General features: G+C 41.8%; 2 protein-coding genes and 1 long non-coding RNA gene across 11 annotated transcripts; 2 read left to right on the top strand and 1 right to left on the bottom strand.

The window, feature by feature from the left end:
* Window positions 1-43,298: 43,298 nt before the first annotated feature.
* LOC309843905 (UPF0538 protein C2orf76 homolog) lies at window positions 43,299-100,443 on the bottom strand. 9 transcript variants are annotated; one of them, XM_082689851.1, is made up of 7 exons: window positions 100,356-100,440; window positions 84,239-84,314; window positions 75,834-75,978; window positions 60,368-60,418; window positions 56,396-56,433; window positions 51,763-51,844; window positions 43,299-43,473 (listed from the first exon to the last, which is right to left on the bottom strand). In XM_082689851.1, exons 3-7 carry the CDS (start codon window positions 75,964-75,966, stop codon window positions 43,397-43,399), a joined length of 381 nt encoding a protein of 126 aa, XP_082545977.1. In that variant the 5' UTR covers window positions 75,967-75,978; window positions 84,239-84,314; window positions 100,356-100,440; the 3' UTR covers window positions 43,299-43,396. The 9 variants fall into 9 exon arrangements, with proteins under 9 accessions (XP_082545977.1, XP_082545978.1, XP_082545976.1 ...); XM_082689852.1 differs by lacking the exon at window positions 100,356-100,440 and adding an exon at window positions 100,257-100,280; XM_082689850.1 differs by lacking the exon at window positions 100,356-100,440 and adding an exon at window positions 88,425-88,627.
* DBI (diazepam binding inhibitor, acyl-CoA binding protein) lies at window positions 100,269-106,293 on the top strand. Its single transcript, XM_082689858.1, has 4 exons — window positions 100,269-100,629; window positions 101,682-101,799; window positions 104,503-104,565; window positions 105,995-106,293. Exons 1-4 carry the CDS (start codon window positions 100,621-100,623, stop codon window positions 106,066-106,068), a joined length of 264 nt encoding a protein of 87 aa, XP_082545984.1. The 5' UTR covers window positions 100,269-100,620; the 3' UTR covers window positions 106,069-106,293.
* A 1,528-nt stretch (window positions 106,294-107,821) lies between these two features.
* On the top strand, window positions 107,822-111,939 carry LOC309843904. The gene is made up of 2 exons (XR_014300408.1): window positions 107,822-108,394; window positions 111,287-111,939. It is a non-coding gene; the product is annotated as an uncharacterized lncRNA (long non-coding RNA).
* Window positions 111,940-112,636: the final 697 nt, after the last annotated feature.

Genomic DNA, 112,636 nt, shown 5'->3' with positions numbered 1-112,636 from the left:
GCAGAGCCTACTCATAAAAATCTAATTTATCCAACAGTTAAAACTGTTCCCTAACTAGAGAATTCATTTAAGGCTTTCACTTCCTGAGGAGTCTTCATGCTACAAAGCAACTAGTTCCTGGACAAAAGATATACTTTTTAATGTACTGCTAAGCTTTCAGGAGGTAAGAGAAACACTAGGGCAGAAAATAAATGGGGACGTGCATGTAAATACAAATAAACCAGACAATGCTGTCCCTGGCTCCTGGCAGAGGCAAATTTAAGTCCTTTCTGCCTCAATTCAGACCAATCAAGTGGGAGCTAAGTATCTAAGATCAATAAGCCACAGGTGAGAGTCAACAGAAACACAATGCCCAAAGACTTCAAAGAACAGAATTATGAAATAGAAAATGATGATATACTAAATGATTAAAAAATAGAGTCACAAAAATAAGTAAGAAATAAGGCACAATGAAAAATAGAAAATTCAGAAATGAGAGATTGTTGGAAACAAACCTATTTTGATGGATTTAATAGCTGACTGGAGAAAATCAGTGAATTTTGAAATGGAGCTGAATAAAATACCCAGGATGCAAAAAAAAAAAAAAAAAAAAAAGACAAATGGACAGAAAATATAAGAGAGGTTAAAGGGATAGAGGTTAAAAGGAAAAAGTCTAACATACAAGTAAGTGAAACTCAAATGGTATGAAATAATAGACTCTGGAAAAGCAGAAAGTACAATGTATACCTCTGAGCAGGAAAGAAAATCTGAAAAATGAAACCACACCTAGAAACACTAGGAAGCTCAAAATCATTTCACAGTTGTAACAAATTTAACAAATCAATGGAAATCAGAAAACAGTGATCTGACATCTTGAAAGTGCAGAGAGGAAATAATTCCCAACTTAGAATTTTAAATCTAGCAGAACTGATCTTTAAGAAAGAAGGCAAAATAAGAATATTTCAGATATGCGAAAATTGGAGAGTTTATCAATAGTTCTTATCTAAAGAACTTCTTTTTTTTTTTAAAGACTTTATTTATTTGACAGACAGAGATCACAAGCAGGCAGAGAGGCAGGCAGAGAGAGAGGAGGAAGCAGGCTCCCCACTGAGCAGAGAGCCCCATGTGGGGCTCTATCCCAGGACCCTGAGATCATGACCTGAGCCGAAGGCAGAGGCTCAACCCACTGAGCCACCCAGGCGCCCCTCTGAAGAACTTCTTAAAAGTATACTTCAGATAGAAGGAAAGTGGTCCCAGGGGAAGCCAAAAAACAAGAAGGAATGGTAAACAAAGAAATAGTAACTGTGAAGATAAATCTAAACAAGCCATGTCTATATAAAATAACAACAAGGTCTACTTATGTGATTTTTTTTTTTAAAGGGCATACTGAAAGACCAAACAACAATGACATGTAGGGTGACTGAGTTAAAATGTTCTGATACTCTTGGGTCACCTGGGTGGTTCAGTCATTAAGCATCTACCTTTAGCTCAGGTCATGATCCAGGGGATCGAGCCCTGTATTGGGCTCCCTGCTCAGCGGAATGTCTACTCCTTCCTCCCCCACTCCTCCTGCTTGTGTTCCCCTCTCTCCAGGTCTCTCTCTGCCAAATAAATAAATACAATCTTAAAAAAAAAAAAAAAAAGTTCTAAGACTCTTATATTTGGGGTGGAAAAAATTGTGGACTAATTTAGATTTTGTTAAGTAAGCCTGGAAAAATGCCAGGGGTGACCACTAAAAACCTAAAAATATAAAATCCAAATCCTTAGGAGAGGAAAAAATGAAATAAGAAAGCAAACAAAAATTTCAATTCTCAAAAAAGCAAGAAAAGAGAAAAATAACATAGAAAAAGCAGAAGACATCAAAAACAAAAAGGTAAAATGTTAGAAACAAATCCAAATGTATCAATAATCACAATAAATACAAATGGATTAAACTCTTGAATTAAAAGAAAGAGATTACCAGATTGGGATTTTTCTATATAGTTATATACTATTTAAAAGTGGCCTGATAAAGCAATAGTAAAAAATGTTAAGCAAAAAGAAACCAAATGAAAGTTGAGGTGGCTAGATAATTATACAAAGTATACTTTATGACAAAGGACATTATTAGGGATAGAGTCACTATATAATGATAAAGATTTAAATATTTTAGAATTGTATGCATATGCATTTAATAATGTAGCTTCAAAATATATAAAGCAAAAAAAAATGTAGATAAACTCATCATTATACTGGGAAATCGCAACAAACAAAAATGTGTTTGTTTATAACAATAAGCTTGGTATCATAAAGAATAAGGAAATGATGTTCTTCTCAAGAAAACAAATTGAGGGGCGCCTGAGTGGCTCAGTGGGTTAAAGCCTCTGCCTTCGGCTCAGGTCATGATCCCAGGGTCCTGGGATCCAGCCACACATCGGGCTCTCTGCTCGGCAGGGAGCCTGCTTCCTTCTCTCTCTCGGCCTGCCTTTCTGCCTACTTGTGATCTCTGTCAAATAAATAAATAAAATCTTTTAAAAAAAAAATTGAAAATATATTAGACCTGGGCAAATCTCAAAACTTTCAGAGAAAAAATGTCACACAAATATAAATTCCAAACTTGGTGCAAAAGAAGTTAAAAATCAAGAATACAAAGCTGTATTTCTTTATTAAGATTTTATTTATTTATTTGACAGAGAGAGATCACAAGCAGGCAGAGAGGCAGGCAGAGAGAGAGGAGGAAGCAGGCTCCCTGCTGAGCAGAGAGTCCGCTGTGTGGCTGGATCCCAGGACTCTGAGATCATGACCTGAGCCAAAGGCAGAGGCTTAAATTAACCCACTGACCCACCCAGGTGCCCCACAAAGCTGTATTTCAATACCCATACATTGTGAAATTTAAAATAAAGATTTCCAAATAAATCATTAATCAAAAAGGAAATGAGAATGAAAATTTTTTCAAAAATTTAAAATGGAATGGTAATATCTCATCAAAAATTCGAGGATGCAGCAAAAATATTTCTTAGAAGGAAATCAATAGTCTCAATTATGCACTAAGAATTAATACACTAAGAACCCAGAAAGAAAGTAAAAAGAAAGGCATAAAAAAATGTAAGAGCAGAAATTGATAAAATAGAAAGGTCAGTAGAAAGAAATGATGAAGTCAAAGTCTGGTTTTATGGTAAGATGAATCAAACGGATCCATCTTTGTAGGACCACTCATGGGGGAAAAAAATCTGAGGAATAATCTTAGGTATAAAAAGAAGGCAAAACTACAGATGAAACAAATTTAAAAGATAGTAAGAGAATACTACACATGAATTCATGTGATTAAATTGGACAAGTTAGAATGGATAAAAATATAACTTACCAAAACTGATTCAGAAAAAGAAGTCTGAATATTCCTCAGTCATTAAAGAAATTCTATCTATAGTTTAAAATTTTCCCACTTCCCCCCCCAAAAAAATTCCCACAAAAAAACCCAGGCCCAGATGGTTAAGCAGCAAAATTTTACTAAACTTTTAGAGGACAAATCATTCCATCTTACATAAACTCTTCCAAAAACTATAAAAAGATAAACTATTCTCCAACTTATTCTAGGAGGCAATGAGTGATAATAAAAATAGACAAGAACTATATGAGAAAGGAGAATTATAAGCCAATCTCACGCATAAACATAAATGCAAAAATCCCAAATAAAGATATCAGCAAATTTAATCTTGTGATATATAGAGATCGGATACCATGACTGCTTGACAGATTCCAAGAATACAAGTATAATTTAACATAAACTCTATAAATATTCACTAAATTAAATTTTTTTGAAGACTTATTTATTTAAGAGAGAGTAAGCACAAGCAGGAGCAGCAGAGGGAGAAAGAGAGGGAATCTCAAGTAGACTGCACTGAGTCCAGAGCCCGGCCCAGGGCTCAATCTCATGACTCTAAGATCACGACCTGAGCTGAAACCAAGAGTCTGATGCTTAACTCATTATGCCTCCCAGGGACCCCCCCAATTTTTCTATCATCTCAGTAGATACAGAAAAAGACAAGATAAAATTCAGTATCTATCCATGATTTAATTTTTTAAAAAAATCTCATAGCAAAATAGGAATAGAAGGGAATACCCTTAACCTGATAATCTATCTGAAATTTATAGAAAAATATTTACAGCACATATAATTCTTAATGGTGAAATGTTAGTAGCATTTCACTTAAAATGAAGAACAAAAATGCCCATGATCACCAGCTCTATTTAAGATTGTACCAGAGAGGGCTCCTGGGTGGCTCAGTTGGTTAAGCAGCTGGCTTTGGATCAGGTCACGATCCCAGGTTCCTTGGATCAACCCCCACAGTGGGCTCCCTGCTCAGCAGAGAGCATGCTTCTCTCTCTTGCTCTGCCTACTTGTGCCCTCTCTCTGTCAAATAAATAAATAAAATATTCAAAAAAAGAAAATGATTGTACCAGAGGTACTAGCCAATGCAAAAGAAGAAAATAACACATGAAATAAATGCTACATACATCTATAGATAGATATAGATGTATGGCATATATATATATATATATATATATATATATGGATAAATATAGATATCTATCTACATATAGAACAGGAGAGAAAAACTCTCTCTGATGATTTACAAATAATAATATTTGTAAATAATATTTGTAAAAACTGATGATTTACAAATAATAATAATTTCTTGGGATACCTGGTGGCTTAGTCAGTTAAGCATCTGCCTTCAGCTCAGGTCCTGATTAAATTCTACATCAGGCTCCTTGCTCAGCAGGGAGCCTGTTTTTCCCTCTGCCTGCTGCTCCCCCAACTTGTGCACATTCTCTCTCTCTGACAAATAAGTAAAATTTTTTGGGAAAAAAAAAAAAACGAATAATAGTAATTTCCTTTACTGGAACCCCAAAAGAATATAGAATTTTTTATAAGTAGTAAGAGAGTCTAGCTGTTATTAAACATATTCAAAGAACTAAAGGAGACCATCTCTAAATAACTACAGGAAAGCATGAAAATGATTCCTTACCAAATAGAGTATCAACAAAGAGACAGAAACTGACCACGCTGGACCTTGATCTTGAACTTTCCAGTGTCCAGAACTAAGAGGAAATTAATTTCTTATTTATGCCAACCCAGTCTATGGTATTTGTTATGGAAGCCTGAGCCAACAAGGACAACCATGGAGACCAGAAACAGAAAGATGACATATTTAAACTGCTGAAAGATAGTCAAGCAAGAACTCTAAATCCAGCAAAACTGTACTTGTAAAATGAGGGACAGGGAGATCCACTTCCAATATGACAGCGTGAGGCACTCCACTGACCACTCCCCAGTGAAACTGGTGAAAATTAATTTTGAAAACAAGCATTTAAAGCCTCTAAAAATGGTATTAAGAAAATTTACCCCCCAAAAATTGATAAGGCAAGAGTGTGTGGTATTTGAACTAAAACCATTCCTTTCCTCCCTCTTCCAGCTCAGAAGACTCGAGAATGCTACAGCCAAGGACCCAAGGCTCCCTCTTCCCAAGCCACCAGTTGAAGGGCTCTCTTCCTAGGAAAAGTAGAACTTCAGAATTAGCTGCTGAAGCTAATTCCAAGCAAGTATTGTTGAGAGCTGTGGGCTCCCTTCTTCTGCTTAGTTCCCCCTTGTACAACTGAGGCCCTACCTTGGGTGTGGCATGCTAAAAATAGTGGGGCCCCCATTACCCTTGTTCCGACTCATCAGGTAGAGGTTCCATGCAGGAGAGCCAAACCAAAAGGATGTCAGGCTGCTGCCAACATTCCACCACTCACCTGCTAGAGCAGGGATATGACTCAGAAGCTTGCCATTGTTTCCCCCTGCAGCTCTAGAGCCTTGGCTCAGAGATTAGCCTAAATGGATAAGCAGGCTATAAATAGATAGCTCCTAATCTCTTCCCAAGGAACTGACGTCATTTTTAACAGCACAGAGCATGGAGAAGTTCAAACTTAGGGGCACTGTCAAGAACACTACAGGTTTTGGACAAAGGCAATGGGGAGGTTCATGGATTTTTGAAAAACACAGCCTGGGATGTCAACTGGGTAGTTTACAAGAGAACCATGGAATAAGACGGCTGGAAAGAACTCTCCCTCCTAGGATCAAAACAAGGATCAAACACAGACTTAGGAAGCTATTCCTTCCAAGGAGCCACACGTTGACTGGATTACTCTGCAGAACAATTTATGCCCCAGGGCATTACTGGAAACAATAGCACAATCAGCTAGCAATTAGTGGAGTTTAACAACTAGGTGTGGTCAGGGAAAGAAAGAGAAGTCTACCAATACCACTGTCATCCCAAGGGGACTATGGGTATTTCCAAGTTGGATCTCCCTGAGGAGCAACATCAGAAGCTTAACACTGTATAAGAAGGAGGAAATAGATGTCATTAAAATAATCCAGTCACTAAAAAACAAACAAGCAAATAAAAATAACATACCCTGGTGGGGAGGGAGGTACCCAGAGTTGCTACAATATATTATCTAAAATGTGTACTTTCCAACAAAAATACATGAGGCACACAAGAAACTAGAAAATATCGCCCATACACTGAAAATGAAAAAATAAGGCAACAAAAACTGCCTGTGGAAATGACAAGATAAATGATTTCACAGAAAAAGCCTTCTAAATACCCATTATAAATATGTTCAAATATGAAAGAGAAATAAGGACATTCATAGGTAAACAAAAACTAATATGATTAGTTTATATATAATTACATATATTAATTATATGTAATATAATTAGAGATAATTCATCACTAGCAGACCTACTCTTACAAGATATACAAAAGGGAGTTCTCCAGGCTGAATTAATAGGACATTAGACAGTAACTCAAATTCCCATGAAGAAATAAAGAACATTGGTAAAGGTAACCACAGAGGTAAATATATAAATATATGTGTATTTTTTATTTATAACTCTTTCTCCCATCTTGTCACCAGCTAGACCCCAAGACCTGACTTACTGCTCACCTGCTTCCACCCAATGACCTGTTCCACATTTTTCCTCAAGTTATTCCTCCTAGCTTGTCTCTTAACTCAGGCAAAAGACCCTAAAGGTTTAATATCCCAGTGATGGAAACCAACAAAACTACCTCTCAGGCAATAACAGGGCTCAGAGGAAGAGTTCTAGTGGCTCAGACCACCCAGACCAGTTTGAACTTAACCCTCAACTCATGGCAGGGCGATTGGACCAAGGAGTGACCCATGGAGTGACCAACAGTCATCTTTACCTCATTATAATACTAAAATCCCCACCCAACAAGGAACACAAGCCTCATTTACATAATATACAATGTATGCATAGGTCTTAAAGTGCCTGCACGACTTAGGCCTACCTATACATATGAGAACAAGCTCCCCTATCTATATATTCACCATAACCCTAAATAAAAGTAACCCATTCACCCTTGCGCTAGGACTCATGGCTTTGGAAATCATTCCTCATCATCTCCTTATTCGCTGCAAATAAAATTTCCTTTGTGTAAAACTCACCTTGTGTAGTTTCTATCTATGACTCACCAATGAATGAACTCATGTCAGTTCAGTTACAATCTAAAAGAAAACACAAAGCAATAATTACACATCTGTGTGGATGGGCACAGTGTATAATGATGTAATTTGTACAATAACAGCACAAAGGAGGGAGGATGGAATAGAGTAAATAGGAGTAAAGTTACTGAAATTAAGTTACTACTGAAATTAAGTTGGTATTAAATCCAAACTAAATTGTTGTAAGTTAGTATATCAATTATAAGTCCCAACACAACAATAAGAAAATGAGTTAAAATATATAGTAAAAGAAATGACAAGGGAATTGAAATGGCACACTGGAAAATGCCTATTTAACACAAAAGAAAGAAAAAAAATGCAGAAACTGAGGAATGAAAAAGAAGACATAGGAACACATATGTGGCTCAGTTGGTTAAGGACCCAACTCTTGATTTCAGCTCTGGTCATGACCTCAGGGTTGTGAGATCACAACCTGTGTCCAGCTCTGCACTGGGTGTGGAACCTGCTTAAGATTCTCTCTCCCTCTGCCCCTCCCCCTTCCTCTCTTCAAAAAGAAAGAAAAGAAAAAGATATAGAAAACAAATAGCAAAATAGCAGTCATAAATCCTATGTTACCAGTAATTACATTAAATGTAAAAAGATTTAATACTCCAATTAAAAGGCAGAGATTGGCAGAATGGATTTTTTTTTAACAACCCAACTAAGTATTGGCTGCAGAGATACACTGTAGATTCAAAGTTACAAAAAGCCTGAAACTAAAAGGATGGGAAAAGATAAACTCTGCAAACAGTAACAAAAGAGAACTATATCATAAAAGGCTATATGATAAAAGACTAATAAACTGTAAGACAATATATGTTACTGGAGATAACATTTTATAACAATAAAAGTGTCAACCTATCAAGAATATATAACAGTTATAAACATATATGCACCTAACAACAAAAATACATGAAGTAAAAACTGTTGGGTTTGAAGAAAGAAATGGACCACTTGACAATAATAGTTGGAGACTTCAATAGTCCATTTTCAATGACAGGTAGAAAAGCTTGACAAAAGATCAACAAATCAAAGATTTGAACAACCTTATAAAACAACTAAACTAACACACATCTACAGAACACTCCATCCAACAACAGCAGAATATATATTCTCAAGTACAAATGGAACATTCTCCAGGACAGACCATACAGTAGGCTATAAAACCAGTCTCAATACATTTTAAAAGACTGAAATCATACCAAGTATGTTCTCCAACCACAGTGGACTAGAATTGGAAAACAACAGCAGAAATACATTTTAGGAATTCAGAAATATGTGGAAATTAAACAACACACCAGTTGGTCAAAGAAGAAATAACAAGGAACATTAGAAAATATTTTGAGATGAATGAAAACAAAAACACAATATACCAAAGCTTGTATGATACAGCTAAAGCAGTGCCTAGAGAAAAATTATAGCTGTAAATACTTATATTTAAAAAGAAGAAACTTCTCAAATCAATAACCTGAAAAAACTAAAAAAGCAAAAGCAATGAAACCCATAAAAAGCAGAAGAAAGGAAATAATGAAGACTAGAGTGGAAATTAGGGAAACAGAAAGAGAAAAACAATACAAAGAATTCACAAAACAAAAATTTGGCTCTTTGAAAATATCAACAGAATTGACAAACCTTGATTGATGAAGAAAAGCAGAAAGAAATTTTAAAGGAATAAAATCAGAAATGAAAACGGGCACTTTGGGGTGCCTGGGTGGCTCAGATGGTTAAGCATCTACCTTCAGCTCTGGTCATGATCCCAGTTGCCTGGGATGGAGCCCCACATCCAGGGGCTCCCTGCTTTGTGGAGAACCTGCTTCTCCCTCTTCCTCTGCCATCCCTGCCCCCTTGCTTGTGCTCTCTCTCTCTGTAAAATAAATAAATAAAATCTTAAAAAAAAAAAAAAAAGTGGGCACATTACTACCGACCTTCCAGAAATAAAATGGATTATAAGAGAATACAATGAGCAATTGTCTGCCAACAAATTAGATGCATTTCTAGGGCAAATTCCTAGAAAATCACAAACTACTGACACCAAGTCAATAAGAAAATCTGAACAGACCTATAACAAGCACAAAAGATTGAATTAGTGATGAAAAAAGACTTCCTACAAAGAAAAGCCCTAGACAAGGAGGCTTCACTGGTAAATTCTACCTAAGTTATAAACAAACAAAACAACAACAATCAATGATAGTCCTTCACGCACACTTTCAAGACATAGAAAATATAAGACATTTCTGTTATGGGTTGAATTGGATCTCCTCCACACACAACCACCCCCCCCCCCTGCCGCCCAAATTCACATGTTGAAGTTCTAATCCCCAGTACTTCAGAATGTGAGCAAAGGTCTTTACAAAGTAAGTAAGTTAAAGTGAGGTCATTTAGGTGGGCCCTAATCTAATATGACTTATGTCCTTACAAAAAGGGGGAATTTGGACAGATGTACGCACAGAAGGAAAATGATGTGAAGCCTCACAGGGAGAAGATGGTCATCTACAAGCCAAGGAGATAGGCCTGGAGCAGAGCCTTCCCTGGCAGGCTCAGAAGAAACCAACCTGCTGCCACCTTGACCCTAGACTTCTAAACCTATGAGAACTATGAGATAATATAAGTCAAGAACTATGGGGCAGTAAATTTTTATCGTTTAGGCCACTGAGATTGTAATACATTGTTACAGCAATGTACTACAAACAAATATACTTCCCAACTCCTTCTGTGCAATCATTAGCATCCTCATAATAAAACCAGACAAAGATGTCATAAGAAAACTATAGCTCAATATCCCTTATAGATATACATATACCAAAAAAAGCCCTTAATGAAATACTAGAAAATTGAACCCAGTAACATATTAAAAAATGTCACACCTCACAGCCAAGTGGAAAAATCTATTTAAAAAGCCATTTTAATAGAATAAAGGACAAAAATCACATAACCATTTCACTAGATGTGAAAAAAAAGAGCATGTGAAAAAACCCAACACCTTTTTGTGATAAAAATATATGATAAATTAAGTATAGAAGGAAACTTCTTCAACCTGATAAAGAGTTTGTATGAAATACTTCTAGTTTAACATCATAATTAATGGTGAAAGCTGGGTGCCTTTTTCCTGAACTCAAGAGGAAGACAAGGATGATCATTTTCACCAAACTGTATTGGAGTCCTACCCTGGGCAATTGGGTAAGAAAAGAAAAAAAAACCTGCTAAATTGGAAAGGAAGAAGTATTTCTGTTTACAGATGATGTGATCTTATATATAGAAAATCCTAAGGAATCTACTAAAAGATTAGAGCTAATAAGTGAATTCAGCAAGGTTTCAGGATACAAAATCAATATATCAGTTGGACTTCTATATCTAAGCAATAAACAATACAAAAATGAAATTAAGAAAATTCTATGGGGCGCTTGGTTGGCTCAGTCAGTTAACCGTCTGCCTTGGGCTCAGGTCATGATCCCAGGGCCTTGGGTTCAAGCCCGAATCAGGCTTCCTGCTCAGTGGGGAGTCTGCTTCCCCTCCCTCTGCCTCTCCCCTCCTCCTACACTTGTGCTCTCTCTCACTCTCTCTCAAATAAATAAAAAGATTTTTATTTATTTATTTGACGGAGATCACAAGTAGGCAGAAATGTAGGCAGAGAGAGGGGGGAAAGCAGGCTCCCCGCTGAGCAGACAGCTTGATTCCGGGCTTGATCCCAGGACCCTAAGATCACGACCCGAGCCAAAGGCAGAGGTTTAACCCACTTAGCCACCCAGGTGCCCCAATAAATAAAATCTTTAAAAACAAAAAACAATTTCATTAATAATATCATTGAAAATGCTAAAATACTTAAGAATAAATTTAACACACAGTGCCAGGGGAGTACAGTTGGTTAGACATCCAACTCTTGGTTTTGGCTCAGGTCAACCTTGGGGTTGTGCTATCAAGCCCCACGTTGGGCCTTGGGCTCAGCACGAAGTCTGCTTGAGATTCTCTCTCCCTCTCCCTTTGCCCCTCCCACTGTGCGCTCACGCACTCTCTCTCTCTCTCTTTCTCAAATAATAAATAAATAAATCTTTAAAAAAGAATAGATTTGGGACGCCTGGGTGGCTCAGTTGGTTAAGCGGCTGCCTTCTGCTCAGGTCATGATCCCAGCGTCCTGGGATCGAGTCCCACATTGGGCTCCTTGCTCAGCAAGGAGCCTACTTCTCCCTCTGCCTCTGCCTGCCACTCTGTCTGCCTGTGCTTGCTCTCGCTTCTCTCTCTATGACAAATAAATAAATAACATCTTTAAAAAAAATAAAATAAATAAAAAAGAATAGATTTAACTCAAGAAACAAGAAAAATCTCAAACAAACAATCTAACATGACACCTAAAGGAACTAGAAAAAGAAGAACAAAGAAACCCCAAAGTGAGAAGAAGGAAAGAAATAATAAAGATCAGAGAAGACATGGATTGGAAGAACAAACGTGGTTAAAATGTCTTTACTATCCAAAGCAATCTACACATTTAAAGCAATCCTTATCAAAATACCACCAGCATTTTCAGAGAACAAACAATCCTAAAATTTGTACCGAACCACAAAAGACCCCAAATAGCCACAGCAATCCTGAAAAAGAAAAGAAAAGCTGGTGGAATCACAATTCTGGACTTCAAGCTCTATTACAAAGCTGTAGTCATCAAAACAGTATGGTCCTGGCACAAAAACAGATACATAGATCATTGGAACAGAATAGAAAACCCAGAAATAGACCCACAGCTCTATGGTCAACTAATCCTGACAAAGCAGGAAAAAATATCCAATGGAAAATAGACTGTCTCTTTATCAATGGTGCTGGGAAAACTAGACAAGAACATGCAGAAGAATGAAACTGGACCACTTTCTTACGAATTCAACAAGGATGAAAGACCTAAATATGAGACAGGAATCCATCAAAATCCTAGAGGAGAATGCAGGCAGCAACCTCTTTGACCTTGGCTGTAGCAACTTCTTACAAGACGTGTTGCCAGAGGTCAGGGAAACAAAAGCAAAAATGAACTGTTGGGACTTTGTCAAGATAAAAAGCTTCTGCATAGCAAAGGAAATAGCCAACAAAACTAAAAGGCAGCCTACAGAATGAGAGAAGATATTTGCAAATGACCTATCTGATAAAGGGTTAGTATCCAAAATCTATACAGAACTTATCAAACTCATACCAAAAAAACCCAGTAATTCAGTTCAGAAGTGGACAGAAAAGATGAATAGACATTTTTCCAAAGAAGATATCCAGATGGCTAACAGACACATGGGAATATATTCAACATCACTCATTATCAGGGAAATAAAAATCCAAAGCACAATGGGATACCACCTCACACCTGTCAGGATAGCTAAAATTAAGACAGGAAACAACATATGTTGGTGAGGATGCAGAGAAAGGGGAACCCTCTTACAAAACTGTTGGTGGGAATGCAAACTTGTACAGCCTCTCTAGAAAACAGTATGGAGTTTCCTCAAAAAGTTAAAAATAGAACTGCCCTATGCTCCAGCAATAGTACTACTAGGATACACACACAAAAAAAGAAAAATAGCAAAGACTACAAAAATACAGGTTCAAAGGGGTGCATGTAGCCCAATGTTTATAGCAGCATTATCAACAATAGCCAAACTATGGAAAGAGCCCAGGTGTCCATCAACTGAGAATGGATAAAGACGAGTGGAGTGTACACACACACACACACACACACACACACACACAAGTGCACATGTGTGCACACTTGGGAATATTACGCAGTCACAAAAAATGATTGAGTTACCATCTACAACAATAGGGATGGACCTAAAGGGTATTATGCTTAGTGAAATACGTCAAGCTGAGAAAGACAAACACCATATGATTTCACGGATATGTAGAATCTAAAAAAGTAAATAAGTAAAGGAACAAAACGCAGAATTAGACCTACAAATACAGCCAACAAGCTGATGCCAAAGGTTACAGTAGGGGGATGGGCAAAATGGATGAAGGAGAGTGAGAGATTCAGTGATGGAATGAAGAAGTGATGGGATGAATGAAGAAGTCATGGGAATAATAGGTACAGCATAGGGAATATAGTCAATGATATAATAGTATTATATGGTGACAGATGGTAGCTACACTTGTGGTGAGCACAGAATAATGTATAGAGAGGCTGAATCACTGTGTAGCATGCCTGAAACTAATGTAACATTGTGTATCAGTTCTACTCAAATAAAAAAAATTTAAAAATAAGTAAAACAGAATAAATATAACAAGATATACATACATACATTGAAAACTATATAACATCATTGAAGAAATCAAAGAAGACATAAGCAACCAGAAAAACACTCTGTATTCATGGATTAGAAGATTTAATATTGTTAAGATGACATTCCCCAAATTGATCTATAGGTTCAGTGTAGTCTTTATCAAAATTCCTTCTGGCCTTTTTTTTTTTTTTTTGCAGAAATTAATAAGGAGATCCTAAAATTCATATGGAAATGCAAAGGGCAGAGAATAGCCAAAATAAGTTTGAAAAAGAACAAAGCTGGAAGACTCACATGTCCCAATTTCAAAACTTATACAAGCTATAAATAAACAAGACTGGCATAAATATAGCCATTTGCATCAATGAAATAGACCTTAGAATTTAGAAATAAACCCATACAACTATGATCACTTGATTTTCAACAAGGGTGCAGACCAAATGGCAAAAGAATGATTTTTTTCAACAAACGGTGCTGACACAACTGGTGGTCTCACACAAAAGAAAGAAGCTGGACCTCTACCTCACACCATATATAAAAATTAACTCAGATGGATACACAACTTAATTGTGAGAGCTAAAACTATAAAACTTGTAAAGCAAAACACAGATGTGAATTTTCATGACTATAGATTAGGCAATGACTTAGACATAGCATGTAAAGCACAGGAAACAAAAGATGAAATAGATGACAAGGACTTCATCAAAACTAAAATCATTTGTGCTTTAAAGGATACCACCAAGAAGCGAAAATACAATGCACAGAATGGGAAAAAGTATTTGAAATCCTTTATCTAATGAGGAACTTGTATCCAGAATATATAAAGAGCTCTTACAATCCAACAATAAAAAGACACTTGATTATATGTTAAATACCCCCAGATTATATTCTTCATAGGTAAGTTTTATGGTATATGAATTATATATCCCAATTAAAAGAAAGTGATTCAGAAGTAAATATGAAGAAACTTTAAGAATACCTTAACCAATTTAATTCACATATATTTTCCTGATGTGGATACAGAAGAGAGATTTATGATGAAAAGACGTTTCAAAGAAACACAAAATGTTAAATTATAAGAAAGCATTATATAAGTACTTTTTCTTTTATTGTTGCACCAAAATAATGTTACCTCTTACATAGATGGCTTCTTAGAGTCAACGAAATATGGTGTGACAGATGTGGCATTGCAGGTTACTGAGGAAAAGGATGTAATAATCAATAAATGGTTCTTGGACAATCAATTACATATGTGGGGGAAAAAACAAATATCACCTCACACCATTTATTGAAAACAATTCCAAATAAAGACACAAGTTTCAAAGGTAAAACACTAACACTTACAGAAGTAGAGAACATCTTTATGACAAAGTGGCAGAGATTCTTTAACAAGACACAAAAGGCACTAAGCATAATAGAAAAAATATACTCAACTATATTAAAACTCTTTAATGTGATTGAATGGTACATGTTAAAATGGCAAACTTGATGTTACATGAATTTCACCTCAGAAGAAATATTAAAAACTCTTGTTTACCAAAAGACACCTTAAATAATATGAAATACTAACTATACTGGAATTAAAATAAAAACTTAATTAAAGTCTCCTTAAAAAAAAAAAAACACAGAGAAAAATAATTTGCAAGAACTAAAGTCAATTAAAACAAAAACAATACCCCAAAAGTAAACTGGAAAAAAGACACAAATAGGCAATTCATGGAAAAGGATATATGAGAGGGAAAGTAAGCATATGAAGAGGAAAGGAAAATGCAATGAAGACTACAAATTATAACAAACTTTTCCACCAGGCAGATGTGGAAAATTCAAAAGTCTGACAAGTATCAGCACACCTGTGGATCTGTGAGGGCTTTCATAGTCGACTGAGGACACCATAAACTGATGCAACAACTTTATTTATTTTTAAAGATTTTATCTATTTACTTGAGAGAGAGAGACAGATAGCGACAGAAATAGTGAGAGAGAGCACACAAGCAGGGGGACAAGCAGAAGGAGAGGGAGACGCAGGCTCTCCACTGAGCAGGGACCCCGACAGGCTTGATCCCAGGTCCCTGGGATCATGACCTAAGCCGAAGACCTCCGCTAATGGACTGAGCCATCCAGAGGCTCCAAGATGCAACAACTTTAGAAAACAATTTAGTACTATCCTGCAATGCCAAATATTTGCCCTACGAATGTATCATTTCTTGCCCCCAGGGACACTTGAAACACTCCTGTAGGTGTACAACAGTCCATGTCTATCCAAGTATTCCTGGACATTCTGGGAAGACAACACTCTCGGTATTGTAGATGTGTAATCTCTCCAGATCTCCCACAAATATACAGAGTGGCCAAGATTGCAAAACTAAAATCCCATGGGTAGTACCTAGGACAGACTAACTCCACAGATCCCGTGACCCCTAAAACTTAACGGGTGGAAACAGACCTACAAGACCTTCATGGCAGAGAGGCTGAGTCAGAGGTAACGAGAGTTGGCAACAGATCTAAGAACTTCAAAATAAACAACAACGGGCAACCAAGGGAAAGCCAGCAGGCCAACTGGGGAGGGGACGTGACCCGGGCAGGGATCTGCTCACTCTGACAACAGGTGAGTTCAAGGGGAAAAGCCTAAAGCGACTGGGGAAGACAGGGCCCAGGAAACACTCAGAACTGACCAGGCCAGGCTCTCAACCAGGACAAATCCCAGCTGAGGAGTAATGGCCAAAAACAAAATCCAAAGGGAGCAGGTCAGGAACATAGAGAAAAGAAAAGGAAAAAAGAAAAAGAAAAAGAAGAGAAGAGAAGAGACAAGACAAGACGAGACGAGAAAGAAAAAGGACCCAGATAAAAGCAGGGGAGAGGCAAAGAGAGTCAGGGGATCTCAGGAAGGGAGGTGCCATAGTTCTTCATTGCTTAACAAAAATGACGGAAGAAGGGACTCTAAACTTGTGAAATTAGAACAATGCCTAGACCTCCTTTCTTAAAGTTAGGGAACCTAGTATTATGTAAACATAAGTCACAGTAAAAAAATTAAAGTGAAATCTCATACTGTTATTCAAGAAAAAAGTAAGGAGCTGAATAACATCCCTGTGGATAATGGAAGCATGATGGAGAAACACACAGATGCAAACTGTAGCCTAATACTTCAAAGATGTATTTATTTATTTGAGAGAGAGAGAGAAAGTGCATGAGAGGGGGGAGGGTGAGAGGGAGAGGCTGACTCCCCGCTGAGCACAGAGCCCCATTCGGGACTTGATCCCTTAGAATCTGGGATCCTGACCTGAGCCGGAGGCAGACGCTTCACCAACTGAGCCACCCAGGTGCCACTGGAGCCCTCCCTCTTCAAAATGGTAAGAGAAAGGAGATGAATGAGACCCTACAGGTCAAGAGAGATTTAAATGACACTTTAAAAAAAAAGAAAACACAGACAAAGCTAAACTGTTAGCATTTTGGACTGATGACAATACAGACACAACAGAGGTGATCGGCACAAAAACCAGGCTGGGGCGGGAGAGCACTGTGTTTGGAAAAGAAAGCAAGTCAGCCTGATGGGGTCAGAGCCAGTCTCCTTGCCATGGGGGTGTTTAAGGGCATTCCCTTGTTAAGTCATTAACTTTCATTTTGTTTTATGCTCTATATACGTGTGTATGTGTGAGCATATAATGCTATGTTAACAACGAAACTTCTTTTAGAAAAGAATGTTCGCAGAGTATTATTCATAATTGCTCCAAAATGGAAACAGCACCAATCCCACTGACAGGGGAACGCATGAATAAATTGTACTATTCAGACGATGGCCAATTATCCAGCAATGAAAATAAACCACCATTGCTCCAGTGAAACTTGGAAACAAAATATAGACTGAAAAAAGCCAATGGCAAAAAAAAAAAAAAAGAGGGAAAGAAAGAAATAAAAGAAATCAAGAAAAAGCTGTAGGATACCATTTTTATAAACTTCAGAAACTAAGCAAAAGCTATATTATACATTGTTAAGAGTCTACATACATATGTAATTTTAAAAACTATTTTAGGGAAGCAAGGGTGGTAAATACAAAATTTAGGAGGGAATACGTACATATGGGATTTTTAAAACTACAGGCTTAAAGGGAAGGGAATGAGAGATCCAAAATTCAGGATGGTTTTCATTCCCAGGGAAGCAACAAGGATGAGATAAGGAAGGTGCTCATGAACTTTCTTCTTAGGTGATAAGGTGGGTGGCAGTGTACTTCCCATTACTGTTTCATAATTGACAAACATGTTCTCCATAAGGAGCTTATCAGATCCGCACACAACGAGGGGTAGAAATGAACATGGAATTCTCCCTTTCGTCAGCCATCCATCCACTCCTTTCTCAGTGGCTCAACAGACCGTTGCTGTGTGGCCATTGTACACAAGGCACTGGGCAAGGCTCTAGAGCAAAGCAGTGAACAAAAGAGACCCAGTGCTACCCTCGGGGAGAGCACAAGCTCCCAGGACTGGAGATGGTGCCACGTGTCCATAGAAGGTGAGAGCCAGGAACATCCACGGTGAGCATGATCGGGGTCAGGATGAGTGGGAGATCCCTTCTCGGTATCCCCTGAAGGAGGCGATTTTAAAATTAAGGCAATTCAACAGGCAACAGGAAAGAGCAGAAAGGGCAGACCCACACTGCAACCCTGCCGATTCGGCTCCATGAAAAAAATTTAATTTTCTTAAAAATAGAATACATGTACACACATATACCTGCATATATACACATACAGGCACGCAAGCAGGTTATTCCGAGATTATGTCCTCCCCCTGCTGCTGAGTTAGGATCTCCTTTCAGTTACATATTCGCAGTGAGGATGGATGAAAACAGGGCTTCGTTTCTCTCTTGGAAAGTACTGTTTTGTTTTAAATGCCCTTACTCAGTAGAATAGAAAGCATCAGGGGCACCTGGGTGGCTCCGTGGGTTAAAGCCTCTGCCTTCGGCTCAGGTCATGATCCTAAGGTCCTGGGATGGAGCCCCACATTGGGCTCTCTGCCCAGCAGGGAGCGTGCCTCCCTGCTCTCTCTGCCTACCTCTCTGCCTACTTGTGATCTCTGTAAAATAAATAAATAAAATCTAAAAGGAAAAAAAAAGAAAGAAAGAAAGCTGATGAATCCAAATCAATCTCTAAGATTTAAACTATTTATTATTTAAACCTCAGAGTCTGAGAATCATTGTCCAGAGTCATATTTGAATCCCACACTTTCAGGAAAGAGAATGTGGGAAAGTGCAGTCATCCCTTAATCACACATAACTGGCAGTGTCACGTGCTGGGAGAGAACCGGCCTGGGTTCAGGAGCCACCTGGGCTGACCTCCCAGCACCGCTCACCAGAGTGGACAAGCTCAGCAGCTTCTCCTGGTCTTATGCTTGCATCCAGCCCCCAGGATGAAAGCCACCACCCAGGCTGTTGCGACAATTTAAGGGACTACTACATGGATGGGAAAGAAGAGACACATGTGATGAGAGCACTGGTTGGCTCGATTCCTGGCGCCCGAGAGAACCAGTGTGAGTGTATACACATGCTCCTGTACGCATGCGCGTACTATTACACATACAGCCAGTCCTGCGAGATGTCTCCATTACACAACCAGCCTGCCAGGAGTTGGATCTGAGGCTCCAGGGAGCCTCTGGGTGGAGTGTGCCCCGTCCAAGTTCAGGTGCTTAATTGGCTAGGCACTTCTTGACTCTGTTGGTCAAGGTAGCCCACGGCTTGCACTCATTTTAGTTCCCCTTTCCCTATTTCTGTCATTCCAGAGGGTGCAGGAGCCCTATTATCTTTATAGCAACGTTTCCTACAAATCGACTCACTTTTTTCCTTGAATGCATTAATTTTTAATGTGCTGCTGTGGAGAAACAGCATAGCACAGAGGTTAAGGACACAGAATCTAGAGCCAGACTGGCAGGTCTGGCTGCCTCCTCCCACTTCTGAACCTGATTTAACTCCCTCATGCTGCCTCCCTTGGCTGCCTCTCCCTACTTCTCAACCCAACTGAACTGCCTCGTGCCTCGGTTTCCCCATCTATGAGGGCAATTATAGTTCTTATCCTGGAGGTTTATTAGGTTATGAGAATTAGTTGATAAGAATCAGCAATCTGTCTTTATAAGCATTTAAAACGAGCCTACCACAGAGTAGGTGCTATGGAAGTTGACTGAGACCTCTAACATCAGTGGGAAACCTAGATCACTCACTTCTTAAATAAAACGTTAAAAAGAAAAACAAAATGGTGCAATTAAATTCTAGCGAGATAGTTACCTGCTAAAATACTTAGCTGAGTAGCCCTGGTCTCTTCTTAAAAATGTAAAAGACTAACTTTCTCCCTGAAATCATTCCCTGGTGCTAGGATTAGGCTGTACCGACTCTGGAAAGTTCTGTAAGGGTCAATCAGAGGTCGAAGTTTAGGAAAGGGAGATGTGTCCCAAGTAGCCCATATAAATGAAAAATGAAAGCAGGCACCCCTGTGTCAATCCGTTGATCACAAACATCCCCGAGTTGGGAGCAAAAGATCTTACACTGCACCAGGCTGGTTCCAAGGCAAAGAATCTGTTTTCACTTTGAATTGAAGTGTTGCTGTACAAGTCCGCCACCGCAGGTGGGACTGTCACTCACCTATCCTCCTCGCTGTCCTTCATCTGAGGGTGACTCAGCACTTCCCAGTAAGTGATTCCAGGTGACAGCTCCCAGCCGGCTTGCCTCCTATTCCCTTCCGTGGGCAGAGCCGGCTCAATTGCCTTGTATGTCTTCTCTTAACCACCGTCACCTGAGAGGGTAGCTGGAGGGGAGGGCAGGAGATATGGGGTCCCGGCACCTGGCGACCTCCTGTTCTGTGTGGCGGGCGTTCCCAGCGCCTGTCAAGCTCAGTCACTGTGGGCCCTGATGGATGGAGTGAGTACCTTACCCCCACATCCTCCCCCCAAGCCTGCCAATAAGAGGATTAAGAGTGATGTTTAGAAAGCAGAGCTCCATCCCCAGAGGGAAGGGGCCACAGAGCCATCCACACACAGTTCTGCATAATCAGTTCAACACCAGAACAATGGAAATGGGAAGGGAAGATTAAAAAATAATCCAAATTTCATAGCCCGGAGGGGTGTGATGGAATGGGAAATAGGGTGAAAGCATTAAGCCCAGAATCACAAAACCCTCTCATCTGAGTCTTTTAAAACCTCAAGGCTAAGGTAGGAAAGAACATCCTTGCTCTTGGGAGAATTATCTTAAGTCCCTCTGCAAGAGTGCCCACTTCTGAGGTCCTCTCTTTGTGGAGACACTGCAGAGGCTGGCCACTTGAGGGGACTGTCAGGACTAATTCACTGGGCCATTCACAGTGCGGCGAGAAGCTGTGGCCCCTCTCCCAACCCGGGAAATCTGTCCACGGGGCCCTTGGCGGGAGGCCCAGGGTTCCTGAAAGATGCTGGCAACCATCTCCCTCCAGGCTTTGGGTGGAGGCCAGTGGTGGCACCAAGGACAGCTTGGGCATGTGGGGGTCACGCGTGCACGGGGTTTCACGCCCAGCATGGTGCCAGCCCTCCTGTGCTCTGCTCTATGCGATGTGCTTGCCCAGCCCCGATGCCTGGGTGTGAGCCCCAGGTTCGCATAGGTTCCTTCTCCTCCCACTGTCCTTACAGGCCGCCCTCCTCTTCCTCTTGCTCCCATCTCTTCTCCAAGCCCCATTTCTTCTCTCTTTTTTTTCTTTGTAAGATTTTATTTATTTATTTGAGAGAGAGAGAGAGCACAAGCCAGGGGTAGAGGGAAAGGGAGAAGCAGACTCCCCGCTGAGTGGGGAGCCTACTTGGGGCTTGATCCCGGGACCCAGGGATCATGACCTGAGCTGAGGGTAGATGTTTAACTGGTTAAGCCACTCAGGTGTCCCCATACCTCATTTCTATTGTAGTGTTTAAAGACTGAAATTGGAGGTTTCTCCCATTTCTAGGTTCCATACTGCCAAATCTAAAAATCAGAAATTGGGCTTCGCCGCTGGAACTGAATCTTGGAAACTAAGACTTCCCAGAAAGTCCAGAATACGAGCTCTATGCGACTGCACGATGAAATGCCCACAGACATTCAAGGACACAGCTGAGACATTCAAAGTTGGCTACCTGGGAGAATCCGGATTTGTTCACCCGGCTCACAGAGATATGAAAACGGTTTCGGCCATTGTACTAACTCCTCCTCTGTGCCACATCCTTTTCTCCCTCCAAATACTGGGGTTCCTAGAAGCTTCCCAACATCAGCCTCCCCATGCCCTCTCAATATTCATGACCAGGAGAGTGCATCTCACTAATATCTTATTGGCTTTTCCAGAACTTTCCAGAGTATGTACAGCCCATTCCTGGTATGTATCCCAGGGCATGATTTCAGGTGGTGGCTAAGGAGAGTGTGTATCCAGCCAACGACAAGAGCTATCTACCCATCACTGAGCCATACTGTGAACAGGTCCCCACTGAGCACCTGACAGACATCCTGATAGTGAATCCCAATGACAGCCCTTGCAGTAGGCACTGCTGGCCTAATTTTACAGATGAGGACAATGGACCTCAAAGTAAACTGCCCTGAGTCCCACAGACCCCAGAAGCTGTGCTCTTAACCACAGTGTTGCTGTGCCCATAGGATCCCAAAGAGATTTCAATGAGTCACTGGGTTTGTGTGATACTGATTTAGGTATATTGTCAAATTACCGATATACTGAAAATACTATTCATGGTTTCCTCATGCTGTTACTACACGGAAATACTGAGATATATCAGCCCGTGTTCATTTCATATATTATGCATTTTTTTTTTTTTTGCAATCTAACAGCTAAGACCTTTCTCATGTTTAAAACTTAAATATGGGGCTCAGTGGGTTAAAACCTCTGCCTTCGGCTCAGGTCATGATCTCAGAGTCCTGGAATCGAGCCCCACATCCACCTCTCTGCTCAGCAGGGAGCCTGCTTCCCCCTCTTTCTCTGTCTGCCTCTCTGCCTACTTGTGATCTCTCTCTCTGTCAAATAAATAAATAAAATCTTTTAAAAAATAAAAAATAAAATAAAATAAAACTTAAATACATGTTCACATATAAGAAATAAATACACAAGGATGCCTGGGTTGGCTCAGTGAGTTAAGCACTGGTCTCTTTGATTTCAGCTCAGGTCACCATCCCACGGTCATAGGATTGAACCCCAAGTTGGGCTCCGTGCTCAGCAGAGAATCTGAGGATTGGCTGTCCCTCTTTCTCTGCCCCTCCCCCAACCCCCTTGGCAGATGCTTCGCTCCTGCACGTGTGTAAACACATGCGCACTTTCTCTCAATAAATAAGTAAATAAATAAATCATATGTATATGACTTATTATATATCTATATAATTTATTTTCTCTCTATATATCACAGTATCACAGGTAGTCACCAAGAGAATCTTATGGTTGACAATTTGCTAAAGGATTTAACCCAGAATTTCATGAGAATGAATTTAGATTTGAGTATCTTAGGGAGCATAATGTGAAAACCTCTAAAATTTCAAGCCTGTGCTCTATGATACTGGCTGTAGAGATCTGAGGCAAATGAGTATGTCTGAGCCTCCATCTTTTCATCCATAAGGAGGTGACGCAATATCTAGGGCCCAGTGTTGGGCACGAGATCAGATAAAGGCATTCATATGTAAAAAAAAAAAACCTGGGCAGGGGCACCTGGGTGGCTCAGTGGATTAAAGCCTCTGCTTTCAGCTCAGGTCATGATCCCAGGGTCTTGGGATCAAGCCCCGCACTGGGCTGTCTGCTCAGCAGGGAGTCTGCTTCCTCCTCTCTCTCTGCCTGCCTCTCTGCCTACTTGTGATCTCTGTCAAATGATTAAATTTAAAAAGTGTTAAAAAAAAAAAAAACCATGGCAGTCCTCACAACACATCAGTATCTTGTCATTTCCTTCTCAGGTTCCTTAAATAAGGGACATACATTTGTTTGCATATTCTTACTAAATTCTTAAAAATCAATAATTTAGTCAAATCCAATTCATGTATATAGATACCGATATATAATAAAATTATCCACTGTGCATAAAATCATGTGAAAAGAATGACACGGTAACTATCAACTGACATTTTATTTAACATGATCGAGAGCCACTGTCTTAGTACAAAGTGACCTTAACTGCTTCAAAATTCCTTCCTTATTTTTCCTGCAACAAATCATAGGGTGAAGGAAGACCTTCATCAGGGTCACGCAATTCGGAAAGGCTTCTCTGGGGATACTGCAGCCATCCTTGGGTACTTTGGAAGAAAGTCTCAGTAATTTTTTTTTTTTAAGATTTTTATTTACTTATTTGACAGAGAGAGATCACAAGTAGGCAGAGGGAAGGGAAAGCAGGCTCCCTGCTGGGCAGAGAGCCCAATACCAGCCTGGATCCCAGGACCCTGAGATCACGACCTGAGCAGAAGGCAGAGGCTTAACCCACTGAGCCACCCAGGAGCCCTCAGTAATTGGTTTTAATGAGGCTTTTTCCCCCCATAGGACCTGTCCTGTCTCCCTTTTGATGTGTCAGGTTCTCAATGGTCAGGACCACATTTTACCTGTCTTTCGTATCCCCTAGCCTAGCCAACTCAAATCAACAAATACATTTTAAACAGATAGTGCATATCCAGCACTGTGTCAGGACATGGAGAGAATATAAAAGCAACAGAAATTGTGGTCCTACCGGTGAGACACAGGTAATCTCGTCAGGCAATTTGGGCATAGGCTGAGTTATCTGCTTGTTATGGCTGGTATGTGAATTCCTTAATACAAGTTCCACAAAGCCCAGCAGCTTTCAGAAGAATATAGATGCAATAGGGAAAGTGAAACCCATTTGTTCATATGTAAATAAACAGACCTGTACATTTATTAAGCCCCAATATGTGCCAAGCAGTGGAGCTACAACTGTGAATAAGACTTGACCCCCAGACTTGGAGAGAGCCCCATCTTGTGGGGAAGATCCACATGTAAAAAAGCAAGGCAGCTGAGTATTCTAACTGCTACAGAAGACTGGCCACGACATGGTGAGGACCCAAAGGAGAGCATAATCGAAGTCTACTGGCTGTGAGATGGCGACAGAGGTGGGTCAGAAAAGATCTGAGTCTTCTAAGATGAATGGTAGTCTGGTGGAGAGGGGACAGAACATTCCAGAGAACAGGGTGAGAAACCTGAGCTATATGGAAGCCTGGGGTGTCCAGAGAGAACGCGTGGTAGGGACAGAAGACGGCTATGGGAGAGGGGAGGGGGTTGCCAAATCCCCAGCAGAAGGCTGGAGATGTAACTTGAGATTAAACCAAGAAGTCCCCAGGGCCATGCTAGAGTCTGCACTTTATCCTGAAGGAAATGAGGATGATCAGGTGGTTTTAAACAGGAGGGACACAGTCAGACTTGCATTTTTAAAGGATCACTCCAGCAGCAAGTGTGACAGGCGGACCCGATGGATGAGAGTCTGCAGGTAAGGACACCAGACAGGAGAGTGTCTCGATGGTCAAGATGAGAAATGATGAGCGCCCAAACCAGGGCAGGAGCCGTGGAAAGAGAAGGAAGGGCGTTCTGGTGCGGTGTTAATTCCCGAATTCTGAGCTGACTCATGCTGAGGAGGCATTAGAAAGTGCAAAGAAACAAAGAAGGTATCACTCACGGTAGATACAGTTAGGGATTTTTTTTTTTTCTAGCACATCCAGGGAGAGTAAAAGGAGCCTCCCTTTTACCCCTAGACTCCCTCCTGCCTTCCTTACAAAGATAGTGTGTAGTTGGTTGCACGCAGGCTCTCAATGCCCGCTCTGTATTTCCTGGCAGGATAACTGAGTGAGGAAACCTACAGAATGCGCTCTGGTGAGGCCCCGCATGGACCACACATTCACTAAACACCTCCTGTCCCTGCAGGACTGCGGGAGGTCTCCCTTCCCACGGCTTGGCTCTTCCTGCAGAGGTTGCTGAACTCGGCCGTAGGAAAGAAACTTAGACATGGCCTTTTAGAATACGACTCCTGCCATTCACGGGAGCTCTACATGAAGGGAGCTACTACCAGCCAGAAGCCAAGCAACTAGCACACCCCAGTTCTTTTTTTTTTTTTTTTTTTAAGATTTTATTTATTTGTTTGACAGGCAGAGAGGCAGGCAGAGAGAGAGGAAGGGAAGGAGGTTCCCTGCTGAGCAGAGAGCCGGATGCGGGGCTCGATCCCAGGACTCTGGGATCATGACCTGAGCTGAAGGCAGAGGCTTTAACCCACTGAGCCATCCGGGCACCCCCACACCCCAGTTATTTTTTTTAATGATTTTATTTATTTATTTGACAGACAGAGATCACAAGTAGGCAGAGACACAGGCAGAGAGAGAGGAGGAAGCAGGCTCCCTGCCGAGCAGAGAGCCCGATGTGGGGCTCGATCCCAGGACCCTGAGATCATGACCTGAGCCGAAGGCAGAGTCCTTAACCTACTGAGCCACCCAGGCGCCCCAGCACACCCCAGTAATTAACACAGCAATACCATAGTCTACCTCTATACACACGGCATCCCCCCAAGATCCACCCCTCACTGCCACCCCTGCTGTGAGAGCGCTAAGTCCATGAGTGTACACATTTCCGAAGGTACTAGAAGAGGGCGCTTGAGTGGCTCAGTCGTTAAGCATCTGCCTTTGGCTCAGGTCATGATCCCAGTGTGCTGGGATTGAGCCCCACATCAGGATCCCTGCGCAGCTAAGGGGTTTGCTTCTCCTTCTGTCCCTTCCCCCAGCTTTTGCACTCTCTCTCAATAAATAAATAAAATCTTAAAAAAAAAATAGAGAAGGTACTAGCATATATATATATCTATTTGTACAGATATACATTTTAAACCAGGGAGTCACTGGTCATCTTTGACACTCTCATCTTTTTTTTCTTTTTTTTTTAAGATTTTACTTATTAATTTGACAGTGAGAGAGAGAGCACAGGAGGGAGAGTAGCAGGCAGAGGGAGAAGGAGAAGCAGATTCTCTGTGGAACAGGGAGCCTGATGGGGGATCTGATCCCAGGATGCCAGGATCATGACCTGAGCCGAAGGCAGTCACTTAACCAACTGAGCCACCCAAGTATCCTAATCATGTATTTTTTGATAAGAGGTCAGATACACATTTGAAAACAAGGGAAATTTCACTTTTTGTTCAAAACAACAAAGAAGAGTATGACCTTGAAGATCTATAAAGGGGGCATGATGTTTGTTCCAAGACATTAAGGATCTTTTTTGATTACTGAATTTTTAACTAGATATGAGATATAAAATTCTATTGGTTATGGAGGAAACAGATTTCTCCATAACCCTATCTCCATAACCTTATCTAGGAGAGAATAAATCTCTCTTCACTCCTAAAAGATGAGGTTAGAGTTGGTCAGATTTTGTGCTTTTAAAAAAAATAAAAGGGGAGGGGGGCGCCTGGGTGGCTCAGTGGGTTAAAGCCATTGCCTTCAGCTTAAGTCATGATCCCAGGGTCCTGGGATCAAGCCCTGTATCGTGCTCTCTGCTCAGCAGGGAACCTGCTTCCCTTCCTCTCTCTCTGTCTGCCTCTCTGCCTACTTGTGATCTCTGTCTGTCAAATAAATAAGTAAAATCTTTTTTAAAACAGTAAAATGGCATTGTTCTCTCTTTGATTCCAATTTCTTCTTCGGTGAGTTCAGTTGGGAGAACAATTTAGACTGTGTACATATTTCCCTCAAACACCCAAAAATGAGGCCCCAAAACTAACCTATGGTGACAGAAATCTGCACAGTGGCTGCTGGTGGCAGAGAGTCAGGGAGGTGACTGGGAAGGGGTGCAAAGGAAACGTCCGGTCATGGGCGCGCTCTATGAAAATACCGACTGGGCTGTAGGGTGCCCATTTGTCACAACCCTTGAACTATATACACTTAAGATCTTTGCATATTAATGCATGTAAATGATACTTAATTTATTTTAAAGGAAGGAAGGAGGGAGGGAGATTTCTAGTTAAGTGTGATAGAATGACTATATGTACCATATCATCTCTGGAAACCCTACTAAAATGGAGTACAAGAATACAAGGATAATACAGGTATAATAAGCCCTTGAAGACAGAGAAATCAGAAGATAAAAGGAGAACAGAGTTCATCCCATTTTGGAGATGGAAAGTGGACAGAGAAGTAAGAGTTGCCACGGTAGAATTGAGTTGGAGGAGGGGGCCCCTGGGTGGCTCAGTGGGTTAAAGCCTCTGCCTTCGGCTGAGGTCATGATCCCAGGCTCCTCGGATCGAGCCCCACATTGGGCTCTCTGCTTGGCAGGGAGCCTGCTTCCCATTCTCTCTCTCTCTCTCTCTCTCTCTCTGCCTGCCTCTCTGCCTACTTGTGATCTCTCTGTCAAATAAATAAATAAAATATTAAAAAAAAAAAAAGAATTGAGTTGGAGGAAGTTCCAACTGGCGTGTTCACAGACAGGGACATCCCTAAGAACCTGGCTCACTCGCCCTTCCAAATCCTGGGAGCCCCAGGACAGTCTGGAGGTTTACTCTCTGGGCTCCAGGACCCAAAATGTCATAAGAAACAGGTCCCACCCAGACACAGAGCTCTACTATACAGCTTTTTAGCACCTCAAGTTTAAATAGAATTGGAGAGACATTTAGGGTATGCCTTTACCATCTGAGTAACAAAGAACCCAAACAAACCACTGGGAAAAGGAACACAGAGGAAAGGGAGACAATACAGGCAGCAGAATAAAATAGATAAAATGACAATTCATAATATCTTTAGAGAGAAAAGATATTACACCCATAAAAGAAGGAAATGATACTACAAAAAAGAAATAGAGAATTAGAAAAAAACCTGAAAATATGATAAAAGAAATATTTAATGATAGAAAAAAAATGGGAAGATAAAACTTAGGATACTTCCCAGGAAGGGAAACCAAAAGAAAAAAGATCAAGGCTCAGAGGAACAATCCCAGGAGTCTAATATCTGGCTAATAGAAATATCAGAGAGAAAAGAAGAAGAAAAAGAAGAAATCATCAGAGAACCTACACAAGAAAATTTCCCCAAACTGAAAGACAGGAGTTTCTAAGTTAAAACTGTCCACCAAATGCCCAGCCCTGCAAATTTAAAACACATCCTTCACCAAAGAGAGAGGAGTTAGATCAGGAAACCAGTAGAAGTCTTTTAGTATGAATGATATATATATTTTTTTAACTTGGTAAAAAGTTACACATATTTTTAAATTCTCAGTAAAGAAGAGAGGGTTCTTTTGATAATTTGGAAGTGGAATTTCATTCTGTTCTCCAGGCTACATTGTCCCTACCTTAAATACTAGGTTAGGCCAACCCTAGCATGCTGTATATAAATTTGTGATCAAAAATATGTAAGAAAGAAATTTCCTATTTTTTAAGTTTTTATTTAAATTTCAGTTAGTTAATATACAGTGCACTATTAGTTTCAGGTGAATAGCCACTTTCTTTCTTTTCTTAAGTCTGATTCCAGGTCCCCACCTACTTGAAATTCAGTCTCAGTCATTATTGAGCTTCTTTTCCTCTACTTCTAGGCTATGCAAAGGTCCTGGGGCAAAGTATTCAGGGAGAGTCTTTCAATCTTCAGTTCATACTGGCTTTCCCAGTGGTGCCTGCAGTCCCTATTCATCTTATTTTGGGAAGCTACGCAACCTGCTGGCTCCTATGCGGAGTGGAGGTCCAGAGTCTTGGGCAGATTGGGGGGCTCACCCCCTTGGGGGTAGCTATTTCCTCCCCAGAACAAAGACCCATGCCAGGAGTATAACCTGCCTTGTGGAATCATTCCAGCCCTCCAATGTGCTCCTCCTTCCCCTCCACCCCAAGCCTCGAAGCAAAATCTGCCTGACCAGCTAAGGCTCCAGGAAAGACTGAAAGAATCTGTCTTCAAGCTGCTTCTGCATTCAGTCTTCAAGTACCTTTGGGTTAAAACACCAAAGAGCCTTGGGGTACTTGTTTGGCTCAGTTGTTAAGCATCTGCCTTTGGCTCAGAGGGATTGAGCCCTAAATCGGGCTCCCTGCTCTCCAATGAGCCTGCTTCTCCCTCTCCAACTCCCCCTGCTTGTGTTCCCTCTTTTGCTGTCTCTCTCTCTCTCTCTCTCTCTGTCAAATAAATAATAAAATCTTAAAAACAAACAAAAATCACCAAAGAGCCTTGACTATCTTGGAATGAGAAGAGAAGAGAATACAGAGAATCCCACCAAGCCCCCATCTCAATAAATTACTCTGTCCGCTTGGTCTGGAGATCTGAGGAAGGCCAGATAACAGAACCTCTGCATACAGGTCTCAACCCATTTCCATCACATAGAGGAGACCTAAAACCACAGAATGCTCTCGAGGTCAGGGGACCCCCATTCTGCCCAGAGAAGAATGACAGTTTGGGAAAGGGAGAGCTGGGGAGGACTTTGGGGAGAAAAGCCTTCCTGTGCAAGCCTTCCTGGGACTGTCCTCTCTCCTTCCCAGCTCCTGCCTGTCAACACAAGGGTGACCAAGTCTCTCCCTGGCATCTTAAAGAGCAAGGTGGCACTGACAGGACTGGGGGCTGAAATTAAAGTCCCCAAAGCTGTACAGAGATCCTATCATCTTGGGCCATGGTTCTGGACCAAACCAGCCCTCTGCCCTACAATTTGCTTCCATCCGCCAGACTTGAGAGGAATCATGAAGAAAGCCTGAAGAGGCATTTCTGCACCCTGGTAGATTGGTTTTTTATTCCATTTATGACCTTAAAGCTATATTTCTTAACTTATTAAATAACCTAGAAATAAACACAAGGCTTTTTGTAATCTACTTGGAGAGTTAATGGGAAGTCACCTGTGAGCACTTCCAGCCTGCAGAAGGGAAACAGCACCCCATGCAATCAACTGCCATGCCCCTGAGGTGCACGTCACCCTGCTTCCCAGGCTCTGGTCTCTGTGGCCAACTCGCCTTTTCACGGGCAGAAGGATTACTTCCAGGCCCTTCCGCCGAGCAGGGTGTTATGTCTAATATCACTGGTTTGGAAAGGGATTTGGTTAACCATCTAAGCTCAGCTAAACAAAGGAAGTTGCACATAATGCAGTATCCTTGGTAGCTGTAACAAAGGACCTACCAAAACTTGCTTGTCACTTATCAATCGTGAGCTTTAAAAAAATAACGCTCGACAAATAAGCAGGGGCATTTTGCAAAAGCCAGGAAACATTAACAGTATTCTTTTTAGGAATAAGTAGGATGACTGAGGTCTGATTAAAGAAAGGCATCAGCTTTGAAATAATTAGGCACTGACTTTTGAAATAAATCTGAATTTAAGGCAGTAGCAGCCATATGATCACTTTTAAACAAAAGTACAAAACTCCATACCATATACAGGCTGAAGGCTTTGACTTTCAGCTAAAGGAGTCCGGCTAGACACTGACTGGACAGGTGGACAAACATACCCAACGAGCAGAGTCACTGACAAATGCCCGGCCCACTCGCCCTGGAGACTTTGAGGCCCAGGCGGACTCTGCTGACACCTGGTGGCAGAGAGCAGGCAGGCAGGGCTTAGTCCCCAGCAGATTTCCCTCCACTGGAACTGCCGCCTGGATTTCTAGTCTGTGTAATAAGAACTGGCCAGAACAGCAGGAAAGGTGTTCTGCTGGAGGAAGAGCTGTTCTACAAAATCTAAAGATTAATGGCCAGGCAGGAACACCACTGAGGAAGCCCGGGCAAATGTCGAGAAGACTCGTACTGCAAAGCCTGCCCTTGCCAGATTGTTCTTCCCAAAGATTGTATTTGTTTGAATAGCCTCTGAATCCATCTCCATATCCAATCATTCTACCACCCCATCCCACTCCTGGTAAGCAAGTTATATCCAGAAAATAGAGAAAGGAATGGCCTTACTCTTACAAAAAGGCAATCTGCAGTATTCTGCTGTTGTTAATGAACTCGGTCCTCATTGGGAAAAATTCCAACCCGGAGAAAGAGGACATGTATAGGAAACATTTGACAGGAAACACACTGAGGGTGAGCTGCATCCAAGGGCAAGGCACCCAAGGCAAGGGAATGGGGAGGGAGGATTTCTTAGACAATGAGAAGCGAGTCCTTCCCTGGGTCCCAGGAGCAGTGCTGAGCGGGGCTGTGGGGCTGACAGGTGCATGTAGACGGGAGAGAGCTGACAAGCGATGGGAAACACCTGACTCAGAGGAAAAGGTTTGGCTTTTGCTCCCCAGTGTTTGAGGTACCTTCCCAATGTCTCATTCTGTGCCTAAACCTTGCCCCTGTGCAATAGGGGTATCTCCTTTGTGCAACAGCCCCATGGTAACTGTCCCCAAAACAGAGTATGTGTGTACTCAGTACCGAGCCCGGTCATCTGACCAAAACCTCAGAGCACCTCTGTGAAGTCTGGGCTGTTACCCCCATTTGATGGGGAAAGAAACAGAGATGCAGAGAGACCAGGTGGATGGCCCAAGGTCACACCTGCAAACTAGTGACAGTGTGTGCATTCCTCCAACCCCGGGGCCATCTGACTTCAAAACCCAACCCTCTTCCTCCCCCTCACACTCGTGGAAACCAAACACCAAGGAGAAAAGAATGCCCAATACATGCAGAAGTGCACCATTTGCCTTTTTTCAGCTGGTGTAATTTTAAATGTCACAAGTTCACTTCTAGGTCATTTTTACAAGCAACTTTGCTTTAAGGCAGATGTTGGGGGGCGGGGGGGAACTGGCTGCAATTTGTACGGTTGCAGAATCCACTGCTTGGTCTTCTGCTTGGCTTTCCAGGGACAGTTCAAACAGAAACAAACGACAAACTAGGACACTTATCTTGTCTATTGTGAATAACCACCACGGTGCTTTTTCCACCTGGTAAAAAGCCCTCAGGAGGCACAGGCTCGCCTCCAGGCATACACAGCAAGAGCACCACCGGAAAGAGCTGCCTGCTCCATGAATACGCGGGTGCGGTAGCAATCAGCTTCAGACCAAGAACTGTGGATGAGCTCTTTAATCTCATTTCCTCAAGTCCATTTGAAACACATATGCACTCAGGACTGCTGACCAATTACTCCAGAGCCTAGTCTACAGCCGTGTATATAAATCTGAATGACCATTCTTCAAGGGAAGAAACTTCTAGAGTTCATCCAATCTGCACGGGTCTACTTTGCCCTAAAATGAGCTCCGAGAATCTGTAAGGTTTAAGATGCAAAGACAATCTCAAAGTCACTCACTCATTCAAGAAGAATTTATGCTGGCCTGTTCAGTGCCAGAGACTGTTCTATACCTTGGGAGCATTCAAATAGCAGGAGATCGGAAAAAGAATTTATTTTATTTTATTTTACAGTTAGAGGGGCAGGGAGTGCTGCAGAGGGCAGGCATTTGCTATTTTATATATAGTGTGACCAGGGAAGTCTTCCTAATGGCATTTATGCAGACACCTGACAGAAATGAGGGAAACTCACAAAAACAACTAGGAGAAAAGGCACTGCAGGCAGAGGGGAAAGCAAGCGCAAAGGCCCTGGGGTGTGAATGTGTTTGGCATGTACCAGGACGGGGAGCGAGGCCAAGGTGGCTACATAAAGAGAGAGGAGAGATGCTGGATGAAGTCACGGAGGTGGCAGAGGCTGATCATACAGGACCTTGCAAGACTCAGGAAGAGATTCGCTTTTGTCCAAAGTAAAGCAAGACAGAATTTATGTTCTAGAACAATCATTGTAGCTGCTGGGTGGAAAACAGTGGCAGAGCAGGAGCAGGAGCAGGGAGCACCGTTAGGCTATTGCAATAATCCCAGTGGGAGACGGTAGTGCCTCCGACCAGGTGGTAACAGTGATGAAAGTGAGTCGAGGCTGAATGCTGGATATACTTCAAAGACAGAACAAACAGAGCTGGCTCATGGACTGCATGCGGCGTGTAAGACACGACTCCAAATTTTTTGGCCTACACAAACAGGTGGGAGTCCTTTCCTTTGGTAGGGAAGACTGAGGAGTGACTAGGTGAGGGAAGACAGATCTGCAGCTTGTTTCCGGACATGTTAAAATCTGAGAGATCTATTACTTGATTAGCTACCTTAATGGAGATGAAGAGCGGCCAGTTAGATGAACGAGTGCTAGGTTCAGCAGGGAGATTGGGGCTGTGGGATAAAATCAGGAGTCCACAGCATAGCGTTGTCATTTAAAGCTGTGAGATGCACGAGCTCATCAAGGGGGTTCCATGCAATTAGAGAAGCCTGAGGACCCGGCCCTGGGTGTTCTGGTGTTGGAGGAGAAGAGGAAGGACCAGCAAAGGAAATGAGGATGAGTGGCCAGTGGAGCACAAGGAAAGCACATAAAGAAAGTATTTGCCCTCAGGGTCATGAGATTGAGCCCCCTGTCCGTCTCTGTGCTCAGCATGGAATCTGCTCAGGATTCTTTCTCCTTCTCCCTCTGCCCCTCCCGCTCATGCTTGTGCTCTGTCTCTCTCAAATAAATAAATCTTTAAAAAAAAGAAAAGAGAAGAAAAAATGTCTGCAAGAAGGAAGGTGTCCATTGGTTCATGGAAATTGTTCCTGACTGCTTCATTTGAAGATGGAGAATCATATTCCTTTGATGACAAGGAAACCACTGGTGACACAGACCAGAGTTGTTTCAGTCAACTGATGGGAACAGGAGCCCAACTGGAGGGAGTTCAAGAGAAAACAAGAAGGAAGCGGGAAAAGGAGGGTGTGGATAACTCTGTTAAGGGCTTGCTAAAAAGGGAAGAGGAGGCATCTGGTGCAGGGGTCAAGACGGTAGATGTCACTGGGAATGAAAGGCAAGAGATGGGGAGGACAGCCCCGCGGTGATGCTCTGGGCGTGATGCCCAGACGGAGGACAGACTTGGAAAGAAGCACTACTGGCTCACCACTGTCACAAGCGGGGGGACACAGGAGTGGAGCAGCGGCAAGTCATCTGCCAATGGCCTCTGTTTTCTCAGTGAAATAGGAAGCAAGGGCAGCAGCCCAGAATGAGGAAGAGAGGAGATGTCAGGGTCAATGGCCAAAGAGAACCTGGAGGACGAAGGAACCTAGGGAGTGCAGAGCTGCAGGGCAAGGTCAGGGACTTTCCCAAACCTGACAGTCATGAACCAGAGCTCCGTAGTCTGCATGCTTGTATGCAGCCGTGTGCAGTTCCTCCAGGCACAGAGTGGATTGAAACCCTGGGGCATGAGGGCAGTGAGGGGAGGAGAAGGAGGACCAGAGAATCTCAGGTTAGGGGAAGAGCTATGAAAAGGTAGCAGGGCTGTAAACGCCAGGTCTGATGAGGCTGAAGAACTGCTAGAGGGGCCACCAGACTGAGGGAGAGGGGAGGGCAGGCGGCATGGTAAGAAGATCCAGTTATAGACTGGGGTGTGGTTACTGGTGGTGACTCCAGCTAAGGTGTGACCGCAGGAGCAGGCGGCTGAGACCAAGTCCATGATCACAACATTGCAGTCGAGCTGGTCAGTGGCCTAAGAGCCCCAGTGGGACTGAAAGTCTTGTCTCTGCTGAACTGCAACAGAAGCATGGCTGGAGAGGTGAAAGTGGGCCAGGAGCTAACATGGTGAAGGAATAAGGGGGAGTGGCCTGGGGGCCTGCAGGTGTCTGCAACAGGGGGTCGGGAGGTAGCAGTGCATAGTCAGATGGCATAAGGAGCAAAGCTGGGGGGTATAGGGAGGAGGATGGGCAATGGTTAGGGAATGAAACGAGTTATTTTTGGCTAAAGAGAATTGAACAGCGAAAGGATAGGAAACAGCCCACCAGGTGAGAAATGGAGGGGGAAGAAGCCCTCACGATCCTCATCCTCCCCACTTGTCTTGGTCCTGTTGAGGAAATGGAAAAGTCAGAATACTCTGGTCACTGCTTTGACCCCAAGAACAGCGTCTCTGGCCGTGGTATCTTTCCCTATACATAAGGCTAGAACCAAAAAGCTTGAGTCTCTAAGGCAGCATTCCCCAAACCATCTGCCTTCGTTTATTTCCAGAGTTGTAGGGCATAACCTGGGACCCGCAGTGGATGTGCTCCATCGTAAATCTCACCACCCAGTGAAAGACATTACTTACTGCATACCACCGTGAAGCGCCAGAAACACCCAGCAGAGCGGGGTCACTGCTCTCTGAACACCACAAGGCAGACAGAGCTGCAGGACACTCATCCTGTATGTTTCCTTTAAATCATTACACACGCTATAGCCCTCTCCCTGACAAATGATCAGAAAACGAGTCTCCAAAGGCCCTTATCTAAAGTCAACGTTAGTATTATAACCCAAAATGTACCTTTGGGGGTGGGGGTGGGGACCGGAATAGTCTCAGGCCTAATTCAGTGAATAAATAGATCTCCTTTGATGGAAAGAAACGACAAAAGCTGCCCTCTCCTCTACCACCAGCCCCCCCTCACATGCAAGGGCTGGCCATGCCGAGTGAAACACGGAGAGTGGCAATGAGTTTTATGTTGTGGGTCCAATGTCAGAGATGGCAACTGCCTGAGTCTGCAGAACCCAGAGTCACTGTCTCGATAGTGGAGTTCAAAATACTGACCTCAAACTCATTAAGGAACTATTCTGCTGACTTCAATTACCTTTGCTAATCTGATGAATCCTAAGAGTTTTGAGTAAAATGAAGGGCAATTGCCAAGAACCAATAATCAGGGCCCTGCCCCCAATACACACACGAAGAAAAGATGACAAGAATGGGGGTCCTTGGACACCTTCATACTTGGACGTCTTCTCTTCCCACTAGGGAGGTGCCCTCAGACACGCCCTCCTTGCCTCTGCATGCAGCAAGAGTTTTTCAAAGGGGCCCAGGCAAGGCCACCTCTGTAGGTGTCCCAAGTAGGCATACAACTAGGCTTGGCTTGTTAGCGGGACTAGGGCCTGTATGTTCTTGTGGCGCAAGAAGAGAAAGTAAGTTCTCTTCAAATGAAAAGGGCAAAAGACATAGAAAGAGTGTCCACCACCAACCGTGGGACACTGTCTCTTGGCTTGTGGTTAACACCCCTCCTACCACATTTCTCCAAGGGCCTGACACCCCGTGTCTTCAAAGAGTGTCAGAATGTGGGATCTGAAGCCAAAAGAAAGCTACTCTCAGACTTAACCAAATTTTAGGTCTTGGCCAAGTGCCTTAATGTCCAACAGCGTCAAGGTTCTTGGCTCCAAAATGAAGTTGATGCTGCATCATAAGATACTTACTGAGCATGTTAAGTTCATGCAAGGCCCTGTCTACAAAGGGCTTTGTAGGCAGTCTGGCTTGATCCTCAAAACTTCAGGAGGGGGGCACTGTCTTCTCCTGTTTAAAGATGGGACTGCTCCCAGTTCTTCCAAAGAGACAACTTAAATGAGATAATACGTAAAGCACATAAAGTGTGTCCTGTACATAGTGATTTTTTTAAAAGATTTTATTTATTTGACACAGAGAGAGAGATAGAGAGAGCACAAGTAAACAGAGCAGCAAGCAGAGGGAGAGACAGAAGCAGCCTCTCTGCTGAGCAGTGAGACCAATGCAGGGCTCAATCCCAGGACTCTGGAATCACAACCTGAGCCGAAGGCAGCTCCTTAACAAAGGGAGCTACCTAGACACCCCATATAGTGAGATTCAAAAGGAAAATGAGATGGGTGCCTGGGTGGCTCAATGGGTTAAGCCGCTGCCTTCAGCTCCGATCATGATCTCAGGGTCCTGGGATCGAGTCCCACATCGGGCTCTCTGCTCTGCAGGGAGCCTGATTCCCCCTCTCTCTCTCTGCCTGTCTCTCTGTCTACTTCTGATCTCTCTCTGTCAAATAAATAAGTAAAATCTTTTAAAAAAAAAAAAAGGAAAATGAGACACCTCAACTATATTTAATGATACATTTTAAATATCAAAGGATAGTGCTTTAGAATGCTAAATAATTTTAAATAATGACATATGTGCATAAAAATGTATGGACTATCAGGCTATGCAAAACAGTTATCTTTGAAGAAGGGGATTTTCACGTCACCTTAGAGTTGGTTGTTTTTAAAAAGCAGAGGTGAGGGCGCCTGGGTGGCTCAGTCGGTTAAGCGGCTACCTTCCAGGGTCCTGGGATAGCATCCCACCCACATTGGACTCCCTGCTTGACGGGAAGCCTGCTTCTCCCTCTCCCATTCCCCCTTCTTATGTTCCCTCTGTCACTTCTTTCTCTCTGTCAAATAAATACATAAAAAAATCTTTAAAGGGGCACCTGGGTAGCTCAGTGGATTAAAGCCTCTGCCTTCAGCTCTGGTCATGATCCCTGGGTCCTGGGATTGAGCCCCATGTCAGGCTCTCTGCTCAGCAGGGAGCCTGCTCCTCCCCGAACCCCACCATCTGCCTCTCTGCCTACTTGTCATCTTTGTCTGTCAAATAAATAAAATCTTTAAAAATAAATACATAAATAAAAAGCACAGGTGACCTGTGTAACTTAAAACACACCAAAAAGACCAGAAACACTGAAAAACATATATAGAAGAAATAACCTAGATAGAATATGCCAAAATGGTAATGGCCATTGCCTAATTTTTTTTTCTTGCTTCTTTTAACTTCTATACAGGTATTAGTTTTCACTAATTCTTAACACAAGTAGTACATTTTCCTTATAAACACTACAGAGGAGGCTTTTCTTACTGTCACCTCCCAGTACTAGTCCCCTCCCCAGAGGTAACCAATGTGATCAATTTGGTGTATATGCTTTATTGCATATGTACAGATGTGTATACAATGTGTATATTCATATAGGTGTACACATATATACACATTACAGTTTTGTTTTTTTTTTTAAGTAGGCTCCAGACCCAGTATAGAGCCCAACATGGGGCTTGAACTCACAACCCTGAGATCAAGACTTGAGCTGAGATCAAGAGTCAAGATACTTAACCCACTAGGCCACCCAGGCACACCTATAGGTATTTTGTGCTTTTAAACAAAGATATCACAGTTTGTGTCTCTCTGCAATTCCATCCATCAGGATGTCTCAAAGATGGTCCCATGTCCACAAATAAGATATATGTCTCTCAGTGTTTCAGATTAATTAGTTGAAAACATAGATATCCCATCATCTGTTTGGCTACTCTGCTACTGACTTCAATTAGGACGTTTACAGTGCCTTTTTCTATTGTAAATAACACCGTGGTGGATTCCCTTATAAAATGCCTCCTCCTGTAGGTGAGAGGTTTCCTTGGGTCAGATTCTAAGAAGTGGAACTTCTGGGTCAATAGAATCTGCACATTTGTTATTTTAGTAGATCGCACGCCAAATTGCTTGCCTAAGTGACTGTACACGAATTTATATTCCCACTGGCAGTGTGGGCACACATCACTGCCAATACTTATTACCAAACCCTTTTTACTCTTTGCCAACTTGACAAATGAAAATGTATCCTGTTGTTTTGAATTTCCTTGAACAAGAGGATGTGCATCCTTTCACGTTTATAAGTCATATAGCTTTCCTTTCTTATAAACTACTTCTCTATAAAATGTGTCTTTTTCTGCTGCATGTTTATCCTTTTCTCATAGACTTATTATAAGAGTCATTCACAAATTCTGGAAACTAATCCTTTATCTCCTTTATGAGTGCAAGTAGTTCCCCCCCATCTTTGTCCTTCAACCTTTGATTTTTTGGGTGGGGGGAGCTAGATATTCATACAGATAAATCAAATTTAGTCAATTCAAGTATTTGCATTTTGTGTTTTAGGGAGGACTTCTTTATCCCATGGTCATAAATATAATCCACATTTTTTCTCTAATAAGCTCATCATCTAATTTTTCATGTTATTTAATCCATCTGAAATTTTAGTGAATGGTAGGAAGTAGGACCCTTAATCATTTTTTTAATGCCTAGCCAGGTGCTAAATATCTTTCTTTTCTTACAAATATCTTTATTATATAATGTCTCCATATACATTAGTCAGCTTACTTTGCTATTCGATCCCTTTGGGGGGGGGTTGTTGTTTTTTGTTTTTTGTTTTTTTTTTTTTTGGTCTATTTCTGTATCACTCCCCACTGTTTTAATTACTACACATTTAAGATCTAGTTTGACAATGTAGTACGCAATCCCCCTTCCTTCTTGCTTCTCCAAGTGATCTTGGTTCCTTTTGTATACTTACTTTTTCAAATGAATCTTTCAATCAGTTTGTCAAATTTCAGTATAAACCTTTTGGGATTTTGATGGAGGTCACACTAAATTACAGATGCAGTATAAATCTAGGTTTTTACTATACCAAAGCTTCCTTCTATAAGCACGGGAGGTCTCTTTATTTAGGTCTTTATATCCTCTAGTAACGTTTCTGTAGGTTTTATGCACATGTAGGTTCACTACCAAACCCTCTGGAAGTCTCTCAGTACTCCTCATAATGTGTCAGTTGATCCTCTTGCAATCCTATTGTCTGCAAATGAATGGCTTACATCCTCCTATCCAGGATCTGTGCTTTTTCCAGGATCTTATGACTTTTCTTATTGTATTGGCTACAATAAGACCTGTGGAACAATTTTAAATAGTCCTGGCAACAGTGGTCATCTTGGTCCCGTATCTTCCCTAATAGGTCTGCTTAAAACACGTCTCCATTAGGCAGTTTTTGTGGGTATCTTTCATCAAGTGAAGGGCATCCTCTTCTAGTTTTAGTTTTTATTCGTGTCATGGGTTGCAGATCATTAAATGCTTTTTTGGCATCTATTGAGATAACCATAATTTCTTTCTCCTTTTATCTGTAGGTTTTGAGAATTACTTTGATCAGTTTTCTATAAGTTTTGAACCAATCTTCCATTCCTTGTAATAGCCCTTTTTAGTCATAATATAAGTCTGTTTTTTATTTCCTGCCTGTGCTTAAAACTATATGTAACTGTCTAATAGGGAAAAGAGACAACAGAACAAAGGGTTATATATGCATATTTTTGTGTTTTTGTTAAAAAAGAAAATATACAGGTTAAGATAGACTTAATTTTTCTTAGAAAAGAAAACTGAAATGTGTGTAAACTGAATGTGTGCAAAATGGGCAAACGGTGTGTGCTTTAACCTGTTTTACTCACTAAATTCCCTATTTGGGTTAATGTCATCACCATCAGGCACTCACCCGAACAAGCATTACCAAAGTCCCCCAACCCCGCTATACCCTCTGCACACAGCATTCACCAGGTTCCAGGAACCCACCAGCCCCTCCACCCCATATCTCTAATTAGAGACCACAGGGCAGAAGCGGCAAGGTGAGGACATCGAGAAACACCCAGCTCCAATCCCACTACAATGCCTGCCCTGCTTTGGTGAACCACTTTATCTTTCTGGGCCCCATTTTTTTTTTTTTTTTTATCTATAAATAGATAGGATATTATCAAGACTAAAGAGCTGTGGTCAACATTAAATGAGATAATATATGTAGAACACCCAACACGATGCTTGCTATATAATGCTCAAATGTTGACACAATCTCACAAAAGTCTCATCCCCTGCCCTTCACCTGTGCCGGGCCCTAGGTCAGGCCTTCCAGTCTTCATCTGGCCCATGACAACTCTCTTTCTGCCATTGGGACATGGCTGTCAAAGCTCCCTTTCTAAAACACAAATCAACATGATTTTATCTGTTTCAATTTTTCCACTGGCTCCCCACTACCTAGATACTAGATAAATGTCTAACTCCTTAGCATGAGGGACAAGGCCCACCTCAACCTCCTCTCTGGCCTTCTCCTCCTCCTCTCTGGTCTAATGGCTTTCCAATGCCAGTACACCGAAAACTGTACTTTACAGAAAATCACAAGCTCTCTCACAGGGCTTTGCCTTTGCATATGCTGGTCCCTTTTCCTAAAAGCCTTTCCCTTATTTTCTACTAAGCAAACATTCCTATTGAACCTTTTTTTTTTTTTTTTAATTTATTTATTTGACAGAGAGACATCACAAGTATGCCGAGAGGCAGGCAGAGAGAAAGAGAGGAGGAAGCAGGCTGCCCGCCGAGCAGAGAGCCCAATGCAGGACTCGATCCCAGGACCCTGAGATCATGACCTGAGCCGAAGGCAGCGGCCCAACCCACTGAGCCAACCAGGCGCCCCCTATTGAACCTTTTAAGAAAAAGCTCAACTGATACCTCTTTTAAAATAAAAATTAACCCCACACAGAACTACCTACCCCATCATCAGTGCTCCCACAGCAGTTCTCACTGCCATTATAGCACTTGCTTAAATATCTTTCCCCACTCAGTGAGGCAAAAACTGTCTTATTTAATTCTTTAACTCCCCAGAAGACTCAGTCATTGGTCCTTTTTTAATAAATGAAATGAATAAAATAAATTTTCTGTTTTAAATAAGGCTCTACTACATCTTTTAACAAAGCAAAAGCAAAAAAAGCATATTCTGATTATGTTAACCAGACTTTCAAAGCTGATTTTTTTTTAAGCTAGCCTCTACCACAATGAAACCAATTCGCCCTACAAGCAATTTTAAGGGTTCTTAGAATAATTCTAGAGCCAACTAACCTTGTAGGAGTTCTGATTAGATATACACGCTGGCTGAGAGGCCCCTTTGAAATCACCAGTCTTCAGGTATTGGTCTTGGTCTTTATCAGGAATCAAGAGTATTGTATTATTTTGAAAGAATGTATCTTCCATGGCTTAGACTTATTCTCAATGAACAATTTTCTTCCAGAAGTACAAACATCCTGCTACCTTCCCTCTCCAAAGAAATGAGTTTGGTTCTATTATAGTGTGTTCCTGAAGTAAGGGAACAGAGCTCAGGGGAAAGAAAAAAAAAAAAATTCAGCCACATTATTTGTGTGGGCTGAAATATGAAAAGAAGAAAATCTCTTACATCAGAAAACCTCCCCAAAATATAAAACAATTCAATGCATGCATGGCAGCATATCACTGTGAGCAAAAAGATGGCACTTGTGGTCATCAGAGACTCAGAATCTCTGCTAACCACAGACAGTAAGAGTGCACAATGGCTTTAAGAGAAACTGTGAGAAAAAAATAAAATGAACAGAATGACCTTAGTCTTATAATCTTTTTAAAGAACCCGACATGTAAGCTACCCAAGAAACCCCTAATTTCAGAAAAGTAAGTTATGACTAAAGAACCAATCATCAGGGTGCCTGGGTGGCTCAGTGGGTTAAGCCGCTGCCTTCAGCTCAGGTCATGATCTCAGGGTCCTGGGATCGAGTCCCGCATCAGGCTCTCTGCTCAGCAGGGAGCCTGCTTCCTCCTCTCTCTCTCTCTGCCTGCCTCTCTGCCTACTTGTGATCTCTCTCTCTGTCAAATAAATAAATAAATAAATCTTTAAAAAAAAAAAAACTTAAAAAAAAAAAAAAGAACCAATCATCATTCCATGATGACTTTTTAAGATTTTTATGAGCGAGAGAGAGAGAGAGAGCGCATGAACAGGGGCTGGGAGGGGCAGAGGGAGAGAGAGAAGCAGACTCCCTGCTGAGCAGGGAGCCCAACTTGGGGTTCCACCCCAGGACCCTGGGATCATGATGAGTCGAAGGTAGACACTTAACCAACTGAGCCACCTAGGCACCCTCCATGATAATTTTTTAATAACTATTTCTATCATTTAAAAAAAATGTTTTTCTCATAAATATTATATTATTTTACAACAAGAAAGAAAGAAAAAAAGCAGACCTGCAGAAAGAGAAAACACCACAGACTTGAGCTCACATAGCAGAGCCTGAGATTAATTTTTAAGTTTATTTGTCAATTTCCAAAACTCACTAGTGGAATAAAGAGCTTAATACAGGTATGCAAAAAGAGAGCCCCCAAGAGGTTTTCACCAGGATGAAATGGGATTAGCTTTGTAGTTCTTATAATCTTCTTCACAGAAGAATGCAATTTCAGTTTCATGAGCTGTAAAAAAAAAAAAAAAAGAAGATGATAATGGAAAAAAATTTTAATGTAAAACTAGATTTTAAGCAAGCATTAAAATCCATATTACTCTGATTCAGTGTTTCAGATGCCTAAAGTGAGAAAGATGAACTACTTGTTTGGTTTCACATTTCACCAAATCAACAAGAAGTATCAGCTGTCGCTGTAAGAATTTAAAATTCAAATAATTTAAAAGTAAAAAGAAAAATACAAAAAGAAATTAAAAACAAGAATGAGTACAAGACTGGTTTCCAGGAAACCATAAAATTACTCATATCAGAGTCCTCTTAACAATCCAAGAAAATAAACGTTTATTTTTTTCCAAATGTGCTGCTCAGTTCTGAAGGAGGAGGGAAAAACGTTTTTTTTCCCTTTGAAATTAGCCTGTAGGTATAATAATTTAATACTTAGAGGATCAGTAGAATACTTTACAGATCACTTTACATTCTCCCTCATGACCCATCAAAATATGTGTCTGAAGAAGTTAATTTTTTGCCTGCTTATGACTAATTCATGAGGCTTCAACAATATGCAAAGTGAAAGACACAAATTGGCTTCTCCCGCAATACCTTCAAACACCTCTAATTATTCACAGGGGATACGGCACAGCTAAAGGACCCGCAAAGGAGCAGAGCAGTCACAATTCTTTCAACCTAGCAGGTCAAGGACTCCGTCTTCTAAAACAATAAGTCAGCAACATTATTAATTCAGACTGGAGACAAATCTGATGGAGAGCCTTCCAATTATTAAACATGCAGATCTTTAAGGTGTGTGCCAACAAGTTCCACGTTCAGTTTTTTTTTTTTAAATTAAACCAGAAGTTAATACAGTCTGCTTAGCTTTTACAGAAAGAGCAAAAGGGCCTGCAGACTCTCGACAGGAAAACAGATGAGATTATTTGTAATGAATACCGATCACTCAATTAACATATCCTCTAAAAACAGACAAGTAAAAACTCTTCACGCCAAATAAATAGGATAATAGGGAAAGATGCCAAGGATTACCCCTGGTCTCTTAGTTTACCGAACTCATCTCATCACTAGAATTTGTCACAAAAGAATGAAATTAAGGAGCTTAGCATGACATGTGAGCTAAAAAAAAAAAAAAAAAAAGGTTTTTGCTGGTTTTAAGAATATCAAATTTAGGGGCGCCTGGGTGGCTCAGTTGGTTGTGTGTCTGCCTCTGGCTGGGGTTGTGATCCCGGGGTCATGGGATCGAGTCCTGTGTAGTTCTCCCTGCTCCCCGGGGAGCCTGCTTCTCCCTTTCCTACTCCCCCTGCTTGTGCTCTCTCTCTCTCTGTCTCTCTCTGTCAAATAAATAAAATCTAAAAAAAATAAAAATAAAAAGATATTAAACTTCTTGTTTTTCAATTATGAGTTACCGTGCTCATTACAGAAAATACAGAAATGCTCAAATTATAAAATAAAGTGGCCCATAGTCTCAGATCCTGATTCCAGGACCACTGCATCTTCAAGATTAAATGAAGATTAATCTTGATGAAAATCAGATTGCAAACTCTCAGCACAATGAGCCTGGGGGTGGGTGGGTGGCAGACAGGGCTGTGACAAGCTGAGAATCGGTGGGGAGGGGCTGGAAACAAATGAACCCTGGGCAAACAGGAAGTTCATGTACAGCTGAATTTTACACAAAAATAGCATTTTAAAGAATGGCTAAGAGGCTCCACACTTGGAATGAGTAAAATGTTGAAAGGGGGGCTTCAGGAAACTCAATATTCAGAGAGAAGGTATCTTAAGATCTATTCCTTTATATATAAAAAGCTCCTGGGTTTCCTTTTTTGAAGGGAAGCAAGCCCAAAGGTAGACCTCTATCATATGCAAGTGATTCTAATCATCCTCCAAAGGGAGAGTGAGCTAAAAGCACCCTGTTCTTCAGAATCACAATGCAGGGTTTTATCCACGATGTGCTATTTACATACAGAACTTTACACAGTGCTTTGCCCACGCAGCACTTTGCTCAATACACACTAACTGTAATTACAATTTTCACTTACTGCTGTTGACATTTATCTGTACCCCTTTTGAGAAACGAATACATCGTATAGTTCCTCCGTATGGTAATAACAGGTTCAGAATAAGCTGAAGGAAAGAAACAACTGACAAAGCATTTTTGCTTTGCCACGCAGGTTTTCTTGGGTCTAATTAACTTATAAATCAATTCGTTACTTCTCAAGTATGTTTATACGCCATCTCTCATATACGCTCAAAATGAGATCCCCTAAGAGAAAGATTTTCAGATGAATACTTTTTTTCAAAAACAAGACAAGACTGACAAATGGGTTCCAGTCCCACTACTTTGTGAGGGCTGATAAAATTGACACCCTTCAAAAACTGGAAAATAGCATACAAGTTCAACATGGGTTACTATAAACATTCAAAAGTCAGACACAAAATGTACTTGAAACTTAAGTAATGTGGTCCTCGAAGAAACCAAACAGAATGCTTTTTAAAATCTGCAAAATTCTGTTGAAAATGTTTGAAAATGATTTCCTGTATTTATGCCACGCCTTTACTTGTCGATTGGAGTGAAAACAAATTACAGAAGATTTTCCAGAACCTCGGCATCCTCAACCTTTCGACCATTATCTCTTAAATTCTTGCTGCCCCAATTCTATTTAAAATGGCTCCAGAAGAACCCCGAGGACGTCTACTGCGTGCCAGTCCCCTAGGGCACCTGATTTTAAATTAAATGTGCTGCAGGCGCAGTGCACTCAGGTGCAGAGTGCCTCGGCGTGTGAATCCGAAATGAATGTAAAATCTAAAATCCAATAAATACACTGCCGGTTCATCCCTTTGTCTTACTAGCAAGTGAACTCAAGTGAGAACCCTCCAAATACGGTGCACCATTTTAATATTGACTTTCAAGTTTAATGCAATGAACACAAGCCAGGACCTTCAAACTCTGAAAATGAAATTAATAATTTTTTTTGAGATCTTACTTATTAGAGAGAGATAGCATGAGTCGGGGCCAGAGGCAGAGGGAGAGGAAGAAGCAGGGAGCCCCCATGTGGGGCTTGATCCCGGGACCCCGAGATTGTGACCCGAGCCAAAGGCAGATGCTTAACTAATTGAGCCACCCAGGCGCCCCTGAAATTAATAATTTTATAATGTGTCCAAACAGGTCAGCCACATATATACATACACCCCTTTAACAGGAAAATAATAATGCCTTTAAATAAAAGAATGTAAGAAAAACCAATTTTAAACGTAAAAGCTCAAGAAAAATTCAAGGCAATATACTTAAGCTCCTAACTAATTTATTCCAAAAAACTCTGAGGATTTTTGCAGTTTCAAAGTCCCTAGCCTATTTTAGGTTGCACCAAAGTAGTATACGGCACAGCAACTGTTGTCTGAGAAGAGAGACAGAGACATGTGCACGGACTCTATGGTACAGATAATTAATGATCAGGCAAGCTGTAATGTGATAAGTAGTACAGATTACTGGGGGGAAAAAATACAGGAACACTGAGTTCTGGTTTCTGCAGCAACCTGAGACCAAAAGGACAAAGTTTCACCTTCTCACCTGATCCAAGAGTATATTCTATCTTTCTAAGGTTCCTAAAATCTGAATTTATGAATCATTAAAACTGTGCTCACAGCTGAGTTATATTTCTAAGTTTGCACCAAAGTTATCTCCAGCCAAGAGTTCCGAAACACAGTGCTTTATTTCATATTTGCTTCAAGCATTTGTTTTTTAGATCAGCTGGCAGAGAGGACTTCAAGCTACAGTTTGAAGATAATAAAAAGTAAAATAAATCTGACCTTTGATGGACTGGACACAGGCCTATAATCCCCACGGTGGTAAGGGGAGGGTAAAAAAGGAAGAACAACCCATACCCCTGTTGTGGAATCCCAAATTCCCTGGGCCCCCCCACATACTTTCCTGAGCACCAGACCACCACGGCTTTGATGTTTAAGGTAAAGAACAGCCCCTGTAAGATGCCATTAAGGGAGGAGAGCATGTATGCCCTAAGATATTGCTACTCAAAAGAGAACGGGAAAGGCACCTGGAACATTCAGGAAACACAAATCAAACACAATCCTGATAAAGACAGGAGAGCCCAAGAATCCTGCAATATTAGCTGTACATCTGAGAGAATCAAAAGGTGCTGGGCACAAAGTCAGGGTTCTGGTTGTGGGCAGACAGCATGAGTTGACACATAAAATGAAAACCGACCACAGGGGAGCTTTGGACTGATTACAGGATCTGATTTGACACAAACTCTTCTCTCAGATAAGCACTTAGGGTTTGGTCTACTATATCTTGTTTTAAAATAGTTCCAGTAAAACACAATGGGCCTAAAGAGTTACCCTCCACCATTTTTTGCCTAAGGAAAGAGGATTCAAAAGATAATAGTAGTAGAATGTAGCTGAAGGAAAGACAGAAAAACAGCACCCTAAAATTACTGACATGCAAATTTACCACTTAGGGGAACGAGTCTGTAAAACTACAATTATTAATGACAAGATAAAAACCTTTGCATTTACAAATAATAATTCTAAGTAAAGCTTTCTTCTTCCTAAAAAAAAAAAAAAAAAAAAAAAAACACATCTTTTTCCTCAGGTCTTTTAGCTCAGAGTCCACAAGCGAACGTGTGCCCTGACGTCGGGCACAGAATATACAATTGGGATCTGCAAGGCAGTTAAAAGGCCAGGGCAGGAACTGGAGAATTTCTCTGTGAGAGAAGAGATCTTCAAACAAGTTTGTTCCCCTAATTTCCCTCCCCTCACAGTCCTTCTCTTCCTTTCATGAATTCTGCAGAAAAGTCATAATGATACATTTGTTACATTGGCGTTGTTCCCATGGCAACTGGCTGTGATGGCAGAGTGACAGCTCTAAGCAAGGTCAAGTGGGAAAAATGGAGCATGAGGACCTGGGAGTCTTCTCTTCAACCACTCAAAAACCTAACCAGACAAGGCACCGAGGGAGGGGAAATTCCCCAGAAAAATCACACACTGCAGGTGTCATTTTTACAACTCTACTCCCACTCCTAATTTCTTGGGGCTCACAGGGAGCACAGCTTCCTTCCCCATGCGGAAGTGAAGCTTCTCCAGGGCACAGCATGGTGGCTCCAGGTGACACGGAGAGGAAGCCACTCCAGCCGGGCCAAGAGTCACACCAGACCAGGGCTGTGGGCTTGCCAGGGCCCTGGGCAGGGGGTGGGTGTGCAGTGTGAGGTTCTGGGATCACCCTGAAACCAGTGGGGAACTCGGGACAAGAACGTGATGCTCATCAAAGACCCATGGCCTTACAACAAGAATGACAGAAAGATGGATTTGATTCTTACCTTTACAGATCATTCATTACACGAGTCTGAAAGTCACGACAGTTAAGCCAACAACTCACAGTATTTTAATAAATCCAAAACATTTGCCAGCTGCCTTCTCTAAAATGGTTTCCAAATACATATTTCTGAGGGTCTCCTCATGCATCGTTCCAGATGTTTTCATTACCTTTTTTCACTCAACTCTTAACACGCTGAAACAGGTTTAATGGTTTCTGTTTTGTTTTACAGAAATCAAAACAGAAGTTCAACAACACTAAATGGCTTATGAACAGTCACAAAATAAGTAAAATACACAGCCCTCATTCAAACCAATTTTCTCCAACTGTAGTAGGAGTATATTCTTTAAAAAAAAATTGGTTCCTTAATTTAGAGTACATGGGAACTATAGAAAAATTTTAAATTACAAGAACAATTAGATGATACCAAGAAAGAAAAAAGAAATCAATTGCTTGCAGTGCCACCAGCCAGAGAAACACTTCTATAATTTCATTATATGACCTTTTCTTCATATACACATATAGATGCACAAATATATACATTTATGAACAATAATGGTATCACATACTATATTCTATTTCCATGCAATAAAGAAAGCTCTACATCAGTGATTGACCAATGGGGAAGGTGAGAGACCCCTGTTACCCCTTTGAAGGCACATCTCAATCTTGGGGGAGTCACGGAGCTTGAGGAAGTATACTCCTGTTGGCCTGGTAATAGATGTGACAGGAAGTTAAGAGTGAGGAAGTCTTACTGGCCAAACTGACCGACAGGAAGTTAGAGGTAGTATACATTCCTGACAGTAAACCCAGAGGGTATCCACTTCCCAACACTCTCTTGGATACTACCACTTTTTTTTTTACATCTGTTAGTCTTCAAATGACTGCTTGTCCCAGGTCACCCAGCCTGTAAGAGGCAGAATCAAGCTTGAAAACCCACGCACTCTGGCTCTGGTCTCTAATGCTTAACCATTAGCCTAGTACACTATATAAAATAGCATCTACCTTCATAGTGCATTTCTCTCCGGACTTATAAGGCTGAACTATTTTTCATAGGTTAGCCATTTCTTTTATCAGTAAATTTTTTTTTACCTTTTTCCAAGCTAATTATGAGGGTTTTTTATAAATTCAGGCTAATAACTTTTTGTCATATATAAAGTATGTTTTTCATTGTTTAGTGCTTCTCCTTTAACTCTATTTACAGAATTAAATCTATCATTTCTCCCTGCTTTACGGCTCTGCCTTCAAGGTCACGCTTGAAGAGCTCTTCTCCCCAAGATTATGAAACTACTAAGCTACATTTTATTTAAAAAAGATTTTTCTTACACTATGACATATAATCAATCAACAATTTATTTTGGAATAAAGGTCGAGATAGGATTTAAATTTTATTTTCCCGAATGCTTTGGCAACGGGCCTAACATCATTTTCTGGCTAATTCATTCTTACCCCACTTATTTGAGAGGTCACAACTTTATCATATTGTGAGATCTTACTTTTTTTAGTTTCCTTCTGATCTTTTCCACAGAGGTTTTAATCCCTCCATCAATACAAAACCAGTCTGTTATAATAATTACAGCTTTATGTTTTAACAACAAGCGGGGCTAGCTTCTAGGTGCCCCATGCCTCAGTAACACAGGTGCCATTTGCCATAATAACAGAACAGCACGTGAAGAAATAAATGGCAAAATAAAAACTGTGTTTTCCAATAAGAGCAATAGTTACCTTACTTATTTATGCTATGAAAAGACACTAAAAATAGCCAATAGTGTAGACAAACAAGGAAAGCAAGCTTAAGATTTTGTAACATTGTTATTTAGGATCCTATTTAAATTAGAAGACCTGGGGCGCTTGGGTGTCTCACTCAGTGAAGCAGCTGCCTTGGGCTGGGGTCATGATCCCAGGGCCCTGGGACTGAGTGTGCATTGGGCTCCCCACTCAGCAGGGAGCCTGCTTCTTCCTCTCCCTCTGCCTGCTGCTCCCCCTACTAATGAGTGCATGCTCTCTGTCAAATAAATAAATAAAATCTTTAAAAATAAATAAATAAGACCTGTCAGGAACTCACTTTAGGCACACGTGTCACTCAAAACTGGATTCCTGATATATGTCACTAAAATAACTCAATAGAATACCTGTCAAAAAAAAAAAAAAAAAGACAAAACAAAAAAACCAGTCAAGCTTCCTAACATGGACCTCACTTGGAGTGCCCCTTAACCAGTGTGTCTGGATAATTACAAAGTAAGTGTGATTTGTGCTGTTTCCTTGGAGTCACGGACCACAGAGGTACGACAAAGGCACAGCACCTTCAACAGTCCCATCTCTCTGAAAAGCCTCGCTCCCAGCCGCCAGAGAATCTCCAGATGCACATACACAGAATTAGAGTGACATCTAATGGTCACAAAACACGCCACATGGCATTTCTTTAAAATAGAACTACCTGCACATTCTAGGCTGAAAAGCTAACTCGGGCCCCCTTTCAAGCGCACACACGAGGTTCCTGTTTGAAATCCCACAACGGGGCGGCCCTGAGTGGTCGGGAGGACATTAGAAACTGCGCTACACCTTCTACAAACAACATCTCAGTTCATTATTCCCCATTAGTTCTACCAGGTCCATTTTTCTCAAACCATCCATCCAAATGACGCTGATAAGAGTAAGTAGGTTATTAAGTGAGTAATAGCCTGTCAATCACTTAAAGCAACCCTCCGCAGAATTCTGAGCAGACCTGCAGGAAAGAACTATTTGCATTCTGTACATTTGGAGAGCAGCTATCTCCTGCCCTCAGTCAAATGATCTGAATGTACATCATTCTTGTCCTCCTCCTCTGAATAATTATCAGGGAGTGTAAAGGGCACCCAGGGTAGCATTTACTTTGCAGCAACTTATGCAAACACAATTAGCCAGGCGTTGGCGGTGGAGCGGCCGGGGACGTTGAGTGCCCCTCCAGCAGCGTGCGGCGCACTTTCTCACCAATTCCCGCAGCTCGCAGCATGCAGTCTTCTTCCAGCATGAGCGTGTCGTCGTCTTCCAGGCTCAACACAAGCTCGTTGGTCTGGGAGGAAAGAAAACCTGCATCTTATCAATACTCGTATGTGCTTCATATTTGGTTAAGACGTTTCAAAGACACAGAATTCTTACCCTGTGTGACAGCAGTAACCAAAGTCACATTCTCTTCCCATCATTGTTGGGACAGAAGCAAATGGATGTGAGCGCTGACCATGTATACATACTCCGTAAGTGCTGAGGGAACTGCGCCCTAGCACAAAGTTTTGGGACCAGGTCTGGATGGAAATTTGGGTTCCACTGATGTCCCGCTGTGTGTTCGCAACGAACCACACAGACTCTCCAAGACTCAGTTTCCTCCTCCGTTAAAAAAAACAAAAGCGGGTGCCTGGGTGGCTCAGTGGATTAAGCCGCTGCCTTCGGCTCAGGTCGTGATCTCAGTGTCCTGGGATCGAGCCCCGCATCGGGCTCTCTGCTCAGCAGGGAGCCTGCTTCCCCCTCTGTCTCTGCCTGCCTCTCTGCCTACTTGTGATCTCTCTCTCTCTGTCAAATAAAATAAAAATAAAATCTTAAAAAATAAATAAATAAATAAATAAATAAATAAATAAATAAAACAAAAGCGAGGGGGCATGTAGGTCACTCAGTCGGTTAAGCATCCAACTCTTGATTTCGGCTCAGGTCACGATCCCAGGGCTGTGTGATGGAGCTACATGGCAGGCTCTATGCTAGGTGTGGAGCCTGTTTAAGATTCTTTCTCTCCCTGTCCCTGTCACCATCCTGACACCCTGCTCCCTCAATCTCTCACTCTAAAAAAAGGGGAGAGGTATGAATCTTGTCTTTTGCCCTGTGGTGAGGATGAAATGAGATGAAGTACAGAAAACCATAACAGAGTGTCAGTCACAGAGCAAGGCCTCTCCATGTCAGCTGCTCTGCTGTGCCTGTTGCCCTCACCGTCATCGTCATTGTCTCTTCCTCACAATATTCCAAGAGTCAGAGAGGATAAGACACAGACCTAGACGGGGCACCTGGGTGGCTGAGTTGGTTAAACGTCTGCCTTCCACTCAGGTCATGATCCCAGGGTCCTGGGATCCAGCCCATGGCGGGCTCCCTGCTCAGCCGGGAGTCTGCTTCTCCCTCTACTACTCCCTCCTCCTTCCACCCCCATTCATGCTCTAAGTGCATGATAAATAAATAAATAAATAAGTGACACTTTAAAAAAAAAGGAAGGAAGGGAGGGAGGGAGGGAGGGAGGGAGGAAATAGAGAAAGAAAGAAAGCAAGCCAGCCAGCCAGCTAGCCCAGAGTACACAGAACTGAGGCCCCTGAGCTCTGACCAGCCTGACTTCGGAGAGAAGCAAGTTTACCTGAATGGCTGAAAGCCCATTTATCTAAAAACTTTGTCCTACCTACGTCATATTAACTTACTTGATCTCACGTCATATTAACTTAATCCCATGTCATACTGACTATAACCTTCCTCTATGAGGTTTGGGGTGGGAGTGGGTGAGTTGGCCCGCCAGTGAAATTTACAAATCTAGCTAAACACTGTAAGTATCGGAGAAAATTCTGAGTGGATATCTGCCCCTAAAAAGCACACAGAGGTAACCACTAGTTGGATACACAGTACCACCTGTCAACAGAATGCAGCTGCTCAGCAACATCATCTATTTCTAGAATATGGCTAAGAGAGAAAAGAAAGGCCACTTCAGTAGCTAAAATAGAAGGCCCAGAAGGCATGCTGCACAGTCCACAACTTCACCCACTAGAGAGTGCAGGGGCTTGACCTCTGGAGCACACAGATTAAAGGTGGGGAGAACGTTATTAAAAAAAATCATTTTAGGGGCTCCTGGGCGGCTCAATTGGTTGAGCATCTGCCTTCTATTTGGGTCATGATTCCAGAGTCCTGAGACTGAGTCCCACACCAGGGTCCCTGCTCAGCAGGGAGCCTGCTTCTCCCTCTCCCTCTGCCTGCTGCTCCTCCTGCTTGTACATTCTCTGTCAAATTAATAAATAAAATCTTTCAAAAAAATCATTTTGGAATAGGTAGCATGATACAAAATTCTCCAAGCACATAGGGAAGAGTGAAAAGTATGTCTCCTCACAAGCCCTATCTACCAGGTGGTCTAGTTCTCTCCCAGAGAAGTTAGGCTAATTCTGACGAATACTTCCAGTGGCTGTCTCTGTACACATTCATGTAGGCAGAAATGCGCAGGCAAACTTTTTCAAACACATAGCAGCCTATTGTACGCTATATTCTAACTCCTGACTTTTTCCTTTTAATATATAGCTTAAAATCTCACAAAATCAGTACACGAGCAGCCTCAATTTACCAAGGCTGTGGGCTGTTCCACTGAAGGGATACACACACACACACGCACACAAACACTCTGTCCCCGTGGATGGACATTCAGGTTGTTTCCGTTTCTTGCTACCATAAAAAAAACCCAGCAACAAACATGCTCATAACCGTACATTCTGCCTATGTACGAGTTTTCTACATAAGTTCTAGAAGAGGAATCGTTAGGTCAGAAAGCACGTGCAACTGTATTCTGGCAGATGTCACTAAACTATGCTCCCGAGTAGTCGTGTACCACTTTACAGGAAAGCTACTGATCGCTGAGAGTACCTGTTTCCCACAGTGTCGCTGACACCGTGTCTTATCAAAATCATCTGATCCCTGCCAACCTAACAGATGGAGATTAAGTGTGGTCTTAATCTGCATTTATTTTGAGTCAAGTTGTAAATATTTTGTTTTTTAATGAACCTGAAGGATCATTTTTTAAGTGGAATTATAAAATAGCATCATATACTAAGAAAATTAAGTCTTTTCTGTAATGTAAGCTAGAAAATTTCCCCTGTTTTCATTCATTCCTCAATTTTCCTTAGTGCTTTTTTTTCCTGGTAAAATTTGCTGAATGGCTGAATAAATAAGTAAAATTATCAATTTTTTATAGTTTCTGGGTTTTCTACCATACTTAGGATACTATGGTTTTCTACCATACTTAGGATCACTCTAAGATTACCTTAAAATTCTACTTTCTCTTCAAATGTTTTTGTCAATTTCATTTTTTTTTAAAAGCTTTTAATTATGGAGAATTTAAAACATACAGAACAGCACAATGAACCCTCCACACGCCCATCATCCGGCCTGAACAAATGATATACTCATGTTCAATCAGTTTCATCTCAGTCCTCACCTGTGGGCTTCATTTCCACATTTATGTCATTAATCCACGGGTATTTATTTTGGCATAAAGAAAAGAATATGGATTCAGCTCACTGTTTTCTGGATGTCTCACAATTGTCCCACTAATACTTACTGAATCCTCATGTTTTCTCCATAGCTTTAAAATGTTATACTTATTATAAACTAAATTCTGATATATATTTGGGTCAATTTTTGGAGTTTTAATTCTGCGCCATTGACCTAAGAGTTCATATAGCAGCACTACACGCTTTTATTTACTAGAGTTTAATGATTATGGCTAATACATGTCAGAGCTAGTCACTCTCCTTTCTCTTCCTTTTCCTAACTATTCTTATATATTTTTTGCATATTAGTGTTATAATCAGCTTCTTTCATTTATATATATGGGGTGGCATTAAATTCATAAACTAAGAAAAAATGGACATCCTCATGCTGGTGCATCTTTCCATCCAAATATCCTAAGCATTTCCATTTAAGTCTTATGTTGGCTCCCTTCTGGCACATCTACAGTCTTGTGAAATTAAGGTAGAATTTCACATAAACAAAATGCACAGATCCTAAGGGGAGTTCAGTTCAATGAGTCTGGACAACTGAATGACCCTCACTAGCATTTCGAAGAGTCCCACTGAGCAGGGAGCCCAAAGCGGGGCTCGATCCCAGAACCCTGAGATCATGACCTGAGCCAAAGACAGATGCTTAACCGGATGAGCCACCCAGGTACCCCAAGTAGTATTTATTTTTGAATTCACCTAATTTCCTTGTCTTCCCTAGTCTTAGATACCCACCATAAACTCAATCAGCTTTCAAGTAACTGTATACCAGAGATTACAAAGAAAATGCCATGAGAATATGGCTGTCGCCTGTGAATTAGTAACTTCAAAAAACATATTTTTGCATATATATTTTTACAGTAAATACTTGCTTGATATAGAAAATGCATGCTTTTTAAAAAATTAACACTTTTTTGGGGCGCCTGGGTTGCTCAGTGGGTTAAGCCGCTGCCTTTGGCTCGGGTCATGATCTCAGGGTCCTGGGATCGAGTCCCGCATCGGGCTCTCTGCTCAGCGGGGAGCCTGCTTCCCTCTCTCTCTCTCTCTGCCTGCCTCTCCATCTACTTGTGATTTCTCTCTGTCAAATGAATAAATAAAATCTTTAAAAAATAAAAAAAATTTTTTTAAATTAAAAATTAACACTTTTTAAAAGGATCTACCACTAATAGAGGCTTGGTGGGTTTTTTTCCCCTTAATGGCTGTAGAAAGGGTACTCACGAAATAAAAAATGCTAAAAAATAATGGGAAATATTTTAGAAGTATGTGTGTTCATTCATTTATTCACTGAGACAGCCAACAGTGATTATTTGTTATGTGCCAGATACTGTACATATGAAACATACCTTTGCTTTATGTGCCTGATGAACAATCTTTAATTTATCTGAAAGAAAAAAAGAAGTTTTTGTAAAAGATTATTTTAAAACTTCATTTGAGTAATCTGAAATAGGAGGTCACAGTAAGAAACTTAAGTCCTTGGGGCGCCTGGGTGGCTCAGTGGATTAAGCCGCTGCCTTCGGCTCAGGTCATGATCTCAGGGTCGTGGGATCGGGTCCCGCATCGAGCTCTCTGCTCGGCAGGGAGCTTGCTTCCCTCTCTCTCTCTCTCTGGCTGCCTCTCTGTCTACTTGTGATTTCTCTCTGTCAAATAAATAAATCTTTAAAAAAAAAAAAAGAAACTTAAGTCCTTGCCTTATGATCCATTTACTTAAAAATCCAGTGTACAGTAAATTAAAAAACTACTTATATATATCATCACCTTAAAAGTCACTGCTCTATAAAGTTATCTGAAAGCCTTGGTCTCTGACACACAAAACTGGGTGCTATAGCCTGCAATGAACTTGGCACATCTTCCCTTAGAACAGAAGACAGGTGGATATTACTCGATCCTGTTTTTTGGAGTCGCAGAAGGCTATAATTAGCAAATAATGTAAAACATGTCATATATTAACATGAGCAGTTCAAAAAGCCTAGTGATCTCTCAGAATACATGCAGTGACAGGAGGTCAAACCACCATCCTGACAAGTTGTTACCACGCTCCGAGCTCAGGCTCACTGGTAATATGAGCACTGCAGTTAAAGCCCAAAGAGTATCAGTATTTGCCTCCTGGTTTTCACATGCTGCACAGACTCACACCACCTCCTTCACTCCTTAATCTGTTTACCTTGATGTCAGGCTATGCTGTGCTTTTCCAATAAGCCATTTCTCCACATTGGGTGCAGTCCGACTCTGCAACAGTGAGCTCTTAATTATAGCAGAGGCTCAGCACTCAATGGGTTTCAAGTCAGAAAGCTTCCAATTCTTAACTCTAATTCTTAACTATTAATTAACATATTATGATATGTATTATTATATCTGGATAAACTCCTAACCTTAAATTAACGTTTCTTTCTATCAATTAGGCCATTCGATTCAATAAAGAGCTTCAATAGTAAAATGAAATGAAAGGATTACTTTAAAAATGGGCCTTGATTTAACTCTGTTCTAATACTACAAAAGAATAGGGTAGCTATTGAGTTAAGAACTGGCACTCTGAATTACCCACTATTTTAAACACAAGGTCAGCCTAATTCTAGGACTGCAACTATGTACTCTTAAGAACTAAAAATAAACCTAATTTAGGTGAAAAAATGCATCCTAGGGATGTAAATATACCACAATTATAAAAATAAGTTCAGAATGTACACAAGAAAATAAACAAATTGGCTTTGGATTATCTATTATTCTGAGTTATTATCTTTTTCTCATTATAGATAGATATTGGTTTATTACAAAAGGCAAGTTAGAAAAGCCAATAACAGTTTTTTAAGTAAAAGGATCCTGTTTAAAATCTGTTACAACTAACAAGCAAAACTGTGGTTTGACCTTACCAAATACCAGTCATGTTCTACATATTTTGGTAATGAGCCTTTATTAGAAATATCCTTGCTCTGATGGGCCCTGCAAACCCACAATAAGAAGGCTATATATATATATATATTTTTTTTAATTTTTTAGCAGCAGAAGAAATGATTTGAACAGAAATTTTCAGATTTTTCCCTCCAACAATAACCAGCAAGACTTGGTAAGAGGGTCAGGAAAACAACAAGCTAGCAAACAATATTGTACTAATAATGTCCTTTTCCTTATTGAATAATCTCTTTTACAGGAGTGTAACCTCATCAAAATAAAAAGAATAGGGGTGCCTGGGTGGCTCAGTCGGTTAAGCGTCTGCCTTCGGCTCAGGTCATGATTCCAGGGTCTTGGGATTGAGTCCTACACCAGGCTCCCTGCTCAGTGGGGAGCCTGTTTCTCCCTCTGCCTGCTGTTCTCCCTGCTTGTGCTCTGTCTCTCTCTTTCTCAAATGAATAAATGAAATCGTTAAAAATAAATAAATAGGGGTGCCTGGGTGGCTCAGTGGATTAATGCCTCTGCTTTCAGCTCAGGTCATGATCCCAGGGTCCTGGGATCAAGCCCTGCATTGGGCTCTCTGCTCAGCAGGGAGCCTGCTTCCCCCCTCTCTCTGCCTGCCTCTCTGCCTACTTGTGATCTCTGTCTGTCAAATGAATAAATAAAATCTTTTAAAAATATAATAAAATAAATAAACAAAAAAAGAATAAAAAGAACATTTGTGAGGCATTTGATGTGTTCACACAAGCGTGGTTTAGTCTCACCAGCCTTATGAAACAAATAGGATCAGCAGTCCACACTGCACAGCCATCAATATTTACTGCACACACGCACAGTGTCTAGGTGATAAGGATTTAAAAATAAGACCATATCCAGTGTGCTTTAGAACACAGTCTGGTCGGGATAAATCCATCATAGATGTAGATGCCAGTTAAACAGAAGGAAGGGCCCTGAGAAATCTCAGACTCTCTGTGTCCTGGCCAGCGAGCCAGCCCTTTGCCCAAGGGCACAGAGACCTCAACTAGCAAAGCTGAAATCTGATGCTGCAGCCTTTCCACTCCGCAGCACCCAGTGCATCTTGTTCCCACAGAGCAGGTAGCAATACCGGAGGACGAGAACAGATGAGAAACTAACATCTGGCCTTCCTTCTTGAACAAAGTGGCAGATTTTTCCAGAGCCAAGCCTAGACCGAGTCACTGAAAGTCTATCAAAAGCCCAGTGGTTCTCTGATTTCTCATCTCCCAGATAAATGTGTTCATTTCTCTTGCCAATTCACCCGAATAGTATGCAAATCCTAGGACAAAACAGTGTTAATTAGGTGGGGAAAATGTAAGAGGTACACTATCTACCACTATGATGATTAACAGTTAGATATTCTAACGCGTTCAGTACCTAAAACTTATCTTCCAAAATGACTTACAGGGAACACAAGTTAGAATGTGTATGCATACACACGCATGTGCACACGCACACACACACACTATGACGAAACAGAAATGGCATCTGTAGGTTGACTCAAGTTCAAGGTTTTATTGCGAGTCATTATACTCTGAAAGCCATGCAAGCCAAAATTGAGAAGATTCATATTTACTTAATCATGCTTTTTATTCCTTTCTCTTATTCAATATTTAGTATGTAAATTCTTTAAGCCCAATAAATCAAAGTACTTTCCACTCAGTGCCTTCAGCTTCTGCTTGACTACCCCTTATGACCTCACAATTAGTCTCTGGATATTAAAATGCATACACACGGTGAAGATTGTGATTTCAAAGTATTTTAGGTCATAAGTTGCTCTACCAAATGGGAACAGAATTAAAAGCCACTCCAAAAAATGATCTAAGGTAATAAAAAATTTATACTTCAAAAAATGTCTGTACCAATTAAAAGAAATATTTATTAGATGTGTCATAATTTTCAAGTGAGGTCTCAAACTCAAAGTTTGGTGAGTGTCACTAAGCTGAAGGTTAATAACTGTACCAACTATTACACCAAGTAATGGAACCCAACTTCCTGCCTCATTACTACATTGTTTAATCTACCACTGCAACATACAAAATTACTAAATACTATGCTCAAGTTACTGGTATTTAAAATGTTTAATCTCTTCTTTTAATTCCTAGTCTGAAATCATTTTTCCTTCCTGGTTACCTGACAAAGAAATTCATTTTAGACATCATTTCCCAAACATGTTATTTGTTCCTCACAAATAGGCCACTTTCATACACTATTACAATTTACTTCAATGATACACCATGATTCCTCTGGTTTTTTTAATTTTTATTTTTTCCTCTATTTCTAAGTAAATTTCCATACTGGTTTTTATTTAGATAGTAAAATCATTTTTGAAAACCAAATTCAAACTGCCATCAACACAAAACTAACAAAATAATATTAATATACATTTTTAAAGAATAAGTAAAATTAGTTACCATATTTATAATTTCTGAATGGTGGTGGCAGGCTGGTCCTTAAAGGAATATCTATAAGAGAAATATTATTTTTGTTATATTCAAATAGACACTTGTAGCATATGCATAGTCTTTCACTACATTCTCCTAGATCTCCAAACTAAGCTACTTTGGGAAATTTGATAGAACACAAAATGAAGCTAACATGCCATCAAAATCCAAAGGTCATCTAAAACAATGGGACCACTAAGGAAATGCTGAGCTAAGAATTCAATAACACTAGCTGAACTAAGAATTCAGTAACACTATTAAATGAATTGTCATTTTATTAAATATAATAGCATCTATGTACATCTGAAATACACAGCATTCATGTGTGAGATATTATTTTCTATACAGCTGATATTCATTTAGCATATGAACCTGAGAACTTGTTCAGGCCAGTAGTGGAAAGCAATGATCTAGATGAGTGTTATTACTCTTAGCAAAACTCACCCAACCTACAATAAAACTAACTAACTTAGCAGAGAAAACAAAAGAAGAACAAATTAAATACTGTTTTTAAAACAGAAATTCAAATGTCTGAGAGGGCATGTACCTCAGAGGGCAATTTGATATGTAACAAAATTACATATGCATAGACCTAGCAATTCCACTTCAAGACTCGATCATGTGTGTGTGTGCGCGTGCGTGCGTGTGTGTGTGTGTGTGTGTGTAATATGACATACAAAGTTGCTAACTGTAGCACTGTTTACAGTAGCAAATACTCAGAAAAATCCAAATGTCCTCCAGTAGGCAGACTTATTAAATAAATAACATGCCTCAAAAATGAAACATATTTTTCAACTGGGAAAAAAAAAAGAGGCAGTAGAAGTGCTCTACTGATACCTTCAAGATATGTTAAAGGTAAAGGGAAGCATAAGGCAGACCATTATTTTTAAAGCCAGCCACCTTTCAAGTAAAGCAGGGGAAAAGAAACAATGTATGTTTCCATTTGCTTGTATGTTCGTGAGTTGGGAGAGAGCACGGTACACTGGTGGGAGAACACAAGAGGGACAGAGAGCCCGGATCTCACTTATGAATTCTGGGCCGAAGAAGTGTTACCCAGAAAAGGGAGTTAGATCTGTTCATTTATTAGCACTTATAGTTCCCAAACAAGACAACGCAGCCCTGCAAAGGTGTGAGGTAAGACGCAGAGGGCCTGGAGAAACTGCTCACCGTCAGAGGTGCTTACATTGGAAGAAATCAAATCACTGTCTTCCGTTCAGTCTGGATTTCTGAGAGAAGAGACAGTGACAGGCAAATGAGGGCGCCTTCCCTTTTCCTCTAGGTGTCCGCTCAAGAGCCATACCATGGAGAGGCCCGCCCTCCCAGCCCTGCTAAGGGCAGGGGGGTGGGGGAAGGGGTTCTCCCCTCCAATAATTTCCTTCATAACATTCCTTACAACTATAGTTCAGTCTGTTCAGTGAAGTTGGTCTTCCTGCTCTCCTAATTCATAAATTCCTTGAGATTAAGACTCTAGGCCCTAGCTCCTGAAACTGAAGACAGTGTCCAGCCCATCAGAGGTTAACAGAGAACTGGTTCCGGGAGGGCAGGGACCATAGCCGATTTTCCTCATTGTGTTACCAGTACCCAGAAGAGTGTGGGGCCCGTGTCAGGTGCTCAAAAATATTCATGAATGAATAAATAAATAGAACTTAAGCCTTCCATTTGGCAGTTAAGAACTCTGAGGTCCCGGTGGGCCCAGGGTGGCTGAGATAAGGGCTTGAATCCAACCCCCCCATTCTGCAGCAAGAAGAAGGGGTTCTTTTCTGCAGTGGCAAAAAGAGACCAGCCATTCAACCCATTATGGTGAGAGGTAAGAGCTTTGGTGTACAAACATATAAAAAGGCCAGAGGAGGAAAAGAAAAAGAACAAACACCTTCCTTACGAAAGAGGCGGTTTCTCATTCTGCACTACAACAAATTAAGCTGTGGGTTCCCATGTGGACATGCCATTTCACCCAGAAGCAGAATGGCTGGGTTCTAATTAGCGGTGGGTTTACCCTTTTAAGAAAATTGCCAAGTCACCTCCTAAAGGGGTTCCTCTTTACATTGCTACTAACAGACCATCAGAGTTCTAGTCCTTCCACATCCTAGCCAACACTGGGTTTTAATTAATAAGCCCTTTCCACTCTAGCCATTTCAGTGAGAGTGTTGTGTTCTCATTGTGATTTAGACTTGCACTTCACTAGACTAACAATGGTGAGTACCATGTATCTTCTTTGCTCTCAAGTGTCTGTTCAGACCCTACTGTCTACTTTTTAATGGGGTTATGTCCTACCTACGGAGTTGGAAGAGTTTTGTTTTTTTTCCTAGGCACAAGTCCTTTGTTGGATGTTTTACAAATATTTTCTCCAAGTCCACAGCTTGTCTTTTCATTTTCCAGCTCAGTGTTGATTGAATAGAAGTGATCATGAGCCTGGTTCCTAATCTTAGGAGGAAAATACTCAGTCTTCCACCATTAAGTATGATGTTGGAGGTCCATTTTTCACAGATATCCTTAGTCAGGTAGAGTAAGTTCCCTTCTATTCCTACTTTGCTGAGAGTTTCTAACAGAAATGGATGCTGGATTTTGTCCTTACCTGCTGAAATAGTCCTCTGGTTTTCCTTCCTTCATTTATTCATATAATGAATTGCATTGATTGCCCTTTTTTGTTTTTCCACTGACTTTTTTATTCAAGATTTTATCTGACAGAGAGAGTAGAAGCAGGCAGAGCAGATGAAGGAGACTCCCCACAGAGCAGAGAGCTTGACATGGGGCTCGAACCCAGGACCCTGGGACTGTTGACCTGAGCTGAAGACAGACACTTCATCTGATCCATCCAGGCACCCACGGTGATTTCTGATAGTAAACCATTCTTGCATTCCTAAGATAAACTCCATATAGTCATATTATTCTTCTTTAAATATTGTTGATTTGCTAAAATTTGGTTATGAATTTTTTAAAAGATTTTATTTATTTATTTATTTGATAGAGAGACACAGAGAAAGAGGGAACACAAGCAGGGGAAGCAGAAGAGGGAGACTCCCCACTGAGCAGGAGGCCAGATGCAGGACTCAATCACAGGACACTGGGATCATGACTCCAGCCGAAAGCAGACACCTAATGACTGAGCCACCCAGGTGCCCCTTGGTTATGAATTTTTATCTCTGTGTGTGAAAGATGTTGGCAGCTATTTTTTTCTTCTAATTACATTCTCTGATTTTGATATCAAGCTAAGGATGGCCTCAGAAAATCAGGTGATGAATATTTCCATCCTCTTGAGTTTTATGGAAGAGTCTCTAAAGAACTGGGATTATTTCTTCCTCGAATATATGAGACTGGAGTTTTGTGTGTGGAAATGTATTTTAACTACTGTTTATTTTAAAATATAGAATTATTCAGGTTGTCTCTTTGTTAGTTGGCTTTGGTAGTCTGGGTCATTTTTGTTTGCTTTAAGATTTTATTTATTTATTTGACAAAGAGAGACACAGAGAGATTGGGAACACAACCAGGGGAACTAGGAGAGGGAAAGCAGGCTTCCTGCTGAGCAGGGAGCCCAATGTGGGGTTCAGTCCCAGGACGCTGGGATCATGACCTAAGCCAAAGGCAGATGCTTAATGACTGAACCACCCAGGCATCCTGGTAGTATGGGTCTTTTCAAGGAACTTGTCCACTATCCTGGGATAACATATTTATGGCATAAAGTTGCTTAATGTATTCCTTTGTTATTCATTTAGTGTCTATAAAGATTCTGTAGTAATGTAACAACTCTCAAAGCTGATACTGATGATTTGTGTCTTCTCTCTTTTGTTTTTTTCCAATCAGGCCAGCTAGAGCTTAATCAGTTTAATAGATTTCAAAGAATCGGCTTTGACTGATTTTGATTTTTCTCTGTGTTTTTCAATATTCTACTACAATCTTTATGATTTCTTTTATTCTGCTTACTTTGGATTTAATTTACTTTTCTTTTTCCACCTTCTTAACACAGAAGCTGAAATCAGTAATTTGAGACCTCTTCTCTTTTTTAATTTAGACATTTCTAATTCTGTAACTATTCCTCTCAGTACTGTTTCACCTGCTTTCCACAAATTTTGAAAAGTTGTATATTCATTTTTATTCAGTTCATAATACTCTGCTTTTTGATCTCTGCTTTTAGACACAGGTTTTTAGAAGTATGCTATTTGGTTTCCAAGTATTTCAGAATTTTCCAGAAATTCTTCTGTCACTGATTTCTAATCTAACTCCACTGTGGTCAGAAAACATGGATTGTAGGACTTTTTTTTTTTTTTTAAAGATTATTTATTTATTTATTTATTTATTTGAGAGAGAGACAGTGAGAAAGAGCAGGAGCAAGGAGAAGGTCAGAGGGAGAAGCAGACTCCCCATGGAGCATCGAGCCCGATGCTGGACTCGATCCTGAGACTCCGGGATCATGACCTGAGCCAAAGGCAGTCATCCAACCAACTGAGCCAACCAGGCATCCCGGATTGTAGGACTTTAATCCTTTTCCATTTGTCATGAATTGTATTATGGCTTGGAATATAGTCTCCTGGTAAATGTTCTGTGGGTACTTGAGAGGAATGGGTATTCTGTTGTTTGTGGAGTGTTCTATAAATGTCACTTTGGTCAAGTTAGTCTAATAGTGTTCAAATTTTTTGTATTCTTACCATCTACATGCTCCATCAATTATTAAGGGAGCGATGCTGAAATCTCCCAGTGATTGGAGATTCATTTATTTTTCTTTGCAGTTCTGTTAGTTTTGACCTCATATTTTTGAAGTTCTGTTGTGTCAGGTGCATAAGCATTTAGAATCATGTCATCTTGATTAATTGATGCCTTACCATCATAAAATGATAGTCTTTATCCCTAGTAATATACTTTACTCTGGAATCTACTTTATCTGATATTACTAGAGCCACTCCAGCTTTCTTTTGATTGGTATTAGCATGGTGTAATTTTTTCATCCTTTTACCTTTAACTGATTTTTATCTTTATATTTAAAGTGCATTTCTTATAGACAACATATAATTTAGGACTTCCTGTTATATATCTGTCTTTTAATTAAGCTGTTCAGATTATTTACATTTAATGTGATTATTAATATGCTTGGATATAAATCTACCACTTTGCTATTTGGGTTTTCTTTTGTTCTCTCCATGTGTTATTATTTTCTCTTCTATACCTTCTTTTGGATTAACCTATCTGACAATTTTTCATTATCCATTTTAACCTTTTTGGTGGCATATTATCTGTAACTCTTAGGTGATGTGTGTATGCGTGCATACGCAGTTGCTTCAAAGTCTGTAGTAATACATCTTTAATTATACTGTAACACTTTATAGTGAAAGAATCCTGTACTTCCATTTCTCCCCCTCAAGCCTTTGTGCTAGTTCGTGTATTTTCCATAAACCACAACACACTGTTACTGTTTTTCTTTACATGATGAAATCTATTTGAAGAAAAATTATAAAATAAGAAAAAAAAAAGCTTTCATATTTACCCATGTTTACCATTTCCTATACTCTTCATTTCTTTGTGTGCCTCCAAATTTCTATCTGGTATCATTTCCCTTCTGCTGGAAGAAGGTCCTTTAGCATTTCCTATAGTTCAGGTCTCCTGGTGATGGACTCTCAGTTTTTGCATGTCTGAAAGTCTTTCTTATGCCTCCATTTCTGAAAGACCAGAAGAGAATCCTAGACTGACTTTCTTTCATTATTTTAAAGATGTTGCTCCACTGTCTTCTGACATGGATTGATTCTGATGAGAAGCCTGATATCGTTCATCCTTGTTCCTCCTTATGCAATGTGGTTTTCTCCCCCAGCTGCTTTTAAGACTTTCTTTTAAGACTTTTAAGACTTTCTTTTCTTTATAACCAACTATACACAATTTGATTATATGCCTTGGTATAGCTTTCTTCATGTTTCTTTTGCTTTGGGATTCGTTGAACTGCAGGTGGGTCTATAGTTTTCATCACATTTGTAAAATTTCCAAGCACCATTTCTTCAAATATGTCTTCTGTCCCCCGTTCCGGCTCCCATCCTCATGGCCTCCAATTACATGTATATTTGGCTGGTGGAAGTTGCCCTGCCCCTCTCTACTGTTCGATTTATCTTTCTTTCAGTCCTTTGTCTATACTTTCAGATGGCTTCTGTTACTTTATTTTCAAGTTCACCAATCTCTTCCTCTGCCCCATCTGATCTACACATTCGTTAATCCTACTCAGTGCATAGCCATCTCAAATTCGTATTTTTCATCTCTAGCTCTTTGGGGTCTTTTTTTTTTTGTTCATAGCCTCCATCTCTAATGTGTTCAATGGTCCCTCTACCTTCTTGAACATTTGCAATGTAGTTATAACTTTCAATTGTCCTTGTCTCCTAATTCTGTCATCTGCAACATTTCTGGGCTAGCATCAACTGATTGATTTCTCTCTTAATTATGATTCATATTTTCCTGCTTCTCTGCATGCCTGGTAAGTTCTGATTTGATGCAGGTCAATGTGAATCTTATCTTGCTTGAGGGCTGGATATTTGTGTATTTCTATAAACACCCTGAGCTTTGTTAAATTACTTAGAAACTGTTAGATCCATTTGAGTCTTGCTTTCGAGCATTGTTAAATGACAGCAGGGTGGAATTTACTCTAAATTCTGCCTCACAATTTCAGCAATACCCTTCTAGATACCCCGCCTAATAACCTGTAAATTACAAGGTCTTCCACTCTGGCCAGGGTTGGGGGGTGGGGGTCAACTATTCCCAGGCCTGTATGAGCTCTGAGCATTTTCCCTTCTGCTCCCTTCAGGTTGTTCTTTACCTGGCCTCATACACTTGTGCTAACTGTATTCAACTAAAGATACACACTCTGCCCATCTTCAAAGATGCTCTGCAAATGTTCAGAGTAGTCCCTCTGAACAGCCCCTCCATGCCAGTTCTCTGTCCTATGAAGTCTCTAGGCTCCACTCCCGACTGCCAGCTCTGACTCCTGAACTCATGACACTAATAACCAAGTTCTACCTGCACTCCCCTTGCCCTGCTCTGTGGCCTAAAGACTCCCTCCAGGTGGTAAGGTGGCACAATCATAGGAACCACCTTGTTTCTCCTACCCCAGGGACCACTGTCTCATGCTCCCTCATGTCCAATATCTGAAAACCACTGCTTCATAAATTTTGCATAGTTTTTTCAGTTATTTCAGATGGAAGAGTAAGTTTTGTCCCTCTTGTTCATGTTGACTGAAAGGAAAAGTCTGTGACAAATCTATGACATTCTGGAAAATATTTCCCATTTTGCATAGAGTTTTCCTTTCATTTTCTTTCCCCAACTTTGAACTTAACTTTGAGACCTAATGAACTTTTATAGAAGATTTTGGGATTACAGGATGAATTCTGCAATAAATCAATTTAATATTTCATTATTGTAAAGTTCACAAGAAGGTAACTACTAGCTTAACTCATTCAGTTTGGTTACCATAAAAGGCATCTATAGAAAAATTAATTAGCAAAATAAGGCAACTTAATAAATACATTGCTGGCAGTTAGGATGCCACCAAAAAAGTCTGAAATGTGGGGCACCTGGGTGGCTCAGTGAGTTAAAGCCTCTGCCTTTGGCTCAGGTCATGATCCTGGGTCCTGGGATGGAGCCCCACATTGGGATCTCTGCTCATTGGGGAGTCTGCTTCCCCATCTGTCTTTCTGCCTGCCTCTCTGCCTACTTATGATCTCTCTCTCTGTGTCAAATAAATAAACAAAATCTTTTTTAAAAGTCTGAAATGTTATAACACACATTTCAATGTAAAAATCAATAAAGCTTTGAAAATTATTAAAATATTGATGGGCAATAAAATAATTCTTTACCTCATAGTAAAGCCTCTAAAAATAGAAGAGAAACAATTTCTAACTTATTTTTAGATCTATTCTACATTGTGAAGACTTTCAGGAAAGCATGAACACCTACAGGAAAAAAAGAAATTGACTACTTTAATGACAAATATGTACAAGCAAGAATACCAAATACCCACCATTAATCAGAACAATGTGCCAACATTAAAATCTAATAAGGGGTCCTGTGTGATATTATAGTAAGATTCCAAGGTTTTGCTCTATCAAGATCTTTCACTTTAAATACAAAATTATCTAAACATAAAAAGTGTGGAGAATAAGGAGCACCTGGGGCACTCAGTTAGGAGTCCAACTCTTGGTTTCGGCTCAGGTTGTGATTTCAGGATCGTGGGAGCGAGCCCCATGTCAGGCTCCACACTGGGCACGTGCAGAGCTTGCTTCAGATTCTCTCTCCCTCTCCTTTTGCCCCCAGCTTCCCTGCTTGCTCTATCTCAGTAAAAAAGTAAATCTTAAAAAAAAAAAAAAAAAAAAAGTGCAGAGAATAGAACAGAATTCATTTAACCCACCAACCACATTTAATATATCGTCATGACTGCTTCAGATTCTTTACTATTTTTTATTAAATAAAAACAATATGATACAGTTGAAACCTCTCTTTCTCTAATCCCTTTATCTCCCCCCATTACTATAGAGTGTTAGTTTGCGTTTTGAGTTTACAGAGTTAAATATTTAAACTAAGGAATCTACAGTGTATTTTATAGTACAAACAAGAGAACATTGCCTCAACACAACACTGGAGGAAGAGTCTCTTTGTGATAAGAGGATAAGGTGACTTAGCCACTGAAAAGTTAGCCTGTTCCTTTCTAAAAAAGAGGGGCACGGGAGGCCTGCTTCTTGACAGCAGAATGCAAAATAATAAATGTAGAAGGAATCACAGAGGAAGAAAAACCTTGATTTTTTTTTTTAAGATTTTATTTATTTGACAGAGAGAGATCACAAGTAGGCAAAGAGGCAGACAGAGAGAGAGGAGGAAGCAGGCTCCCTGCTGAGCAGAGAGCCCAATGTGGGACTCAATCCCAGGACCCTGAGACAAAGGCAGAGGCTTAACCCACTGAGCCACCCAGGCACCCAAAACGCTGATTTCTGTAAACATCAATGATTCAGAGGTAAGGCTCATCGAGAGACACTGAAACTACTGGAAACCAGATATGTAAATGTTTTCAATGTTTATCACTCCACACACTACTTATTAATCAGAAAGATACTTTTATAACGGAGCAATCCGATAGATGGAGCCTTAACCAAATGCCTGAAATCTGTATGACCAGTAACAAGGCAAAGCAACAGCAAACCCTTCCTGATGTGATGCAACAGCAAGGAATTACCTCCACCGATTCTAGCAAACTATTTATGTAAAGGCCTGCTAATCATCATTATAGGTTTTATAAGCCATAGAGTCTGGGTCACAACTGTGACTGTGGTCCAACGAACTTCATTTACAGAAACAGGTGTCAGATCAGTCTTAGCTTATCAAAGCTCATGGACATGCAACCCACAGAGTAATCTGGCCAAAAATGTTTAACCTGAATCTACTCATGAGAAAACAATCAAATAAATCCAGATCATAGGACATTCTATAAGAACACGGACCTGGATTAAAAAAAAAAAATCAATGCAATGACAGACAAAAGGCAGGGTGGGGAGGTGCTGTTCCAGGTTAAAGGAAATTAAGAAGACAGGATGTGCCATGAAAAGACACAGTGCAACCTTCATTACGTTTCCGAGTAAAAGAAACCAGTCTGCAAAGGCTACATATTGCTCAAATCCAAGCACATGGTATCTTGGAAAAATCAAAACTAGAGACAATAAAGAGATCAGCAGTTGCCTGGGGCTTGTGGGGGAGGATGAAGAGGTAAAGCATGGAGGATTTTATGGCCCTGAAACTCTTCTGTACCACAGGGTACTGTGACACAACATTACTCACTTGCCCACAGAACTTTACAGCACAAAGAGTGGACTTCAACGTATGCAAAGTAAAAAACAAAAACAAACAAACAAAAAAAACCCAACAGCATGTAGGAGGACAGAGGATCCCAGGCAAGAATGCAGAGAGCGACAAGAGAATCTAGGCATCCTGCAAATGTATGAAATGACCTTCCTAAGGGCAGTGGAAGCAAAGCTGCTGACCTTAGTAACTATGGCAATGAAGACATTTTTAAGTCTAAGGCAAAAGGAACTGCACAAGAGCACTGTGCTCTAGTTGATATCAAGTTGCTTCCCAGAGCGTACAGATGAAGGACTCTGTATACTGGAATTAAAGAATTAAGTAAATGGATGGCAGAGGATGGGAGCGAAACTTCTCATTCTTAGAATGAGACTACAAATACGCAAGGGGAGGAAGGAATGGATTGGAAAACATCAGGAAGGACTCAGGTTTAATATACAGATATAGATGACATGAAGATACTCACAGATATGTGTGTGTACACAGGGTGATCTGTTTCTTTGCTCTGTCAGCTGAGAGAGCTTTAAAAAACAACACCCTAGGAATGAGGGAGCACATCCAGCACCCAGATCTGGCTCTCAGGAACCAGGGCTGCTTTGAGAAATGGCTGATTCTGGGACTGGAGCAGGATACACACACGACGAGCCCGAAGCATCTTACAGCACCAGAAAGTGAGACAGTACTCAGCAGACACACAGAGAAGGCACACATCAAAGGGGCACAGAAGACAACTGAAAGTCCCCAAAGGCCAGAGCCAGAAGAGCTTGCACAACCAAACTACATCTCCCCTGCAGAATAATTCCAAATAAATGATGTAGATATTCCTCCCTAAAGAAGGGGGAACAATTACTGAACTGTATGCTTACAACGAATACAATCCATAAGTTGATTTAGGGAGAAAAAGAGAAAAGAAAGAAAGAAAGAAAGAAAGGAAGGAAAGAAGGAAGGAAGGAAGAAAGAGGAACAGAACTATCCACTCATGAACTGTGTGTGAGCTCTACACAGTGACTGCTTTCTAAAGAGCACGAGATGAGGAGAGAGAAGGCTAGCTCTCCAGTGGAGAAACCTAACACTGCCACAGCCAGGGGAGCTAACAGCAGTGATCACCATCACATAGAAAGATATAATGAGATAAAACTGTCAGCTGTATGATGAGATAAAACTGACACTTCATCTTCATGGCTTTCCTCCCCCAAACGCATAACCCCAGTTTAATCACGAGAAATGTAGCAGGCAAATTCCACTAGATGGCTATCCTCCAAGAGGCTTGACCAGTGCTCCTCAAAACTGAAAGCCATCAAGCGGGGAAGAGATCTGAGGAACCCACAGGACCCCAGAGGAATCTAGGGAGACGTGACAGCTAAATGTAGTATGGAATCCTAGAAGAGATTCTGGAACAGAATAAAGATACAAGGTAAAAACTACAGAAACCAGAAGAAACCATGGACTTTGGTTAATGATGCCTCACTATTTGCTCATTTCGTTGCAATAGGAGTAGCAGACTAAGGTAAGATATTAGTAACAGTGCAAAGTGTGGACATGAGGGAGCATGGGAAACAAGTAAACAAAGAAACTAACTCTTCTAGTATTCACCCAATGGAACAGCTGCTTTCCAGAGTAACATACCACCAGGGGTAAGGAGGGACAGGAAGGTTCCAAACTAGAAGGTCTGGCAAATCCTCTACAGCCTTTTTCTGTTTCATGGGTGGACTGACTTTACATTCAGAATCAAGACCTAAAGGACTACAAAATATTTAAATGCTTCCAAATCAAAGAATAATTAAAATGTCTTATATTATCTAGGTAATTGGTTTGTACACTATTCTGAATCTAAAAATTAGTCATCTCTGTAAAACGGTATACACAGTATGTCTGTGATCAGATTATGTAAGTAACACCTATTCCCCGTATGTTAATAATGGGTTTTATTTTATTATATTTACATGCCTATACATAATCTTATATATTTCTATTTATACTTATAGATGTATTTATACTTATTATAAATATTTATACAACTTAAGATTTTAATAGCATGATGTTGAGAAACTGATTCTCAATAAGTATGAATCCAGTTTAACCAAAGTTCCTTTGCTGAGGGAGAAACAGAGAACAATGAGAGGAGACTAGTTAGATTAAGGATGGCAAAAGGTGGAGCGCCTGGGTGGCTCAGTGGATTGGGCCACTGCCTTCGGCTCAGGTCATTATCTCAGTGTCCTGGGATCGAGCCCCGCATTGGGCTCTTTGCTCAGCGGGAGCCTGCTTCTCTCTCTCTCTCTCTCTCTGCCTGACTCTCCGCCGACTTGTGATCTCTCTCTCTGTTAAATAAATAAATAAAATCTTAAAAAAAAAAAAAAAGGATGGCAAAAGGTGAACAGTTAGAAAGGCAAGAAGGCATCTAAAACCTCCCTGCCCCCCACCCAAAGATGATTCATCACAATGCTCATTTCTGGCTGTATGCAAAATTCACTAGGGGTCACATCACTCTTCTAGCTTTCAGGGTTCAAAACACTAGAGCAAGAGGAACTCAATGCAAAGACTCTTGACACTGAGTGAACCCATTTACTTTAGAGACCCCACTCTACTAGTTAGGCAATAGAACAGAAGAGAGGCAACTTAGTGTGGTGTGTAGGATACGTATGCTACTGGAGAGGAGGGAATGGGAACATGGGGCAACTGGGTGATGGGCATTAAGGAGGCTGCATGATGGGATGAGCACTGGGTGTTATATGCAACCGATGAATTACTGAACCCTACAACTGAAACTAATGAGGTACTATGTGCTGGCTAATTGAATCTAAATTTTAAGAAAAGAGTACATATGCTAAGTGAAATCAGTCCAGAGAAAGACAAATACCATATGATTTCCTGCATATGTGGGATTTAAGAAACAAATGAACCTAGGGAAAGAGAAGGAAAAATAAAAGAAAAATAAAATAAGATAAAAACAGAGAGGGAGATAAACCATAAGAGACTACTAACCATAGGAAACAAACTAAGAGTTGCTGGACGGAAGGTGGGTAATGGGCATTAAGGAGGACACTTGAAGGAATGAGCACTGGGTGTTATATGCAAAGGATGAATCACTTAATTCTACCCCGAAACTAATAATACACTAAATATTAATTAACTGGATTTAAAATTTAAAAAAAATTTTAAAGAGAACATGTTGTACAGTTAAACTGCCTGGGTTGGATTGCAGCTTTGCCTTTTATTAGCCATGTAACCTCAGGCAAGTTTCTTAACTTCCTTGCTCCTTTGTTTCTTCACCTATAAATAAAATGGGATAAAATGGTTCTTACTTTAGAAGAATGAAATAAGGGCCATGTGGATGGTTCAGGTCATGATCCCAGAGTCTTGGGCTCCCTGCTCAATGGGGAGTCTCTTTCTCCCTCTCCCTCTAATACTTCCCTTATTTGTGTTCTTGCATTCTCCCTCTGTCTCTCTCAAATAAATAAATAAATAAAATCTGGGGGGGAAAAAAAGATGAAGTAAGATCATCTAGTTTAAGTTCTCAGCACAGTACCAGGCACACAGAAACATCTGCTGCTATTATTACTTTAAAAATTCCCCAGAAATAAACCCTTTGTTATGTACAAAATTATAAAAGGTAGATATGTGGCCCACCGACCTTTCAGAGAAGTTCCATAGTGCTTTAGTCAGATAGGCCTGAGCACAGAGTCCATATCTCAAAAGAGCCCGTATCCCCAAAGTTCACCTCTTACTCAGTGGGACACATTTCCTACATGTGTAACTTTAAAAAGCAGCAGTAATTTTATAACTAACACGGGTGAAAGATCTGGGCAGGCAGGGCTGAGCATCTAGCTGTGATCTATACCACTGCTCTGATGGGGAAGGCACCTATGGTACCTGGGAACAGAAGAACATAGTGACTGGGAGTGGGGAGAGGGGACGGTGAGGGGAAAGGTGGGTACATCTTCCCCTGCCCCTGCAGTAGCCTAAAGGTTACACCCCATTCTCAAGGGCTTTGAGAAGAACTTATCCTGCACTGTACCAAGAACATCATAGCATATTCTATGACATACCGAGAAACACTGTAATCCACAATATGCATAATGATTTCAAATTAAGAAAGAGGGATTTGTTTTTGTTTTGAAATCCAAATATGCTGCCAGTGTTATCTTTTCAAAAGCAAGACACTCTGTAATTGGCAATATCTTAGTACCAACTCTCAATTCCTCCCTAACAATTAAGAACACGATATATGCTCCATATGTCAGCCTACAGTTACTTTAAGGAGTAATTATGTTCTCCTTATGACATCTTTTATAGTCACTACAGGAGTGACTATAGTCACTAAAGGAGACTGGTCTGTCTTCTCTATAGGTCTCCTACCTTGCCTACTCCCTACTTAGGTAATACTGAGCAGTAAAACTGCCCAAAGTTGGAACTCCTTGTCTGATTTTTGCAACTTTTCTGTGTCTAAAATTATGTCAAAGAAAAAAAAATTAAGATAGGTATAAAGCAATACATTTGTCAAAACTCATGGAACTAGTACTCTATACGTAAATTACACTTCAATTAAAATAATAAAAGCTTATTCTAGATGTTTTATCAAATGCTGATGACTGGAACACTTCAATAATTGAGAACAGGGGTTAGAAACCCATTGAGGTCCTATCAAAATCCTTCACTTGGGATACCCAGTGGCTCAGTCTGTTAAGCCTCTGCTTTAGGCTTAGGTCATGATCCCTGGCTCCTGAGATCAAGTCCCACGTTAGGCTCCCTGCTCAGCGGGAAGCCTGCCTCTCCCACTGCCTGCTGCTCCCCCTATTTGTGTGCTTGCACACTCTCTCTCTCTACCCCCCACCCCAGTCCCCAAAAATAAATAAATAAAATCTTTGGGGAGGGGAAAAAAAGACTTCACTCACTTTATGCCTTTTGAATTTTAAGCTCGAAATGATAAAATAGCACCAGTTGGTCTGGTTGTGATCTCAATGACCAACAGCCCTAATGATTTTCTGGCTGTACAGAGGTCTGCCACCTTCCTACCTTGCCCTATTAGGCCTTCTGTGTGCTCAGCCAGGCCACACAATTAGCCACATTGCATTTCCTTGTTAATCAACCTCCAAATACAAAAACTCATTGTAAGAAAACCTAGATCTTAATTGTTTTTAATGAAGAAAAAAAAAAAAAAAAGGTGGGTGCCTGGGTGGCTCTGATGGTTAATCATCTGCCTTAGGCTGAGGTCACAATCCCAGAGTCCAGGGATCAAGTCCCACATTGGGTTGCCTGCTCAGTTCAGGGGGGGGGGGGCTACTTCTCCCTCTGTCCCTTTCCCCATGCTCGTGCTCTCCCTCTCACACTCTCAAATAAATACAATCTTAATAAATGGATAAATAATAAATAATTTAAAAATCAAAAAGGGAGAAACCAACCATGAGGGCGATTCCTGAGGGCAATGCCTGAGGTGGGCACACATAGGCTAAATGAGCCTCAGGAAGGTACTTCCTGCTGACGCCAAGGAACAGAACAGGAGCTGACCTAGTCCCTGGCTTAGAACCTAGATTAATAATTTCCAAAGTATTTTTAAAAGATTACCATCTATGTAATAGTCAGCTATTTTTTCAAAATGCTAATGAAGCAAAATGACTAAGACATCTCATACCTTGCTTTAGAAATACTATGAATTCCTTTGTAGTTTGGTCCAAATCAACTCCGTGATATACTATAGGCTTGAAATTGCGATGCTCGAATGAACGAATGAGGCGAACCGTAACGGTCACGTCTTTGGAAGCCATGTGGAGCTATTCCTGTGGCAAGGGACATGAGAACACTCTAAATAACATCAATTCACAATTACCTACAAGCTTGCTTTTCCATTATGAACTCCAGGGCACCCTGCCATCTCTCTCGCATCGTATAGTTAGTGACAGTCCCCAAACCCAGGCCAGATCTTGGGCACCCACAAGGGTCCCAAGGTTACTCCCACCTATCCACTATGACCCACGACAGCTTTGTCACAGTCGCTAATGTCCTGAATGACACAAATGGATAAATCTCTCTCCCTCTTCCTCTGTCCCTCCCTTCCCCTCTTAAAAACAAAAAACAATGCAGCGAGGATTCAAGCATCAGTTTAATTCCCAAGTTCATGCTCTCATATACTATCAGAAAATCATGCCACATTATTTCCTCCAAAAAAATCTGCAAAGTTGCCAATGTTCTAAAGATACAACCATGGTATATTTCTATCTAGTAGGAACTACTTCATGGTACTTCCAACTTTACATATAATTTTCTGCCATAACATACAATTACACCAGGAAAAAATACCTGTAATACTACTACACATAAGAAAGGATGTCGAACCTCACTAGTAATCAGAGGAATTCAAGATAATGAGACCTGTCACTCACCAAACTAACAAAATAAGAATAAATCTAATAATCCCTAGTGTTAGCAAGGAAGCATATAGAGCAATGAGAATTTAATCAAGGAAAGTGGGCATCCCCAACAGTAATCTTTTGATCCAGTAATTTCAGTCAAAGGCACCCTAGGGAATCTGTGAAATAGGTGCACAAAGAGAACACTGTTTATTAACTGCAAAGACTGGAAACACTTCCATCAACAGAAGAGATAAGGAAATTTTTTTATGGCATACAGTGCAAGAATACAAGCAGCAAAAATGAAGAGACCTATGCATCAGCATAAATGAATCTCAAAAATATTATGGCAAATGATAAAAAAGCAAGTTGCAGAAGAGTCAGGGTTACCCCACCACTTATACTAAAGTTCAAAAGCAGCTTCTATGACCTTTAAAAGGAGGTAATTGTTATTCCTGAGGCGAAGGAAGGATTATGCAATTAGAAGCACATGGGACAATTATATTGGTAGAATTTCGTATCTTAAGCAGGATATTAGGTACATGGATAGTGTGTTACTCTTTATGCCTTTTAGGGTGTCTGGACTATTTTATTTAATAATATACACAAACATGCCACACCGATTTGGCCTAGAAAGGGTCTCTCTATCATAGAATACTTAAACAAATATTTTACTAAAGTTGAGAGAATATATAGCTCATTATATGTGAAAAGCAAAGATTCAAGCTGTTTTAACACAAAAATTTATAATTGTAATTTGTATTGTTTATATTTAAATGAATGGTTCTTAATGAACTTAGTTATTTTTCCCCACTCTAAAACAAGGTAAGGGCTCACCTTATAATCTTGCTAAGTACTTAATGACCTCAAACTATCAACTGGAATGGATACTTCCAATATTAGTGATGACACTATTTCTTCTTAAATTTGGATTACAATGCTCCCCCAAAATTCTAATCCTAGAATCTATCTAGTAATAGCAGCTCAGCAGACACCTACATAATTATAATGTAAGATATACTGAAGTATTTGATAAAGCATACTTCTTGAAAAAGGGATACTGCACAGGATTTTTGTGAAAGATTTCAGAACAGGGTTACAGGTTTGCTAAAATCATGACTACTTCTTCCTCCTGTCACGGTGCTCCCACAACAACAAAGAAGTCCTCCAAAGCACACGCACACACATCCAGGCACACCTGTTATGAAGCCCTGTTGCATAGTCCTGGTCCCCAAAGAGTTCAGACATGGCCAGATCTACCTAGAAATCAACTACACCTGTGTGTGGCAACACACAATCGGATCTCACGTAATAGACTTTTAATGAATAGTAGCTGCCTTTAGCAATAGTCAACTTGGAATAAAACAGGTTTGGGCATAAGGGCAGCTCACGGAGACAGAAGATCCCAGATTCCCAGGTGCAATAAATAAATCATGTAAATGGTCTAAGGAGTCTGCGCAGACTAGCACATGCATGCCTTAGGAAACCTGTATAATTAGAGGTCTGTTCCTTCCACTTAATAAAAAGCTGACCAAATGTCATACTCAAATAGTTGAAATTTTGAATTTGCATTAATCTCTAATTTTGGCCAGCAATGCATTGTCATCTTCATTAGAAATTTGTTATACTTTGTACTCAGTCACTGAAGAATAACAGCTACAGGAGGCAACCATTATCTGATTTGTCTTAAGGACTATAGGAATTACAGCTTGTAGAGGTGCCTGGGTGGCTCTGTCTGTTAAGGGTCTGCTTTTGGCTCAGGTCATGATCCCAGAGTCCTGGAACCCAGCCCTGCATGGAGCGGGGGGTGGCAGCTTCTCTTTCTGGCTCTCTTCCTTTGCCCTTCCTGCCAACCTGTATCCCCCACTCCCACTCCCGCTCAATCTCTCTTATACTCTTTCTCTCTCAAATAAATAAATAAAAATCTTAAAAAAAAAAAAGGAATTACAGATTGTTAGTTCAGAGAGACAGGCATACTGAAGAGAGTTTTGAAAGCTCATATTACAGATTATGAAATGTGGTATTTCCCCAGAGGTTCAACCTACTTTAAAAAAAAAAAAAAGAAAGAAAAGCCAAAACCAATAAAAACTTTGGAATAAATTAATTAAAAAAATTCAAGGACAGACAAGAATTTTAATAAATGAACTGACCATGTTGTTAACTATGAAGGCTCAAAGTTGTAAAGAAATCAACTCTCCCCTACATTCATCTAGAACCTGAATAAAATCTCAGTCAAAATATAAAAGGGTGCCTTGGGAGACCTATCACAAATACTTTTAAAATCTAGCTGGAAGAATAAATTTGTGAGCTTAGTCAGCAAAGTTATTAAAAAAAAAAAGGCAGCATCAATTTTTAAAACACATTATTAAGCAATAATCAGACATGAAATAGTATACATGAATAAGCTGGTATGGCTCATATATTCACAAAAGTCAGTAATAAAAATTTTAAAGGACAATTAAGCTGTTGTAATTCAAGCAGTGATAATAAAGCACGAAAAACTGGCAAATCAGTGGAACACAACAGAAAACTCAGAAATAGACTCAAAATTAGAGATCTGAGTATAAAAGTGGTCTTTGACATTAGTGGGAAAAAGACAGTTTATTTAATAAATGGAATTGGGAAAAAATGGTCAGATATTCAGAGAAGAGTAATATTAGGTCCTTACCTCATCCCTTATACAAAAATCAATCATACATGGCACAAATATTTACATTTAACTGTAAAATCACAGAGAGGCATCAGAAAAGGGGGCACATATTTTTATAATCTTAAGGTAAGAAAGGCCTTCCTAAGTGAATAAAAATCAGCAACCATCCAGAAAAAGGCTGAAAGGCATAACAACAGAAATATGTAAGAAAAGACCAATACCTTAGTAGAAACATGAGTAAAGGTAATCGGGTATCTTTAGGGGCACTTGGGTGGCTCAGTCAGCATCTGCCTGTGGCTCAGGATCATCTCCCTCTCCCACTGCCTCTCACTCTGCATATTTGTGTTCTATCTAAATAAATAAATAAAATCTTAAAAAAAAAAAAAAAAAAAAGGAGGTCAGCACCCAACTTCAGACTAGAAAATTCTGCTCAATAAATGACTTGGTTTCTTTTCTTTTCTTTTCTTTTTTTCTGTCAGAGAGAGAGAGAGAGAAAGCACAAGTAGGAGGAACAGCAGGCAGAGGGAGAAGCAGGCTCCCTGCTAAGCAAGGAGCCTGATGTAGGACTCGATCCCAGAACCCTGGGATCATGACCTGAGCTGTAAGAAGATGTTTAATGGAGTGAGCCACTCAGGCAGGCATCCCTGACTTGGTTTCTTCATAAATAAATAACACAAGAAATAAAGAAGGAGAAGAAGATTAGAAATTAAAAGAGACTTAAAGAGATCAACCCATGCAACATTTTAGATGGGTTCTGATATGCATAAATGTTTTTATTGTGAGAAATTTTAAATATATAAAAAAAGAATGATGATATAAGGAATTAATGTTCTCTTTATTTGATATTATTGTGTTTTTGAGCTCTTATCTTAAGAGTAAGGTAATAAATAGGTGAAACAGTATGAATTATTTACTTTCAAATACCCTGGCAGAAGAAAAAGCAGCATGAGAAAATAGATTAAAGGAAAGAATGGCAGAACATTGTTAAGTGCTCAAGCTGGATATATATGGGAACTTGCCATGCTATCCTATTTTTTTAAAATGTTTAAAATTTCTCACAATAAAATCATTTTAAGAAAAGTACACAAAGATATACATTCAAGGAACTTGTTTTTCACTGAAGTGCTTCTAATACTTAAATAAAATTAGAATCTGTCTAGAGGCCCATCAACGAAGATCTGCTCAGGTAAACTCTGTCACACAGTTACCATAAGATAAAATCCCTGCAGTCACTAAAGGGAAATACAGTTCCACGGACACTACTTTGAAAGACGGCTAAGACACACCAGTGAATGAAAACACAAGCTAGAAAACCACAGGTAGGCAGTATTTCCATAAGCACACAGAGACATCCAGAGCGGCATTTACCAAAATGTTAACAGTGCCTATCTCTGAATGGTAGTAATATAAGAAACTTCTCGATTTTATGCACTTCTAATATCGCTTGATGTTTTAATGATTATGTACTTTTCAGTTAAGCTGTTTCACTGTATATGTGTGCTTCCCTGGTGTGATTTGCATGGACAAAAAGTTGTTTGTTTGTTTGTTTTAAGATTTATTTATTTATTTGACAGATCACAAGTAGGCAGAGAGGCAGGCAGAGAAAGAGGAGGAAGCAGGCTCCCTGCTGAGCAGAGAGCCCTATATGGGGCTTGATCCCAGTACCCTGGGATCATGACCTGAGCCGAAAGCAGAGGCTTTAACCCACTGAGCCACAGGCACCCCGACAAAAAGTTATTTTTCAAAACTAAGCCATTTCCAGGGCATCTGGGTGGCTCAGCTGATTAAGCCTCTGCCTTCAGCTCAGGTCATGAACGAAGAGTCCCGGGATCAAGTTCCACACCAGACTCCCTACTCAGTGGGGAGTATGCTTCTCCCTCTGACCCTCCACCCTCTCATGCTTTCTCTCTCTGTCTCTCTTCCTCTCTCAGATAAATAAATAAATAAAATCTTTAAATAAAATAAAATAAAATAAAACCAACCCATTTCCTTTTAAGAAGAGGTACCAGGACAAAATTAAACATTACAGAATTTATCAATGCTCTTAAGGATGGAGAGGGTGAGAAATCTGGTAATGCATCTGACATGCAGTTAAGAAATACCAATAAATCTCAAATGCATGCAGCAGTCAGAGGTCCCAGAAGTAGGTCACACACCCAGGACGGGTCTGGTCTTGTCTAAGATGGCACAGAAGCCCTCCACTGCCAGCCCCTCCCTCCGCTCTGACGCTCTCTGTCACCACCACCGCCCACCTTCCAGCAGCCAAGACAGCGCACAGTCTCCAACACATACCACATTGTTTCCAAGCCTCAGCCATACCCTTCTGCCCCCCGCTTACCCCACACCCCCGCTGCCCTGCACTCCTTTGCACCACCACACAGGCAGCCTTCAAAACTCAGTCGGGACTTCCTGCTCCAGGACACCCTTGCGGTCAGCTCCTCCTCTGCCGCAGGCTCAGCGACCAGCCCCTCTGGTTGCCCATAGCACCTGGCTGTGCCACAAGAAGACAGCTGTTGAAGGGGTCTGGCCTATCAGCCCCTTAAGAGAAAGAATGCTCTGCGGCTTATTTGGGACACCTAGCAACAGGTATGGCCTGAGGCACACCAGAGCCCTCAGCAATGTCAGCAGAACCGAGTGCAGCTAACAGGCTGGGGAAAACCTGCATCCTTGCCTGCACTGCAGTCACAGTACCTCGGCCTATGAGCTTTTCCACTGCCCATGAGAATACTTGAAATCTTAGCATTCTGAGCCACCCAGGCTTCCTAAGAGTCTGCTTTTGACTCATATCATGATCCCAGAGTCCTGGGGTCGAGTCCCACTTTGGGCTCCCTGCTCAGTGGGGAGTCTGCTTCTCCCTCTGCCCCTTCCCCCCAACCTTTCCCCCAGCTTGTGCAGGCAAATGATTTCTCTCACAAAAATAAATCTTTTTATTTATACTTTTAAAAAGATTTTATTTATTTATTTAACAGAGAGACACACACACAGTGAAAGAGAGACAGCACAAGCAGGGGAAGTGGGAGAGGGAGAAGCAGACTCTCTGCTGAGCAGGGAGGCCAATGCAGAGCTCGATCCCAGGACCCTGGGATCATGACCTGAGCTGAAGGCAGATGCCCAATGACTGAGCCACGCAGGCGCCCCTACAAAAATAAATCTTTTTTAAAAAGAAAAAAATATTTGAGACCGTAAAGAAAAGGTTTATTGCTTCAGAATATGAAAATTTTGAAAAATCAAAATTAACACTTAATCAAATACCTATACCATATAACATTTCAACGGCAACTCAACTCTATTCATAATTATATGTTAAGTTTAATATACAATATGGGTGTATTTAATATGATAAAGGGTGGGGATTTGAAAAGGAACAGTGTAGACAAGTGAGAGGTGTAAAAAAGAGAGAGAGAGAGAGAGGGAGAGAAAGTGACACTGCCTAGGGGTTAGGAAGGTCTCTAAACCTCCCTGCCTAAAAAAAACCTGTTCTGGCTGATACTCACCCAGCTGGTTTGGGATAATGAAGAAGCCACCACATCCAAAACAAACTCAACTCTTGAAAACAAAGAAACACAAAATCTGTGTAGGAAAGCCCTCACAGGGAGCTCCCAGGTCCCTGACAGGTAACCAGTGCTTCATCAGAACCAAGAATGGATGCAGCCCAGCAGCCTCCCCTCCTGAACTAGAACTCCCTGGTCCTTACAGGATAGGTTGGAGCTGTTTTTTTATGGCCCAGACCCCAGCAGCATGGATGGCTGAGGTGGAAATTCAGCATGGAATGGTCAGGGAAAGCCAAGTCAAGCTGCAGGCCAACTTCCTTAAAGACCCAACTGTGCTCATTCCAAGTTGGCTGCTCTCCCTCATTGCAAAATTCTGAGTTGAAGGACTGTCAATCAGGTGGCACAGGTTCCCGAGGTGAAAAAAATCGAGCACAGTATGTAAAGGCTCTGAGCCCACCACGATGACAAGTACAAAACAGGCATACTCACAGAACACTTACTTGAAGACATCAGACTGATCTCCATCAGCCCAAAGAAAATAAATGAAACAACTAACTGCAGTCAATTCTGATTATTCGCAGTAAATAAGATCTATCCAGTGGTCGTGAACACTGAATTAGTGGATAGTGAGCCACTGCTCCTGCAGAAATACAGGGTGAGGTTCTCATGAGTCTCTGGTGTATCTGGTCACAATATTTTCATCAACTGATCAATGCATAACCTTGTTTTGCGTGTGTTTATGTTTGAAGATGCCTTATTTTATATATTGTTCATCTCTTATTAACATTCAACTCAACAGCCAACAGCACTATAACTCAGGTCTGGGAAAAAAGTTTTATCTAAGGCGCGTATTTTTCTCCTTCAGGCACATCACAGCCTTCCTGGGCACTTCATCACTCCAGGTAGGATCCATTTTAAATAGTGAGATTGCCAACAAAAAGCACAAAAATGTGAAAAGCATGGCACTATACAGAGTGTAAACCAGAAACTTGTTTATAGTATGAGAGCTAAGACAAGCAGGTCCCCTGGTTTGACCTCAGCTGGGAATGGTGGGAACTCAAACTTTTCACTGTTCTGCACATTTCAGCCAAAAAAGTACTCTGAGTCTTGCTTTCAGGGCTACAAATAAATTTTAGTAGTAGGTGAATTCACAAAGAATGTGCGAATAAGGAAGACCGACTTTATCAACCCCAAAAAAGGACATGTGCCTTTGAAAGCATTAGAAGAAAACATGCTCTTGACCTTTTTGTAAGAGAATGGAATCCAAAATCAGTTAAGTACTAGAAGCTGTAAGAGTACGAAAGCACTCAACATTCAAGCAGTTAACATGGAGAATATACTAGAACCACCAGAAAGAAGAGAGCACTGGGTGACCTTCCTTCCCGCAACACGGAGGTTTCTGAGATAGGACATGAATTTTAACAGACTCCTAGGGTAAATCATTTTGGAAAAAACTAAAAATCTTTGTAAAGTTGTATCTCTTTCCTCAATGTAAATATTATAAAACCAAAATTGCCATATAACAAGTTGGCTTCAGTGTTTGTCTTACCAGTACGGGGCCCCAGCTGGTTCAGTCGGCAGAGCAGGTGACTCTTGATCTCAGGGTTTTAAGTTCCAGCTCCACACTGGGTGTAGAGATTATTTAAAAGTAAAATTAAAAAGTTTGTGTTGCCCACACGAAAAAGGTACAACTTCCAAAGTACTGTTCTAACCAAATACAAAGAATATAAATGTAAAAAAAAAAAAAGAAAAGAAACAAAAGAAAAGAATATAAATGTATATTGTATATTGTACCAAATGCCTAGTTTTCCTCTAGAGTTAGGAACTAATATTACAGGGCAAAAAGTCCATTTGTCTTCCTTTTGAAACAAATCAATAAAAAGAGGGTAAGAAATTCAGTTTATTGTTCCTTTACGTGAGGAAACTAAAGTAGTACAGACAATCAGGTATAAAAGTAGAATAAAGAAGGAATTCTACTAAAATGACAGTCACTGAAATGCAAATGATTCCAAAATTGCACCTTACTGATTGTGGAGTAAATAATCATATGTATTGCTAAATATCATCTAAATAGGTCATTTTACAAAAAAAAAGTTAAGACCAGGGAAGAAAAAGATAAAAACCATTATTTTTATTTCTCTTAAAAATACTGAGCACCTGGCATCCTGCTAAGTAGGTCAACGATAAATGTCCACCTTTTAAAGAGAACTCAACCTTGGCCAATTACTAACTTTACATTTCTATATAACTAAAGTTCTTAAGAATAAATTTATGAAATTTGTAAATTAAATCACATCACATTGAAGATTATGACTAAAAGTGAAATGTTAATTTAATCTCCTCTGACCTACCTGAAAAGCATTTTTTATGTTTTTTTAACTCTTAGAGGCAGAACAAAATTTTATTCTAAAAACAGATCTCGGGGGCACCTGGGTGGCTTAGTTTGTTAAGCATCTGCTTTTGGCTCAGGTCATGATCCCGGTGTCCCAGGATGGAGTCCCACATCAGGCTCCCTGCTCAGTGGGGGAGTCTGCTCCTCCCTCTGACCGCCCCCCTCTTGTGCTCTATCTCTCTCTCTCAAATAAATGAAATGTTAAGAAAAAATTAAGTTAAAAAAATAGAAATAGGGCGCCTGGGTGGCTCAGTGGGTTAAGCCGCTGCCTTCGACTCAGGTCATGATCTCAGGGTCCTAGGATCGAGTCCCACATCGGGCTCTCTGCTCAGCAGGGAGCCTGCTTCCTCCTCTCTCTCTCTCTGCCTGCCTCTCTGCCTACTTGTGATTTCTCTCTGTCAAATAAATAAATAAAATCTTTAAAAAAAATAAAAATAAAAATAGATCTCAGTGACAATGAAATAGTAAAAGCTGGTCATTATAATACAAATGGGGAAAAATGAACAGGAATTTGCTTTAAATTTTTTCAAAAGCATAATTTTTTTTTTAAGATTTTATTTATTTATTTGTCAGAGAGAGAGCGAGCAAGAGCGAGCATAGGCAGACAGAGTGGCAGACAGAGTCAGAGGGAGAAGCAGGCTCCCTGCGGAGCAAGGAGCCTGATGCGGGACTCGATCCCAGGACGCCGGGATCATGACCTGAGCCGAAGGCAGCTGCTTAACCAACTGAGCCACCCAGGCGTCCCCAAAAGCATAATTTTTAAAATATGAAATTAAGTATACATTTATAAACTGAGACCATGTGAGGATTAAATAAACATTTGAAATCCCCTTTGCCTTTTTCTAGGTGTTCAGTTGTATAATTCAAATCAAATCACTATTAGAAAATTCAGGGGGCACCTGGGTGGCTCAGTCAGTTAAGCGTCCACCTTCAGCTCAGGTCGTGATCCCAGGGTCTTGGAATTGAGTCCTGCATCAGGCTCCCTGCTCAGTGGAGAACCTGCTTCTCCCTCTCCCCTCCTATTCTCCCGATTATGCTCTCTCACTCCGTCAAGTCAATAAACAATATCTTAAAAAAAGAAAAGGAAAATTCAGTTTATGCATCTTTCATGGACATAAAACTTTTGAGAAAGTCGTTTTTAATCTATTAACTTATGAGTGATTTTAAAGTCTTTAACCTCAACCTTTTCTTAGATAGGTTAAGAAAAAGTTTTCCACCTTAGATGTTCACATAGCACAATACATACAAAGTAAATATTAGAATATTAGCTAAATCTGACAGCTACCAAATGCTTCTAAGTGTTGTACTTCATTGCATAATGCCATTAGCAGCTACCCTTTCCTGAGGAAGGGTCATAAGCAATTCTAATCAACAAACTGTTGCATGCTGTTCACTCTCAGTATATTACCCCCTGAAAAATTAACAACTATAATTCCACAGATGTGCCTTTGTGACCCTCAAGTTGGGGCAAATACACAAAATCACAATTTGTGTTCTCTGCTCAAGGCAAGGAAGACCCAGAGAACTGACTCATCCTGGACAGTTGAGTTTTCCAAAGGGGTGAGACACTAAACTCTTTGGAATGAATACTTCACATGATTTCCTTCTTGAACAAGATGTATGGAATATAAATTCTAGTTTTCTTGATTCACAATCATTGGTAAGAATGTTAATCCTTGTGTGCTGAGAGGTGAGTCTTCACGGATCTCTCACACATCTGCATCTCTTATGAGGAACTGGCTGCTTTGGTTCTGAACTTTCTGTGCACGGGAGTGTGTCTAGCAAACAGCCTAGAAACACAGAGATATCCTCTCCCTCTCCCTCCAGAGGGGAAGGCTGTCCAGTATAATAAAAGTTGTGTCTCCCTCCGGGCTAAGGTTGGGCAGATTTGTTCATAGCACTTTATAAGAGATTAGGACTACCCGAACTCAGGGCTCTCCAGCCTGACTCAAACCCACTGTGGACAGCATCCTTCTGAGACCTTCTCACTGTCCCCATGGGATCTGTGAGGCAAGAAGCACAGACAAAAACATGCAAATACTGCTGCTGGCCATGTTGTATAGAGACAATCCTTTGTTTCTGACCCAGAGTGCCTTGTCTTCTGCCGGTGTCTGGCAAACTGTGACGGGCTGACTGTCAGCTTTCAAATAGGGTAAAATCTCAAGTTCTTCACAGTGCTTGGCAGCTGTTGCTGACAAGAATGGGTGCTACCACAGACATAGCTATTTGGACCAGGCAAAAGTCTCGTGGGCTTAGGGGCTGTAAGAAGATCCCCTGAGATCTGGTAGCAAATGCTCTTGTCCAAGTGGCGGGTATGGAGGAGAAAGGGATAATTAACTTCTAGGGGGTGAGCAGCAAATGGCAGGATTGAAAGGAGCTGTCCAGTGGTGCTTTGGCTAGCAGTCAGTCAGTCACTCCCCCCAGCGATGCTGCCCACCTCTTTGATGAGAGGCGACATGGCTGTAGCTGTTGAACACCAAAGGAGTCCCCAGAGCCGAAACAAATGAGGTCAGCAATGAGGATCTAGAGACTCAGTCACTAAGTTGAGCCACGAATAGCCACCAGGCCACTTGGAACTAAAAGTGGGCCTTTCTGATTGGCACAGAGCTGCTCTCCCGCTATGTATTTCCATCCCCTCCCCTCGCCCTCTACCGTGACATCTGTTTTAAGGAGGAGGAGGATTATGGGTAGGCTGGGGTCTCCCTGTCCCTAAGAGAGACCAAAGGTCTTATGCACCCAAGAGTGCTGGGGAACTTCCGGGAGGGGAGGGGCTCAAACTTTCATGGTTTGGTGGACACAGGCACCCAGGTACCTGGTCCTGTGCTGGAAGGAAGTACTCAGATTCAGCCCACGGAGTTTGGACAGGATTCATAATGGGAAAGAGACTAACATGACCCAATGGATCGGGGCCCTTCAGGCCAATTCAAAGTACTGTCATTCTTCCGTATGAATGGTATGTTACATTTGCTTATACTTTCCTATATGCGGTACCTGAGGGGATTCTCCCCAATCGGGAAGAGCTACAGGTAGAGAAATGCCACTGCAACAAGCTCCCCTGCCTAAAAACGCACACAGTCCCTCTGCTCAGTGGGCAGAACTCAAGTCCGTTCCCACAGCCCTGGCTAATGTTCCCACAGATGGAGCTTGCGTTTTTACTGACATTTGAGCTGTCACCAAGGGCCTAGTGGTTTGATCTGCCTCTTGTAAAACCATCCACTGGGCTGTGAACTGTGACAACTCTCAGCTGCTGGCTGAACCACCGGGGCAACTCCCCTAGATGCCCACACAAGGGCCTGTTCTCTGATGACCAGCCACTGCTGGAGCCCACACCGCCCAGACCTACCACGGATGCCGTCTTGGTCTGTCCTCAGGCATGGGCACAACAAGAAGAACTCTACGTCCAAGGCAGGGCCTCCGCCAGACTTGGGACTCCTGCCAGAAGCTGAAGCGTTGGTCCCACAGTGAGGGAGGCCACATGGCACACACCGCTGCCCTGACCCACTCCCAGCAGATGTACAATATTCAACCTCTGACTTCCTCTCGGGATGCCACTCTCCCAATGGCAGTTTTTCCCAGGTTTGGGTGTTAATATTCCAAATCACCTGACTCCAGTCATGCCACTGTGACCTTTGAAATGAGTCCGCGCCATGTGTTTGGTATTCCACCCTATTTGCAGGCTGACCATGGTTCAACATTTATCACCAATGCCAAGGAACAATGGGCTAAAAGTCAAGGTAGTCCATAGACTTTCCCCTCCTCCACCATCCACAGCCATCTGGCATCATGACACAGTGAAAAAAACCTCCCAAAAAACAACTCTAAAAGATTTCTCCATCTACCTGCACAACCTCCAGGAGGTGGAGCAGCGGTCTGCTCCGAACGTGGCTGCCCCCAGAAAAGGACCTTCCTCTTGCAGCCATTTCCCAGTAATGAACTGAACAAACAGGACTGGGCAGGGGAGAGTGGTTTATACAGACCAATGTGAAATCGTGGGATTCCACCCTGGCCATTACTTATAATGCTTCTCTCTTTCCTCTACAGAAGCCCCCCACCAGCCGAATTGCTACACCCTCCATGTGACAAGGAGCCAAAAGGGGCTTGGGGGATTTGAATTCTGGATTCTCTTGTTGAATGGACCAGGTCCTAGATTGCAACCATAATTATCATGCAAACACACTGCAGGCCAAAGTGGGGGACATAACAGGTCCCTGTGAGTTTTACAAAAATTCGCTTCAGAAGGGGGTGGAGCCCAGCTGGCTCAGTTGGTGGAGTGTGCAACTCTTGATCCTGGGGTCATAAGTTTGAGCCCCATGTTGGGGGTGGGGGCTTAAAATCTTAAAAAAAAAAAAAAAATCCCTTCAAGGAATAGGAGTTGATCAGAAAAAAGGTAAAGTTATAGCACTAGAATGAGAAACACAGTTTTTTGTCTGGGTGGAGGGAGGGAAACAAACTTAATATCTAGGACATGTCCATAGAGAACAAATTCTACCACAGGAGATGTGAGGGGGAGGGGTCACTCATTAGAGGTCTCCTGTCTTAAAAACTACCTGCCCCTGCTGAAGTCCTCATGAAGCAAAACACCCTGTTGAATTTCCCCCCCAACGATTCTAAGCACCTCCAATTTACTGATACCTGAATCCCCCAACTCCTGAAAGATGGCTGTGACCACAATAGGATCACTGTTACTAGAACAGTCTATCAGAAACATATCCCAGCCTCTATGGCTCCCACGTAAAACACCTGCCCACATTTCCAGGTGTCTTCTTCACCACTGTGCCTCCCCAACTTCCCATAGCTACCCCAAAGGACAAACATCTCTCAGCTAGTGGCACAGACAAGGCAGACCGGACTGACTGCCCTTAGGCAGTCCCTCCAAAAATAAGTTCCAAATGCAATGATGTGTATTCAAGTGAAAACTATCATGCCTACCAGATGGCCGAAGATTATACTGGAAGTCTTGACGCCTTGTGCCCTGTGAGCCACGTGGGTCCCAGTCATAAACTGTAAAGCAATTTCTTTCCAAGGACACCATGTGCACCCATGGGCCTGTGATTTTTTTGTGGAAGTCAGTATTAACTTGCCTCTTCCCTAAAACACTGTTATTTGCATCTTAGACCTGCAGGTATTTTTAAAAACACCGTGAGCAAGCTCTGGGTAACAAACAAGCAGGCCAATAGTGGCAATCACTCCAAAACTAATCTCAATTACTTGGGGGGGGGGGCCCTCCAGGCTCATTATGTCAACTGTACCCTATGGGTAGTTTTCCCTATAATGAGTCTCCAATTAGAAAAGGTGGTATGAAATCTGTCCCCAGTTTCAGCTTTAGTGATTGGTACCCCTACCTTGCCATGAAGGGCATTCAAGTTAGGACCTGGCCAGGCTTGTTATGTGGGACAGAATCTTCCAAGACTACAGACCTATATGCCTTATGAATACAGGTATAAACATCCTTAAAATATTAGCAAACAGAATTCAGCAATACATACAAAGAATTATATGTCATGACCAACTGGGGTTTCTTCCAAGGAAGCAAAGCTAGTTCAATATTTGAAAAGTAATCAGTGTAATCTGCCACAATAAAAAGCTAAAGAAGAAAAATCACATAATCACTGATATCAATGCATAATCAATGCAAAAAACAAACAAACAAAAAAAGCATATGACAAATGTCTAAACCCAGTCATGATACAAACTATCAGAAAAATAGGAATAGAGGGAGACTATCTCAAATTTATAAAGCAAATCTATAAAAAATCCACAGCTAACATTATATTTAATGGTGAAAGACTAAATGCCTTCTCCTTAAGATGAGGAACAAGGCAAGGATATCTACCTAATCACTTTTTTTTTTCTCTCATCACTCTTATTCTGCACAATCCTGGAAGTTCTAGCCAGTGCAGTAAGACCAAAAAAAAAGAAATAAAAGACACATACATTGGAAATAAAACTGTATGTGTTTGCAGATGACATGATTATCTATAGAGAAAATCCAAAGGAATGTACAAGAAAAAAATTTTTAGAATAGGTGAGCTCAGGAAAGTCACAGATGCAAGATAAACATATAAAAACCAAGTGTATTTCTATATATTAGCAATGAACACATGAACACAATTAAAATTACTATACCATCTGCAATCACTCAAAAACAAATTAGCATAAATCTAACAAAATATGTACAGGACTTATATGCTTAAAAGTACAAACTACTGATCAAATACATTAAAGAAGATCAAAATAAAAGCTAAAACATATGGAGTTCATATATCAGAAGACCCAAGAGTAAATATATCCATTCTCCCCACACTGATATACAAATTTAATCGAATTCCTATCAAAATCATAGGTTTTTTTGTAGACATAGACATTATTGCAAAATTCATATGGAAAAATAAAGGAACTAGAATAGCTAGCACAATTTTGAAAAAGAGGAATAAAGTTGGAGGAATCTGTTTATCCAATTTTAAGATCTAATACATAGCTCTAGTAATCAACTCTGTGGTACTAATGGAGGAATAGATGCATTTATCACTAGAACACAGAGAAAACCCAGTAAAAGACCCCATAAATATGCCCAACAGATTACTGATAAATGTGAAAAGCAGTTCAATAGAGGAAAAGATTATCTTTCCAACATGGTGCTGAAGCAATTAGACAGCAGGAGGAAAAAAAAAAGAAAAGAACCTCAGGTGGGTGAGGGGGATAAGTTAAGGGGTGCACTTGCTGTGATGAGCACTAGGTGTTGTATGTAAGTGATCAATCACTAAATTCTACACTTGATCTTAGCCAAAAGGCCGAGAAACGATAAATTCTACATCTGAAACTAGTATCACACTGTATATTAGCTGGAATTTAAATAAAAACTTGAAAAAAAAGAACCTCAACTCAAATCTTAAACACTATATATAAAATTTATATTTTTAGTATTATTTGCATTTATGAAATATAAAACTATAAAACTTTAAAAAATAGAAAATTTTAAAAATGGAAAATCTTTAGGATATAGAATTAGGTAAGGAGTTATTAGATGCCAGAAGTCCAATCCATAAAAGGAAAAATGGGTAAGGTGGGTTTCAGTCAAAATAAAAAAACTTATGCTCTATGAAAGACTCTGGAAAAGGATGAAAAGATAAGCTAAAAACAGTGAGAAAATATTTGCCAACCACATATCCAACAAAGGACTAGTACCCAGAATACATGAAGAACTCTCAAAATTCAACACTGAAAAAACACAATTAAAACATATACAAAGAGGGGCGCCTGGGTGGCTCAGTCACTGGGGATCTGCCTTCAGCTCAGGTCATGATCCCAGGGACTTGGGATACAGCCCCGCATCGGGCTCCCTGCTTAGTGGGTAGCCTGGTCTCCCTCTACCACTCCCCCTGCTTGCGTTCCCTCTCTTGCCGTGTCTAAATCTTAATAAATAAAAATAAAACATGTACAAAGACACAAAGAGACATTTCACAGAAGAGATACACAGATGGCAAATATGCACATGAAAATATGTTCAACACGATTAGCCATTAGGAAATGAAAATTAAAATCACAATGAGATACTGTTACAAATCTATCAAAATACCTAAAATAAAAAAGAGTGTTAACACCAAAGGCTGGCAAGGATGTGGGAAAACTGAATCTCTCATTTGTTGCTAGTAAGGATGTAAAATGATGCAGCCACAATGGCAGCTTCTTACAAAACCAAACATGAAGTGGCAATATGGCCCAGAATTGCACTCCTGGACATTTATCTCAGAAAAATGAAAATATTTTCACACAAAAATTTGTACATAAGTGACTAGTGGCAGCTTTACTGGTAATGACCAAAAATGGAAACAATACAGATGCCCTTCAGCAGATGATTGTTAAACTAGTTCATCCATATAATAGAATATTACTTAGCAATAAAAAGGAACAAACTTATAGAATGCCCTCAAATGTAAGCACTATCAGGTTAAAACAAACATATCTCAAACATGAACATCAGAGTAACAACAAACCAAAAACCTACAACACATACACACAAAAAAATAAAGAGAAAGGAAACCAAATTTAACACTAAAGGAAACCATCACACCGCAAGCGAAGAGCTCAAGAGAAAAAGAAAGGCACAGAGAAGAACGTCAAAAATAACCAAAAAAACAACAAAAATAGCAATTAGTACATAGGTATCAATAATTACTTTAAATGTAAATGGATTAAATGCACCAATCAAGACAGGGTGACTGGGTTAAAAAAAAAATAAAACAACAAGTGGACCTATCTATATGTGACCTACAAGAAACTCACTTTGGTTCTAAAGACACACAGAATGAAAGTGAAAAAATAGAAAAAGCTATTCCACGCAAATGGAAATGAAAAGAAAGCTGGAGTAACAATATATGTATCAGACAAAAGAACTTAACACAAAGACTGTAACAAAAGACAAAGAGGAATATTACATAATGATGAAAGGGTCAATCCAACAGGAGGATATAACATTCATAAGTATTTATGCACCCAACATAGGAGTCCCTAAACATATAAAGCAAATATTAACAGACATAAAGGGAAAAATTTACAATAATATCATAACAGTAGGAGACTTTAATATCCCACTTACACTAATGAATATATCATCCAGAGAGAAAAATTAGAAAGGAAACACTGGCCTTAAACAACACATTAGGCCAGATGGACTAAATAGATATATATAGAACATTTTCGTCCAAATGCAAAATATACATTCTCCTCAAGTGTATATGAAACATTCTCCAGGGCAGATCACATGTTGGCCCAAAAAACAAGTCTCCAAAATTCAAGACTAAAATCATATCAAGAATTTTTTCTGACCACAACAGTATGAAACTAGAAATCAATCACAAGAAGAAAACTGGAAAAAAACACAGACACACGCAGACTAAATAACTAATGGGTCAAACAAGGAAATCAGAAAATATCTGAAACACATGAAAATGGAAACACAACTTTCCAAAATCTATAGGAGGCAGCAAAGAAGTTCTAAAAGGGAATTTCACAGCAATACAGGCCTATCTCCAGAAACCAGAAAAATCACAAATGAATGGTCTAACTTTAAACCTAAAGGAACTAGATAGAAAAAGAACAAACAAAGCCCAAATTTAGTAGAACCTAATAAAAACCAGAGCAAAAATAATTAGCAAAAAGAAAACAAAAGATCAACAATACTAAAAGCTGGCTATTTGAAAAAATAAAATCAAACTTTTAGCTAGACTAACTCTTCAAAAACAGAGAGGATCCAAATAAATTCAGAAATGAAAGAAGACTTAAAATTGACACCACTGAAATACAAAGGATCAAAGAGAATACTTTGAACAAACTGGAAAACCTAGAAGAAATGGATAAATTCCTAGAAACACACAACCTTCCAAGACTGAATCATGAAGAAATAGAAAATGAATAAACAGCCTGGGTGACTCAGTGGGTTAAGCCTCTGCCTTCAGCTCAGGTCATAATTTCAGGGTCTCTCCTCAGCGGGGAGCCAGCTTCCCCTCTCTCTCTGCCTGCCTCTCTATCTACTTGTGATCTCTCTTTCTCTGTCAAATAATTATATAAAAATATTTTTTAAAAATGTGAATAGACTGATTACAAGTAATGAAATTAAACCGTAATTTTAAAACTCCCAAAAAACAAATGTCCAGGGACAGATGGCTTCAGAGATGAATTCTACAAACATTTAAAGAGTTAGTACCCATCCTTCTCAAATTATCCTAAAAAAACTGAAAGGACAGAATACTTCCAAAATCATTTTACAAAGTCAGCACCACCCTGATACTAAAACCAGACAGATACCACCAAAAAAGAAAATTACAAGCCAATATTCATGATGAACACACATGCAAAAATCTCAAACAAAATATTAACAAACCCAATTCAACAATACATTAAAAGGCCAGACGCCAGGGCGCCTGGGTGGCTCAGTGGTTAAGCCGCTGCCTTCGGCTCAGGTCATGATCTCAGGGTCCTGGGATCGAGTCCCGCATCGGGCTCTCTGCTCTGCAGGGAGCCTGCTTCCTCCTCTCTCTCTCTCTGCCTGCCTCTCTACCTACTTGTGATTTCTCTCTGTCAAATAAATAAATAAAATCTTTAAAAAAAATAAAAAAAAAAAAAAGGCCAGACGCCACAATCAAGTGGGATTTATTCCAGGCATCCAACTATAGTTTAACATCCACAAATCAATGTGATAAACCAAATTAACAAACTGAAGGATAAAAATAATGATCATCTTGATAGATGCTGAAAAAGCATTTAACAAAATTCAACATCTTTATTTTTTTTTTAAAGATTTTATTTATTTATTTGTCAGAGAGAAAGCAAGCGAGATCGAGCACAGGCAGACAGAGTGGAAGGCAGAGTCAGAGGGAGAAGCAGGCTCCCTGCGGAGCAAGGAGCCCGATGTGGGATTCGATCCCAGGACGCTGGGATCATGACCTGAGCCGAAGGCAGCTGCTTAACCAACTGAGCCACCCAGGCGTCCCAATTCAACATGTTTAAAACAAAAACTCTCAATGAAGAGAGCAGACAGTAAAGACCATATACGACAAACCCATTGCTAACATCATATTCAATAATGAAAAGCCTTCCCCCATTAAACAATTTATCACAATACTACATCTACAATAATCAAAGTGATGATGCTTGTAGACATTATCATATGAATATTTTTAATGAAAACTACTATAAAAACAAGCACTTACTTGATTTTTTCCCCCCAACTGCTTGGACATTATAATGGCCAAATTTATTTAACCAGTAATAAAGTTGCAAAAGCTTTTTTTTAATACTTTTTAAAATACTATCCTTTTTTTTAAGATTTTGTTTATTTATTTGAGAGAGAAAGTAAGAGAAAGCATGAAAAGGGAGAAGGTTACAGGGATAAGCAGACTCCCCACGGAGCTGGAAGCCCAACGTGGGACTCAATCCCAGGACTCTGGGTTAACGACCTGATCCAAAAGCAGTCATTTAACCAACTGAGCCACCCAGGCACCTGCAAAAGCTTTAACCTTTTAAAATCACACAGATTTCCTTAGCATAGGATAATATAAGGGATTCTTGATGATGGAAAGTTTCTTTATCTTAAATATTTCAATGTTAATATACTGATTATGGTACGTATTATAGTTTTGCAAGATGTTACCACTGGGAAAAATGTGAAAAGGGTATAAGAGATCTATGTATTCTTAAAAACTTCACGTGAACTTACAATTGCCTCAAAATAAAAATTACGGTGCTGGGTTGTTTTGTTTTGTTCTTGTTGTTGTCATTTTTTAGTGCATCATGTCAAAAATAAAGTTTTTTAAATGGCATTGTCAGGGTGCCTGGGTGGCTCAGTCATTAAGCGGCTGCCTTTGGCTCGGCTCACCTAACAACCTAGTTTCAAAGCATTTTACCAAGGGTCTGTCATGTGCAACCGGAAGCCAGGGAAACAGGCAAAATGAAAACAGATTTAGAAGGGTTTATACTTCTAATGAGGTTGAGTAAGAACTAGAGTAACCGACTGTAGTTATCAAGATATCTTCCTAAGGTGCTTCCTTATTCCTATCCATAATTGTATTTCCAAACGGGATACAGGAGTCGTCTCAGCAGTGTTTATCTTTACTTATGTTTAAGTAAGTCTTCAGAAAGTCTTCTTTCAGGGTGGCCCAGTGGGTTAAGCATCTGCTCTCGGCTCAGATCATGATCTCAGGGTCCTGGGATGAACCCCACATTGGGCTCCTTGCTCAGAGGAGTGTCTGCTTCCCCCTCTCCCTCTCCCTGCTTCTCCCCCTGGTTGTGCTGTCAAATACATAAAATCTTTTTCAAAAGAGGCCTTCTCACCTTCCAGCATAGGACACTTCCCCCAAGCGTCCCTGCTCCCCTGCTCCCAATCCCTGGTCTCTAAGTCTCACCTCAGCCCAAACCACAACCCCGCCATGTCAGCCATGTCAGCCGGATAGAAACAGTACTTGGGAAAGGAGCGAATCATACACACATAGATCACACATACACACACACTTCTCTCACGCCCAGCTTGCTACAATTCCTCTGAATCTAAACACCCAAAAGGACAAGAGAATGGCAGATGGGAGGGGCTGGTTAAGAGTCACAGCTGCCAGGGGCGCCTGGTTGGTTTAGTGGGTTAAAGTCTCCACCTTCACGGGCGCCTGGGTGGCTCAGTGGGTTAAGCCGCTGCCTTCGGCTCAGGTCATGATCTCAGGGTCCTGGGATCGAGTCCCACATTGGGCTCTCTGCTCAGCAGGGAGCCTGCTTCCTCCTCTCTCTCTGCCTGCCTCTCTGCCTACTTGTGATCTCTCTCTGTCAAATAAATAAATAAAATCTTTAAAAAAAAAAAAAAAAAAAGTCTCCACCTTCAGCTTGGGTCATGATCTCAGAGCCCTGATATCAAACCCTGCATCTGCATCCAGCTCTCGGCTCAACGGGAAGCCTGCTCCCTCCTCTTTCTCTGCCTGCCTCTCTGCCTACTTGTAATCTCTGTCAAATAAATAAACAAAATCTTAAAAAAAAAAAAAGAGTCGCAGCTGCCAGAAAAGGAATTATACCATCAGAAAAGTTAAAGAGACAGAGGAATTGAAAAGAATGGGGAGGGGGAGCCAATGCTGCATTCTTATCCCTACTCAGCTCTTAACTCCCTCCACCTTCACAAAACAAACGCCCCCAACTCTGCTCACCTCCTATCCCAGAAGCATTTCCCAAGTGCTTCCTTCCCTTTAAACACACTAATACCCTCCCACCTTCAAGAAGTGAAAATAAATACCAAAGGGATAGAATTCAGCATTTGTGAGTACTCTAGCCCTTGCCTTCTAGGAAAGCTTTACTGTAACTGTAGTACATTTTTTTAATGATTAGGCTTTTAGAAATTAGAGGTTTAGTTCATACCAAGAAACCCAATATTAAAAAACTACTATTCACACCCACTAAGTAAGAACAGCTTTCACCTGTGAATATATGCTGCCCATCTGGCTTTACACTGAGACCCAGCAAGTGTAGCCTAGGAGTAGTCAAAATTGGCACCCCAAGGATGCGAGGACAGGTTACAGCAATGACAAGAGCCTTTCTACTAAAGGGGAGAGCCAAGTAGGTGCATTAGGTGGCTTATCAGGTTCCCCATCTTCCCTAAGTAATTGTGTTCTGTTCCCAGCTAGGAGTGATACAAAGAGATTACATGGTCCTTGCATCAGAATTCATCTACTTTACCACAGTCTATAGTTGCACATTCAGTTCCATAAACTTAAGTTTCCAAGGTCATGGCTAAGAAGAATAACACTTCATAGAGAGCCAAGGACTCCGTTCATCACCTGCCATTTGTTCAGTGCCTAAGAAGTTCCTGGCACTTGGGAGATAGAAGCGCAGACCAATACAAGATGATCCCTATTTTCCCTGGCTTATGTAGGGGAGAAAAATCAGACAGAAGAATAAATAAAAATGATTGTAAGTAAAATTATTATGAAGTGTGCTAGTTTTTAGCAAGGATATAAATATAGCTGAGGGGCATCTAGGTGATTCAGTGGGTTAAAGCCTCTGCCTTCCGCTTGGGTCATTATCTCATAGTCCTGGGATCAAGCCTGTATTGGGCTCTCTGCTCAGCAGGGAACCTGCTTCCTCCTCTCTCTCTGCCTGCCTCTCTGCCTACTTGTGATCTCTGTCTATCAAATAAAGAAATAAAATCATTTTTTAAAAAAGCTGAAAAAGAGCTGCATTTTCTGGGGATATGAAGAGCAATTACCTTTCCAATGCTATCGAAATACAGAATTAAAAATTCATACAACTTATTGACCCCCAAATATTCTCTAAAATTTACTATAAAAAATTAAATCTCAGATGCTGGCTTGTTATCTCTTTATTTTAAAAGCTAAGTGCCAATTGCCTAGGAAACAGTAAATGGAGGCCTTAAGGCAGCATTTTCTTAAGTGGAAATCACAAAAAATGGGTCCCTGAGGAATGAGGAAAGAAAGCAGGACACAGGCTGAAGAGCACATCTTCAGTTATTTCAAAACCTGGCCTAGAGTGGGCCCTGGAGCAAGGAAAACCACTTAGCACCATGCTCCATGGGACCCACAATCCTTACCAGTTAAATACTTCAGTTCCATTAACCAACTTTTGTGGACTCACTTGCTCACAAAACTACCATGTAGAAATTTGGTTTTTTGTTGTTGTTTGTTTGTTTGTTTGTTTTGGGGGAAAGTGGAGTATATTCCAAACAAGCAAGCAACAAATCAACCTCACTTAAACCCAGCTTTGTAACCACCAGAAAATTCTCATCAACTTTAAATTCTGCCCATCACCTGTGCTGCTCCTTTCTGTTCCCACCAGGAGCATCAGCCTCTACAACTCTGCAGATGTGCTTCCCTTGATCTCACCCTCCTCTGCTTAAAAGCCTCTGGTTTCCCATCTCAAAATAAAAGTCCCAATCCCTATAGTTCCTATAAAGGCCAAGCTCTGCATCATCTAGCCAGTCTGACACTTCTTTAACTCTACAGTCTCATTTCTTTCTACTCTTTCCCTCCACTCTCTGCTCACAACTTTACACTTGTTTTCTACCTGGAATGCTCCTTCCGCTCACTGAGGGCCTTTCTCAAATGTTAACCTCCCCCTCCCATGTAAAACTGCAAACTTCCAACTCCCTAACCCTCTAACAAAGTTTCTACTTATTTTATTAACTATTATCTCCAATATAAGTAGCAGGAATGCAGGAATTTATGTTTCCTACTCTGCTGTATCAATGTCGAAACTAGTCCCAGTTAGGTAGCTAAGAGTTCAGTAAACATTTATGAATGAACATAACAAACAAACATTTGCTGGGTACCGGGTCCAGGGCAAGTTTGTAAAAGACAAATAAGACACTGGCATTGCCTTTCATGCACCAGGTGGAGGAAATGTACCACAATAAAATGCGCAGTGTAGGACTGCAAACTTAAGATTACTAGGTCACAAAACGGGCCAAAAGCTCAGAGAAGAGGCCTCGGCTTCGCTTTTCCGGGAACCAGTCCAGCATCCCACCACCGCGCGGCTGTCCACCGACCGGACCAGCAAGGTCTCCTCTAGAACCCCGTGACCGGCGGAGCCCACTCGTCCTCCCCAGGCCTGAGAAGTTACTTGCGCCTGAGGCGCAACTTCCGGGTTCCTCACTCCAGACACAAGACTGAACAAATTTAGAAGTCTCTACTCTTTAGCCGCCGCCCCGTCCCCTCTACCGCTGCAGTCCACTCCCCACAGCCGCCGAACTCTGACTCCCACAGGCACGCCTGCCCTCCGCGGGCCCCACCTGTACCCGGCGTCCCCTTCGGTCTCTCACTGCGCGTGTGCGAGCAAACCCACGTGGGCTCGGGCGGGTTTGGCGGAGCTGCAGCGGCTGGACACGCCCCGCAGCTTAGAGCTGGCTTTTGATTGGCTGCCCGTCGCTGGCCTGGCAGGGGTTGGAGCCGCCTGCGGCTGCGCCTCTAAAGGCGCTGCGAGTCGAGTCGTGTGCTACTGTTTCCTGCTCTTGGCCGCCTCCGCGGGCTCGCCGGTTTTCTCCAGACGCCTCCAGCATGTCTCAGGTATAAAGCGTACCTCTCCTGGCTGCAGAGGTATGGCGAGGCTGCAGGCTTGGGGGGGGGGGGGTATCTGTCAGCCAGAACTCCGCAGGGTCTTTCCCTTTGCGGCCCCGCTGTGCCTCCTGGACTCGTGCCCAGCTCTGACTCTTTGCACAGAGCCTTGTGAGCGGAACTTCAGGGTTTGGACACTGCTACCCACCCGCAACTGCTAGAAAGTGGGGTGTACTGCGCGATGAAGCGGGAACGGGGGTGGGGGACAGAGGCTAGGGTCCTAGGTAGAAAGATGGCAGGTAGAGGGTTTCATGGATGGAAGAAGCAGAGACCGGGCTCCCCATCCGGAAGGTCAGGGCAGGAGTAGGGACGCCATGCAGAATGGGGAAGCGAGGAAGCCGTCGCTGACAACTTAGAGGTCAGGGGACATAGGGGCTGAGTGTCCAACATTCGGGAAGAGGATGGCTTGGGGGGAGGTGACCCAGAGGCCATTTCCCTCCTTCCAATGTAGCCGCTTTGCGGAAACTGAACTAAGTGGGATGACCTCTGACTCCTTTCACCTCTCTCCAATCAGAACACTGAAATAGAGGTCGGTGCTGAATGGCCAGTCCCAGAGGGCGGGTGGGGGTGGAGGGTCCAACAAACACTACTGCCCACACCTCCGCACTCAAACCCTGTCTCCCTCTCACCGGTTGCAAACACGCTGGCTCTATCCACAAGTCCCGACTCTACTGGGACGCCGGCCTGACCCAGGGATGGTCAGGCTGTTGACCACGCTTTTTTGGTGACTTGTATGCCTACTGCAGGCACTCCCAGCATGCCTCCTTCACCGCTGTTTCCAGCACCTGGCTCCTGGTATGGTGATGGGTCCAGTATGTAGCTGTCCATCGAACCAGTGAACGCCTATGCTTCCCTCCTTGTTTTGCTGAATTTTTTCTGGCTGGCCTGTTGGGGAGCTGAGGAAACAAACTGTTTTTCCTCCCAGGCATCCCAGGAGTGCTGCTTTTCCAACCTGTGTCTCCCCATTACTGAGCTCTATTTAGGCCTCTTTCCCTCGTGTTTAGGCTGAGTTTGACAAAGCTGCCGAGGACGTTAAGCACCTGAAGACCAAGCCAACAGATGATGAGATGTTGTTCATCTATGGCCACTACAAACAAGTAACTGTGGGTGACGTAAACACAGGTATGGGGCTCCTGGGTCACTCAGTCAATTAAGCATCTGCCTTCAGCTCAGGTCATGATCCCAGGACCCTCTGATCCCAGAAGGGTCCTGGGATCAAGTCCCATGTCAGGCTCCCTGCTGCTTCTCTCTCTCCCTCTGGCATTCCCCTCGCTTATGTTCTCTGGGTCTTTCTATCTCTCTGTCAGATAAATAAGTTAAATCTTCAGGAAAAAAAAGAAAAAGCACAGGTATGCTGAGATGAGCTTGGGAAGGCCCTACTCATCAAGGCAGGCTCAGAAGCCTTGATGGGTGCTGGAACTCTTAATCTATGGGAACTGCACAGTCAAAACCACCCAAAATCTTACTCTTCAGATGGAACATGGTAATAGCTCCTGGGGGTCCCACCCCCACCAGGCTAAGATCATGCCCCTGAATGGGGCTCACAGACCCTGCACTGTTCTTGGTGGCTCAGGTAGCAGAATTCAAATCCTAGTTTTTGGAAGTACTTTACTGGTTATCACTAAAATTTTCCATCTTTGGAAGCAGAGACCCCAGCCTGGAAGAGACTTAGTCCAAGCTCTCAGCTCAGTAGTAGCTTTGTTGAATCATACTACTTCCACCCCAGACCAGCAGAACCAAAGTCAGAGCCCTTGGCAGCCAGGCCAAGCCTGATAACAGGGGCAGAGAAGCAGCTAGCTTCCTGTGGCCGGTCAGAAGCATTTTTGCTAACAACGGTTCCTGCTAACCGTTTCTTCCCTGTTGAAAAAAATCTTGGTATAGCTTTGAGGTAGTAGTTTAGACTACCGTATTTTGGATACAGTCTTTCTGGCTTAGGACTGTTTTTATTCTGCCCCTGAGTCCCTGAAACTCGGATGTGTACTGAGGCAACAGCACAATGCAATCTAGGCAGGGACTCAGAAGCAGTGTCCATGGCTGCACAGAAAGAGGTCACCCCCTCCTCTGTTCAGGAGGATGAGCATGGCCAATTCCACTGAGCTTGGGGTGGGCAGTAGAGCAGGTAGGTGGCTGCCAGCCATCTGGAAGCAGGAAATGGTGCCCAGCGCAGTGCCAAATCAAAGTTCCCAGGAAGGGCTTAGCTGAGAGAAGTCTTGGGGCAAAGGTGAGTTCTGCGCTGGATTTATAAACCTTATATCCTCCCATGGCAGGAAAGGAAAGAGGAAGAGGGGGTGACCAGAGGGACTGACATGCTTTTCTGCCAAACAGGATTTTCCCAGACCCTGGTCTCTGCCCTGCTTTTACATGAGTATGTAGACTGGCTTGGGAATCTGTCACTTCCTGAGTAGGGAGGTGTCAGTTCAATCTAGGGCTGCGCTGTCCCACAGATCGTCACTATTAGCCACATTGAGTTTTAAATTGAAAATAATTAAATAAAATCCAGAGCTCAGTCCTCCATCACACAAGCCACCTCTCAATGGCCAGAAGTGGCCAGTGGCCCTGAGTTAGTGCAAATGTACATGTCCATCATCACAAAAAGGGCTATGGGAGTGTGCACACGAGAGTGTGCTTGTTCTTCCTAGGTGACGACTGCCGGCATTTCCAGGAATGCTGCTCTGAAAGCCTCTGAGGAGACTTGAGGTGTCTCAGGCACAGTGGTCCAGGGCATGGGCACCAGGATTGCTCCTCTTGCCTTTGTTCTCAGTGTAGCAGTAAAATAGGTCAGCAGGGAAGCAACCAATGTATTTCTCAAGTGCAGCTGATGACAGGTCTGGAAGCACAAAATCATGGCCTGACTTGAAGAATGCTTTGCCTTTGGGGAAAAAAACACACACAGATTAACAAGAATTAGACCAACAACTTGGTAGAAAAATGGGGCAAGGATATGAACAAACTGTTCACAGAAAGAGGAGCCCAGAAAACCAATAGCAACAATATGAAGGAGAGAAATTGCATGACTGAGACCAAGGGTAGGAGGGAAACTGTAGTATTCTTCTTGACAGCATTTGAATGTTAAGCCATATGAATGGATGTAGTGCTTGTTTTTTTGTTTTGTTTTTTTAAAAAAACAAAAAACTCTTAAGTATGGTTTTTAAAAGGAGGAATTCTGGAGTTATTTAACTTTTAAGATAACTGCTCAGTAATGAGAACAATTTCCTTCCTGTTTTCTCTAGATCTTAAGTTTGGATTTCTGGGGTTGCCTGGGTGGCTCAGCCAGTTAAGCTTCTGTCTTTGGCTCAGGTCATGATCTCAGGATCCTGGGGTTGAGCCCCACATTGGGCTTCCTGCTCAGCGGAGAACCTGCTTCTCCCTCTCCCTTCTCTCTCTCTCTCTCTCTGTCAAATAAATAAAAAATAAAATAAAATCTTTAAAAAAAAGTTTGGATTTCTGTACATCTGGGTTTCTTTTTTTCTCTTTTTAAGGTTTTTTTATTTATTAATTTGACAGAGATCACAAGTAGGCAGAGAGGCAGGCAGCGAGAGAGATGGGGGGAAGTAGGCTCCCCGCTGAGTAGAGAGCCTGATGTGGGGCTCGATCCCAGGACCCCAGGATCATGACCCGAGCCAGAGGCAGAGGGCTTGAGCCACCCAGGTGCCCCTGTACATCTGGGTTTCTAAAGGCAGAACTCACTATGCTAGACCCATTTAACTCCATAGCAGAGCCTGGAAGGAACCAGGGAAATGAAAGATGAGTTCAGGACAAGAGAGTCCATGACGTTCTCCATTAGAACTTGAAGCAGATCTAATGTCTTTCCTTCCCCTGTTTTAGAACGGCCTGGGCTGTTGGATCTCAAAGGCAAGGCCAAGTGGGATGCCTGGAATCAGCTGAAAGGTAATTGTTCATAATCATTGTCCCTAGTCTGTGAAGTCCAGTAACAAAATACTGTTCATTATGGAGTGAAAGGGGTGAGGCAAGAAAACAGAGTGGGTGAGGCACCTGCTTGAAATCAGCCTGGCCTGGTCAAAATGGAAAAAAACTGGGCCACCTACTTTCTTTCCTAATACCTATGTATTATGCCTTCTTCAAGAGCACTGTCTCTGAGCAGTCGTGTCTTCTGGAGGGGAGGAGCTGGAGACCAGACTAGGGGTGGGGGGTGTGAATATTTGACCTGGAGTGGTTTCATGGCCCACACCTTCACAAGAAGGGGTCGTTTCCTCCTCACACCCTTCTCTTCCTCAAAAGGGCAGGCAGCAATCCCCTAGCCCAAGCAGCTCTCCCCAGCTCCCTTCCAGCCAGAAAGGCACATAAAGGAAAGGAATGAGCTAATGCGTGGCAAGCTGCTGGCACATCGTAGGCCCCGTGAATGGAGCTTTTCTATGCTAAGCAACAGCAGGCAGGAAGTATCCCAGCTCCGACTTCATCGCGTGCCACCTGCAGCAGCAAGACCCACAAGTTGGCACTGAAGGGCCCGCCAGCTTTTGTGTTCTTGCCTAGCTAGCTTCTGAATGAGCCCTCTGTCTTCCTGTGAGTGAAAAACCCTCAGATTCAGAAAAGGCCAGCATACAAGAAATACACTCCTAGGATTTGCAAGAAACAGGAGCAGGAATGCCCGGCTGACTGCCCGTTGTCCCTGGCCATTCGTATACCAGTGCCCAGGCACTCTGCAGTGTTTCAGAAAACACCCTGATTCCCAGCGTCTCTCCCTTACCACAGCGTCCAGGAACCCGGGGTTCACTGCCTCTGAGGGGTATGGTCTGTGTCCTTTGGATGGCAGCATGAAGGCAGAGAGCTGCCTCGTTCCCCTCCAGGGCCCAGCCGCTTTTGCTCAGAGTTCTTAAGACTTTTCCCACAGCTCCTTTCTGGGGAGAAGAGGGTGCCTGGCTTTGCTTTCTCTCTGCCAACATAGCAGCTCCACCAGAGAAGAGCCCCACAGAGAGACGCCTGATAGGGCAGAGCCAGCCATGAGAGTCCAAGGAAGCAGGGCCAGGAGAGTCACTGTGGCTTCCCATGGACAGGCTTTCTGATGTGTCTGGAGCATCCTGCCTTTCCTACATGGCCAGCAGGCCAATGACGGGCCTCAGGACAGCTGCATACACATTAGGGGTTCAGCACTTCAGGGAGCAGTTACTATGGGCCAAGCTCCTTCAGTATTTCAAGGGGAATCCTGGCCACTGCCTGTGAGGTGCAGGTAAGAGAAACCCCACTTTCTAGGTGAGAAACTGAGCCTCTAAGCATGAAACTGGGGCTATCTAGGGCTTTCAGGCTGCTGCTCTTCTACCGTGCTGCCTCTGTGACAGATAATCCTGTTGATTGCTTCCAGGGACTTCCAAGGAAGACGCCATGAAAGCTTACATCAACAAAGTAGAAGAACTAAAGAAAAAATACGGAATATAATGGACCGGATTCAGCTGCCAGCAGTGCATTTCATCAAAACTGATCTAATGCCTTGTTTTTCTAATACTGTGGATCACATGAAATAATGCAAATAGCCTGTTAACCTCAGACCCAAAGACCATGCAGGGCATGGCTCCAACAGAAGTAGGGGCTGCCCTGGGTTCCTGACCTGCGCTGAGTAGTTTTTATCCATAGACCTATTAAAAGTGCATTTGTTACTTTAAATCTTTGGTAATCTGGGTTCTTGAAACAGTTTACTCTGTTCTGAGTGCTCTTCCTCACTTCCTTTTTCTGAAGATTTTGTTTGGAAGCCTTGGAGCTTACCCTCCTCTACTCCACTGGGGTGCAAGGCAGGCAAAACGCCCCTGGTGGTGAGGAAAATGATTACAAAAACAGCCTTTCCTATGTCCTCCTTCCTCCCCCTTCCAGCCACACTGACCGGGTGGGCTGGCTGAGATTTCAGGCCGCAGGGACTGCCAGCCCTCTGCAGGGGACATTGCTGGCCTCAAGCTCCAGGGAAAGTGGAGTTGACAGGTATTTGAGGTTTGTCTGAAGTCCCTCCCGTCCCTGGTTCCAGAGTGAAGGAGCAAGGCAAGAAGCCCCAGTCAGGAATGAAATGTTCAGCTGCCACGGGGCATGTGCAGGGTCCCAGGCCCACGTGCAGCTGAGCAGGTAAAACCGAGTGGGGATGTCGGTGCTCAGCAAGGAGACAGGAAATCAGGACCCAGGAGGCAAGGGGTGAAGGTTACAGAGAAGAAAGGCTAGAGCTTGACCCTGGGTGTTGTAGGTTTTTGAAAAGTAAGAAAGAAAAAAAGATAGCTGGCAGGCCCTCCTTGCCAGATACTGAGGCTGAAAGGGGTCAAGGGAGAAGCCTCTTAAAGCCAGACAGCTGTCTATTCCCTCCAAAGCCCATGCCCTGGGCTTAGGCCTGGTTCAGCCAGCAGAACAGGAAGGTGAGTTTCGTTGACTTGCTCAAGGCCACTCAGCTGGTATATAACCTAAGAGCTGGCGTTCATCCCCCTGGCTCAGATACTGGTGGCACACAAGGTAGCCTCAAAGGTGTGCCCTGGGTGCAACTGGGTGGCTCAGTTGTTGGGCAGCTGCCTTCGGCTCAGATCATGATCCCAGAGTCCTGGGATCGAGCCCCGCATCGGGCTCCCTGCTCAGCGGGAAGCCTGTTTCTCTCTCTCCTGCTCCCCCTGCTTTAGTTCCCTCTCTTGCTGTCTCTCTCTCTCAAATTAAAAAAAAGAAAAAGGTGTGCCCTGTGCTGGAACAGGAGAAGCCAGAACATCAGGGAGGGCAGCATACCTTCAGCATGAGGTAGCACCAATAGAAACCTTGATAACCAAGTTGGAAAGTACAGAATTTGTCAATGAAGGGACTAGGCGGCTGCTGGGAAGTAGACACAGTCAGAGGCATTCAGACTGTGGGCCTGTCGGCATCCTGGTGATGAGAATGGTGATGGTCCCGTGCCAGCCCAGCCTGTGCATGGAAAACGAACCCCAGAAGCTCAGGTATAGATGGAGGTGGGGGGAGTGCTCCCACTGGGGCCAAGGTTCAAAACCTAGACCTCTGACCTGAGTGAAGTGACTTCTTGAGCAACAATGTCATTTACATGGGAGTTAGCTTTCCCTGGGCACTACGGTGACTGAGGGCCTATGAGACAGGAGTCCTTCCATTCTCTCTGTTCTGCTCTCCCCCCAGCCCCCATCCCACACCTGGCTCCACGGTACCCAGCCTGCCAAGGCACGGAACTCCCAGGCATCTCTGAGCCTAAAGGGAGGCACTAGGGAGCCAGAGCCACTCAACTCTACCCATACCTGCCTTCTCTCCTTTGATCAGTTCTTGGCCGCTTCAGGGGTAAATCAAAGAAGAAAGCCCCTTACATGAGTCCCGGGTGTGGTTCTCATCCAGACAGACTGGCTCCAGGGTCAGGCCTCTGCTCGCTTACCCTGGAGGGCAGCAGTCAGTGTGAAATAGAAAATGGTGTGGGAAACTCCAGGGGGGTGCCCGGTGCGTGACCCTGCGTCAGGAATTTTTCTCCCACCAGTTTTCAACCAACCCTTGTCCCTTGGCAACATCCCTTGCAATGGCCATCCAAGTCAAAACCCAGCCCAGAAGCAAATGATCGCTCCCTGTGGCCACACCAGTGGGGGTGTGGGCAGAAGAGCCTGTCCGGTACTGGAGCCTGTCCGTGAAAGGAGGCCAGAGCCAGGCAGATGTGTGCTCAGGCTCCATGTTGTTGCCCAGCTGTGGGCCAGGATTGGAGAACCTGCCTCAGCCCAGAGAAGCCCTGATTAAAATAGTACAGCCTGGCCATCCGAGGGTAAGTGCACTCAGACTGTGTTAGGATTACTCTGTGGTTCTCCCCCAGATGCAGGTGTGGATGAGACAGGAGAGAACCACCATGGGTGTGGAAAGGCCCATCAGCCCACAGCTGGCGTGGCCTCCAGTTACCAGCTGTCACTTCCTGAGAACCTGTGGGGTGAGCCTCCTACACAGGCTCATCACTTCGGTTGGAGGATTTAACCCCGCAGTGCTTTGAAGTGGGGGCTACACCTCAGTGCTGGGTGATGGAAATGCCTGGACCCATTATTCAGATGAGGGGATTAAGGTTCAGGTGAGGTGAGGGATCCAAACCCAGGGCTCTATCCAGGAAGGCCCTGCTTGTCCCCTTCTGTCTCATTCTCTCTCAGGACCACCAGCTGCCGCTCAGCTTTGCGTTGCCCCTGTCCATCCGATGACAGGGGTGACCCTTGCCCCACTGGGCTGGCAGAAGGTGCTGAGAAGTCCCCCACCTACTGTGCGAGTCTTCCTGAGGAGCAGCTTAGGGATGCAGATCATATCCCCCAGGCTGAAAAGGGGCCCCCAATGAGCCATACTTTTTCTTTTCTTTTCTTTTCTTTTCTTTTCTTTTCTTTTCTTTTCTTTTCTTTTCTTTTCTTTTCTTTCCTTTTCTTTTCTTTTCTTTTCTTTTCCTAGCCATAATTTTTCAAGAATCTCAGGTGATTCTGAGGTTCTTCCAGGTTTGGGAGCATGCCCCGCCCCCCCAACACACACACTATAAAGTAGTGGTACCGGTTTCTCCAAAAGTAACAAGCTGCAGTTTTCTTGCTTTTTTATTTTTTAAAAAAAAAAACTTTATTTATTTACTTGACAGAGAGAGAAGGCACAAGCAGGGAGAGCGTCAGGCAGAGGGAGAAGCAGACGCTCTGCCAAGCAAGGAGCCTGACACGGGGCTCAATCCCAGGACTCTGGGATCATGGCCTAAGCTGAAGCCAACTGAGCCACCCAGGTGTCCCACAAGCTATGCTGTTCTGACAACATGTCACCAGTGGCTTCTGGGACCATGCCCACTCCAATGGCTCCTTAGGAAATGCACATACAGCCCAGGAATGGTTCACAAGCTGTCATTTGGGAACAAATGAGATCGGCAGGGGTGATCAGGGCAGGGCACCCGACCTCACCCTCTCCCCTGTGAGGCATCCCCAGCACCCCTGTGGTATTTCTTACCTTCAGTCTGCCTTTGGTGACAAACTTCCCTATGTATCCCACTGCAGTCTCTTGGGTGCTAGATCATGGATCTTCTTGGAAGCCATATTTTCTCCAGCTAGAAAATGGACTGATAAAATGGGTAAAGAGCCTCCCACAATGCCCAGCAAACACAACTTCCTAGCAGCCCAGGGGCCTTCCCTACTGTGCATCCTCACCTTCGAGACTTTCTTCCCCACCATTCAGACATGTCCTGGCCCGAGTCACAAAGTGCTGCTCCCTACCTTGGCCATGCTCCACTAGGTGGGAAGTCAACCATGGAAGTAAATTTGGGTCATTCCAGAATGTTCTCCCCACACAAGAGTAATTCCAAGAGCCAAAGTCCTGAGAAGCAGGGGCCACTAGGGGACTTGGCTCAGCCACTGCCCGAGTTACACAGACATGGGGCAAGTTAGGTCACCTCTGTAAGCTTCAGTTTCTTCATCAGTAAAATGGGGTCATTGACTAGTGTAGATAAGAAGGAAAGCCAGAAGAGGGGAAACTGAAGGACCCAGAAATGGCTGGCTTGATGGGAGCCAGGCTGGGAAGTTGTGAGGGGGTGGTTTAAAGTAGCCAGATGATTAAAGGTGTTTAAAATTAAATTACAGTTGTCTGTTGTTGAGGATGGGCCAAAAAAAATAACCAGCAGAGGTGGGCTTTAGGGAAGCTGTGCCCTAGGGGCCTGGGTCAAGGCAAGACAATACCTCTTGCCCTTGGGAGCTCCCAAGGAAGATATCGGAAAGTTTCCTCTCATTTATTTGTGTGATGGTACATGACATCTCTTTCAAAAGAACACGGAGAAGCTAAGAACAGACCACTAATTAAGCAAAGCTCTTTCAGGAACCTAGGATTTAAAGATAATTCAGACACCGTCTTTGCCCTGAAAGATGTAGACCACAAACCACAGGATAACAGAAGTGCCCTGGGATCCCCTGTCTGTATTCATCCAGAGAACCAATCCCCCCTGCCTTGGATATAATTCAACACTTGGAAGACCAGGAATTGGTCAACCAACAGCTTTTTCTTATGTGCATGATTTTTTCTGAGTAATGAATGAACATAATTCTAGACTGTAAATATTTTCCTTTTTTAGGAGCTATAAAGCCCCATAAAGCCTTTCCAGGGAAATCGGTGAGATACCAAACACAGACCGTAGCACTTGCAGGGAGGGGTAACCTCTCGGGCCCTTGACACCGGCTGCTGACCCTGGGCTATCTCGGCCACTTGGACCCACCAGCTATGGTAGCACAGTAGCCAGGTACTGGAAGAGCCCTATGCCTTTTAACATTTTAACATTTCCTAGTATCTTATTTCAATAAAGACATTCTTGCCCTTGGGGGGAAAAAACAATCTCGAGATAAGATCATCCTGGCTGTGGGATGGGCCATAAACCAATGACTGTTCTCCTTTTAAGAGGGAGCAGGGAGAAATTTGAGACGCAGATGCACAGAGGAAAAGGCCATGTGGACATGAGGGCAGAGGTTGGAATGAAGCAGCCATAAGCCAAAGAATGCCAAGGGTTGCCAGCAACACCAGAAGCTAAGAGAAGGGCACAGAACAGAATCTCCTTCAGGATCCCCAGAAGTACTGAACCTTCAGTATTTAAACTTGAATTTCTGGCATCCAGAATTGTGGGATAATAAAGATCTCTTGTTTTAATTTACCCAATTAATGGGATTTGTTGCAGGAAACTCACGTGACTGCCGACTCCTGTGTGGCTGTCCATGGGCTGGTCCCTTCCACCAGCAGCCCTTCTTTAGAAGACCCTGAAAGTCTTGTCAAGTACAAATGTGATTCCATGACCTGGAGGACTCTCCTGTGACAACTTGATTAGGTTCCTCTGTGTTGGAGAACCGGGGCCATAAAAGCATGGGATTAGAGGTTTTGAAGGAGGTCATGAACAAGCGAGAGCTCAGGTTGCTACCAAGGTGACCACATCGAGAAATCGCACACCAACCCCAGAACATCACCATCAAGTAGGAGAGGGGCCAGAAGAGAGGGGAATTGCAAAGTTGTGGGGAGGGAGTGGGAGGGGGTTTGGAGAGATGATTAGCACAGTTTTGCCCAAGTGTGGCTCTAAGGAACACTGCCAGTTAGTTCATCAGGTGATACACTGGGGTGGAAAGAGCATGGCTTTGCAGATAGATTTTAATTTGAATCACGGCATGACCACTTTCGTTCTTCGTGAACTTGAGCAAGTTTCTTATCTTCCCAGAGCCTGAGATTTTTTTGTGTGTATAAAATAGGATTGAATAAATGCCTAATACACAAAAGAAAATTAATACATGATAGCTATTATTAGTCAACAAAAAAGTTTAAATAAAAAATGAATTAATCTTTTTTTAGGATTTTAAGGTTTGAGAGGTTTGGGCTAAAGTTGCCCAGATACTTCTCCAATCTTAAATTGTGTATCTTTTGTGCTCATGTGAACTTGGGCCATCATCCATTCTTTTAAGGAAGTATTTCTGCTCCCCTATTCCTGAGGAATTAGCCCATCAGAACCCTAGAATATCAGAGGGATACATTTCCTTAGGATCCTGCATGAAAATTCTAGGGAAAAAGGATTGTTTGGGCTATCTGGTCATGACGGAGCCAATCCCATGGCCAGGAGCTTGGAGCACCTTGATTGGCCAGGCCTCGGTGGAAGGTTCACCCATCCTTGGGGTTCCCTAGTTGTAGGGACATTATAAGCTTGAGCTGCTTGCTGCCACATTTCCCAGCAGCATGGAAGAAGTTATTTACCATAGCATAGAATGAAGTTAATATTCAAACAGAAGCAAGGGCAAAGGATAGGTAGAAAGAAATATAAAACCCTGCACTATCATCTGGGTTCTGTGTTCAGCTGTACGAGATACCAGATCTATTCCTGAGCTTTTCAGAAATGTGAGTCATACCTTCCTTTTTCCTACTGACATGAATTGACTTCATGTCATTTTCAACAGAAAGAGTATAAAATAGTATCCTTAACTCTTTCTCCTGAGTTGACCAGCCTGGTGGGTGTATTAGTCAACTTTTTTTTTTTTTTTTTTGCCATCCT

This window comes from Mustela nivalis (assembly GCF_964662115.1).
Source record: "Mustela nivalis genome assembly, chromosome: 11".
NCBI lineage: Eukaryota > Metazoa > Chordata > Mammalia > Carnivora > Mustelidae > Mustela > Mustela nivalis.
Note: the sequence above shows the minus strand (reverse complement) of the source record. Positions and strands in the feature narration are given on the sequence as shown.

Excerpts from the sequence above, each read along its gene's own strand:
- DBI (XM_082689858.1), top strand. Across the intron at positions 101,800-104,502 it reads TGTGGGTGACGTAAACACAG|AACGGCCTGGGCTGTTGGAT; the intron begins GTATGGGGCTCC and ends CCCCTGTTTTAG. Across the intron at positions 104,566-105,994 it reads TGCCTGGAATCAGCTGAAAG|GGACTTCCAAGGAAGACGCC; the intron begins GTAATTGTTCAT and ends GATTGCTTCCAG.
- LOC309843905 (XM_082689849.1), bottom strand. The coding sequence starts at position 75,966 with ATGGCTTCCAAAGACGTGACCGTTACGGTTCGCCTCATTCGTTCATTC. Across the intron at positions 56,434-60,367 it reads ATTCAGAAATTATAAATATG|ATAAATTAAAGATTGTTCAT; the intron begins GTAACTAATTTT and ends TTTTTCTTTCAG. Across the intron at positions 51,845-56,395 it reads ATCAGGCACATAAAGCAAAG|ACCAACGAGCTTGTGTTGAG; the intron begins GTATGTTTCATA and ends CTTTCCTCCCAG.